The 144,179-nt window shown below is 44.0% G+C and overlaps 2 protein-coding genes across 2 annotated transcripts; both read right to left on the reverse strand.

The window, feature by feature from the left end:
- Nucleotides 1-5,320: 5,320 nt before the first annotated feature.
- Nucleotides 5,321-91,329, reverse strand: LOC147419494 (gamma carbonic anhydrase 1, mitochondrial-like). Its single transcript, XM_086505324.1, has 5 exons — nt 91,118-91,329; nt 20,255-20,398; nt 20,051-20,176; nt 19,816-19,967; nt 5,321-5,970 (listed from the first exon to the last, which is right to left on the reverse strand). The coding sequence occupies exons 1-5, from the start codon at nt 91,230-91,232 to the stop codon at nt 5,710-5,712; spliced, it is 798 nt and encodes a 265-aa protein (XP_086361450.1). The 5' UTR covers nt 91,233-91,329; the 3' UTR covers nt 5,321-5,709.
- LOC147419495 (uncharacterized) lies at nt 67,354-68,455 on the reverse strand. Its single transcript, XM_086506252.1, has 2 exons — nt 68,065-68,455; nt 67,354-67,975 (listed from the first exon to the last, which is right to left on the reverse strand). Exons 1-2 carry the CDS (start codon nt 68,107-68,109, stop codon nt 67,571-67,573), a joined length of 450 nt encoding a protein of 149 aa, XP_086362378.1. The 5' UTR covers nt 68,110-68,455; the 3' UTR covers nt 67,354-67,570.
- Nucleotides 91,330-144,179: the final 52,850 nt, after the last annotated feature.

Genomic DNA, 144,179 nt, shown 5'->3' on the forward strand with positions numbered 1-144,179 from the left:
CATGAATTGATGTAGATAGCACATCCCAAGCATATACCTCTCTCCCTCTCTCTTTCATTACTTTTAGTACAAGAAATTGACTTGAAAGAAAGAGGTATATCAATTAAACTCCATAGGTGTCCCCAAAGAGTTGGTCTAATGGTAAGGCTTTGGCCTCTCAACCTACGGGTTGTGGGTTCAAATCCCCATTGGGTCACACTCTAGAGGGATACCTTGTGCTCACCTAGTTTTCATGTTGCTAGGGTTCTTGCCCTCGGACACGCACATGCATCCTCCTCCTGGGGTGGGTCACCCGAGGAGGAGGTTCCTAGTTGGTTGCTGCAATTTCTCTTCGTCGTTCCCAGCATGTGGTGCATCAATTAGGTGGCCATGGTGATGCTTACGCGTGGCTCTTGCCCGATGGTACGCGGCCCTTGCCCGACCATGTAACATGGCTAATATTTGGAAGGGATAAGCACCTCTCCTTGTGGGCCCTCTGGTGTGTTAAAAAAAAAAACTCCATAGGCAATCACACAAAGATAGCATAAGGAAGCCTCGAAGAGGAATATGGCACGCTATTGGCCTCCAAGCAAGCACCCAAAGTGCATGGCACACTCTTTCACTTGGGCCTTTAATATTTGTTCAAAGACGTTGTGCCAAATTATAGGTCCCTCTTTACAAAATACTATCATCATATCAAGACCTATCCACAAAATAAGGATCGTTCCCATTATGAGCTTATTTCCTAGCCTACCTTATTCACAATCCAATTTACTGAGAAATAGCCATAGTTGCTAATTATTGAGCGTTGATCCGCATTAGATGCCTCATCCAAAAGCACTAGTCTACAATCATTAAGCGTTTGAGCTCCATTCTACAACCATTAACCATTAGGATAGTACTCAATTTAGTGCATACAAGTATGGCCATCTCCTAAAACACATTCAGATGCTAAACCATATACAACATGGTGATTTCCCTGTTGGGGTAAAGGCGGTGTGCCTTTTATCCTGGTCCGACACGCTAGAGAAATATGGAGTTCTTTGACATGCTCATGCTAGAGGCTGATATGGTGATGCAAGGACTTGTTGATACAGTCCCTATGGATGATGGGGGAGTGATGATTACCCTAGAGTAGTGGTAATGGTGATGCACAGATACCTTCTGCGGATAGACTGACAGAGGTCACTGCACATGGCGTTGATTCGATTAGAATGGATATGCTGGCAGAGATTACGAGTTTGTCATTAGCCTTTGAGACTCTCATATACGACCTCTTAGTGTCAAGACCCGACACATAGTAGCTGTAGTGGGAGCGTTTGCAGTTGGGATTGTGAGTCGTGCGATGATCGACGCCAACATCATGCCTCATGGAGCGGTGCATGTCATTACATGATACTTGCAAGGTATGCATGCTGATTCTAGCAGGAATATATGCTTTCGCACACCGCTAGAGGCTACATGACGGCCTGCATTGGCTTCGAGAGAGCCAGTGGGCATAGTTTGGGACAAAATTCCACCCTATACCTACTGTACATTTGCACGTCGAACAAGTCGACAAAAAATTCTCTATAATCAATCCTCAAAATCTCTTGTAGCGTGCCGAAGTAAGTGAGTTCCACCACCACAGGATCTGCATCAGAGGACCGTATACTAATAGGTCATATAGTAGTACCACTTATCGACACATTCACCTTTAAGTGGGGGATTGTTGGGGTAAAGGCGTGTCTTATCCCGGTCCGACGCGCCAGAGACGTACAACCGCCCATTACTTGTACGCATCTTATTCTTTACTAGATAGAAGAATAAGGGGCTCTCACACACTTTCTGTTGGGCTGCTCCACCCACATCCTATGTTCTCTCTCTCTCTCTCTCTCTCTCTCTCTCCCCCCCCCCCCCCTTCTCACTCTTTGCATAAGCACCGCATTCGCGCACTCACATCCCCAAGCATCAGTTAGAGTCACCCAGGGTAGACAAATCATACCAACTATGAAAATCAATTTTTTCAATGTAGATACCATACATGCTGTTGGACTCCTTGCAGTTTCAGTATATGCAAACCCTCCATATCACATGCACCGTCTAATTAAAAAACCCTATAGCTATAGATTTTCCACAAATATAGCACACCCTTTTCTAGTTTAGTTTGTTTATTTTGTCTTGAATTGAAACCCTTATGAATCTTTATAATGTATAAAAAATGAAACAAACTCCTTTTTGTGGAATTCATATGCTAGCATACGTGTGTCCCCCCGAGTCAAAATTTCACTGCTTTAAACAATATCTAGTCTTTGCATACCACCTATAATTCGAGACAAGACGCAACATCATTAGAAAGGAAGAAAACTAGTGGCAACATGAAACTACTCTTTGCTTGGATATGTCGTTATGAAGATCTCCATCAACACGAGTTGAATCATACACATGTTAACCTCAAGTGGTATGCTAGATTCTTCAAATCCGTGCTATTGTTTCACCAAGAGTGTAGTATATGCTTTGATAGCTAGGTGGAGGCATGGAAAACCTTTAAAAATGCATTCAAACACACATTAGAGAGGAATTGAGCAACATACCTTGAGATTAATATGCGAAAATTAGATGAGGGATAAAATAGAGAGAAAAGATAAAGAGAGAGCGTGATTATAGGCACCTCCTATATTGGAATGCTAGGCATGCATGTGAGATGAAATGAGAGGATGAGAGAGCAACACAAGACTTGAGCCAATGCGACTCCTCCGACATGGGTCCTTACTGAACCCATTAGTTTGAAAGAGGTTACAAAAATAAAGAGAGATTACTAAGATAGAGAAAGGTCTTTGTAAGCAATATCATTTCTAGGTGTGTACATCTTATGTGAGATATCAAATTAGAGCGAGGATCCAACAAAAGAGATCCGTTATCACTTGTCAGTGATAAATATAACCATATTGAGAAACTTTATAATTATCATAGTAAATAATGGTATATATTTTTGGATTAAGATTTTTTTGAGACGCTATCAAAACACTATCAGAACAACAAAAATTGTCCAAATTACATCATACATTTCATCATGGCTGAAAGTTCATCTAATGTTGCATATATTATTGGAGAGAGGTTAAAAAGAGAGAATTGTACTGGATGATCTTACAAATAGAAAAAAAAATTACCATATAATTGTCAAAGAAGTGTGTTAGATAGCTAAAAAGAAAAAAATGGTTAAATGTGGAAGTATGTACATTTGGACAAAGACAAGTAGACGCATACAAAAAGTGGATCAAGAGTTCCAAAAAAATGAATCATTGGGTTTACTATGTGTCTATAAAATTTTTATACCATGCAATCACATAAGTAAGCATGCAAATCTCTTGCCAAGTTGAATAGTTTACATATTGAAGCTAGAAATGTACACTTAAAGCAAAGGTTAAACATGAAGGATGTACACTCTTTGCGTGATACGAAGGCATCGTTTTTATCCTTTAACGGATAGTCCCAAACCTTGCACAACCAACACCAAACGTTCCTAATGAATCATGAGTTGGTCTACTTCAAGACCTCTTTCTATAGAATAACACAATTGAGAGAGAGAGAGAGAGAGAGAGAGAGAGAGAGAGAGAGAGAGAGAGAGAGAGAAGGAAGGTGACCTATACATACCGTAAGAGAGTGCGTTGTAAACTCATGACAGCCATTGCTTGATGAGACTCTGATTTGTGTGCCACAAAAAGGGTTTGTGGATGTTTTGATATCGTGTTTACTATCAAGAGATCATGACCTTATATATACAACCACAAAAACTACTTGATCATTTCAAGATTCAAGATTGGTTATGTAAGAGATGGGATGCATGTGTGCAAGGGGAGGTGGTGCCGTAATGAAACAATCATGAAAAGATGTGCCCTCCTTTCCATTTGCACAACCAAGTCCCAATGTTTAGAGCCAAGGTTTGGTTTCCAATGTTGCACAATGACTATTTTGAGACAATATAAAAACACTCTTAAAAAACATACAATTTTTAGCAAGGTAACTAGTCAAAAATAAACTCCATTCACTTGAAAATAAAAAGAGAGATAATTAGATTCATAAACAATTTGAGACAAATGCAAATCAGAATAAACTTGTGACTCTTACATAGGCAAGCATGACAAAGGAGAATTCAAAAGTTTTATCCTTCTTATAACATTCAAATTATCTCATGATACTCTTATTGGAGTATGCTTGGAATCTTGTTTATGTGTCCTTTTTGTGAATTGCTAAAAAGTGTACCACTTATGGGCCTTGGCTGTCTCTAATGCCTCAAAGGACAGTAATTGATATTATCTAATTGATATTTTCATGAGGAACTGATGCACTTTATTTGCAAAAGAGCCCCCCCAAAGTTGTCGTTTTCAAGAAAGTGTCTCTAAACTTGCTCTTTTACCCTAAAGCTTACTGTATAAATAAAAAGGAAGTGAGGTTCTTAGACAAAAGAACAGCAAGCAAAATCCTTGAAGTGAAGTTCATGGCCATTACATATGAAAAAAGTGCAGCCTAGCCACTCGAGTTTAACATTACTTTCATGTCTCGTTCTATTGTCACATATTGGTGCCTTCTTCAAGACGGGTCAGGCTCGACATCATAATGGAGACAAAGGAGGAGGACAGAGGAGGACCACCCCACCGATGAGAAGCTAGCATAACGCTACTAGCAATGTCCGCACCTTATCTAAGAAAATATTATTGTAATATCTCATAGATGTATGTTTCAAAGGTTTAAGGACAACCATTTGCTTGAAGTTAGTAACACTCATCTCTAATAGTAGAGGATCTGCCAAGTTCTGTAGGTCCTACTAACGAAAATTCTTTGGATGGTAATAATCCCGAATGGAGTGAAGTAGGTATGCCACAACATGGCATGTGTAGAAAACAGGCTCTCTCCCACTTCTCCTGAGGTCACTAGTTTGAGCTCTTTGAAAGAGGGCACACTTGTAAATGCACCTTTCTTGTGTGCATCTCTCAACCCTATGGTTGACCTGGTAAGTAGGCAGAGCTTAATACCATAAACGCTCCATGTGTCAACTGAAGAGAAAATAACTTGCTTTACGGACAAAGCCATCAAAGAAGATAACTAATTGCTGCATGTTCCAACTTCCAAATCCATCACAGCTTTTAATACACAAACGGCACGTTCTCAATGCCACAAAACTACGCTCTCCTATTCACCTGGCTTACCTTTTGCAATTTTGAGGTGTCTCTACTTCATTACATTTGAAAATACCCAGGAATTTATCTTGAACAGAAATTAATTATTCACTCACTTTTGCCCTAAAATATTGAGCTCACAGTGAAGATGAGAACCCGGCGCGGGGGGTGGGGAGGGAACTCCATATGAAACAGTTTTCAAATTCAAAAAAATGTACCGATTTCTTGTAGTGGCAATTTAGAGCCACCCTGACAAGTCATCCTACCTGTTCCATTATGTACACAAGCTACCAGCGAAAAAGAGCGAGGAAATCAACCTCGAATGAGCATTGAACAATATTGACCTAAAAAACAAAACTGTGGGCAAAAAGTGGCCCAGTTGAAAGTAAATTATTTCTTGCCATTTCGTAATGGCTATGGAGGCAGCTCCTTCTTATCACAAGGGCAAGCAGCAAGACCCCATGCAAATAGTATTTTCTGCCGCATAAAACCAGGATGGCAGAACCTTTCATCCTATCACCTAGTCCATAGGGTTGCCTTCAAATAGACCTAGCAATTATTTGTCTCCTCTTCATTATGTGAGTGCCGAATCTCTCAAGGCCGCTTCGACAGGTGGTTTCTCTTGAACCACCCCAATGCATTCATCGTACTCGTCACTTTCGATGTGCCACTTCTTCCAAAGCTTTTTGTTTGCTAGAAGTTCTTCATAAGTTTTTGAATTTTCTTTTGCATGTATTTCCGCCAACTTCGCATAGTGCTCTGCTGATTTGGAGAAAAACGCAATCTCTTCCTCTGTCAGCTTCCGAAGCATCTTGGCAGGATTTCCAGCCCACACCTAAAATACAACAGCACAACCACATTTTAGTTCTCTAGGTTTGCAAAGATGACATCACTTGATTTGAAAAGACCTTGAGGTAGAAGCTTTTTTTGCTAATAATTACTTGAGAGTTCTGTAACCTAAAAATCACAAACAAAAACAAATATGCGCTCTTTGATTGCTGTAATTACGAAGGCTATTCCTCTATACGATACACTATTCAAGTATCACCCATAAGAAATGCCAGATTGACCCTACACAAAATATGGGAAAGCGCCAAGTAAAAGAGAATCTAAATCAAGACACTTCTACTGAAACAGAAGCATAGATGGGTGCTCTACAAGGATTTAAAGGAAAAGAAATTTCCATAGATGATGGCTACTACCTCTACGAAGGTAAGACTATGGGTAACAAAAGATCAAGACTTAAGATGCCAAATGCTCTTTGAGGTGTCATGAAATACCAGGAGTTAACACCTGTAGTCTTGTTGTTAATAGGCAAACCTGAAAAAATATCAGGACATCCTAAACTATGTAGCCAAACATAATCGGTGCCATATCAATATCATAAAATGATTGAAAATAGGAGGTCTTCTCTACCCAAACTGATAGAAAACAGATTAGTTTCAGAGAACGATTATATAGGTATAAACCCTGATAGTTTTGTGTCAGAATTAAAAGTCTATGTAGATTTTAATTACAAAACCTTATCGAAATTTTTTTTAATTGAATCTCAAAAGGCTTGTAATGAGCAAAACGTGCTTCTATTGGCTAAAGCTTACATCGGTTATGACTTGTTAAAAGGGGGTTTGCTTTGAGTCTGAACCTGTATTCATGGATGCTAGTTTTTTAGCTTATCAAATTATGCTACAAGACACTAAAATAGCTTTTCAGCTAATTTAATTAATAGTGATACACACAATGATCTATACATGATACTTGGGGAAGATTATTTAAAGTATTTGAGGGAAGGGAACCATTTACATCCTAAGCTAGAACCCTATTTTACTAGGAAATTATTTAAAAAGATCTTTATCCCTATGAAGTATGGAAAGACTGTAAAAGCCATATCTGATGACATCTACGAAGTTCTTAGCAACCAAATATTGTATAAAACCTGTATGAAGCTACAAAAAGAATCTTTTAACCATTGGTGTATTCGTTATAGAGATCTTTATAACTTGTTGAATTTGTTTGGAGGTGTGGGTTATTTATGTTCGTCTTTAGGCAGAGTCGTGAAGCTATCTTTCAAGGGATTTAAATACAATTGTTTAGAATCTATGTGGTTTATCTAATTGTCAAAATTAGATACAATTACACAGACATGGGTGAGTTTAAGTTTACTGTCCATTACATTATTGACACTAAGATGACAATTCAAACCCTTTAGGCCCCCAAGATATTGAATACTTTCAGCTCAACAAATGCATCCTAGACTAATGCAATTGACAATTGGATCTTCAATTTCTGGTGATAATTGGTTTAGAGATCTAAAGCAATTATAAGTGATAAATATCGAAATACCTATATCTATGGAGTAGGCATTTACCTGTACGAAGCTTAAAAAACCTAAAACCATTGAAAGAAGCAGTATAGAACCTGATGTATTTATGAACAATATCTGGGAAATAGTCAAAGATCAGCCGATCGAGAGATTGAATAAAGAAGACTTTTTGGGCTTAAATACGAGGATTAAGTGTACCATCAAGATAAAAGGCTTTTGATAAGGTTCAATATAAGAATGAGGCTCAATTTAAGGACGATACCTCAAAAGGACAGTATATATCTGCAAGCATCCATGACAAAAATACTAAGGTTTTTATAGTTGGAGACATGGAAACTATTCTAGTCGAAAATATACGTGTTCCTTATGCTATGGGTTACGTCTTCACGAGTGAAAAGGGAACACCCCTAACATTGTTGAAAAAACCAATAACCGATTGTACCAAAAGCATTACTATTCACGGGATTTCAAACAAAGAAGCAGATTAACGTTTGATGACTTCTTAAGGGGTCTGTCTAATAAGCTATTCTAAGAAGCACAGAACCAAAAGGGTTTATTTCCACCATTTATCCTGATTTGATGGGAATCCTACTTATGAAATTATTGCCTGAAGAGTCTAATAATTAGTTAATAAAACTTATTATTAGAGAACATAATGTATATTAAGTGATCGTATACGATAAAAGTAAACCAATAATATCAGTACTTGACTTTTGGGATTCCTTGAAGGTATTGCCTGGCAGTTTGAAGTCTCTAGCCGATACAATGTGCCCTAAATTGGGTCGCACGGGTTCAATACCTCAGGAAGAACTCAATGAGTTTAATATTTTAGAGAAAATGAAAGAATTGATCAACTATCTAGATCTGAATATCTTAATTCTAGCTAGATTTCTTAGGAAAGCATAAGAAAAGTAATAGAATCGATATCTTATAGATATAAAAAATAACTTGACCCTATCGTCGATGGCTATGAAGATTTATCGAACCCATAACTACCTCAGAATGTATCTTATCTATAGGCATGATGTCACAAACGAGAGCGCATAGCTATATAAAATATACTCGGATAAATAGAATTTATCACTTAATACTGAAGCAAGAGGGTATAGAGAAAAATAGAGAGAGAAAAAGAGATAAAGAGTGAGAAGATAATCACAGTACTAGGTACCAGAAGATGCGTTGGTCCCCCCCCCCCCGTAATAGTATCTTTATTACTGAGGAGAAGTCTATACAATCACTTGAACCGACGTATTACCACGTTCGTTCTAGAATCAGACTCGATGGTTCCTGGAAGCCTCAGGGCAAAACCCTATTCCAAGGAACTTTCATTCCTTATTCCGAATCCTCGAGATCCAAGGTTCTTGCCTCTGGATCTCACCTTCCAAACTCGGGGCATGGTATCCCTGCAACTCTTTTTTGACTCTGTTCCCACAGTCCTTCCTGCAAAATAACTTCGCTTTTCGGACGCAAAGTCCTTGGGAATTTGAACTTCTAGATCACAACTTGAGAGTCTACCACTCTCAGATCCGTGGATCTACTCCCTAATTCCGGGTACGAAGCCCTTGGGCTGATCTGGCTCTAGTTCCTCAGAGCGCTTTTCTTCTTCAGAGGCTAGTGCCTTCCTCTGTTCCTACTTCCTGACGAAGAGGAAGTACACTTGCAAAAAAATACTCATAGATCATAACATGAAAACGTTACCTTGGAAGCGTCAACGCTCAAAACACAACTCGGTTCTTGAAAAGCAATTTCCCGGAGGAGATTTCTATACAGAGAAATGTCTCTTCCAATCCACACACAAAAGAGGTGTGTTCGCAGGTTCCTTCTCGTACATCAGCCCCGTCTACGACGTTTATGGGCTGAAAACAGAGAAAAACAGCAGCTTGTCGTGATGGAAACACTTTCCATAGGCACTTCCTCACGATGGAACTCGCGCATTGAGTCTTGGCGACATCTGGTACACTCGTGGCAGCCATAGGACTCACTGGCGGTGTTATCTTTACCGCTGAAATCTGCAGCAGCACCTCCTTTCACCTAGTGCTGGCTGTTTTTTGTTCCTGTGAGTGAAGATGAACCTGCTTTTGATGCTCCTGGCAGCCGGCAGGAATAGGAGAAGGAGAGGGGTGCCAGAGAGGGATCACTTGCGCCATCAGCCAGAAGGAAGGAGAGAGAGATCGTACGCTGCTATAGAAAGGCAGCACTGGGTCTTCTTTTACTTTAAGGGTGGCTGCCCACTTATTAATTGGGTGGCCGGTCTTTCTAAAAAAAATGGTATGAACCTGCCCAAAAACTCAATAAAACCTTATTAGCTGAAAACAATGCTTACACAGCACTTCCCAGGCGTCCCTGGATGCTACCACATGCACAAATGCAATGTAGACATAGACTTCCTCGCGGGAAAGCATCTGCTTTCCCATAAAGCAACCTGCTTTCTCAAAAAGCATCTATTTTTCCTCAAAGTTTCCTCTGAACCCATCTTCCATCTTCATTCAAGTGCTTGCTCATCCTTGTGCACAATTCTAACACAGCTCGGAATTTCCTCCCAACTATGAAATATTTCCTTTTCGATACCCCACCACCCACCATGTGACGCATCAGGAATACCCATCACCTAGTCCTTTCCTACCAAACTTACGGTACAATCTTCTTCGCGATGCTCTACGTCATCCATCCTATGGCGCATTAGAGATGTCCGTTCCCAGATGGTCGAATACTTCTTCCCGATGTTCCCTGTCACCCATCCGATGTGACGCATCAGAAATACATGTTCCTGGTGGCCTTATAGATCACAATGCTCCTATCATTACTCTGAACGACGCACTAGAAATATCTGTACTCGGATGTCTCCAGTGAGAAAAACCCTCTCACTTAAAATTCCATAATTCATATAGATTATTTTTCTTGGTGTTCCAAGCGAGAAAACCCTCTCACTTATAAATTCAATAAGTCATTTAGAATTATTTTCATGTCAGATAAAGCCAATTTAGCAACATCCCTCTCACTTATAAACAGTTGTCCTCAACTATAGAGGTCCAGTTGAACTGCCTTAGGAGAAACCGAAAAAATTCCAAATCTTGCTCAATGGTGAGTTGAGCTTGTCCTTTCTCAAAAGAGAATTTGAAAAATAAAATTAAACTCAACAAAGAACTTAAAAATTTAATATTTCAATACTTTACTTACCGGTTCATGTTTTTCCTCTAGTACCTCGAGGCTATCCTTCACCAATCATCAATCTTACGAGTCACGTGAGAACTCGTGATTTGCGTATCTCCAATAGATCGGAAGATTCCTAATCAGAAAATCTGTTAACTCAAATCTGCCTTCTCAACCTCGAGAAGAAAAATCTTCCTAAAAATTAATCTAGGTATCTGTGCTTGCGCGTATAGGCTTGAGGACATTAAACGTCTTCTATTCCTCTAGCATAGGGAATGTCCAAATCATAGAGCATTCATCTCAAGCGAGGATGTCTTCCTTTGGCAAACACAGTCTGCCATCTCACTAGAGAAAGTTCATGTTCTAGGCCTTTGTTTAGTGTAGGCCGATCGTTCCGATCCGAAAATCCCTTGTGCACGGCATGCTCATACTAGCAATATGTCAATGGCACCTGACTTGCCTATGGAGAAGCGTATGCTACAACCATGACTTGCTACTGTAGTGGGCAATCTACGTAGCGTACTTGATGATCAATGACCATCAGAATTCTCCTCACTAGAGAAACTGAGATGTAAGGTGCAGCGGAAGTGAATGTTGAACTTTGCTCAAGATGAGTACTCCGAACTGTGCTCAAGGGTTCCTTTTACTTACGGAAGGGAGAGCCTTCCGTTCCTTTAGTGGGAGAGTGCAATGGACACAAACAAAGTGGATAAACATTGTGAATGAAGGTGCATGAGACTGAGAGATAGAGAAGAGAATACGACGCCAGAGACGTTGTAAAACCCTCCTCCAAAGGCCCCACTCTCTATGGCGAGAGCGGTCTACTTATGATTGCACAAATCTCTACAATGCTTGGACTTGCCGACGATGTCGACGATGATGAGGACGACGACGAGACGGGCTGATATCTGAAAATGCTAAGGGGCTGAAATCTACAAATCTTTATCCGTTGAATTCTGACTCTATGTCGGTTACGATGTTGATGACGACAATGGACTAGGACGCGTTGAAAACGCAAATGCTGAAATCTGCGTTTTCTGGGCTGAATCTGCCAACTTCGCGGGATCTGACCGTGTGGCGAGGATCTGCTGCGGGAAGGTGAGATCTGCGAGATTCGGGGGTTCTACTGTGGGTACTGACTGTTGAAAACTGAAAACGCTGGTGTATCTTGAGGTTCTGTCGCGAAGATCTGCAAAAACACTGGACTGCTAGGCTGATGCAAAAACGCTAGGGCTGAAAATGATCTTGCGGGGAATCTGCTAACGCTGGGAGTCTTCTGCTTGATCTGCTATCGCCAGGGATCTTGCAAGAGCAAAAATGCTGGCTGATCCGGTCCAAAAACGCCAGCCTTCTACAGTGATGCAAAAACACTAGGCCTCTTGGGGGTTCTGCTGAGAAGTTTGCCTGTTGAGCGAGTGCTCCTGCTTCCTCTTCTGCCAGAAAGTGCTAACTCTCGTTTGCTTGTATATTATCTTAGCAAAATTGCCCTACCTAGTTCCCAACAAAAGTCACTTAATAAATAAGTGAAAAATGTCAAAAATAGGAAAAATAGGTTTAATACCCTGGAAAATTTCCCTGATGGATTCTGATGGGACTGCTGATGATCATGCTGTGTGCAACCGGAGGATATGCATCTAATCTAAGTGACTGGTCATGCACAGTCTACGAACAGACTCACAAAAGTGCCAGATCACTTGCTATTCTAGACTGACTTGACAGAACTGAACCCTGGTCATGCTGTAGCTTGTCCACGAACACATAGGGTTGGATGTGTCACGTGACATCCCCTCCTTTTCGAAGTGAGGTATTGGTACCGAACTGTATGGCGTCGAGGGAAATCGCCAACAACATCCGGAATCCTGGAAAGGACTCGTTGTTGGCCCACTCTGATGTGTGGGTCATGCGATACTTGAACTTCATAAAGGTCTGCAACGCTTGCTTCTTTGGGCCGTGCCGAAAGCGACACAAAATCATTTGTAGCTCCTTCAATGCTTCAACTTTGTCTATGGACATAGGTCCACCTTCTTCAAGAATCTCAAAGGCTGAAAATTCTTGAAACCACTTCCAACACAAAAACATCAACATACCTATTCCATGTAAAGTGACTGGAAAAAATCTCGTCTTCTCTAAAGACTGTGCATGCAATGTAGATGAACATAGAGACGGAGTGCCAAACCATTCACCACACACACGCAAACAATGAGATCGAATCTTGTCTTGCTGATCTAAATCAATCAAATGTGTCAATTCACAACGGAAATGCCCATGCTTGGTGCTCATACTTTCATGTGCTCTTTCTACAACTATGTCGTGCCAAGGAAGAGACATGGAATGTGACTTCCTTGAATGCATACTTTTCATGAATAATCCGCATACATCCGTGCTCATTCATGAGTGAAACATGTTCAACGTACAATATGTCATGCCTAGGAAAAGGGATCACATAAAGACGGTGACCAAAATACAGGAAACGATCACGAATGAAACACTTCAACAATACGTGTTGACGAATCATTCGAACACATAGTACTTCATGTAAGGGTTCGTTGGACCTAGGCTCAAGAGCCAAGATCGGTTCTTCTTGAGGGGGTTCTTTGGACCTCGACTCGAGAGCCAAGATCGTTTCTTTGTGTTTGATCGAATCTACAATGAGGTTAGCTTCACTAGAGAAAGTATCAACTAACACATCATCCTTGTGAACAATCACATCATCTTCACGCAAATCATCATCCTTGTGAGAAATCACATCTTGGTCATGCAAATCATCATGCTTGTCAGTGTCATCCAAATCATCATGCTCATCATTATCATTCAAATCATCATGCTTATCATCATGCAAATCCTGTGTATCATGCTTGAGAGAAGAAGAGACTGAGAGAGTCTCTTGTTCCTGAATCTGTTCAACCTTCGCCTGCACATTAGAAAAGAGTCGCAAGAACTCTTTCATGTGTTGGTTGCTCTTTTCTTGTCTGGCTTTGTTCTCGCGATCAACTTTTGCTTCTCTTTCGTCACGTTCACATGCTATGGCTGCCATTCTTTCTTCGTATTCACGGTCGACTGCCCTTCTTTCTTCGTACTTACGATCAATTTCTGATTTTTTCGCTTCACGTTTGGACTTATTGTCCATAAACATTTGCTCCAAGTCCTCCCTAGGATCTGGTGCAATCCTTGGCATAGATGGGGAAGAGGGAGGGTCAGAAAAACCTCCTGGTGGGGAAAATTCTTCTTCGCCTCTCTCATGCTCATCACCTCCAAGCGAAGTATCCATTCCCCTTCAAGTGATGACCATTCTGAATTCGTGGCTTCTTGTGGATTCTTGTGGTCTTGGGTTCTTAAGTTCATGAGGAACTTGGGTTCTTGGGTTCTTGGGGTTCTTGAGGTTAGAGAAGGATCTTCTCTTCATCCGAGTTCTGCTCTTTTCCGCGGGCGCACCCCTTGGCGGCCTTGCGCTCACACCAAGGTTGCTTTTTTCCCACCTCACGTCAATTGGCCGGCAGCTAAGTGCACGGTCTGCTCTCAATGAGTGAAAAGAGGAACAAGGGGAGGTTGGACAAGCCCTTCTTTCTTGGGTTTCCTGTCACTCTTCAAAACCACGACTAGGAATCGACACGCCCAAGTGAACTTGGGTTCGAGCGACCTCAACAAGCAAAAAAAAATTATGTGGTTCTTTCCTTAAGTGATACAGAGCACTGCCAAAGCTCTGATACCAATATAAGGTGCAGCAGAAGTGAATGTTGAACTTTGCTCAAGATGAGTGCTCTGAACTGTGCTCAAGGGTTCCTTTTACTTACGGAAGGGAGAACCTTCCGTTCCTTTAGTGGGAGAGTGCAATGGACACAAACAAAGTGGATAAACACTGTGACTGAAGGTGCATGAGACTGAGAGAGAGAGAAGAGAATACGACACCGGAGACGTTGTAAAACCCTCCTCCGAAGGCCTCACTCTCTATGGCGAGAGCGGTCTACTTATGATTGCACAAATCTCTACAATGCTTGGACTTGCCGACGATGTCGACGACGATGAGGACGACGACAAGACGGGCTGAAATCTGAAAATGCTAAGGGGCTGAAATCAGCAAATCTTTATTTGCTGAATTCTGACTCTATGTCAGTGACGATGTCGATGACGACGATGCGACAACGACGCACTGGAAACGCAAATGCTGAAATCTACATTTTCCGGTCTGAATCTGCAGACTTCGCGGGATCTGACCGTGCGACGAGGATCTGCTGCGGGGGAAGGAGAGATCTGCGAGGTTCGGGGGTTCTACTGTGTGTACTGACTGCTGAAAACTGAAAATGCTGGTGTATCTTGAGGTTCTGTCACGAAGATCTGCAAAAACGCTGGACTGCTAGGCTGATGCAAAAACGCTAGGCCTGAAAATGATCTTGCGGGGAATCTGCTATCTGCTGTGGGAATCTGCTAACGCTGGGAGTCTTCTGCTTGATCTGCTATCGCCAGGGATCTTGCAAGAGCAAAAATGCTGGCTGATCTGATCTTCTACAGTGATGCAAAAATGCTAGGCCTCTTGGGGGTTCGGCTGAGAAGTTGCCTGTTGAGCGAGTGCTCTTGCTGCCTCTTCTGCCAGAAAGTGCTAACTCTAGTTTGCTTATATATTATCTTAGCAAAATTGCCCTACCTAGTTCTCAACAAAAGTCACTTAATAAATAAGTGAAAAATGTCAAAAATAGGAAAAAAAGGTTTAATGCCCTGGAAAATTCCTTTGATGGATTACATGGGACTGCTGATGATCATGTTGTGTGCAACCGGAGGATATGCATCTAATTCAAGTGACTAGTCATGCACGGTCTGCGAATAGACTCACAAAAGTGCCAGATCACTTCCTATTCTAGACTGACTTAACAGAACTAAACCTTGGTCGTTTGAACCCTCGCCATGCTGTAGCTTGTCCACGGACACATAGGGTTGGATGTGTCACGTGACATGAGAGCAGCCAAACACATCTGAAATAGAGATCTCGTGTCGGAATATCATTGCGCGCAGGTATCTCAAATGCCAATCCACTTCCTGAAAAGGAAGTTGACTCATCTCATTCTGGTTAGCAGAAAAAAAATCATTGGTAGTCGAGTCACCTTGACAACAAGGTTTGCATCTTCATGTGTTATCCATGTACTCGAAAGTGTACATAATACTCATGCTATGTCAAAGCTTTTGTAAACTCAAGAGATTTCCTTCCCTTCATAAGATTCTCGTAGCAAACACGCTCAACCAGATGATTCCTTGACTTGGTTCTAGAGCAAACCCGCTCATCAGATAAACTGGGATTTCACATCTAGAATTCCCAAGCACAGACCGTAGTCGGCCCTTGCTCCTTCCCTCATAAAGAGTGTCCATTCACTTGTGCAAAAGGCACTACCATATCTTCCCTTACCCGGTAAAGGGTGTAGGCTCATAGGGTACTCAAGCTTGATAAAAGCTTTTCTTTTCTTGAAAACTCACAATGGTTCCTTCTGAATGTGTTACCCACAATAGCAGGTAATATGTTAGGAAACTATCGGATACCAGATCAATCGGTAACCTTCCGGATGGTTGAGCAAACCAATTCATCGCATAAAGCAATGTTTTTAACTCGATTCTAATCTCATAAACACTCGAGAGTGATCGGTCCTCGTTAGACATATTTATACCTTGTGCGTAAAAGCAATACGCAGTTTACGAGTCCCCCAAAGATTTAACTTTGATCAAAGACCTGCCTTCTCACTTAAAGTTTGAGAGTCTTCTGTTCAAAAACTCAGAAGTTAGATTGAATTCCCTTACTTCAAACTTTCTCCAGATAGCAACGAGAGCATTTAATGGTAGAGGGTTACTTCTTAGCACCTAAATGCTATATATATACCTTCATAAGTTCAGAATAGTCTGAACTCACGAATTATAAGAGGGAATAAAGCACTCATAAAACTATGAAGGCAAGGGACACACGAAAAGAAAAGAAAAACAAAAACAAACAAACAAACTAACATAGCATTTAGCACCTAAATGCTATGCTTTAGTCTTGGATGAATCTAACAACATAATTCGTAACAAGGGGTTAGCCAAGGGCAAGGTCAACCTTTCATGGTTTATAGAACAATATAAAAATCTTGACCGAGCTATCAGAAGTACTTGTGAGTCTTCTTTCAAGACAAATTGGCAATTTGGCCTAAACTCAATATTTACCGAGCCTCAATTACGTTAAATCTAGGCATTGACCCATCAACTAAAAGAGACCTTCTAATTGATGAAAAGGATATATGGGTCGATACCATACCCTTAATTGATACCATACCCTTAAAGATCTCTGAAAACTTAGTAACAAATGAGCCAACAAAATAACGAACTCGCTGCTCTACTCTCCCCGCCATCGGTGCCCCCCCCCCACCCCTTCCTCTCGCGTGCTCCCCCCCTGCCCGTAGATGCGCCCTCTTCGCCCTCATTGCCCCCTCTCTCCCCTCACCCGCTACCCATCCCTACCCTCTTACGTTGCCTCCCGCCAGCTGTCCCCCGCCCTACCCTTTGTGCTACGCGCATACACACTCGCACCCCCAACCTATTGCTCGCGTTGCCCCTTCGTCTTCCCATGCTGCCTTCCTCTAGCCCGCCTTATTCGTACCCCACACCCCTTTATTTTTACGACCTTTGATTAAGTGCTCGGTCTCCCTTCACAGAAAGGACTCGTAGCAACAAAGGTTGCGTCGTCACCACCCATGTCAACAGTAGCAGACACGGATGGATGCTCGTGCCCCGTCACAAAGGGACTCCGAAGAAGTCCCCTCGCCCGACCCTGCTGAGCCCACCATCCGACTTGCTCTTTCGCCAATAGAGCAAGCGAGCTTAGAGACAAAGGTGGCGCACCTTTAGGCCACCTTTGTTATTTGCAAGATCATTGGCACCCGACCTAGCAGAGGGGAGGTGCGTGATCTCCTCCAGGTCCCCCCTTTCAGCGAAAGTGGAAAAGATCATCGATGTTCAGCTTCTCGGGTGCGGCTACTAAGCAGATTGAGTTTGAGGTCATTGCGATGAGTCCCCTGGCCCATAGTCACAAGGGACGCATCCGGAGGAGTGGGGACGGGGGACAGGGCTCAAATGGATTTTTAGTGTAAAAAAGAGGGCGGGACGGCAAGTGGGGACAGGAAGCCCAAAAATGGTGTGACTATGCCTTGGCCATCCTAGCAGCTAGAGATCATTTTCGATTGTGACGCCGTGGTTTCGATCCGGCAAGCGATGCTCTTGTCGAGGAGGCACACCTACCAGTCTCAATCTGCTTCCCTTGCCTGAGGAGAGAGTACCTCCCGCTCCTTTTTCCAGGATAGGTTTTGAGATTAAGACTGCCTTGAAGACACCTTGACGGCAGCTTCCGTTGCTACCAAGGCAACAAGCATACCTACAGTCCGCGTTCTGGTTCAAGACACCCACACCCTCCCAAAGGTCGTTTTACTACCTCCGTTGAGTGGTGGGTGGCTCCATCAAATGTGGAGTATTCGGCCCTCCTAAATCAGCGTTTCATTTGTCGACAGATGGACCATCTTGCGAAGGCTGTCCATGGAGGAGGCCTCGACCCACGACATAGGCCAAAGTTCAAACAAACAAGGGCACAGGGACCACAGGCGAGTGAAGATTGGTGCCCACGCAGAGGAGGGCTGGCAGCGCGTTCGTGGCCGTTGTCGTCAAGGACCACCACGCCAGTTCGGCGCCTTTAGTGGCCGCCTTGCACCAAGCCAATAGCAGTGGGTTCCTACAAGGAACCGTTTCGACCAGTGTTTCCCGGGAACGCCCATTTAAGGCCGGGGGGGGGGGGGGGGGGGGGGGCAAAACGGCATTCTAGGCCCCAAGCAAGTTGTGGAACGTTTCGGAACGGCCAACCGTTCCGGACAAGTAGTTCATACTGGAACGGACGGCCCGGGACGGCCAGATTTTCAGAATTTGGTCTTGTGAGCAGATTTTGGCATTCTATCTTGTGAGCCTCCCCCTTAGAAAATGCCCCTCCCCCCACCCCTTACCTTCACAATGTACACAAGATTTCTAGGGCCAAGGCTCAAGCTCTACCCTCTCGAGTCTCAACTCTCAAGCTCTAGCCTCTTTCAAGCTCTCAAGTCTACAAGGCTACATAGTACAAGCTCTCTCCCTATCTCTCTCGAGCACTCTCCCTCTGTCTCTCTCTCCTTCTCCCTCTCCCTCTCAAGCTCTCAAATCTACACGTGTCACGTTTGCCATAATAATGTTGAATGGTCTTCAAATCAAGGTTTTTGTGAGTATTAGAGTCAAAGGACTCTAGTACTACTTGTTTTCAATCACACGAAGCTAAAAATTGCATTATTTGGGTGTTTTTAATGCCTCCCTTTTTCCGGAGACCCCCACCGTTCATCCGTTCCGCGGGGATCCCGTCCATAAGCTGGTGGGAACTTCTTTTGCTTCTTCTTCTTCTTAGGGTTTAGGCCCCTCGGCATCAGCAGTTTGTGACAAACTCGTTCGCTACTTGGGCTGCAAGGTTGGCTTGGAATTGTCACTGGAGCCCCCTTCCTCCTAGCCATTAGGAGGAAGCTTTAAGACTCGAGCTTTGTCCCTCTTGCTGGCAGGGTTGTAATGGCCAACCAGGCGCTTTTGGCCACCATGTGGTACAACAAATCTTGTTGGATCTTCTCGGGCCAAAGTCTCCTCTCAGGTCATCACCTTACCTTGCTCTCAAGGGGGACAGGGCATCACTGACCCAGCACGACAGAGTAGAGCCCTCCTTGGGAAGCTCATTGTCACGGGTCTTCTTCCAGGGGAGGAGCCCTCGAAAGAGCTCTTACTACATGGCCATGAAGCAGGGGTAGATCGGGTTCACCTGGGTGGGAGGCATATAGAGGCAGCATCAGGCAATGAGGGAGGGGGGCAGATGGGGGCGAACACAGGCAGATAGCACAACCCCAAATGTTGTTTGCACAAATTGCACGAGGTCATTGTCAGCTCGATGACTCTTGACACCTCTAAGAGACAGGCCAGCCGTAATTTAACTTCTGTTGCCAAGCAAGACCATACAGGGTACACTTTCTGTTTTAAAACTTACTCTAGAGAATATTGCTATAAAATGTCAAAAGTTGAAGCACAGACTTAAATCTAAGACAGGAAAGAATCAAACTATCCAAAATATATCGTCGGTAGAGCAGAGTACAAGCAAACTTTTTCACGATTGTCTAGAATTTAAATGCACTGCAACAATATTAAGGTTACCTCCCCTGCTGGTATTGTTGTATTTTGACTAACTACAGCTCCAGCAGCCACCATTGCATTCTTCTCAACAAATACACCATCTAAAAGGGTTGCCCCCATCCCAACAAATGCGTCATCTTCAACAGTGCATCCATGCAGTACAGCACTGTGGCCTGAAGCAAAGGAAAAAATCACCATGACTTGCCAGGCATTGCTCAAACAGCTGATGTGAGGTTTCACATGGCAAGCCAACTACCTATTGTCACTCCACTACCAATAATTGTTGGTTTTGAATTCCAAACCATATTTGGCTTAGAGACATGAAGGAGCGAATTATCTTGAATATTAGTTTTTGACCCGACGCTGATGCTATTGATATCTCCTGCAAAACACACAGCTCACAATAATAATTACAAACACCAAACTTTACTGATTGCTACTCACCATGACCACAGCTTACCTCGCAAGACACATCCATACCATATAGAAGAACCAGCACCCACTTTTACATCCCCAATAAGAGCAGCGTTGGGGGCCACAAACACATTTCGTGACACTTCAGGAGCTCTGTCACTAAGGTTCATAAGTGTGCGGTGCCTTGAAACTGTAAAACCAGCACTAGTGAGAGGTAGCAAACAAAGTCAAAGCAACAAACTGGCCTCAATTTTATTAGATAATAGCATATTTTTTTGTTAGTTTGTTCTGCACATTCTAATCAATTATTACCTGAATTAAAGGAAAATCTACACAATGAAATCTCTCGCAATCATAATGGGCTCCTAATCAAGTAGAAGTTTCCTAAAAGTAGCCTCTTCAGGAGGGAAAGATACTTGTTTATGCAAAATGCCGTGAAGGAACCTTGGTGGCTGGACATAAAGACACTCGTAAAGAACCTCGATACAATCTATGTTCTTTTGCCCAGCACACGCAAGAAGGGTGTACTCCTTTTAAGAGAGTATAGATATGATAAAAGAGGCCCTCAAGAACAATAACCACTAAAAGATGTAACCGCAATATCTGTAAAGGTCTTGGGTGATTTGGAAGGAGTTGGTTAGCCACCTTACTCCCTTCTATTGTATAAGAAAGATGCCGCAGAAAATAGATAAGCAAAGGTGGGGGGGGGGGAGAGAGAGAGGAGCTGAGCAAGAGACTGCTGTACTTGCACATAAAGAAATACCCAGTGCACAGTACACTTCCCCCCATCAGCCGCAGCCTGCCCACAGCCTCCCTGCTTCTGCCCGCATTGCCAAAATGCTGCTTCGCGCCACTAGTCTTACCGCTCGCCCCCCTGTCATATCACCCAGCCCGTGGTCCACTGCCCACCCATCACCCAGTGGCCCTGATGCCTGCACGCTGTGTAGCTGGCTGCAGGCTGCCACATCGCCCACCATTGTCTCCCACTGCCCATTTTGCTGGTCACCCCCACCCTCGTCTCATGGCATTTCCACCTAAGGAGAGATGATTTAAACGGTCGCAGGTGATGACATGTCACCAATACGCATTTCCGTAATTCGCAGCGCAAATTACATTTGCAGATATGGCAGTCTACACGCAATGGGAAAGTGCTATTTAGCGCCAGCTTTTGTATCTGATGCTTTTCAGGGCTTGGGGGCCTTCTCTGGCTATCTAACAGTTGCAGATTGCAAAGCGACTCTCCCTGGTAGTTGTTCCTTTGCCAAAAGCAACATAAAAGAAATACCAAAAGGGGCGCCAGGGTTTTGCTGTCAGTGCATCTGGAAGTCAAACTCTGCCACTCTGTGTCTGGTGTGTGGACTCTCTCTCTCTCGCCCTGCCCCTGCTCGCTGCCGCCTCGCCTCGCCCTGCGCGCTCCCTACCCCTGCTTGCTGCAGCAGGCGCTTGCTCTCTCTCGCCCTCGCCCTGCCCCTGCTCGCTGTCGCCTCGCCTCGCCCTGCTCGCTGCCCTGCGCGCTCCCGCTCCCTACCCCTGCTTGCTGCCCTGCACGCTCCCGCTCCCTACCCCTGCTTGCTGCTCGCTGCCCTGCCCCTGCCCCTGCCCTCCCTCGCCCCGCCACGCTGTCCCCCCCTCTCTGTGCTGCTTTGCCCGCCCCCCCCTCGCCCTGCTGCTCCCCGCGTAAGGTGTCCCCGGACCTCTTCTACACGTAGGATGTCCCTCCCCCCTTTCTCTACGCGTCGGTTGTCCCCCCCCCCCCCCCCTCCCCCCCCCTCTTTTACGCGTAGGATGCCCCCCCCCTTCTTCTACGCGTAGGTAGTCCCAAAATTTATTTTATTTATTTTTGGACATGGTATCACACTCGCTAAGGTGTATCAACTTGGTCTCATAGGTCAATTTGGCCTTTTGAAAAGGCTAGTATATCATTTTATTTCTATTTCTTTTATTTCTTCTTGATACTCCCCCCCCCCCCCCCCCCCCCCCCTCTCTCTCTCTCTCTCTCTCTCTCTCTCTCGTCTACACTCTATCGCTCCCCCTCCCTTGCCGTACCGCCCCACGCTCCCCCGCCCGCCCAGCTACCGCGCCCGCTGCTAGTGTGGGTGCACACGTACGTTTAGGGACCCCTTGGCGAACGACGATCAAGCATGAGGAAGCTGAACGATAAAGCCGACCCCCTAGAGGATGCCATTCAAAAGTGCAGAGAGGAAATGATGGAGATCACTACCAAGATGAACCGCAAGCTCTGGGGCACAATAAACATGCTCGAAGGACGCGTGCTGATCCAAGAGAGCAAGATATACGCTGGAAGACCGAGTGACGACTCAAGAGGCAGAGATTGCGTCGCTCAAGAAAGATCTCGCCGAAGCCCGATCAAGAAACACATTGGAAGAGGGCGAACTGCAACCCTCAATAATTGAAGAAATCAACACAATCAAGGAGCGAGTACGGGCCATCAAAGAGGGAGAAGAGCAACACAAAGAAATGACGACTTCTTGGGTGGATGTTCTTACCAAGACTCAACAGAAGGCGGATGAAGCCGAGAAATGGATCAAGGTGGCCAAGAAAGGAAAAGGCAAGGAGATAACGCACACGTCCACACCCACTATCATTAATCAGACACTAGAGGAGGAGCAAAGGAGACGGGTGCGCGCTTTGCATGTGAGAATTTGCAGTCTTAAAGACAAAGGCAATGTGGACGAAGAAGTAAAAGAACTCACAGCCTTGATGGGCGTTCATGAGCCGACGCACACAAGGGCATGGAGAGTGGGCAACATAAAGAAAAATGGAAGCAGTGGAGAAACCTCAAAAGAAAGAGCACTCATCCTCCGTTTTCCCTCCATGGAAGCAAAGAAGTCCTTCTTGAAGAAAAGACCAACTCTTAAAGAGACTGGCATCTTTCTCGGGGATGATCTCACCCTCTCGCAGATCGCTCATATGCAGGAAGTAATGCTGGAGCTTAGACGGAAAAGTGGTAATACTAGAGCGACGCTCCACATGACGGTGCGAGACTTATGGGACCACACTCAAAGTGGCTGCCTGGAACTGTAATGGATCTATGTGTCTTGATGTAGGTGCTTTTGAGGATAGCTTTACTGGAAGAGACATCATCTTTTACTCTGAGACACACCAGGCCCCTAGGCAATCCATGCCTCACATCAGTGGATATAGGTGGGAGACAGCTTACAGACAGGAGACACGCTCATAACACAAAGGGCGGGGCTCGGGGGGAGTGGCAGTGTTATTTAGAGAGGATCTGCAGCCACTGATACATATAGCCCGCAGGGATGAGCAGGCTAGGTACATGTGGGAGAGATTGAAAGCAAAGACAGGCAGATATCTCTACCTAGCTATTTGCTACTTTCCCCCGAGTACATCAGTTTATGCATCACCCAGAGGACAGTCCCCTTTCTCTACTCTGGATGATGACATATGGGAGTTCTCTAGGGATGGTGACATTATCATCCTAGGGGACTTCAATGCTAGGACTGCCCATCACCAGGCAGTTTTTTATGATACTTCAGAAGAGATGCTAAGAGAGTTCGATGTTGTGGAGACCGGCCTATCCAGACTATCACACGATGTGGAATATACCGAGTATAGGCGACACCTGATAGACACGGGCACTGCACATGGCTTGGCCATCTTGAACGGCCTACAGAGATTTCCTGCTGCGGGAGGTTTTACATGTTTCCCTCACAGGCATGGAGCCAGCACAGTGGACTATGTCATGGCACAACCGAATCTCATCTCTAGTATCGAGGATCTCACACTTGGGCCTAGACCGATCGGGGTAGCAGTAGATCATGCTCTGGTGTCGATGACCATCTCTTTCCAGTTCAGTGTATCACACAGGCCACGGGTAGCAGCCCCTACTCGCTACACATTCACACGGGAGACGGATTCTGTATACATGGACGGGATCTACAGACGCCTATGCACTGAGGACCCGGGGCGACCTCTGGAGGAGCTAACTACTATACTGACACACACATTACATGAGGCAACAACAGAAGCATACCCACACACCCAGCCTGAGTAGAGCCGCTGATCAGGGAGCATGCCTCAGATCAGCTGGTATGATGAGGAGTGCCGCCAGACTAGAGCCAGACTTCAGAGGGAGGTGCTTTTGGGGGACGTCACTCACAGATTGACCTTCGACGCCTGGTACGGCGGAAGAAGAGGGCTTTCTTGGCTCGACTCGAACAGGATCTATATCAGCTATTCTTGAGTCAAGACTCGCGTGAAGCGTGGCGGCTCTTTCATGAGCAGTCCCACCCACCCCCCCCCCCCCCCCCCCCCCCCCCCCCCCCCCCCCCCCCCCCCCTGCTATTTCCTCCACAGAGACCTAGGGTCAGTACGCATCATCTTTGTACACAGTACCTAGACAGCCGCCCCTCCCCAGCCCCCCCGACCCATGCCCACACACATGTGCTTTTTTCACCGCTGAGATGGTGAAGAAAGCTATTGACAGGATGAGGACTGGGAGAGCATATGATCATGCTGGCTTAGTCGCTGAGCATTTCATACATGCCAAAGATCTACTGGCAGAGCTTCTAGCAGTTATGTTTAATCGTGCCATGTGTGAGGGCCTACCGGACACTTGGAGCCTATCTACGATAGTACCTATCTTCAAGTCAGGAGACCCCATGGAGCCTGGGAATTATCGCACTATTATGATTCGGCACACACTGGCACGATTGTATGCATCCATTCTTGAGCAACAACTGAGTAGATGGGCAGAGAGGGAAGGAATGCGTGCAACTGGGCAGGCAGGGTTCAGGAGAGGCTTCTCTACTCTTGACCACATCTTGACACTCAGGGCCATCATCGAGGAAGGCAGATCTCATGGGAGATGGATCTATTGTAGCTTTGTGGACTTCCGCAAAGCTTTTGACACAGTACCCAGAGCTAGATTGATGCGCAAATTACAGGAAATGGGAGTACACACAAAGCTCATTTGGGGGATCATGGCATTATACACATCAGTAGTAGGGCATGTACGCACCCCGGAGGGACTCTCAATACCGGTTCACTCCACTATTGGGGTGAAGCAGGGCTGCCCGCTCTCTCCTACTCTTTTCGGTATGTATGTGGATGAGGTTTCTGACTACATTGACAGGGATGGGGATAAAGGTGCACAGTTGGCAGGGACATGGATTCCACTTTTGTTATATGCGGACGATATTGTGTTGATCTCCGAATCCCCAGAGGGAATGCAACACCAATTGGATGCTTTGCATACGTTTGCCCACGAAAGTGGTTTGTGTATCAACCTTGGTAAAACCAAGGTTATGGTGTTTAATACCACCCCACAGTGGATCAGGAGATCAACACCTACATTCACATACGGCCAGGAGACTGTGGAGTACACAAACGCTTACACTTACCTTGGAGTGGTTTTTACTGGACCCACATTCTCACTCACAAGAGCAGCAGAGACCAGACTGACTAGAGCCCACGCAGCATTGGGTAGATTGGAGAGGATGTGTTCGTAGGTTCAGTTTCAGGAACCCCGGACGAAGCTCTGGCTCTTTGACACCTTGGTGGCCTCAGCATTGCTCTATGGGGCTGAGATATGGGGACCTTCATTGGATCACCACAAGAGGCCGGGTCGCATAGACGGATGGGGGAACCTCTCGTCTCTATGATCTCGCGGCTCATTAGAGCCAAGGCATCAGTACAACGGGCCATTATCCGAGCAGAGCTAGCGGCCCCCCCACTAGTGGTAGAGGCGCTCACCAGATCAATCTCCTTCATAAACCGCACATAGGAACTTCCCAGAGACAGATATGCTCGCATAGCACTTGAGTCCTCTCGACAGTTAGCCATACAAGGAGATACAACATGCTGGTATGGGGAGATGACATCATGGTTTTCAGGCGCATGGGTTCAGCATAGACAGGCTGCCACCATTCCAGTACTCATTGGATGCACCATCTCTCATTCTTACACAGTCGGAGATCACCAAGCTCATCCGCCAAGACCTGACCCAGCTAGACACCAGGAGGACATGGATACAACCAGCACAAGAACTGGGCACGAAGATGGCTTTCTACAAAGACCACCTTCTCCAGCTTACGGAAGATGGTTTTGTGACGAGACCAAGATACATGGATACCCACTTGTCTCATGGGATACGATGTGCTATTGGCCAGTTACGCACATCGTCTCACTAGCTGCGGATTGAAACTGGGAGATACAGCGGAGTACCAGCAGAGGCCAGGACATGCCCCATGGAACCTGAGACAGAGCTGCATTATACATGCCGCTGCCCCGTCTACTACGAGATACGAGGCCGCTTCCATTGCTTGTTCAGAGAGGGTTTTGGACCACTCTCAAGAATAATGGGATACGAAGATCAAAGATGCCTGGGTTTGTTCTTGCTCGAGCTGCGTAGACACAGAGAGAGCCCGATGAATGGCCAGGCTAACCAGTCTCAAAGACGGATTACAGACTTCTTCAGAGCAGACACGGGACAGCCGCAAGAGCCACTCCCACAGCAGAGCTCCCCCTCGTCTCACGCCAGAGGCACACTGATCGACCGAGCGATTGAACTGGGGAAATCCAGGCACCCATGACTGCGAAGGACTACACAACATCGACGGAGGCTATGTCAAAAGATTCAGAGCACGCTGGCCAGGCATGCATGACGCCCGGTCAGACTACTAACCATGGAGGAAATTGATGAGATTCGCCAACGACAGATGCTAGATCTTTTGTGATTCAGCTATCCCAACTAGCCGCCCATTTTTGCTTAGTTTTTGGCTTAGCTCACATCGACCAATCTAGAATCCCATAATATATATCTTTGTTTTGTACTGTTGTTAGGTTATTTTGTTACTTTGACTTTGTATCAGATCCACCACCTTGTAACTTTCTGGTCTCATAGGTCACTATGGCCTTTTGAAGACATTAATATAACATTTCATTTCTCTCTCTCTCTCTCTCTCTCTCTCTCTCTCTCTCTCTCTATATATATATATATATATATATATAGAGAGAGAGAGAGAGAGAGAGAGAGAGAGATAAGGAAAATTACCAAAATACCCCTCTAATTTGTGGAAATTCCCAAAATACCCCTCAAATTTCAAAACTTCCCAATATACCTGGTTGTGAGATTAAATTTCTTTAAAGATAATTTTTTTTTGTAGCTTTTCATAAGAAGACTCATTGTCTATCAATACAAGATGCTAAAACTAGAATTTGAGTTGTTAAGTTGTTAATGTATGCTTTGGAGATGAATTGCTTCATTATTTTAGACCTAATTGCCGTTTTTTACGAGGTAATTTGTGGCAAATTACATGCTAAGCACTCAAAAACGGAACTAAGTTGTCAAAAAGGAATAAAGATTAAAAAACCTTGAACAATCTAACCAAAATAGATACAAGGGTATTCTCCAAATTTTGAAATTTGAGGGGTATTTTGGGAATTTCAACAAACTACAGGGGCATTTTGGTAATTTTCCCATAAATATTTTTTCGAAGTGCTAAAATCTGTTCTAGTTCTGTTGTTTCAGTTGACACGTGGTACCTCTACGGTTACACGAACAGACATGCATCTGAGTACTGTATAGTCGTGAATGGGAAAATATTCCCTGCAAACACCTATGGCTGGAAGAGCTTTATGTATTCATGTTTACGTAAATGCATCTGTGAGTTGTGCATATGAGGCATTTGCATTGGCATTGACATGGCACTCTGTACCATTTGTGAAGCATTTATTTTTTCTAGTACATCAAAACAACTAGCTTGGATGAGATAGCCTAGATACCTCGTCTTAGTCCATCAAGACGTCTGTGAGAAAGATGTGAGATCTAGATGTGATCACTAAGAATATCGCCATGCTCTAATTTCGACACATATGAAAAGGATGAGATGACTAGATAGAATTTGATTGCGGAACTAGATTTTGTGTTGATGCATGCTAGAGAGTGTACAATCTAGTGGGGATGGTCATTAGCATGTATGCCTCAAGTTAGGGTTTGTTCAAGAATCGGATTTCTTTTTGCAGGTGCAATCGCTGGCAATTACTTTTCTTTTAATGGGAGGGTATGTCACAAAGAGATGACATGGCATAAACATGACCTAACCTAAAGACAAGAGGTGAATGTAACAGGAGCATTGGTTAGGACAAAAGACATGATCAATATTCATTTAGTCCAAAGGTTGTGCGGAAAGCAATCTTGTACGTATTTGATAATACCCACTCTTGAAGTCTATGTGACTAAAGATACTTGAACCTTGTAGCTTATCAAGAATACCATCGATTCAAGGAATCAAAAATCGATTCTTGATCGTGACCTTGTTTAGAGATCGGTAATCTATGCACATATAAAACGTGCCATCTTTCTTTTACACCAATAGAATTGAAGAGTAGTAAGGAGAAGTACTCGGTCTTATCAGACCTTTCTCTAGAAGCTCATCAACTTGCTTCAAAATTTCTTGTTGTTGAGTTAGGCTCACCCTATATGGGGTCCGATCAAGGGGAGAGGAGAGCTGCCCGGTATGAGATCAATATGATGACCTTCCAAACATTCTAGAGATAGCTTATTTGAAAGTGACTCAATAAAACAATATACCTTCATAAGTTCAGAATAGTCTGAACACACAAATTAAGAGGGAATAAAGCACTCATAAAACTATAAAAGCAAGGGACACAAGATAAAAAACAAAAACAAAAACAAGCAAACAAACAAACTAAATCACTTTGTTTGCTACGAAACAAGAGTAGATAAAACAAAACATTATTAACTTAAAATAGTTTTTAGAAAAGGCATGTGTAAAATAAGTTGACGCAACTTACTTGGCTTGAAAAAATTCAAAACGATTGTTCGCGAGACTTGAGAGTGAACTCTCCTTAGACTTATCCCTCTCTCATGTAAAAATCAAATAGGTAGAAATGCACACGCACTTCTTTATTTCCTTCTTAACAAAAATATAGCTTACAATAGGGAAAAGCCAATCCCCAGCATCAGCCAAATCCTTCATCTTTTTGCCCTCTGTGTCCAGAATGAGGGACTTCTCAACATGATTAGGAATCGGGTGGATCCGAAAATGCCATGGCATACCCAAGATAAAGTCACAGCCTTCTATGGGTGCCATCAAAAATGATTCTCTATCTTTATACTTGCTAATCCAAAGACTGAGTTGTCCTTGCACAAGAGTTGTATTGGTAGGAGTGCCTAGCTAGTCGAGTGAAAGGCAGCGGCGCTCTACAATGTCAAGAGAGAAAATTATCTATACATTCAAAATCATAGAGGATTAATTCTCGCCAATTGTTCATAGATCCCCAACCCTTGAGAAGTTGTTGCTTCCCTTTCTCTGATTCTCTATTCCCATGAACATCAAGAATAGAGTTGAAACTTGATGGAGAGGACGACTCCTTTGCTTGGTCCTTGTCCTTGTTCTTGCCGCTGCTGCCGAACTAGGCAGCCAGGCTGTGGATTCTTCCTTAAAGGTTTGAACATATGTGGGTGGAAGATATTTGATTCTCTTGCTGATACCCTCTAGCTTCTTAGTCTTATCAAGGTCCCAGATCAACGCTTCTTGTTAATACCTCAAGTCTCTTCATATACTGCTTTTGCCTTAAGGTCTTATGTGGGTGTAAGTGCTTTGTTCCATCTTTCACATAGTCCCAATGAAATGTAAATCTTTAGCAATAATTGCTACTCCAACATTATCCAAAGGGTATCATGAAAATACACCTTCATGCTCTTTTGAAGTGGCAGTCGAAGGCTTGCTTGTAACCCCCTCATCTTTTCCTCGTCGGATATCTTCATGAAGGGCATAACCGAGAACCGACCCAAACTTGTCCTCATAGTTGGCGACTTTCTCATGCTCCTTCTACACAACCGAATCCCAATCCTTCCGAATTTCGTCCTCAAAATCAGGAGGACGAAATTGCTCGTAAAACTCAAACTTGAACAGTGCCCAAGTCCTCGATTGAGTTCCTTGTGGTGAGAGTTGGTCCAGTTAGTCCCAATATCTCCCAAGGACATGTAGTAGGGAGTGAGGGCTGTTGTAACAGACTTGGACACTCCAAGTCAGGAATCTACCGCGACAGCACAAATAATCACTTCAAAACAGTTTACAGTTCACAATTGATTCGACACTAGCCCGGCGGAGTTCCATGCCTAGAGATATTGGCCCCAAAAGACTAGCGCCCCTTTCGGTCTTTCTTTTTGTATTAATCTGTGTTCAAAGTACAAGAGTGCGGGCAGGCGCTCACTCTTAGACTCTGCGTCCACATGCTCTGAGTTGTGAGGCCCAGCCCACATATGTAAAGATTACAAGGGATGCTAAAAGCAGAGCCCAAAAGCTGTAAAATCACTCTTCAAGAAATAAAGCAGAAGAGGTTTTCTCTCACAAGCCATACTTGGCAATAAAGCAAAACCTTTTAGATAAAATCTCTCTCTCTCTCTCTCTAACTCTTGCTTGCGTAGAGAAAAGCAGCAAAACTGCCGCAAATTACGTAGCAAAAAGCAAGCAAAAGCATCGCCGTAATTTGCGGACTTTCGTACAGCCTACCACGTGTCAAATGCTCTGCGGGATGCCACGTCAACAATACGACAGGCTCTCCGCCAGGGATGTTTTCAGCAGTGGGTAGCCATGTCACCAGTTTGTGACATACCCCCTCTTGAAAGCATTGTAATCGTCCTCGATTACGCCTACAAAACAGACAAAAGCCATAAACTGTCTTAGTAGACACTAACTGTTAGTACCGACGCACTAGGAACACACATCTAGCACATGTACCAATCGACAGTCACATCACACGACATCACTTGACATCACATGACTAATCACATTCAACATTCATTCGGATCTAAGACCATGATTATCGGCAATGCAGTTAGCAATCGCATCTAGATCCACTCAGGACCTCATAGATGCCCGATTGACTAATCCCTATTGCAACCATACCTATTCGAGATCATTCAGACCAAAATGCTGCAGTCCTTTCATCTATTGGTTCCTGCACTTAAAAAGAAGTCAAGAACAAATCAACTTCATATTTTCCGGAATTCCATTTCATAAAGTCATACAGCAGAATATTGTCAGCTCTCAGTATCCCTGAAGCTCAAAGAGACATCAGTGACTCTAGTATTCAAAAATCGAGGCATCTGTTGACAAAGGAGCCGAGTAACAATTCGGGGTTCCATTTGGAATAGACTATGCTAAACCAAAAGCTTCAAGGTAAAGTTTCACAATCTATGGAGTATATGCTAGGTCATCCTCCTCCATCCACTTCGCATCCAATGCAGGATAGTTCTTGAATTTAACCAAGAACCGCCTTCTGACTTTAACCTTATTCTTTCTGTCCTTATGTGCCAAAATCTGTTCAGGAACAAGGATCTCCTCATTTTCTTCCACTTCGGGTTGTTCATCAGGCTCCCCATCCTCGGGCACGTCACCTTTAAAAGGTTTCAAGAGACTCACATGAAATGCATTGTGAATCCTCCAAGTGTCAGGCAATCTCAATCAGAAGGAGACATCATTGATCTTTTCAGAGATCTGGAAAGGTCCGTAGTATCGCATATTAAGCTTTGGAAAAAGCCTCTCCTTTTCCTTCTTCTTTCTCAGGCGTGCCTTCTCAAAACGTAAGAGCACCCAATCATCCTCCTCCAATTTCAAATCGCAACGATGGCGATCCGCTACCTTTTTCTGTCGTTCTTGAGATTTCTTCAAAGCCTCGCGGACCTTGGCAAAAGCCGTGTCCAAGTCACGCGTGTACTCATCAGCTTCAAAAAATCTTATCTTTCGTGCTTAGGAAGGGTGGAACCTTCGCAGGACCTTCAATAATCTCAAATGGCGCCTTCCCCGTCAAAGAGTGTATCGTGTTATTATAGGAAAATTCCACCAAAGGTAGATACTTTTCCCATTGAGTCTTCTGATCCGAGACATAAGACTTCAATAAATCTAAAACCACTGAATTGGCAACCGCGTGCCAATGTTCTCCCAAATTGCCTTCCAAAACAAACTCGTAAATCTGGGTCCCTGTCGGAGACAATCATCTTGGGCATGCCATGTAATCTGAAAATCTAGGCCACAAACAGTCTTGCTAAGTGATCCGGCTTGACTGTTTTCTTCACTGGAATGAAAAATGAGTCTGCTTGCTATATCTATCAATAACAGTCCAGATACCATCGTGACCACTCTCTGTTTTCGGGAGATCAAAAATGAAATCCATTGCAAAACTTTCCCAGGGGCGGGTGGGTACGGGCAAAGGCTGTAACAATCCCTATGCTTTATGGCTTTATGCCTGTCAAACTTGACCTTCTGGCATACCAAGCAACTGCGCACAAACTCGTCCACATCGTTCTTGAGTCTCAGCCAAAAGAAGTATCTCTCTACCCCTTTCAAGGTGGTAGCAATGCTGCGGTGACCCGTAAAAGGTAGACAGTGGCATTCGGTCCTCAAAAGCTTCAAGGTAAAGTTTCACAATCTGAGGAGTATCTCTTAGGTCCTCCTCCTCCATCCACTTCGCATCCAATGCAAGATAGTTCTTGAATTTAACCAAGAACCGCCTTCTCACTTTACCCTTAATCTTTCTGTCCTTATGTGCCAATATCTGTTCTGAAACAAGGATCTCCTCGTTTTCCTCCACCTCGGGTTGCTCATCAAGCTCCCCATCATCGGACACATCGCCTTTAAAAGGCTTCAGGAGACCCACATAAAAAGCATTGTGAATCCTCCAAGTTTCGGGCAGCTTCAATCGGAAGGAGACATCATTTATCTTTTCGGATATCTCGAAAGGTCCGTAGTGTCGCATACTAAGCTTTGGAAAAAGTCTCTCCTTTCCCTTTTTCTTTCTCAGGCATGCCTTCTCAAAACGTAAAAGTACCCAATCGTTCTCCTTCAATTTCAAATCGCGACGATGGCGATATGCTGCCTTTTTCTGCCTTTCTTGACATTTATGAAAAGCCTCGCGGACCTTGGCAAAAGCCGTGTCCAAGTCTCGCGTGTACTCATCAGCTTCAAAAATCTTATCTTTCGTGCTTAGGAAGGGTGTAACCTTCGTAGCACCTTCAATAATCTCAAATGGCACCTTCCCCGTCGAAGAGTGTATCGTGTTGCTGTGGGCAAATTCCACCAAAGGTAAATACTTTTCCCATTGAGTCTTTTGATCCGAGATGTAAGACTTCAATATATCTAGTACCACTGAAGTGGCAATCTCAGATTGCCCGTCAGTCTGCGGGTGGAAAGATGACGAGAATTGCAACGGTGCAACCGCGTGCCAATGTTCTCCCAAATAGCCTTCCAAAACAAACTCGTTAATATGGGATCCCTGTCGGAGGCAATCGTCTCGGACACGCCATGTAATTTGAAGATCTGGGCCACAAACCGTCTCGCTAAGTGATCCGGCTTGACTGTTTTCTTCACTGGAATGAAATAACCTTGCTTGCTAAATCTGTCAATAACAGTCCAGATACCATTGTGACTACTCTGTGTTCTCGGGAGATCAAAAATGAAATCCATTGCAATACTTTTCCAGGGGCGGGTGGGTATGGGCACAGGCTATAACAATCTCTGTGCTTTATGCCTGTCAAACTTGACCTTTTGGCATACAAAGCAACTGCGCACAAACTCGTCCATATCCTTCTTGAGTCTCAGCTAAAAGAAGTATCTCTCTACCCCTTTCAAGGTGGTAGCAATGCCCAATGACCCGTAAAAGACGGACAAAGGCATTTGGTCATAACTTTTTCCCTCAACGGCTGTGTAACGCACAACATGGTTTTCCTCATCAAGTAGCCATCCCGAATGAAATATCCCGCTATTGTCTCCCCATCCCGTATCCATGTGAAAATGTCTGCAAAATCTGTATCCGTGGCATACTGATCGACCATATCCTTGAAGCTCCTATGGTGTATCGCGGAAATAGCCAGAACCAACGGCTTCCGAGACAAAGCATCTGCCACCAAATTCTTCTGTCCCTGCACATGGACAATCTGGAAGTGAAATTGTGACAAGATGTTCGCCCACCGCATCTGCTTTTCCGAAAACTGCTTCTGTGACAAGAAGTAGCGTAAACTCTAATGGTCTGTGTTATGTCCCGCTCATAGGAGAGGGGATCTAGCCCAGATGCTGTCGAGATGGGCGTCCAGTGTCCGGGTGGACGTAGTGTGAACACAGCCAGTGTGGCCGGCCATTATTATAAAAGGGAGGCCAAGGCCTCATTTGCAGTTATCGCCCCCCACTGGAAGAGTGCCAGTGGTTAGGCCGTGAGGCTAGGAGTGCGCGAGGTCAACTCAAGGAGGTGAGCCCGGGTGGTATGGGACGCTCAGTCTTACAAGTGCATGCCTACGTCCTCGGACGCTTGCCCCAACACGGGGGAGCTGCCGGATGGTGGCTATGGTCGGGTGGTTCGTCCGACGCGTATCTGTAGGCGGTCTGTGTAGCCGGGAGATCCTCTCTCCGTGTTCGTTTCATGGTATCAGAGCCGGCTTGGCTACGGAATGGACTGTGTGCACACCTACGAATTGGTTCGGGTCGGAAAACCTCAATTTTGTGTAATTTTCAATGATTAATTTCTTTTTCTTCTCACAAGCAAGTGTACAGGCGAAAAATTGATGTTGTTTTTGCTAATTCTTGATAAAATTGAGGGATTTAATAGGTACGATTGCTGAATTATTTTATTTTTTTTGACAAAATCAGAGGTTTTTTTCACTAGTCTTACTGATTTTCGACGAAAATCAAAGAATTATACTAATTTGCAGGACATTTCAGCATGCAGTACCTATTTTCTCTAATCTTTCTCTATACTCTTCCATAGAGAGAGAGAGAGAGAGAGAGAGAGAGAGAGAGAGAGAGAGTTACCTCTCTCCATCTACTGTGTGTGGGGAGAGCTTTCCTGTATGCTCAGAGAGGGAGCAACTGCAAAGTAAGCACTAGCTGCTGGCATGGAAAAGATGTGCAGCGCTGGCTCCAAATTGGCGCTCCTTTCCTGTGCTGGCCACGAGCGAACACACGCTCTAGCACCCAATTTTTCCCTCTCCACGTGTTCGGCAGTGCTGGCAGTTCGTTGGATTTTTTTTCACGCTTTGAGCCTTGCGCTGTTATAACACGCTCCCTTGGTCTTTTTAATTCTATTAAGTGGGCCTTTTAATTTAAAGTGGCCGGGCCCTTTTAAGTTTGGACTTTTTTTAATAATAAGTCTGAAACTTGAGTTTTATTAAAACTCACTTACAGGGACTTGTAAGTTACAGAGAACTTCATTTTGTAGGCTCTCCTACTTCTCTCTCGAGTCTGCTCTCTCCCATCTGCTCATGCTCTCGCGCCCCCACCATCACCTGCTCGCCTTTGGATGCTCACGCCGACGCGACGAGCTCCTCAAAGTCCAACTCTTCGCGATCGAAAAGTGCAGAAAAGGTCCAGTTTTGCATGAAATTTCCAGTTTTTCACGCGCTCTGCCATGGATTCCTCCAGCTCAGATGTGCAGCGTGACGACGCGCCAGGTAATATCCAAATTCCATTCGCTTGGCCTCTCTCGAAGGGGTCGTGCAAGGGCTTAGTTCCCGACTCTCTACTCTCGAAAATATGGCTCAGTCGACGATTGCGCGTATTTCCGAGGGCGAAACCCATCTCCACCAATTGCGGACACGCAGATTGCTACTTTTGGGCGTTCACAGGGTGGTCCGACTGCCACAATTCCGTACAAAACTACAAATTTCTCAGGTGAAGAGAAGAAGTGTACGAAACTGGCCGTAAATAACTGGCTGCATCAGTGGACCACGTATTATGATCTCCATGGGGAGCATGATGAACGGAGGATTCAGACGATTTGTCTCTATCTGTGCAGTAAGGCGCTTACCTCGTGGCGCGACATGACAGAGAAGCCTACGACGTGGGCTGATTTTTGTGTGAAATTTAAGAGGGATTTCGCCAAAATGGACCCTTTGAAAGCTTATGCCAAACTGCAAAGTCTTTCGATGAAAACTCTGTCTTTTGATAAGTATACGATGGCTTTCAAGGAGGCGCTCACCTTCAGCAAGGTGGATTCTACGCACGCGGTGCACATGTACCTGCTGGGATTACATGAGGATTACCGTTGGGCCTTAATCAAGGACAAAGTCCCGACTGACGTCGAGGATGTAGTGGCAAAGGCCAGGACGTTCCATTTGATAAGTGGAGCGAACTATGAGAAGAAAAGAATTGCAAACCATCAATCCGGTGAGGGCGCTTCGAGGAAGCGACCCCGATTCCAACATAAGTCCAAATCACCACCGAGACCTTCTCAAGAGAAGAAGAAAGCCAAAATGGCTTCAGTGGCTGATGTCACAAAGTGATGACGTGGCGGACAGCAAAAACCCTAATTTCTGCCAGAAACCCTAAAATTCCTGCAAACACTAATTTTTGCCAAAAACCCTAAATTCCGGAAATCGCAGAGGCGGATTATTATTTTTAAAAAAAATAAAAAATAAAAAATAAAAATGGAAAATGATGAGCGACGCGAATTTTGCTTTTGTTTTTTTTTATTAAAAAAAAAAAGAGAAAAGACTCTCTAAGAGAGAGAGAGAACTGATGCTTTTGATTTTAAAAGCTTTTGGGGCTCTGCTTTTGGGCATCCCTTGTAACCTTTAAATTAGTGGTGAGCGCCTCACTTCTCAGAGCATCTGGACGCAGAGTCTGAGAGTGAAACCCTAACCGCTCTCTTGTACTTTGATGATTGATTAATATAAAAAGAAATACCGAAAGGGGCGCCAGTCTTTGGGGCCAATATCTCTAGGCACGGAACTCCGCCGGGCCAGTGCAAATCTATTGTGATCTGTGAATTGTTTTGAAGTGGATATTTGGTGCTGTCGCGGTTGATTCTTGACTTGGAGTGTCCAAGTTTGTTACAGTGGTATCAGAGCACGGCCGATTTCTCTTCTACGGAAATCCGATCCCCGAATTTTTTTTTTCTTCCGCGGCACCTATGGCTTCAGGCAATGATCAGTCGACTCCCTCTGCATCTGGAGATGCGGGCTGGGATCACAACAAAGATTCAGACAGAGAGTATGGCCCGCCTCGGCCTACTCAGGCGGAGCAAACAGAGATGGAGCGTCGTCAATTGATTGGCGATGCAACAAAGATGATGCTCAATTTTGCCAAGGACCCGAAGATGGTAAAATATATGAACCAGACCTCTTTGAAAGAGGTACAGATGGAGTGGCAGAGAACCACAACACCACTCCCGAAACCCGCTCTCAAGAAACCTTCTACCTCCAAGAAATATACGGAGAAGGAACTGGAAAACGTGGTTGATGCACGGATTGCTCAGCTTTTCGACGTGCAAAAGAAAGGCAAAAAGCGAGGCAAAAAGCAGAACAAAGGTACTGACTTCCCGGGATATTTGGGTCGTCAGTCGACATTCGACAAAGCAAAGAAACGGAAGAAGCGTGTTCGATTTGAAGGAGTACCCAGTTCTTCTTCTTCTTCTTCTGACAGTTCTTCTAGCTCCTCGGATTAGAGCGAAGAAGACAGAAAAAAAGCAAAAAGCGAAGCAAGACACAAAGCTTCGGAACGGGCAAGAAAAAGGCAAAGAAGGCTACATCTCGCCCAGAGACTGACAGTTCTACTGAGGACTCGTCTACAGACAGCTCAAATTCCGATGACGGAAAGTTTTATGCGAACAAGAAGAATTTTTACAAAGCCAACCAGTATGACTTTCTCGAAGATAACAGCAAGAAAGTCCGAGAGTTTAAGGAAGGTGGCCACTCGATCAAGTTTGATACTTTTCAGGATACTCAGATGCTTCGAAGGCTTTGTCTCTTATACAGCAGTTTGACATCGCTTTCGCGGGAGGACGCTATTCAGAGCACTCCAAGATTCGGAGAGCTGCCTCTTACTCTGAGGGGAATGCTCGTACTTGGTGGTCCACGCTTCTATTAAGCAAGACTGTGCCAGTTACATGGCTGAAATTCAAGAGGCTTTTTATTTCTTCTTGGTTGACTCAAGAGTTTGAGCGAGATATACGAGCTGCTTGGAACCATCTCCGGATGACCAAGAGCGATACAGTGAATTCTTATTGTGAAAGATTCTGGAGCTCTTTTCTACCCGCCTCTTCATTCAAGAAGATCTCGTTCAGAGAACAAATTGAGCGGTTTACCTTGGGTCTACCTACAGAGATCCGAGATCACTGCTTGGAACAGAAGTCAGCTTCTATTCAGGAGTTGATGCGTCATGCGAAGCGGGGCTTTGCCATTCACTCTGGCAGTCTGACCTACCCCACAGATGAGGCCATGACACAACGAGCCAAACAGACTTCTGGGAATGAAAGTAGAATGAAAAAGAGCAACCCAGAGAAAAAAAAAGGATGCACGACCCAAGCTTACTCCTGAGGAGAGAGCTCGCTTCATCAGAGAGGGGAAGTGCTTTGGATGCGGGAAACATGGACATATTTCCGCAAAGTGCCCTGATAAGGCACAGAAAGAACAGAATGATAAAGACGACGACAGGTCTGAGAGTTCGAGAGCAGCTGAGGAATGTGGCAGAAAAGGCAAATAGAAAAGCAGAACTGGTACCACATGGCGTGGGACTTGCACCGAATCAAATGAATGAAAGTACAAACTTTGCCGTTTTTGTTTGGGGCAAAGTGAAGGATCAAGAAGCTCTTTTGAAGGAGCCAAGGCCAACTTCTTTTCACTTGGAATTGGCGGCTCGATTTGGAACTGCGCCCGACAGACTGACGCCACTGGCGGAGGTAGTTCGACTGGCACCCGGATGGGATGTTGCCATTACACCGAGCATTGGCAAACTTCGTTTGCAATGACAGGGGTGTTCAGGGCACGTGAGTGACGTTCTACTCGGGATCCCTTGGTACCACAAGAACTACGCCGTGGTTGACTACCGGGCCGAGAAAGCGACTTTGATAAATGAAGGGCTTAGAGATTGTACTTGATGAACTTCAGTTTTCTTACTCATTCTTTTGGGAGAACTGAACCATGGATAAAAGTTGAATATGTTTTGACCTGAAGAAAAGAACGCCAAGATTTTTTTCTCCACGCTCATGCCGATTGCTTTTGAGAGGGCCTGAAGATCATACCATTGATCTGATATCTGGAAGCACACCACCGAATCGGCCACCTTATTGTGTGAGCCGAGTACAGAATGAAAAGATTATGAACTCAGTGAAAGACCTCTTGGAAAAGGGTCTTGTCCAGCTTAGTACTTCACCGTATTGCTCTCCAGTGTTGTTGATTTTGAAGAAAGACAGATCTTGGAGAATGTGCATCGATTATAGCACTCTCAACGAAATCACCATCAAGAACAGCTTTCCGATTCCTAGAATCGATGATATACTCGACAGGTTACAAGGATCCTCGTGCTTTAGCAGGATTGACTTGAAGAGTGGATATCATCAGATCAGGATAGCGCCTGGAGATGTCTACAAGACAGCTTTTCGGACGACTTTTGGGTTATTTGAGTTTTTGGTGATGCCTTTTGGCTTAACCAATGCTCCTGCGACATTTAACCGGATGATGGACAGGATTTTTCGAGAGTACAGGCTATTTGTTGGCACTTTCTTTGACGACATCATTGTTTTCTACAAGAATGAGGCAGAACACAGAGATCATCTGCTTCAAGTCTTTTAGGCATTACGAGATCACACGCTAGTGATTAATGCAAAGAAAAGTGAATTTTTTCCTACCATGGATACACTTTTTGGGACACATTGTGTCAGCAACACAACAGGAGTGCAAATGGACCCGGCCAAGATAGAGACTATCCGTGATTGGCCCGATTTGAGGAATGTCCATGAAGTTAGAAGCTTCTTGGGACTATGTTCATACTACAGGCGGTTCATACGAAAGTTTGCAGAGGTTGCTTCCCCTTTGCATATCTTGACACAGAAAGGAGTACCTTTTTCGTGCGGACCCACAGAGGTGACTGCCTTTTAGACATTGAAAGAGAAATTGACTACGGGACCTATTTTGACTTTGCCGGACTTGCAGAAGTCATTCGAAGTATATTGTGATGCTTGTGGTCGTAGTCTGGGTGCGGTCTTGATGCAAGAAGGCCATGTCATAGCTTACGAGAGCCGTTTGTTCTCTAGGCCGGAGATGACAGCACAGATTTATGAGAAAGAGCTTTTGGCGGTTATCCATGCTCTTACTCAGTGGCGGCATTACCTACTCGGAGCGGATTTTATTGTCTTTACAGACCATCAGAGTTTGCGCTACTTCTTGTCACAGAAGCAGCTTTCGGAAAAGCAGATGCGGTAGGCGAACATCTTGTCACAGTTTCACTTCCAGATTGTCCATGTGCAGGGACAGAAGAATGTGGTGGCAGATGCTTTGTCTCGGAAACCGTTGGTTCTGGCTATTTCCGCGATACATCATAGGAGCTTCGAGGATATGGTCGATCAGTGTGCCACAGATACAGATTTTGCAGATATTTTCACACGGATACGGGATGGGGAGACAGTAGCTGGATACTCCCTTCGGGAAGGCTACTTGATGAAAAAGACTATGTTGTGCGTTACACAGCCGTTGAGGGAAAAGGTTATGACTGATTGCCACTGTCCACCTTTGACGGGTCACCGCAGCATTGCTACCACCATGAAAGGGGTAGAGAGAGATTTCTTTTGGCGGAGACTGAAGAAGGATGTGGAAGAGTTTGTGCGCAGTTGCTTGGTATGCTAGAAGGTCAAGTTTGACAGGCATAAGGCACAGGGATTGTTACAGCCTTTACCCATACCCACCCACCCGCCCCTGGGAAAATATTGAAATGGATTTCATTTTTTTTTATCTCCCGAGAATACAGAATGATCACGATGATTTTCATAATGCATTGCATGTGAGTCTCTTGAACCCTGTTAAGGGTGATGTGCCTGATGATGGGGAGCCTGAAGAGCAACCCGAAGTGGAAGAAAACGAGGAGATCCTTGTTCCTGAACAGATTTTGGCACATAATGATACGAAGAAAGGTAAAGTCCGAAGGCGGTTCTTGGTTAAGTTCAAGAACTTTCCTGCATTTGATGCGAAGTGGATGGAGGAGGAGGACCTAGCAGATACTCCTCGGATTGTGAAACTTTACCTCGATGTTTTGGTTTAGCATAGTCTACTCCAAACGGAACCCAGAAACTCAGCTTGGCCGAAGATCTGGTGCAGTGGGATGCACAAGAGGGGAGTCGCTCCACTCCTTTGTCAACAGATGCCTCGATTTTGATACTAAAGTCACTGATGTCTCTTTGAGCTTCAGGGATACTGAGAGCTGACAGTATTCTGCTGGATGACTTTATGAAATGGAATTCCTGATTATGATACTGATTTGTTCTTGACTTCTTGTGAGTGCAGGAACTGATAGCCGAAATGACTGCAGCATTTTGGTCTGATTGATCTCGAATAGGCATGGTTGCAATAGGGGTTAGTCAATCGGACATCGATGAGGTCCCGATTGGACCTAGATGTGATTGCTAGCTACATTGCCGATAAATCATGGTCTAAGATCCGAATGAATGTTGAATGTCATGTGATGTCCTGTGATGTCTGGTGATGTCCTGTGATGTCGTGTGATGTGACTATCGATTTTGTACATGTGCTAGATGTGTGTTCCTAGTACGTAGGTACTAACAGTCAGTGTCTGCTAAGACGGTTTATGGCTTTTGTCGGTTTTGCAGGCGTAATCGCGGTCGATTACAATGCTTTCAAGAGGGGGGTATGTCACAAAGTGATGACGTGGCGGACAGCAGAAACCCTAATTTCTGCAAGAAACCCTAAAATTCCTGCAAACCCTAATTTTTGCCAAAAACCCTAAATTCCGGAAATCGCGGAGGCGGATTATTAAAAAAAAAATAAAAAAATATTTATTTATTTATTTATTTTTTTTGGAAAATGATGAGTGACGCGAATTTCCTTTTGTTTTTTTTTATAAAAAAAAAAGAGAAAAGACTCTCTAAGAGAGAGAGAGAACTGATGCTTTTGATTTTAAAAGCTTTTGGGGCTCTGCTTTTGGGCATCCCTTGTAACCTTTAAATTAGTGGTGAGGGCCTCACTTCTCAGAGCATTTGGACGCAGAGTCTGAGAGTGAAACCCTAACCGCTCTCTTGTACTTTGATGATTGATTAATACAAAAAGAAATACCGAAAGGGGCGCCAGTCTTTGGGGCCAATATCTCTAGGCACGGAACTCCGCCGGGCCAGTGCAAATCTATTGTGATCTGTGAATTGTTTTGAAGTGGTTATTTGGTGCTGTCGCGGTTGATTCTTGACTTGGAGTGTCCAAGTTTGTTACAGGGACCCACACACACACACACACACACACAAAGCGTAAGCAATTGATGACGTGGCAAAGCAATATGGATTTCCTCAATTTACGCTACAAATTTTCGCGGATGAATATTCGCGAGATTTGGATACGGCTTTTGCCAAGGTTCACGAGACTTTACAGAAGTCTCAAGAACGACAGAAAAAGGCAGCGGATCGCCATCGTCGCGACTGGAAACTGAAGGAGGATGATTGGGTGCTCTTACTTTTGAGAAGGCACGCCTAAGAAAAAAAAAAGGGAAAGGAGAGGCTTTTTCCAAAGCTTAGTATGTGATACTACGGACCTTTCCAGATTTCTGACAAGATAAATGATGTCTCCTTCCGATTGGACCTGCCAGATACTTGGAGGATTCATAATGCATTGCATGTGAGTCTCTTGAAACCTATTAAGGGTGATGTGCCTGATGAGCAACCCAAAGTGGAAGAAAACGAGGAGATCCTTGTTCCTGAACAGATTTTGGCACATAATGATACGAAGAATAAGGGTAAAGTCCGAAGGCGGTTCTTGGTTAAGTTCAAGAACTTTCCTGCATTTGATGCGAAGTGGATGGAGGAGGAGGACCTAGCAGATACTCCTCGGATTGTGAAACTTTACCTCGATGCTTTTGGTTTAGCATAGTCTACTCCAAATGGAACCCAGAATTCAGCTTGGCCGAAGATCTGGTGCAGTGGGATGCACAAGAGGGGAGTTACTCCACTCCTTTGTCAACAGATGCCTCGATTTTGATACTAAAGTCACTGATGTCTCTTTGAGCTTCAGGGATACTGAGAGCTGACAGTATTCTGCTGGATGACTTTATGAAATGGAATTCCTGATTATGATACTGATTTGTTCTTGACTTCTTGTGAGTACAGGAACTGATAGACGAAATGACTGCAGCATTTTGGTCTGATTGATCTCGAATAGACATGGTTGCAATAGGGGTTAGTCAATCGGACATCGATGAGGTCCCGATTGGACCTAGATGTGATTGCTAGCTACATTGCCGATAAATCATGGTCTAAGATCCGAATGAATGTTGAATGTCATGTGATGTCCTGTGATGTCTGGTGATGTCCTGTGATGTCATGTGATGTGACTGTCGATTTTGTACATGTGCTAGATGTGTGTTCCTAGTACGTAGGTACTAACAGTCAGTGTCTGCTAAGACGGTTTATGGCTTTTGTCGGTTTTGCAGGCGTAATCGCGGTCGATTACAATGCTTTCAAGAGGGGGGTATGTCACAAAGTGATGACGTGGCGGACAGCAAAAACCCTAATTTCTGCCAGAAACCCTAAAATTCCTGCAAACACCAATTTTTGCCAAAAACCCTAAATTCCGGAAATCACCGAGGCGGATTATTTATTAAAAAAAAATAAAAAATAAAAAAAATAAAAAAAAATGGAAAATGATGAGCGACGCGAATTTCCTTTTGTTTTTTTTTATTAAAAAAAAAAAGAGAAAAGACTCTCTAAGAGAGAGAGAGAACTGATGCTTTTGATTTTAAAAGCTTTTGGGGCTCTGCTTTTGGGCATCCCTTGTAACCTTTAAATTAGTGGTGAGGGCCTCACTTCTCAGAGCATCTGGACGCAGAGTCTGAGAGTGAAACCCTAACCGCTCTCTTGTACTTTGATGATTGATTAATATAAAAAGAAATACCGAAAGGGGCGCCAGTCTTTGGGGCCAATATCTCTAGGCACGGAACTCCGCCGGGCCAGTGCAAATCTATTGTGATCTGTGAATTGTTTTGAAGTGGTTATTTGGTGCTGTCGCGGTTGATTCTTGACTTGGAGTGTCCAAGTTTGTTACAGCTGATGCAGTGAAGAAGGGGGCTTGCTTCGGATGTGGCCAGACGGGTCATCAAATCAAAGATTACCCCAAGAAGAAGACAAAGAAACCGCAAGGTCGTCCTTCGGTTCAAATTCACGAGATCTCAGGTAACTCTGATGTTGTTCAAGTTGAAATCCATCATTTAGCGCACAGTTCATGCACTAATTGTACTTTTGGCACCAAAGTGTTTGATAAGCACGATCTTCTCCGTTTCCCCGAGAAGATCAATGGTCACGATGTGACCGTACTCCTTGATAATGGAAGCTCACACAATTTTGTGGATGCAAAATTGGTGCAGAAACTGAGCCTGCGGACGCGGGACAGTGACCATGAGTATCGCGTGAAGATGGCTCGTGGCGTGGATACGGATGTATGGAATCGGATGGTTCCAAACTTGTCGCTCGAGCTAGCTGATTACAAAGAGAACCTGGATTTCCACATCATGCGCTTGGACAGAGCAGATGTTATTTTAGGAATTCCATGGTTTTATGATAAACAAGACTCATTGTATATAGACTATGTACATCACTCTCTTGTTTTTGTTAAGCAGAACATGCTTCATATATCTGTGTCGCTTTGTAATCAGAAGTCTGTAAATAATGGTTTTGCAATACCAGTTGTTACTGCTTTGGAAATGTATAAAGAAATAAAGTCTTCTGATGTTGACTTTTATCAATGTGTACCATCTGCTTGGTTTGATTTGTTAGTGCTTGGTACTTCTGTCACTGAATTTCATGAAAATGTTTCATGTTCTTCTGTTGAACTTGGGGATTCTAATGAATCCAACCTTATCTGAGAAATTATGATTGATTTCAAGGATGTTTTTCCTGATGATCTACCTCCTGGCTTGCCGCCTTCGAGAGGAGTAGATCATGGCATTGAGTTGGTGGTTGGTAGTCAGCCCTTCTCAAAGCAGCCCTATCGGTTTAGTAAAACCGAGGAGGACGAGATTCAGTGACAACTGAAAGATTATCTCGACAGGGGCTTTGTTCGACCAAGTAAGTCCTCGTGGGGAGCGCCAGTGTTACTTTCTCGAAAGAAGGATAACACTATACGCTTCTGCATGGATTACAAGGGGTTAAATAAGCTCACTGTCAAGAACAAGTATCCGCTCCCGCGCATGGACGATCTGATAGATCGGCTCCATGGAGCGTTGTATTTTACGAAGATAGACCTGCGATCAGGCTATCATCAGATACGGATCACACTGGAAGATATTCCTAAGACAGGCTTCCATACGCGTTACGTTCACTACGAGTTTTTATTTTTTGCCTTTTGGTTTGACCAATGCTCCAGCTATGTTTCAGCAGATGATGAATGATCTGCTGAGACCATTTTTAGGCAGCTTCGTTGTTGTATTTCTCGATGATATCTTGATCTGCAGCCGAAGTTTGCCTGAGCACCTAGCGCATATACGCACTGCTCTCGAAGTCCTAAGGACTGAGAAGCTTTACGCTAAGGCTTCTAAGTGTGATGTTATGTGCAGAGGAATGAATGTTTGTGCTTTGCTCAAGATGAGTGCTCCGAACTGTGCTCAAGGTTCCTTTTGTTCTTGTGGAAGGGAGAGCCTCCGTTCTTAGTGAGAGAATGCTATGATCACAAACAAAGTGAATGGACACTATGCGTGCAAGTGTATGAGATTGAGAGATAGAGAGAGAAGAGAGATACAACACAAGAGACGTTGTAAAACCCTCCTCCGAAGGCCCCACTCTCGTCGGCGAGAGTGGTCTACTTATGATTGCACAAACTGGTACAAACGGTATGCATGAGACTGATGCAAGTCTAGGCTATGTCGACCATAACGACGGTGATGACGAAGTCGACCTAAGGGCTGAAATCTGCAATCTTTCTACTGCTGTCCAAAAACGCTATGGGTTGAAATCTGCGACTGATCCAAAAACACTGATTCTGGGATTGTTTTCGTGGGTCTCTGATGCTGAAAATCTCCAAGTTTAGGGCTGAAAACTGAGGTTTCTTAAGGCTGAAAACTGACGGTCTGTCCGGGCTGAATCTGCTACTCTTCGAGGGCTGAATCTGCAACTACTTCATTGCTGAAAATCGCTGAAATTCTGCATGTGCTGAGATCCAAAAACGCTAGGGAAGCTGGTCCAAAAACGCTAGCTGAGGTTTTCTGTTGGCGAGGGTGCTGATGCAAAAACGCTATCTGCTGGGATCTTCTGGCGAGGACCTACTGATGCCAAAAACGCTAGGCAATGGCTTGTCAAAAACGCTAGGGGAGGTTCTGTTTCTTCTTGCTTGGTGGGGGAAACCGCCAAGGTCTTGATGAGAAGTTGCCTGCTGAGCTTAGCTCCTGTTGCCTCTTCTGCCAAATAGTGCTAGCTTTAGTTTGCTTATATACAAACTTAGCAAAATTGCCCTACCTACTTTCCAATCAAAAGTCACTTGAAAACAATTAAGTGAAAAATGTCAAAAATAGGGAAAATAGGCTAAATGCACTAGAAAATTCCCTTGAAGGATTCTGATGGGAATGCTTATGATCATGCTATGTGCAACCAGAGGATATGCATCTACACTAAGTGACTGGGCATGCACGGTCTACGAATAGACTCACAAAAGTGCCAGATCACTTCTAATCTAGACTGACTGAACACTTGTCGTGATGTAGCTTGTCCACGGACACATAGGGTTGGATGTGTCACGTGACATGTGAATTCTTTAAGAAAGAGCTTCTGTACTTGGGTCACATCATTACTCGCGATGGAATTCGCGTCGACCCTGAAAAATTGGATAAAGTGTGAAATTGGCCCATTGTGAAGAATGTACGCCAAGTAAAGTCCTTTTTAGGCTTTACTGGATTCTTTCGCAAGTTTATCAATGATTACTCTAAAGTTGCTCCTCCACTTACGCAACTTTTAAAAGGAGGGGTGAAAGGGCCGAAGACTTCGGGTCCTCATCGTAAAGGTAATCCCCCTGTTGTCTGGAATGAGCGTCTCGACGAGAGCTTTCGGACACTAAAGCACTTGGTGACTATTACGCCAATATTACACACTGTGGATCCTAGCAAACCGTTTGTGGTTGAAACGGATGCTAGTGATTATGCTATTGGTGCGGCATTATACCAGGATGGACATTCTGTTGCGTTTGAAAGTAAGAAGCATTTTGACGTTGAGATGCGTTACCCAACGTATGAAGAAGAGCTTTACGCCGTAGTCCACGCCCTGAGGAAATGGCGGCACTACTTGTATGGCTCTACGTTTGTTGCATGGACAGATCATCATTCCTTGCGCTATATCTGTGATAAGGGTGATCTCAGAGGCCGGAAGGCTAGATGGGTTGAGCTTATGCAAGAGTTTGACTTTGAGATCCGTTATAGAAAAGGATCCAGCAATCGAGTTGCCAATGCGCTCAACAGGATTCCTGAGGTCAATGCCTTGTCTATGGCTGAAATCTTGACGGATTTCTATCTCTCTCTCCGAGGGCTATGTCGTTCCGATGGCCATTTTGGCAAGATATGGAACGAGGTCGAAGCGGGGCATGACTCGCATGCAGGCTTGGGTGGTCCGGAGACCCACGTGAGTCATGCTGGAGAGACGAGACAACGACAATATTCCATTAGAGGTGGACTATTGTTCAGAAATGGTAAAGTCTACGTGCCGGAAATCGATGAGATTCGACAAAGGATTTTGTGCGAATGCCACGATGTTCCTAGCGTTGGGCACCCAGGCATCCAAAGAACTTTGGCTTTGGTCAAACGATATTTCTATTGGCCAAGAATGCGCTCTTACATAGAGAGCTATGTGAAGAGATGCGCTCAATGTCAAGTCGATAAGACAGAGCGCCTTAGGAAAGATGGCCTGCTACATCCATTGGAAATCCCCGATGCCAAGTAGCAAAGTATTTCCATGGACTTCATCGTTGGTTTGCCAAATACTAGTCGGGGCAATGACGCTATTTGGATTGTGGTCAATAGACTCACAAAAATGGCGAAGTTTATACCAACGAAGTCGACAGTAAAAAGCCATGAGTTGGCGGTTTTATTTGTCGATCAGCTTTATAAGCTATATGGTCTGCCAGAGGATATCGTCAGTGATCGAGATACTAAGTTCACTGGCCGATTTTGGCGAGATGAGTTTGCTCATCTTCAGACGAAGTTGAGTATGTCATCTTATGACCATCCTGAGTCCGACGGACAAACTGAGAGGATGAATTAGACGTTAGAGGACATGTTGAGAGCCTATGTCTCTCACAGGCAGCCGCTGTCTCTCACAGGCAGCCTATGTCTCTAAGCCTATGTTGAGAGCCCGTTCATGCTGATATATGGATTCAAGCCTAAATCCCCGATTGCTATTGGCTTAGAGAAAGTCAAGGAACGCCAAGCTCGTGATTTCCTGTATGACATGCAAGAAATGCTCGAATTGGCTAAGGATAGTATAAGAGTGGCTCGTGATCGAGTCACTACTTATGCTAATCAAAAGAGATCTCCAAGGACTCTAGATGTGGGACAATGGGTCTATCTGAAGATACCCAAGGATTCCAAGACTATGCGAACGGGAAAGCATTATAAGCTTTCAGCTAGATATTGTGGTCCGTTCTTGATCACAAAGAAAATTGGCCAAGTTGCCTACAAACTGGCTCTTCCTTCGGATGTTAGTGTACATCGAGTGTTTCATGTCAGCCGCCTTAAGGTAAAACTGGGCGAAGCCGACGTCGTTGTGCCCATCGAGGAAAATATATCGCAAGATATGCAAACTGAGTATATTCCTCAAGAACTAGAGGCAATTTTAGATCATCGTACCCGTCATTCGCGTCAAAAGGCTTATGACGAGTACTTGATTAAATGGAAGGGTCGATCTGAAAGGTTTGCTACTTGGGAACCTGTTAAAGCTTTGAAGGCTTAGTATCCCCACTTCATTGATGAGGACATCAATGGTTCTTAAGGGGGGAAGTATGTTATGTCCCGTTCACAGGAGAGGGGATCTAGCCCAGATGCCGTCGGGATGGGTGTCCAGTGTCCAGGTGGACGTAGTGTGAACACGGCTGGTGTGGCCGGCCATTATTATAAAAGGGAGGCCAAGGCCTCATTTGCAGTTATCGACCCCCACTGGCAGAGTGCCAATGGTTAGCCCGCGAGGCTAAGAGTGCGCGAGGTCACCTCGAGGATGTGAGGTCGGGTGGTAAGGGACGCCCGGTCTTACAGGTGCACGCCTACGTCCTCGGATGCTGGCCCAGTACGGGGGAGCTGCCGGATGGTGGCTATGGTTAGGTGGTTCGTCCAACGCGTATCTGTAGGCGGTCTGTGTAGCCGGGAGATCCTCTCTCCGCGTTCGTTTCAGTCTGTGAAGACAGTAAAATCCGCTCCGAGTAGGTAGTGCTGCCACTGAGTAAGAGCATGGATAACCGCCAAAAGCTCTTTCTCATAAATCTGTACTGTAAATTCCGGCCTTGAGAACAATCGGCTCTCGTAAGCAATGACATGGCCTTCTTGCATTAAGACCGCACCCAGACTACGACCACAAGCATCACAATATACTTCAAATGACTTCTGCAAGTCCGACAAAGTCAAAACTGGTCTCGTAGTCAATTTCTCTTTCAAAGTCTAAAAGGCAGTCGCCTTTGTGGGTCCCCACGAGAAAGAGACTCCTTTCTGTGATATGCAAAGGGGAAGCAACCTCTGCAAACTTTCTAATGAACCGCCTGTAGTACGAACACGATCCCAAGAAGCTTCTAACTTCATGGACATTCTTCAAATCGGGCCAATCACGGATAGTCTCTGAAACCGGCCCATAGGGCGGTAGACGTTAGCTTTCACCCGATTCTTTAACAGTTGACTATACGACACAAAGCAATGACTTAAAAGGAACCTGTAACTGAGACTGGAATTACACTTCAAAACAAAAGCACGGCCAGAAAGCTAGAATGCTCCCAAGCAGACAGTGACACTTGTAGGCCCCAAAGGTTGGCGCCCCTTTCGGTATTTCTTTATTCTTTAACAAAGGGAATAAAACCTGTGATTTCCGACAAGCTGCCCCGCACAATCTGGGCTGAATTTCATCTGTTCTAGCCCGATTTCGGCAACATAACTGTACTAGGTCACTTCACAGTCAGTATCCCCACGCAATAGATGACTTTCCTGACGCATACAAACACTTTGCAAAACCTGGCGAGAATCTGCAGCACGCTGAATTCTCTGTTTTCTGCTCCGAAAATGCGCCGGATCACCTCTACAGCGGTCCCCTCGCGTCCCCAAACCTCTTGGGGGTATTAGAGACCGTTTAGGGCCAAAACCCTAAACCTGCAAAAATACATAGCAGGCTGTAATTCCCTGTTTCGGGCTTCGTTTCGCGTGACGGTCGCATCCGTAGCAAGTCCTCGAGCTCCCGCACCTATAGGGTTGCTTGCCCTTTGAATCGGACGAGATTTCTTACGTGAACCTCTCCGAATTCACCTGTACCTGCGGGGGATTAGCCACTAACTAATCCAATACCTGTGCAGGAGGCTCTTGCCTCGGCAATCGCGCATGAACCCACACAACTGTACATTGGTCAAATGAGAAGCCCACTAGAGGGGCATAACTTAACTACTAGTAGGGGAGAGAGAGCACTACGTAGCGTGCAGGGCATCAATCCTAGCATTGGGCCGTACATAAGAGGGAAAGGAAGCACTCCATAGCTCTTGCAACCTATTGCAATCCGCCTACAGCTGAAAATGGCGCCCCCTTTCTCCTGTTTTTTTGTTTTTGTTTTCGGAGTCGGGCGGGGCAAGCCCGGCCGCTCCCCTTATCCACCATAAAAAGTGAACAAGAAGAACGACCAGGACTATGCCCCGAGAAACCGAAGGCAGACGCTTTTGTCACTAGTTTCCTCTGGACTCGGAAGGCCAAAATTATCTACACTCTTAGGGCGATGACTTTTCCCTTGAGAGACCCATTTCGGTGGGCGTGACAGCGACCAATTACCTCTGTTCAGAGGCCCAGGTACTGCGGGACTTGCTTCGGTCTTCCCTTTGGAGTTGCCTCCTCCAGGTAACTTATCGCTCACCTCACTAAACTACCTTTGAAACCCGACGGTTTTCCCCTAGGAAATGCCATACCTGCTTGGAAGGGCGTCGGCTCATAGGTGGCGTCCGCTGAGGCTGGTAATGTCTCCCATTATGCATTTCCCAACCCCTTTTAGGTGAAGTTGACCCCCCCGGGGGGGAATGGCACTTGGGTGCTCTCGTAGCTCACCCGGCTTCGCTTGGGGAGAATTACGTCATTTTCCCCGGAGGGGATCAGATTAAAATAACGGCATAGGAAGGGGAGCATTATCTCCCCATCCGCCTATGCAGAGCACCCAAATACCGAGGAGGAACTTCGCCACAAGCACGTGCCCTGCAGTTCCGTCCCTCGAGTGCGGATCACGGCGTACCCAGAAGGGCAGCCGCTTCCCGCGAGCCTCCCCACCAAGGAGGATAACGGTCCTTTCTTCAGGGTCCAACAAAGGGTCGAGATCGTTAGAGGCGTAGTTGAATTGGTCTAGCCATCTCCCCCTAGAATCATCTGCCGCCGGACACCTCACCAGCAAATGCGAAAGCGAACGACCCTCTAACTGGGAGCACAGCGGGCAAATGCTGTGTCCGCGCATATAACTATCAGCCAATTTGAGCCCACCTACTCTCGCGAGAGCCAGCATTCTCTCCTCCTTCCTAGTAACTACTGTGCTCCTATTGAGCTGCAACAGGTATCCACGTGTTTGTTCATAGCCGGCCTCCTTATAGGGCTCCAACGCCAGGCACGAATGCCTCTCGTCCCAATTGTCCCATGCGTGATAGCGCACTGAGCTGAAGTCAGCCGCTAGGATATATTTATTCATCCAATTCTCGGTTCTTGTCGTCCAAGTCCACTTCTTGAACGGTTGGTTCTTAGGCTTCTTGTTTACCAAGGAGCCTATCCAAGTGGATGAAACTGAGTGGTACTTGTCAAAGGCACGCGCTCGTTGTCCCCCACAAAAGGCAGGTACGAGTGGTATGTTGAACTCGTGATGGAGAGTTGCCGTCCCTACAGAGGTTGACATTGCTCCCTTTCCGAGTAACATTCGCATCCCGGTGGCAACGAGGCGCTGCAGAGAGTGAAGGATACGCTGGTCGTGGGCCCCCATAATTTCCGCACCATAACAAATCACTGGATACACGCACGCCTTAAAAACAGTCAGTCAAGACCAGATAGGGATGGCGCGGTTCGCCAGTAGGTGTTGACATGCGAAGAGACTTTTCCTCCCCTTGTCCGCTCGCTCTTTAACGATACGTTCAATGGAAAAGGTCAAGTCAACGTCGATGCCAAGGTATCTGTACGTCTCACCTACTTCAACCATCTCACCACCCAAAGTAAAGATCCTCATAGAGAGATCTTGCAGGTCTCCGTGGAACACCGTGACCATGCATTTGTCAATTCCAAAGGTCATGCCCCAGGTCTTTGCCCATTCACTTACCTTGTCAAGGCTCGTTTGTAGGCTTTCAGGAGAGTCAGCAAGTAGAACCAGGTCGTCGGCAAAAAGGAGTCCTTTTATTCTCTTGAGGAAGTTAGGTACTTCCAGGCCCCATGTTTCCCCATCTGCGTCTAAAATATCATTGATGTATATATTGAATAGACAGGGCGATCCCGGGCATCCTTGGCGGACTCCCCGCTGCACCGGAATCGAATCCGACAGTTGATCCATACGTCAGACTTTAACAGAGGTGGACCTGTAGAGCGCTTGGAAGAATCTAAGTGCTCGACCTTGCAGGCCAGCCGCAGCGAGCTTTAGGAACAACGCCTCATGCGGTACTGTGTCGTATGCCTTCTTGAAATCAATGTAGGCCGCATAAGTTGGTTTCCCATCCTTGTGACGGAGTCTCACGATCTCTTTCAGACAAGCGACTTGCCCTATGCATTCCTCATTAGTACGGAAGCCTGCTTGGCCGGGATTGAAGAAATTCCTCTTTTCAAGCAGCTTAGTGATCCGCCTAATCACGACCGTAGTGAGGACTTCTATGGCAACGAAGATTAACGCGATCCCGCGGTAGTTATCAGTGTTGGTCAAATCGCCCTTCTTGGGGGTTGACACAATCACTGCATCGCTAGCGCCAGTCGGGATGTCTCCGGTATCATAAATGCCCTCAATCATGTGCAAGTAAGCCTTGCCCATCTCCGATCGTGGCTTACGCGGATCCGACCTAAGCCCCTTATCTTTCACAAGCAGCTTAAAGAATTCGGGTGGTAGCCCGTCCCCTCCAGCTGCCTTGTGTCTCTTCAACCGCCGACAGGCCTCCTGCACTTTGTACCCCTTTCTCCTGTAGAGTCGCCCAGAGTGGCAGAAGTGCTCACAGAGTGACACCTCGCCCAGTTTCCGACTTTGGCCAACTTGGCTTAAAATATCTCAACTGGTGCGTCAATTGACTTGGCAGCAGAGTAGTAAAATGTTCCCCTTGTCATTCCAGAGCTAGTGACGTGAACACATTTGCAGGTCCAAAATAGCACTTCCCTAAATTTTAGGAGATGCTTCCACGACACTCACACTGGTCGTCTGACCATCAATCACCATTGGAACCACATCGGAAAATGCAATGTCAGCCAGCTATCAGGTGATTTACACTCGTAGCCCCACCGTGGCTAACCTTAGTCCATTTGCCCAACTTCAGTGCTCACTGGCCGTCCGGCCTAGACTCTCACTGTCCGCCTCACACCATGCAACTCGGGCATTGGCATTTCCACAGGGTGCTTTAAAACAAGTCAAATAAAATTCCCCCAAAAAGAAATCAACAAGTAAAGTTGCCACAGACTCGTGACAGTCTCTATGTTGGCCGCATCCATCTACACTCCTGCTGCTGACACAATGTGTCCCAAAAATTGTATCTCTAGTAGGAAAAATTCACTTTTCTTCGCATTAATCATTAACTTGTGATCTCGTAATACCTGAAAGACTTGAAGCAGATGATCTCTATGTTCTGCCTCATCCTTGGAGAAAACAATGATGTCGTCAAAGAAAGTGCCAACAAATAGTATATACTCTCGAAAAATCCTGCCCATCAGTTGGTTAAATGTCGCAAGAGCATTGGTTAGGCCAAAAGGCATCACCAAAAACTCAAATAACCCAAAAGTCGTTTGAAAGGCTGCCTTGTTCACATCTCCCTGCGCGATTCGGATCTGATGATATCCACTTTTCAAGTCGATCTTGCTAAAGCACGAGGATCCCTGTAGTCCGTAAAGTATATCATCGATCCTAAGAATCGGAAATCTGTTCTTGACGGTGATTTTGTTGAGAGCTCTATAATTGATGCACATTCTCCAAGATCTGTCTTTCTTCAAAACCAACAACACTGGAGAGCAGTACGGTGAAGTAGTAGGCTGGACAAGACCCTTTTCCAAGAGGTCTTTCACTTGGTTCATAATTTCTTCATTTTGGGCTCGACTCACACGGTAAGGTGGCCGGTTCGGTGGTGTGCTTCCCGATATCAGATCGATGGTATGATCTTCAGGACGAGCGAGTGGTAGCTCGCCTGGCAGGCCCTCTGAGAAGCAATCGGCATGAACGTGGAGAAAATCTTGGCGTTCTTTATGAAGTTCAGGCATATTTGTCATATCCTCATCACTCAACTCTTTCAAAAAGATAGAGTAAACAAACACACTGGATTTCATTAATTTTGAAATGGCCGAAGGCGATACAATAGGGACAGACTCGCCCTTAAGTTTTACATCGACTACAATGGTTCTGCCCTTCTCTATGGTCAATGTCGCTTTCCTCGCCCGATAGTCGACCACGGTATTGTTCTTGTGGTACCAAGGAATTCCCAAGAGGACATCACAACCTTCCAAAGGCATTATGTAGAAGTCCTCATGTCCCAAATAGCCCTGACAATGCAACCGAAGTTTGCCAACGACAGGTGTAATGGCTACGTCCCTATTGGGTGCCGCTAGAACTGCCTCTGCTAGTGGTCCCATCCGATCGGGAGTGATCTCGAGCCGCGCTGCCAATTCCGGTGAAATGAAGTTGGCCTTGGCTCCTCCATCAAAGAAGATCAGGGCTTCTTGGTCTTTCACTTTGCCCCAAGCTCGGCAAAGTTCTGTACTCTCAACCATCGTGATGGGATCAGTACCCACGCAATCTGGAACCAGTCCTGTTTTCGTCTTGTCTTTTCTTCCACGGTCCTCAGCTGCTCTCAAACTCTCAGGCCTCTCTTCGTCCTTGTCGTTCTGTTCTTTTTGTGCCTTTTTAGGGCACTTCGCGGAGATCTGCCCAGTTTCCCCGCATCCAAAGCACTTCCCCTCCTTTATGTAGCGAGCCCTCTCTTGAGGAGTAAGTTGGGGTCGAGCATCCTTTTCTTTCTGTTCTGGGTTGCTCTTTCTCTTTCTACTTTCATTTTTCGAAGTCTGTTCGGCTCTTTGTGTCATGATCTCATCTGTGGGGTAGGTAAGACTGCTAGCGTGAATGGCAAAACCCCGTTTCGCATGACTCATCAACTCCTGAATGGAAGCTGACTTTTGTTCTAAGCAGTGATCTCGGATCTCTGTAAGAAGACCCAAGGTAAACCGCTCAATCTGTTCCTTGAACGAGATCTTAAATGAAGAGGCGCGTAGAAAAGAGTTCATAATCTCTCACAATAAGCGTCCACTGTATCCTTCTTGGTCATCCGAAGATGGTTCCAAGCAGTTTGTATGTCGTGTTCATACTCTCAAGTCAGCCATGAAGAAATAAAAAGCCTTTTGAATTTCAGCCATTTAATTGGCACTGTCTTGTTTAATAGAAGCGAGGACCACCAAGTTCAAGCATTCCCCTTAGAGTAAGAGACAGCTCTCCGAATCTTGAGTGTCTGAGTAACACCCTCCTGAGAAAGCTATGTCAAACTCCTGTATAAAAGACAAATCTTTCGAAGCATCTCTATAACCAAAGAAAGTGTCAAATTTAATTGACAGCCCACCTTCCTTAAACTCTCGGACTTTCTTGCTTTTATCTTCCAGAAAGTCATACTGGTTGGCTTTATAAAAAGCATAAAAGATGTTGTCATCAAAGTCCGAACTATCTGAAGATGAGTCCTCTGCAGAACTGTCAACCACGGGGCGAGATTTAGGCTTCTTTGCCTTTTTCTTGCCCTTTCCGAAGCGTTGCTTTTTGCTTCGCTTTTTGCCTTTTCTATCTTCTTCGCTCGAGTCAGAGGAGCTATAAGAACTCGAAGAAGAAGAAGAAGAACTGGGTACTCCTTCAAATCGAACACGCTTCTTCTGCTTTCTTGCCTTTTCAAATGTAGAGTGAAGACCCAAATAACCCGAAAAGTAAGCGCCTTTCTTCTGCTTTTTGTCGTGCTTTTTAGTTTTGTTTTGCGCGTCAAAAAGCTGAGCAATTTGTGCATCAACCACCTCTTCTAATTCTTGCTCTGTGTACATCCTCGGAGTAGGAGGTTCCTTCAAGGCCGATTTGAGGGGTGGCTCTGTGGTCTGCCGCCACTGTGTGTGCACCTCATCAAAAGAAGTCTCGCTCATATATTTTGCAAATTTTGTGTCCTTCGCAAAATTGAGCATCATCTTTGTTGCGTCGCCGATCAATCGTTGACGCTCCATCTCTTCAAGCTCTGCTTGAGTAGGCCGAGGCGGGCCATACTTGCGTGAATCTTCGATGTGATCTCTTCCCGCATCGCCGGATGCAGAGGAAGTCGACTAATCTTTGCCTGAAGCCATAAGTGCCGCGAAAAGGGACCGGATTTCCCGTAGAAGAGAAATCGGCCTTGCTCTGATACCACTATAACAGACTTGGACACTCCAAGTCAGGAATCTACCGCGACAGCACAAATAATCACTTCAAAACAATTCACACTTCACAATTGATTCGACACTGGCCCGGCGGAGTTCTGTGCCTAGAGATATTGGCCCCGAAGACTGGCACCCCTTTCGGTATTTCTTTTTGTATTAATCTGTGTTCAACGTACAAGAGTGCGGGCAGGCGCTCACTCTCAGATTCTGCGTGCAGATGCTCCGAGTTGTGAGGCCCTGCCCACATATTTAAAGATTACAAGGGATGCTAAAAGCAGAGCCCAAAAGCTGTAAAATCGAAAGCTCTTCAAGAAATAAAGCAGAAGAGGTTTTCTCTCACAAGCCATACTTGGCAATAAAGCAAAACCTTGCTCTCTCTCTCTTACTCTTGCTTGCTTAGAGAAAAGCAGAAAAACTGCCACAAATTGCGTAGAAAAAAGCAAGCAAAAGCAGTACCATGATTTGCGGGCTTCCGTACAGCCTGCATCGTGTCAAATGCTCTGCGGGATGCCACGTCAGCAGTACGGCAGGCTCTCCGCCAGGGCTGTTTTCAGCAGTAGGCAGCCACGTCACCAGTTTGTGACAGCTGTTTTGTGGTTGTACTCTACCATAGTAAGGTAGTTTTTTCCTGACCGAGCTTTCAAGCCATGTTTGGCTCCAGGTTTTAACTTTTTGCTCATTCGATGGCCATATAGGCTCCTACGGGGTGGGAGAATTTTTCCCCAACCTTGGGACTTTTTCCCTAAGCCTTAGGGCCTTTCTTGCACTTATACTACCTCTTCCATATTTTAGCACCTATTTACTAGGTTGTGAGACTGGATGTGTGGGTCAGGCATTCTGGCTTAGACCCTATAGAGGGAGGAAGGGGGTCCTCTGTTGGAAACATATTTGGAGAGCCCTTTGTGGAGGAAGGGGGTCCTCTGTTGGAGACAGATTTGGAGAGCCCTTTGTGGGGCGCCCCCGTTGGGAAGCCACTTGGGTGGCAGCCAATAGTTCCCTTCCCTCCTCTCTTGCGTTTTCCTAAATCTGCCCTAGTGTTGTGTGTTGGGCGGCAACTCTACGCTGCACTTCTCTCCTCAGGGCAGTCTCACACACAGTTTTTGATCATGCAGTGGCCAAGTTTCTCATCCGATATCCACGGCAGATCTCGCCAAAAAGGAGATGCACAAGATCTACGCTCTCATAGTACGTAGCGGTAGTACCCACGCGGATGCCTTGCCTATAGTCTTGTGTGCAGGATCAAATAGCAATAGCAGTAACAGACTAGCAATTGTGTGCATAGAAACAAGGGAACGTTGAACAAAGGTCTAGGGACGGGGAACGGTCATTCCCATACAGGTACTGCACTCAGAATGGCTTGGAATAGACGGCAGAGCACTTGGCCAGCAGGGTTGCAGTGGACGCCGTTCCGAACAACGTTTGAAATGGACAGTTTCTTGAAACGGGCCAGCGAACAGCCAATTGACAGTTTTTTTGAGAAAATAGTCAGTTTTTTTGGGACTCTCCTAGCACCTTTTTAGGGCCATTTTCACCATGGCTTTGGGACTCGTTTAGGGCCACCTTAGGAGGCCCCCATAGCCTACAAAAGGAGGGCCTCAAGCTTGGTGACAATGTTGTCACTTGTTTCTTATGAGTCATGTTTCTTGTCTATTTTGGTGCAATTTAATGCTCAAAGTGTTGTTAGCAATTTGTTTCATCTTGGCATCTTCGAAACGAAACGAAATGAAATGCATCAAAACAACGAAACGATGCAACACACGAAACATTGCTTGTTACTATCAATGCATTTCCTAAACGTTTCCTCCTCTAGGCATCCCATTCGATGGGCATGAAGTGCAGAGGCAAAGCACTTCTGTCTTGGCACAAGCGTAGGAGAGCAGAGACCCCCATGTCCACTAGAGGGCAGCCGCACTTGTAGCCTTAAGGCACGTCCCCCCCCTCTCCCTCCCTCCCTCCCTCTTGCACCAGCTGAGCCATCGCAGGCTGCTGTAGACCTACCTCCCCTGCCGTTTTACCCACAGCTGCGCCAACTGTGCACACTACCATCGCACCTGCAGCTGCATATTGAAGTCTGCTCCATCACGGCAGGCAGCAGCACCCTCGTCTGTCAGCAGTCCAGCAGCTCTGCACCATCCCGATTGTCCAGCCTCCCCATCCAGTCCACCCAACCCCACGCCATTAGCCAACCCAACATGGAGGGGTTGGAGTGACCTTCCCCCCCACCTTCCCCTCCCCCCTCACCTTCCCCCCCTCTCTTCTTCCTTCACTATTGGAGGTCGCCATGACTTCTATGGAGGACCGACTCGAGAAAATCGAGGCGGGGCTCCATGCCCTTGTGAAGGAGAACAAGACTAAGACGGACTCCACACTCACTCACATCGAGAACAAGCTATTGAAGAAATGGAAGCAATGGAGAAGACCATCAAAAGCCTTGAGTTAGAGGATGCGAAACTCAAGGAGGAGATCATCTCCTTGAAGGAAGAAGTGGCCGCATCAAGAGAGCTCAAGGAAGAAGGAGAAATACAAGAAGCCGACAAGGTGGCCATTAAAGAAGAAATCACCAAGGAGCTCACCAAAGCAATGGAGGTCAAGATGGAAGCCACCAAGGAGGGATGGGTGGATGTAGTCCGTAACAAAATCAAAAAGGAAGTGAAGGAGGAGAAGAAGCATGAAGAGACACTATGGATGCACACCACCCTCGAAGAGAAGAAAATGCGAGAGGCCCGCATGCTTAATGTGCGGGTGAGCGGCATCAAGGAGGAAGGTGGGGCATCACAGGAGAGTGTTGGGCGCACGTTGTGTGCCAAGTTGGGATACACAACAACCCCCTTCACTAAAGCATGGAGAGTAGGGAAAGACCCGCAAAAGAGGGTCCTCATGCTACAATTCAAGGACCTCATGGACAAGATTGCCTTCTTAAAAAAGAGGATCGCATTGAGAGGATTGGCGGGAGAGCCAATATACATTGATGAGGACCTCACCAAAACCCAAGTGGAGCATCGAAAGCTTTGCATGCCAAAAATCATGCAAGCAAGGAGGGAGGGTAAGAAGGCATTCTATTGGGATGGGCGGATCTTTGTGGATGGCAAACCCATCGCATAGGGATTTGCGGCCTATGAGACTATGGAGACCATCAAGGAAGCGGCACCTTATGAGATCACCATTGGGGTATGGAATTGTGATGGTTGTTTATGGACTCAGCCAGGACGTCTAGAGGAGGTGATGGAGGGGAGGGATATCATCATGCTCACAGAGACACATGAGCGCCAGGAGAGAGGTCTCCCACATGTTCGCGGCTATCATTGGGAGTCTTCATTTAGGAGGTCCACAGGGAGGCAGCCAACATCATAGGGATCAGGAGGGATCGCCCTCCTAGTACGCAAAGAGCTACAGGACAGAGTCACAGTGATGAGCAGGGACACAGAGGCCCGCTTCATGTGGGTATGTATACAGTTAGCTCCGGATAGAGCCATCCATGTTGCACTATGCTATTTCCCTCCGCGCAGATCACATTTTGCAGAGCATGCAGAGACACAGCATGAGCCTACATTGGAGGGGGAGACTCTAGAGGAGGATGAGGAGGAGGAGAGTAGCTGAGGAGGAGGAGGGGCCACAGACACAGTCACCTTTCTCAATTCTATCAGAGGATATCCTTCACTACGCGGCATTGGGAGAGATCCGACTTGTAGGGGATTTCAATGCCCGCACACAAAGCCGACAGTGTGAGATATATGACTTCGATGACCCCACCTTACTACACACCATAGCAACAGAGGACGTGGGGCTAGGGCAGACCTCAGAGGATAGAGGGAGTGACTCCACCACATATGGGTCACACTTATTGGCATTGGGCTCAACACACCACCTCTTGATTTACAACGGGATGTCCCGTTGGCCGACATCGGGAGGGTATACGTGCTTCCAGAAAGGGGGCAAGATGGGGCATGGTGGCAGGAGAGGGTAGAGCATAGTGGATTACATTTTAGGCTCCATAGGGGCCATGGATATCATTAGCTCTTTCACCATCCCACCACGACCCATTGGGGCAGACCATACATACCTCAGTCTATCTATCAGGACTAGTTCACCCACAATACCTCCTCCTCCCTCCACACAGCATACCACTATACACTTCAGTGAGGAGCTATCAGAGATATACAGATACCATGTGTATGCAGGGATTCGACAGCTAGACCCAGACGCCCCACTCTCGACACTCACCAGTGAGCTGACTACCATTCTCCACTCTACGGCACTAGAGAGTTTCCCCTTTACCACACACTCTAGTGATACACCACGCCTTGGGACGATGCCCCAGAACAGATGGTATGACGACGAGTGCAGACAGCTATACCGGAGCCTCAGAGCACAGCATATCACTGGACAAATCTCAGAGAGACAGATGCACAGACAGATGGGCACTCTTACTAGACGTAAGAGGAGAGCCTTTGAGGAGACACAGTGGTGGGACATGTATCATACACTCACGAGCAGAGAGGCAGCAGTCTCCTGGAGAGACATGAGACAGCGGGCCCCCCCTACACCTATAGAAGACCCTGCAGTTTGGCATGCATATGCTGAGACACTATACCAGATGTCGGACCAGCCTCCCATCCCACACCCAGTGGAGCCCCGACCCACAGCTCCCACTCTATTTACCATAGACATGGTGAGACGAGGTATCCAGAGTTTACAGCACCGACGGGCGGCGGACCACACTCAGCTTTAGGGGGAGCACTTCATATATGCTGCACACACTTTGGCTCCACTGATTGCACATGTTTAGCAGGGCACTAGCAGAGGGATTTCCAGAGAGTTGGACTCTACACACCATAGTGCCTCTACACAAAGCTGGGGACCGTATGGATCCAGCTAACTACAGGACTATCATGATTGGCCATATGATGGCCAAGATCTATGGAGCAGTCTTAGAGTCTGAGTTGAGCAGATATGCAGAGACCGAGGGGATACGAGCACCTGAGCAAGCAGGCTTCCGACGTTCCTTCTCTACTGTGGATCATATCTTCACTCTCAGATGCCTGATAGAGCAGTCACGGAGCCGAGGGAGACACCTCTACTCTTGCTTTGTGGACTTCCGCAAAGCTTTTGACACAGTCCCTAGAGAGCGGCTGTTACAGCGCCTTATATCTCTGGGTATACCGCCCGACATGATATGGGCCATATATGCTTTGTATGAGAGAGTATCAGGCAGAGTCAGATGCCCTGGCGGACTTTCAGATAGCATCACTAGCACCATTGGGGTGAAGCAGGGTTGCCCGCTCTCCCCTACTCTCTTCGGATTATATATAGATGAGATAGCAGATTCCATCAGACAGAGTGGAGGAGCAGAGTGGAGGAGCAGGTGCCGACCTCTCAGGCACTCAGGTACATATTATGTTATATGCTGATGACATTGTTCTACTTGCAGAGTCACAGGAGGATCTACAGCTCCACATACAGGCTCTCGGCTCCTTTTGTACAGATAGAGGGGTGACAGTGAACCTTGGCAAGACCAAGGTTCTGATATTCCACACTTCAGGGATTGTTCGGAGGAGATCAGTCTTCCCCTTTGCAGATAGCCAGATTGAGGTGGTAGAGTCATATGTGTACTTGGGCATCACGTTCACTGTTAGGACGGGCCGTTTCTGCATGGCACAGGCTGCTAGAGACCGCACCACCCGAGCATACGCAGCGCTAGCTATGCTTGAGAGGGGCTGCCATCAGACACATTTTCAGGAGCCTCGCACGAAGAGCTGGTTATTTGACACCTTAGTCACTCCAGCCCTAATATATGCTGCCCCAGTATGGACCCCAGGTCTTTCAGAGCAGATGTGGAGCAGACTTGAGAGGCCACGGATACTGATGCTTGCCCGGATGATTCGGAGTAAGCCATCAGTTCCCCATGATATTGTGAGAGCAGAGTTTGGTGCTTCACCTATGGTAGTGGAGGCACTATTCCAGACTGTGGGATATCTTCATAGATTGAGAGACATGAGAGCAGACAGACTACCTCGCCTTGCTCTAGAGGCGTCTCGAGAGCTAGTAGACTCAGGAGATCAGAGGTCATGGTATGCCAATGTGAATAGGTGGCTTCAGACTTATGGTTACTCTATGGACAGATTGCCTCCTTCACAGTATGATCCAGATGCACCACGCCAGGTCCTCTCACACACTGAGAGGAACACAGTCATCAAGTATGAGCTCATACAGAGATACACAGAGCAGACCTGGATTACACCTTCGCGGCCACTGGCCACGAAGATGGCATACTACAAAGACCACTTCCTCACGCTCACTAAGGATGGGTTCATACAGCGGCCTAGATACATGGACATATATCTACCACATGGCACGAGGGTGGCCATTGGACAGCTCAGAGTATCATCACATCAGCTTGAGATAGAGAGTGGCAGAGTAGCCTGCATCCCACGAGAGGCCAAGCTATGCAGATTGTGCTGACAGGAGGTAGAGTGTGAGAGCCACTTCCTGTGCAGATGTCCCCACTATGCTGAGATCAGATCACGCTACCCCATCCTGTTTGATAGACCGAGAGTTTCACTACAGTCAGTGATGACATCATTGGATCAAAGGCTGTTGGGGAGACTCTTGATAGAGATGCACCAGCATAGAGAGCGGGCCCTTGAGATGGGGGAGGGTAGAGCTGAGGACAGACAGACACAGCTCACGGATTACTTCCAGGCTCTAGCACCTACACAGACGCAGCCACAGCCACCCACATACAAGGGGATGACTCTAGCACGAGCTGAGGAGGCCAGAGCTAGACGGAGACCACGGCTACCAAGATATCGCTCTCGAGCATCCAAGAGACATAGGAGAGAGGTTCAGGCCATCAGGGCATGACATGAAGCCCACATTCAGAGCAGAGCAGAGCAGACGCTTGACCTAGCTCACATAGCTAGACTCATCACATCAGGCTCGCGGATGTACCAGATACTATACCCTACCCTCACCACTGGCTGGAGCTGACTCAGTCACATACACCCTACACCCTCCTCCCTCCTATCACAGTTCTATATTCTATCATGTATACCGGATGTTTTGTTATTACCCGGTCACACTACATTTTGTACACCGGATGCTTTGTTATTACCTAGTCACACACCCCATTGTATATACCGAATTTCCCATTATCACCCGGTCACACCCCACATTTTTGTTACTTTACACGCACACAGGATATCCAGCGGATATATACTTTGTACATTGATTTGTCTCATAGGCTAGTTCTCTTTGGCCTTTTGAAGACGTAAATAAAATCTCTCTCTCTCTCTCTCTCTCTCTCTCTCTCTCTCTCTCTCTCTCTCTCTCTCTCTTGTTCTTTCTTGATGCCAGGAGGATAAATCTAGGAGTCATTGCCCATGTGGAGACCGAGTCAATGGTCTCGTGAGCAAGAGCAAGGGCACTAGCAGTAGCTATTGTGTGTACCTTGGGTCTCTCCATTGAGGTATGTCAGATGATAGATCTATGTCGGACCACCCTTGGTCACTTGTGTTTGAAGTTTGTAATCAGCATGGAGAGCCTTTCCCACAGATCTCTCTCTCTGATTCTCAGATGTTTTGTCGCTGCTTTCTACCTTAGTGTATGTTGCCTTGTTCATGTATGTGGCATTGCAGGTGTTCTCTAGTATCAAAGGATCTTATCAAAGTCAAGCCAGATTGGGGTTTACGTATCCACCGGATTGGAGGCTAGTTCTTGTCTTCACTACATCTTCCGCTGCCTATTCTGACACATTTTACATTGGATTTCACCTCCTAGTCCACATTTTACATTAAACTCATCCAAAGGTCAATCACTAGCCTCCACAACATGTTTGACATTTCATAACATCAAACTTCTCCAGTTGTACCATGGACTCGTTATTCAGAGATAATATGATGCAGACATTCATCTCTCATGAAGTCTCACGAACAGAGTACCGTTAGCTAAATACCTCGAGTGTGCTAAAGAACACAACCATGACTACTTATGTTCACATAGGAGTCGATCTTTTGACAAGGGAGTGGAATACTCCCCACTATGCAGCAAGCACTGCACTAGGTAAACTACTCAAACGGTCTCACTGAGCTTTTCCACAGAAGCTTCAAAACGAAAAGTCTATAGGTATGAATCCCAAACTTGAGGGGTATTCTTCTAATTGACCGGCTTCTCCATCCAAATTATTTGGCATCAAGATTCAGTCTTTGCCCACCTCCAAATAATTCAAAAGATCTACAAGTTCACCTTTACAGAGTTCACCACTCAAGAGTTGCAGCCCAGTAAAAGTCCTTGGAGACTACAAGTTGGATTTGTCGTAATCCTTCTTTTCCTTCAATATCATTTGTCAGTTGCTTTCATCAATTCTAGCTCCTTTGTCCAAAAAGTTCTTGTATGTCCATCTTTCCTAATCCAAAAGTCCTTAATACATAGCAACCAAATTACAGGACAGGACGTTCAATACGCGACGTACAATACGCGTACTAGACGTATTTTTTCGAATCAAAAACAAAATACCCTCAACTTTTTTTTAGATATGATACTTTAGTGAGGACATATGAAGCAGGATCATGCACTTCTTCAATGACTCTGCAATGTTTAACCATAGTATACATAAACAAGCACCATGAAGCTCGAAAATACACTTCATCAACTAGCAAAAGACATTAGAATAGAATACATTTTAAGCAAAAGAAACGTTAGAATAGAAAACACTATGAGACGTATTGTACGTTTTGATACGGAACGTCTCCTCGTATTCTAAATAAAATACGCGTATTTTAGCTTCTATGCCTTAATATATTGTATAAATATGATTTGCATCAACCTTTCATAGGCTCTTGGGACATACATCCTTGGCATGTGCCTTTTGACACACTCACATATGAGTGTACCGCAACCAATTAATGGAAACCACTTTGCATGTAACCCATGTAATTCTTGCTTGACTTGGCTTCTTGCATACATGACCAAATCAATCCTTTGCTCTTAGATCTGCAAAAGTTGTCTATGTCTACGTCGTAAGGTGTCTCCCATCAGCTATAACGTGCCTATCATCCATGTCCTTTGTGGACCCTCAAAAGAAGAGGCCCATTTTCCTTGTCTTCTTCTGTTTCTACTGTCTACATGTGTGATCCTCTGATCGCAGTACCTCCTAGTGCTAGATCTATTATACCGCTACGTTGAACACATGTGCAATCTTCCTTGTCACAGAAGTGATGGCGTGGCATGTCTATTAAAGAAGATTGGTTTTAGCGTTTCCCACCCTCCCCCCCCCCAAAAAAAGGGACATGGCACATTGTTCGGAAGCCCAAAAATCATGTCGTATTTTTAAGGACCCGAGAATCACAACGGATTTTTGGGGACCTGAAAATCATGGCAGATCTTTAGGAGTGCTAACGTGGAAGCCTACTCACGCAGAAAAATGGTTTTCAACGCAAGCTTTTGTATTTGATGCTTTTCAAGACCTGGGGCCTCTAAATAAGTTCCTTAGGGGAGTTCTCTACCAGATTTAGCACATGCAATTGCAAGCCGACTCTCCCCAAGGGTTTTACCTTTGCCAAGAGCAGTATAAAAGAAATACCGAAAGGCTCGCCAAGATCTTGGGGCCAATGCATCAAGGAGTGGAAAAATGCCACTCCGTGTCTACCATCTGGATTCTCTCTCTCTGTTCAATTGTGTTTGAAGTGCTAAAGTTTGTTCAAGTTCTACCTTTTCAGTTGGCACGTGGTGCCCTCTACTGTCACGTGACACATCCAACCCTATGTGTCCGTGGACAAAAGCTACAGCATGATCAGGGTTCAGTCAGTCCAATCAAGTCTAGATTAGAAGTGATCTGGCACTTTTGTGAGTCTATTCGTAGACCGTGCATGCCCAGTCACTTAGGATAGATGCATATCCTCTGGTTGCACACAGCATGATCATCAGTATTCCCTTCAGAATCCATCAGATTCAGTCAGGGAAATTTTCCAGTGCATTTAGCCTATTTTCCCTATTTTTGATATTTTTACTTATTATTTTTAAGTGACTTTCCAACAAAAGTAGGTAGGGCAATTTTGCTAAGTTAATATATAAGCAAACCCAAGTTAGCACTTTTTGGCAGAAGAGGCAGCAGGAGCACACGCTTAACAGGCACCTTCTCAGCAGAACCCCAACAGGAACCATTGGCGTTTTTGGTTTCCCCCACCTTCGCCACACATATGCCCCAGCGTTTTCCCCTTGAATGATCACCATCCTCTCCAGTCCCCTAGCGTTTGCAGATCCCCCCAATCGCCAGCAGAAGCACACATTAGCCCCAGCGTTTTCCCCTTGCATGATCACCATCCTCTCCAGTCCCCTAGCGTTTGCAGATCCCCCCAATCGCCAGCAGAAGTCCCAAATTTGGCCTAGCGTTTTACTAACGCTACACATCAGCATCAGCGTTTTTGGTTTTCAGCCCATTCCGCAGCACAACAGCAGCGTTTTCAGCCTTCTTGGACAGCAGACAATTCAGCCCTAGTTGGATGTAGAAGAACCCCCATTTTCAGCCATAAAAACGCAGCCAAAACAGTCATTTTCAGCCACCCAAAACAACCCAAAGATTTGCAGATTTTCGGCAGTTAGAAGACCTCAGATTCATCAAGGACATTGCCCTCCTCATCAAACTCAGGGTCAGGCTCAGCATATGTCAACTCTGGTACAAGCACCTCTGCACCACAAGCCTCCTCAGGCATATCAGCAATCTCTGCATGGATGAGCCGGACAGCTTCATTCGCTCGCCTGCGAATGGAGCGAATAGGAAGCTTCCCCTTGCGAATACTCTCTCGTCTCACAGTGTCTGGATCTCCTCCCACCGTGCGTAGAGGAAGGCTAAGAGCTCGTGCACGTGATCTAGTCACACGACGATCCACGCTCTCGAGCTCTCTATGCAGCTCTCTGAGAATCTGCTCCTGCTCGTCTCTAATCTGTCGGTCCACCTCCTCTGGTCTAGGATCATCTACCATTTTCAGCTCTGTCGCATCAACCTGTTGAAGAGTAAAATAAAGTTAAACTGACTTATTTATGGCATATGCTTGCAGGTTGAGTTTACAGTGGCCAACATCAAGGTAATTACCTGTTTGGGTTGCCCCAAAGAATGGTAACTCCGCACGAGCCTCATGTTGGCTCTGCAATACACCAACTTCTCCAACTGAGAAGTGCTAAGGCGATTTCGAATCTTCGTGTGTATGAGAGAGTAAGCACTCCAATTGCGCTCACATGCTCCAGCCGGGCAATCCTGCTCAGTGATCAAGCAAGAGCGCAATCATCAGCAAGAGAGTGACAAGTGTCAAGTAATATAAAGATGAAGTTAGAAGTTTAAAATGATATATACAATGTAATCATGGATGGCAGTTTCCTAACCTGGGAAAGGATACGAAGAGCAATGCGTGAGAGGTTGGGAAGACCAACTCTCCCATACGAGTGCCACCACGTCAAAGGATACTTTGTGGCTTCCTTCCTCAAAGAAACTGCTCTCGTGAAAGAAGCGCCAATGCCATTCATGTAGTTGGTGAATTTCTTCTCTATCCCAAGCTGATCATCCTCTGAAAACATGAGCCCAACATACTCTGATTGTTTTGTGCTAAGCAAGGTATGTGTCGTCTGCGTATGTCTGCCCAACCATCTGAGATAATGGTGCATCCAAACTCCTTCCATCCAGCTTTCACAGGCGTAAGCGCCTTGTCAATTAAGGCCTTTTTTTCATCTAACATAGTGGTGCGCATCTTTGTGTAATCAAGACCTGTCCATGTCTCAGTAGGCCCCACCTGTGCAATGGCTTTTACCATTCTTTTCCACTGATCTGCGCGCAAAACATTGAAAGATATGTTGCACTCAATAAGAGTGCGACATATCTCCATCTCTGCCACCCTCTGACGCTCTTTCACCCAAGCCTGAGAAGAGATGCGACTAGGCAAAGTGGTCTGCGTTGATGTTTCAGATGTACCTTTTTCACGTGGCAAGGAATCCTCACCTTCACCACCAACACGTGCTCTCTTCCTGGAAGTAGGGGGTTGCATGGAGGCCGAACCTCCTCCAACCTCTGTCTCCGCACCTAAAGACTCCAGCTCTCCAACAAAAGCATCATGTAAAGCATCCTGTGTGCTGGGAGCACCTCTCAAAGCAGGAGCACCAACATGAAAATACTCTTGAATAAGTTGCTCCCTCAAAGGTGGTGGTATTTTCTCACATGCACCAATCTAATCAGTGCACCCGATGCTTGTCAAGTGCTTTTTGACTCGCGTAATAGTGCTAGTGTATTGGTCCCCACAATACTTGCATTGCCATAAGCGTGTACTAGAACCTTGCTGAGAAGTGGTCGTGATGATCCTCAAAACATTGGTGTGGAGCGACCAATTGGGGTTGGTTTTACGCGGCATAATGAATCCTGCACATTGCAAATGCAAAAGAGTGCACGCACATGAGAAGTACGGAGTGCGAGAGAAGAGTACGGAGTGCATGGTGGCAGAAGCAGTACCTTTTCACGCGCGTAGCTCGGCTCTGCAGGACTCTGTGCACTGCTCTGCAGACTTCTCTGTAACAGAACAGAGACTCTTTTGCTACAGTGGTCGATTAAAAAAGCCTAAGGCTTCCCCCCTTCACACTAATAAGCCTAACTGGAAGCACTCCCTAGCGGAATTTGTCCGAGCAAAAAACGCCCAAAATTTTTTTTATGCCGTACTGTACCGTACGGTACGTGCTGTACCGTACCGTACGGTTGTACCGTACGGAAAGGTACCATACGTACGTACGGATTCTACTATGCCAGGGAATTCCCAAGAGGACATCACAACCTTCCAAAGGCATTATGTAGAAGTCCTCGTGCCCCAAATACCCCTGAGCATGCAACCGAAGTTTGCCAATGACAAGTGTAATGGCTACGTCCCTGTCGGATGCCGCTAGAACTACCTCTGCTAGTGGTCCCATCCGATCGGGTGTGATCTCGAGCCACGCCGCCAATTCAGGTGAAATGAAGTTGGCCTTGGCTCCTCCATCAAAGAAGATCAGGGCTTCTTCGTCTTTCACTTTGCCCCATGCTCGGCAAAGTTCTGTACTCTCGTCCATCGTGCTTGGGTCAGTACCCACGCAATCTGGAACCAGTCCTGTTTTCATCTTGCCTTTTCGTCCACGTTCCTCGGCTGCTCTCGAACCTTCACGCTTGTCTTCATCCTTGTCGCTCTTTTCTTTCGGTGCCTTTTTAGGGCACTTCGCGAAGATGTGCCCAGTTTCCCCGCATCTAAAGCACTTCCCCTCTTTGATGTAAAGAGCTCTCTCTTGAGCAGTGAGTTTGGGTCGTGCATCCTTTTCTTTCTTTTCTAGGTTGCTCTTCCTCTTTCAACTTTCATTTTTCGAAGTTTGTTCGGTCCTCTAGGTCATGATTTCATCCGTGGGGTAGGTCAAACTGCCTGAATGAATGGCAAAACCCCGTTTCGCATGACTCATCAATTCCTGAGTGGAATCTGACTTTTGCTCTAAGCAATGATCTCGGATCTCTGTAGGAAGACCCAAGGTAAACCGCTCAGTCTGTTCTTTGAACGAGATCTTCTTAAATGAAGAGACTGGTAGAAAAGAACTCCAGAATCTCTCGCAATAAGCGTCCAATGTATCCTTCTTGGTCATCCGAAGATGGTTCCAAGTGGTTCGTATGTCGCTTTCGTCCTCTCAAGTCAACCAAGAAGAAAGAAAAGCCTCACCGGAACGGCCGGTCGAGAACAGATCGGAATCGCTGGGAACGGACCGGAACAGTGGGCAACGGACAGTCCTCCAACGGCCATAAACGGGCAAAAACGAACAGATTCTGGGTGTCTTTTTTCTGGCAGCCCTTATAAATTGCCCCCCCTCACCCCTTTCATTTACAAGTGCAACAAGCTCTCAAGCTCTCTCTTTCCCTTGCTCTCAAGCTCTACCCTCAAGCTCTCAAGCTCTTTCCCTTCGGCTTGCCCTCAAGGCTTCAAGCTCTCTCCCCCTTGATCTCGACTCTCAAGAAGTGAAGCCTCCCTCTCAAGCTCTCACGGACTCACGGAGTCAAGCCTCTCTCTCAAGATCTCCCTCTCAATTTTCAAACCCTCAAGGATCAAGCTCTCTCTTTCTCCGATAATCCAATTATCCATGGCCTCTTCTTCTCGTACAACCCCCTCCGTTCATGCAGGCAACACTAAAAAGCAAAGAAATGGTTGTGGTGGGACGAAGTGACCTCGGAGGGCACCTTGTCGGTGGCGAGAGGTTCTCATGAATGGGCATGCAAACTATGCTCTTACACGCGGAAAGGGGGCATGACAAAGTGAGGGCACACTTTCTTCGAGTGTCGGGACATGAGTGAGATTTTGCACCAATGTAACCATCGAGAGGAGGAAGGAGCTTGAGGAAATGGATTGGCATTATTTGGGTGTATTTTAAGCCTCCCGTTCCGTGATGTTTCTGTTTCGGACTCGTACCCATTCCCCCGTTCCTCGGCAGGGAGACCCGTCGCCGTTCCTGTTCCACGTTCCAGGTAACTATGGCATATATACCAACCTCAATAAATTGCCCTACCTAGACTTTGACAAATAAGTAGCCTAAATACCTAAAAGCCAAAATAAATAATGGGATCACATTGGGCAATTCACTTGAGATTTAAAACTCTAACACCCTCTCTCCAGCTCATAGTGGACATAAATTAAATAGTGAGACCAACTCGATGAAGAAGCTACCATGGACACCCCAGCAACAGCTCCTTGTTGGATACACCTTGGATTGGCTACCCTCAACTTTGTACCTTAGAAGAATGCCATCTTGAGCATCGGTTTCCTTTCTAGAAAAATTGAATTGTAGACCATACTACGTCCAAGAATCCCCATTTCTGAACCGTGAACATATCACGTCCAAAATACTCTAAGATAATGAACTATGGAACACATCCTCCATGATCCGACCAACAACAATGAATTGGTGCACTCATCCATAGTGTTTTAGATATGTCTGATTGGTTCCTTGCCAGATGCATGTACCTTGAACTCCGACCCACGCGTTCAAACACCAATAACTTTAACTCAAACACAAGGGTCCAAACTAATTATACGCAGCACTTCTTGCCCCTCTCTGCCACTCACAAGCCTCTCTGATTGAAGCTGGTGGCAACATTTGTATCATAGTAACAGGAAATGGCTGTTTTCACGTCTATGTTTCCCGTTCCCATTCTAAGTTCCCGTTCTGAATCCCCGTTTCATGTTTCAAACGTGAGTATCCGTAACAGGAAATGGCATTTTGTGGCAGTTGCCGTTTCACGTTCCCCATTCCGGTTTCCCGTTCCTGGTAACTATGATTTGTATCCATGTGACTAGAAGGCAAAGTGCGTGCCACTGTAGACTCCACTACACAAGCAGCCTTTTTGATGTCCTATCTGAGTCATTATCACTGCTTTCCTCATGATGCTTCCTTTCACCTTTGTCCTTTGTAGAACCTTTGTCTTTGACTTTGGATCTGTAATCTCTAGACAAATGACCACGCTTTCGACAGTTGTAACAACGGTTCTTGGTCTTCTTTCTGGAATTCGAAGCAGCAAGTGCTTCCTCACCTTTCTTAGAAATCTGAATTTTGCCTTGAGTTATCAACACGGCTTCCTCCTCAATGAGAAAAGAGCTGAGACCATCAAATTCCAGCTTTTTCTTCGTGATTTGTAGCTCGAGTGTCCCACACACCGTTTCATACACCTCAAGCAACTGTCACTTGACACATCTAACCCTATGTGTACGTGGACAAGCTACTTCATGACAAGGGTTCAATCAGTCGAGTCAGTCTAGCTTAGGAAGTGTTCTCGCACTTTTGTGAGTCTATTCGCAGACCGTGCATGCCCAGGTACTTAGAGTAGATGCATATCCTCTGGTTGCACACAGCATGATCATCAGCATTACCATCAGAATCCGTCAGGAGCATTTTCCAATGCACAGAACCCATTTTCCCTATTTTTGACATTTTTCACTTATTATTTTAAGTGACTTTTGTTGGGAAACTGGGTAGGGCAATTTGCATAAGGCAATATATAAGAAAACCAACGCTAGCAGGCAGAAGTGGAAGAAGTGCACAGGCAATCTTTGCAGCAGACATCTCTCCCTCTCTCTCAAGCAAGACTTATGAAGACCTGGCGTTTCCTAAAAGCAAGCCAGCGTTTTCAGCAGACAGTTCCATCGCCAAGCAACCCATCAACCAGCGTTTTCAGCACTGAACCTCTGGCGTTTTCAGCCCTTAGACAGTGTCTCTACAGCCACTGATCCAACGTTTTTCAGCCAGTGAAGACCAGCGATTCAGCCAAGAGAACTCAGCGTTTTTCAGCCCTTTAAACCTGGCGATCTCTGTCCTAACTGCAGCGTTTTTTCAGCCATAAAAACCAGCAATTAAAGCCTGCAGTTCAGCGTTTTTATACGCAGCAGTTCAGCGTTTTTAGGACAGCAGTTCAGCATTTTTCATAACAGCAAATTCAGCAGATAAGGAAAAGCCAGAAGATAAACATTCCCAGCCGTCGTCGACGCCATTCTCGTCATCGCCGTCGTCGTAAGGTGGTACCAAACGTACTGTAAGTGGCGTATATGTACGTATTGTACGTTGTTTCGTACAAGAAAATTTTTTATGTACGTAAAAAAACGTACTCTTGTTAAAAAAACCACAAAGTACTAAATCTTCTAGGACATTTCCAATAAAAAACAAGAGAGAAGCCAACTTAAAGAGACATTCAAAGACACGTTTTACAAGACAACCACCTTACTACTGCAAGAGACTTAGAATTTTACTTTAAAATCAGCACTGTACGGGCTTCCCACACCCCAAAAAACAAAAAACAAAAAAAAAACAAAAAAACAAAAAAAACGGCGTACGGATCGTTCCGTACAGAACGTCCGTACCGTACGGAACCAATCCGTACGTACGTTTTGATCCAGCCTTGCATCGTCGTCAAATTTAGATATACATTGCATCAGAGTCTCACGACTTGCATCAGTGGCTTGTACCAGATTTGCGCAATCAATAGCATAGACCTCTCTCGCCATCGAGAGAGGGGCCCTTGGAGGAGGGTTTGACAACTTACTGGTATCGTATTCTTCTCTCTCTATCTCTCAGTCTCAGCACCTTCATTCACACTGTTTATTCACTTTGTTTGTGATCACTTGCACTCTCCCATTAGAGAACGGAAGGCTCTCCCTTCCCTAAGTAAAAGGAACCTTGAGCACAATTCGGAGCACTCATCTTGAGCAAAGTTCAACATTCACTTCCGCTGCACCTTACATTGGTATCAGAGCTTTGGCAATGTTTTGTATCACTCAAGGAAAGAACCACAAGAATTTTTTTGCTTGTTGCGGTCGCACGGAACCCAAGACTTCTTGGGCGTTCAATTCCTAATCGTGTTTTTGAAGAGTCACAAGAAACTGTTGGGTTTCCAAGCCCTCATGGATTTCGATGTCAGCCCATGCAAACACTATCTATAGCATGCAAGGGAAAGTTTAGTTAGAAGTCGAGTGTTTTGCATGGCTATCTTAGCCTACTATATGTAAAGCTTCACATAAGTAATTTAATATAGCGTGTTTTTTTATGTGTATCGAGTCTCTCTCTCTCTCTCTCTCTCTCTCTCTCTCTCTCTCTCTCTCTCTCTCTCTCTCTCTCTCTCTCTCTCTCTCTCTCTCTCTCGCTTTTGTTGCACTCTCAAGCTTGCCATGGATCCTCATCGGGAGCACCCGCCATAGATGATGCAATCCTAAGAGCCTGGCATCGGTCTCGGCCCTCGACTCAACAGCGTGAGAACCGTCGCCTGCACAGAGAAAGAAGGCACTGTCGACCTGCAATTTTTTGCCCGTAATTAGCAGGAGTAGGATCGCCTTGGCATACTGATGAAACTTCGACACAGGATTATTTGTTAAAGCTCCCTCTACACCCTGCTGTGAAGCAAAACCTCCATCTAGGCGCTATCTACAGAGTTCGCATGAGTTCGCCATAATTTCCCTTTTCACACTTTATAAACAGCGGCCATTATTTTTGAGCCTTGCTCCTTAGAGCGTCTTCATACCCCGGTACTCGATTTGCTAAACATAAGGTCGAAGCTCAAAAGATTTAAGACAGTATTTGAGCAGCTCTCAAGTTGCAAAACTTCATCAAGTTTTTTGAAGCCTTCCTGCATACTACATATTACAAAACGCCGTCTACTGTGTTAGTATCCAATAGCAACATAGCAACGGTGGAGGCAATTCCAAAGCATTTCAAAATGCTATCACCAAAGGACTTGCACATGGTGGAAGAGTTGCTAGAAGAGGCATCAAGAGGTACTCACTTCAAGCAATTTGTGAAGGTCATGGGAATGTTGTGGGGACTCTTGCGGCTATGTGGGTATTATGCCTACATGTCTTGGTGTGTATGCAAATATTTATCTTCTCCAAGGATTACGACATATCGAAGGTCCCAACAACGAAGATGGATTTGCTTCGAGCACTCGGTACATCAACAAAAAGTACAAAAAATTGTTTTTCCCTTAGTGTCATAGATCTGTTATGTTTTGTCAACACAATTATGTTTTCCAGTCAAAGCCTCTTTTACCTTATTAGTTGTCAGTCATGCCATGATAAAAATTTGTACGGGTTAGACACTGCCACACAGATAAGTGGTAAGACCTCCCAATTTTTTGTCTGTTCTCAGCCTGTTTTTACTGCTTCTCATGAGGTTACTGGGTACACCTTAAACCCAAGGTTTCACAGTGAACCAAAAACTCCATTTTCGGTAGCTAACTTTTTTTGACCTACACTCTATCTCTTCAAGGGGGGTTTACTGACATAGCACCAGGTTATGGATACACCAGAAATCCTTGGTTGTGAGAGAACCTAAAACTCACGGTTGACGAGTATACCAAAAACTCGAGGTATCATGAGAGTGATCTGTCCAGTTCAGGCTTGAGGGGGGGATTGTTGGGTTTCCAAGCCCTCATGGATTTCGATGTCAGCCCATGGAAACATTATCTATCATAGTTATAGGGGACGGAGGGGACGGACCTTAGGGACGGGGGACGCCCATTTCCGGGACGGGGACGGGGACGGGTGGGGACGGCAGGGGACGGACAGAAAAATGGCTGCCAAGTGGGAACGCAGGCAAAACGTCCCGAGGACGGTAGGGGACGGCAGGGAACGGAGGGGACGACAGGGGACGGGAGGGGATGGGAGGGGACTTTTTTTAAATTTGAAAACCTAATCATTTCTAGAGGCTAGTTTCTCTCTAATAGACATATGTTTGAACTTTGAAGCACCCCAATGGCTATAAATGCCACCCTTTGGGTCCTCATTTCTCGATGTTTTATTAGCACATTTGCGTCTATATGACTCATGTTCTTTGGTCTATTTAGTGTAAATTTGTGGTCAAAGTGATGCTCTATGTGTGTGGCATGTGTATAGGTCAAAAAATGCCAAAAAAACTCTAAATTTTTTTTTGCCGTCCCGACCCCCGTCCCCGTTTCCTGACTTTTGCCGTCCCGTCCCCATCCCCGTCCCCGTTCCCGACCCCGACCCCGACCCGCCGTCCCATGTCACTATGCTATCTATAGCATGCAAGGGAAAGTTTAGTTAGAAGTCGAGTGTTTTGCATGGCTATCTTAGCCTACTATATGTAAAGCTTCACATAAGTAAGTTAATATAGCGTGTTTTTTGCTGTGTATCAAGTCTCTCTCTCTCTCTCTCTCTCTCTCTCTCTCTCTCTCTCTCTCTCTCTCTCTCTCTCTCTCTCTCTCTCTCTCTCTCTCTCTCTCTCTCTTTTTTCTACTGCACTCTCAAGCTTGCCATGGATCCTCATCGGGAGCACCCGCCATAGCTGATGCAATCCTAACAGAAACCCAAGAAAGAAGAGCTTATCCAGCCTCCCCTTGTGCCTCTTTTCACTCATTGAGAGCGGACCGTGCACTTAGCGGCCGGCCAATCGACGTGAGGTGGGAAAAAGCAACCTTGGTGTGAGCGCAAGGCCGCCAAGGGGTGCGCCCGCGGAAAAGAGCAGAACTCGGGTGAAGAGAAGATCCTTCTCTAACACAGATTGCAAGCGAAAGAAGAACCTCAAGAACCTCAAGACCCTCGAGAATCTCAAGAACTCAAGAACCTCAAGAACCAAGACCTACAAGAACCCAAGTTCCTCGTGAACTTAAGAACCCAAGACTTCAAGTGTATGGTCATCACCCGAAGCGGAATGGATACTTCGCATGGAGGTGGTGAGCATGGGAGTGGTGAAGAAGAGTTTTCTCCACCAGGAGGTTTTTCCAACCCTCCCCCTTCTCCATCTATGCCAGAGTTTGCACCGAGTCCTATGGAGGCTTTGGTCAAATCAATGATGAACATGATGGCACGACAAGAAGCGACTCACGTTGCCTTGGAACATGAGCGTAATGAACAAAAAGAAAGAAAAGCAGAAAGAAAGGTGGCTATTGAGCAAGCGCGCTTGGAAGCCGAAGACAGACGCGAGGTGCAGAGAGACCTACACATGCAAGAGTTGGTCCGACAGACTCTCACCTCAAAATCCGAGCTGGCCAAAGATGTTGGTAGTTCATCAAGTGGCGCAAGCCGCGATTCGGACTCCAACAACCCAGTCACCGAGAAGTTGACTTTCAGTAAGTACGATGGTAAGATGGATGCTACAGTTATTCATTCTTGGTTGCATCAATTTAATGCTTATTTTGCGACAACTAAGAAGACCGGCAATAGCAAGGTTTTGACAACGGCCATGTACCTTGCCAGTGATGCCATTAATTGGTACCACGCATGGCAAGAGGCACAGTTGGCCGCGCACCTAGAGGAAGCCGACGAAGACGCGTCCCTTTCCTTCAGTTGGGCCGACTTCCAAGACAAGCTCAAGGCACGGTTTATGCCACCCCAGTACCTTCGCACGATTGAAGGACGATTGGCGCGCTCTCAACAAAATGGTATTCCAGTTATGTCTTTCTCTAATCGTGTCTTACAACTCGGCACTCAATTACGCAAATCGGATGCGGAGCGCAAAGAGGCATTTCTTTATGGATTGGACGAGTATATCAAGTTTGAATTGGAGGTACTTGATCCAATCGATCTCAACAAGGCGGTAGCGATTGCTCTCGCACAGGAGATGAAGCACGATAAGAGAAAGCCTAAGGAGAACAAGACTTCTCAAGGAACCTCTCAGACTTCTCAAAACCCGCAGAATGGTAAGAACCGTAAGAATGGTAACTCTTCTAGTCCATCTTCCTCTAATCCCTTGGAAAAGAACTCTCAAACTGAATCTAAGGGTAAAGCTAAAGCACCTGCAAAACCTAAGCTAACCCCGGATGAAAAAGCCGCACAAGGAATTATAGGAGGATACATAACGGTTGAAGAACAAGTGATTTATGCCAAGGAAGGTAGATGTTATCAATGTCACATCAAGGGTCACATCAAGAAGGCTTGTCCTAGGACAGCCCCACCTAAAGAACCTAAGGCACCCACAGCAACCACAAACACTTTAACGAACCAAGCTGAATCTTCTCATGTCTCTAACACATACATTGATGAGTCTCTCATAAAGTGTTATAGTCATGTAAAGGGTCAGCGTTTTATCATATTGTTTGATCCACGCAGTATGCATGATGTGATTAGTGCCTCTCTTGTTGAGAGAGCCCACCTAGAGGTTAGTCAGAAATCTCCTCTCGAGGTCTCTGGCTTCGCTCCCGGTATGGACTCTCTCATCACAAAAGAGTGCCTTGATGTGTTGTTTATAGTTCAACAAGCTGCTTTCAGTAGGAAATTTCTCGTGTCTCCTCTTTCAAGATGTGCTATGCTTTTGGGCATTAGATGGTTTCGTGAGCATAACCCTCTCATTGATTGGGAGGCCAATACTCTCACATTAAATGCGAAGACTGACTCCCCCATCATCATTCGTGTTGAGAAGGGTCTGCATTCTTTGCCTCTCATTTCTCATGTGCATTCTTTGCCTCTCATTTGAGGAGGCACAGTTTGTCAGTAGGGCTCCCTACCGTTTGAACAAGACAAAGGAGGAAGAATTAGAGAGGCCACTCGCGGAGTTGGTGGCCAAAGGATTCATACGTCCTAGTGTAAATCCTTTTGCTGCTCCTATTTTGTTTGTCCGAAAGAAAAATGGTTCGTTTCGTTTGTGTATTGATTACAGGGCATTGAACAAGATGACCGTCAAGAACAAGTTTCCGATGCTTCGCAATGAGTATATCCTTGATAGGCTCAATGGGGCAAAGGTTTTCAGTAAGGTCGATCTCAAAAGTGGATACCATCAGGTACAGGTATTCAAAGGCGACATCTTCAAGACTGCTTTTCGCACATAGCGAGGGCAATGGAAGTATGTTGTTATGCCTTTTGGATTGACAGGTGCCGTAGGTACATTTAATCGTCTCATGGTAGGCCTTTGGCGATATGGTTGGTGTATGTGTGTTCATCTTTTTGAATGATATTCTCATTTTTTCTGCATCGTGGGAACAACATGAAAAGGATGTCGAAAGAGTACTGACTTGTTTGGATGAGTGTCAGTTGTACATTCTGAGTTTTTTCTCACTGAAGTTACTTATCTGGGTTATATTATTTCTGCAGAAGGCGTTAAGCTAGACCCGGCGAAGGTGAAACAGGTACGTAATTGGGATTTGCCCAAAACTGCATATGATGTGCGTTCTTTTCTTGGTTTGTGCCAAGCATATAGTTCGCACATAGAGAATTTTGCACGCATTGCCGCACCTATGACTGATGCTTTGAAAGGGATAAAGACTCGCCGTCAGCGCGTAGACTTGCCCGAAGCAGCCATTGAGGCTTTCGCAACTCTCAAGGTTGCGGTGACAGAAGCACCGTATCTTATCCTTGCCTCTTGGGATGACCATTTGAGGTATGGACGGATGCGAGCAATGTCGCCATAGATGTTGTGCTTCAGCAGCATGGTCGTATTGTAGTTTTCCTTAGTCGGAAGCTCAATAGTGCAGAAAAGAACTATTCAGTATATGATAAAGAACTTTTGTCTGTTATTCACTCTCTTAAACATTGGAAGCATTTTCTGTATAGTAGAGAGTTTACAGTTCGCACAGATCATCAAGTGTCTCCAGTCTATGCCTAGTGCACATTGGAGCGATCGCCAAGCACGGTGGTCACAATTTTTTGAGCAATTTGGAGGTTTGATTATGTGCCTAGAAAAGCTAACCCTGTTGCAGATGCGTTGAGTCGCAAAGCACAGATTTTGGCTCTTAAGTCAAGATCCACAGTTTCTACTAAGGTGTATCTTTCGACAGCATGAAGAACCAGTATGTGGATTCCGAGTTTGGTAAGCAATGGTTGCAGGCTCTTGCTTCCCAAGGGCCAAGCAACTATCTCATTCATGATGGTTTGTTGTATTTTCGTCAATGTTTGTGTGTTGCCTCCCTCTCTCAGGCCAACCATATTGCATGATGCACATGATTCTCTCACGGGTCGACACAGGGGAATGAACACCACTTTGGAAAAAATAGAAAGATTCTTTTATTGGCCTAAAATGCGAAGGGATGTGTTTCGTTATGTCACACGGTGTACTATATGTCAAAAGGTAAAAGCTCCTCGGGGTAAGCAGCAAGGCCTCTTGCTTCCGCTGCCTATTCCCGATGGACCTTTTCAAGATATTTCCATGGATTTTGTGACGAACCTTCCACCTAGTTTGCATTCAAGGAAAACTCAATGTTTGACAATTGTTGATCGTTTCAGCAAGTTTTGCATGTTGATTCCTTGTAAGGCCACAGTCACTGCACAAGATGTGGCACGGTTGTTCATAAAGCATTGGTACCCCCTCTGTGGTTTGCCAAAATCGATTGTTTCACATAGGGATGTTAAGTTCACGTCCAATTTTTGGCAAGCACTCTTTGAAAATTTTGGCACTAAGTTGAATTTTTTATCAGTTTTTCATCGACAGTCAGACGGTCCGACAGAGATTTACAATCAATTTGCTTTTGATGTTTTAAAGTCATATGTGCATGATCAGCAGTCTCATTGGAGTTCTATCTCCCATTGGTCCAGGCTATTTTGAATGACTCTTTTTCCTCTGCCATTGGTCGAACTCCGTACGAGGTAGCTTTTGGCCGTTCGTTCAAGTCACTTTTGACTCGCTCGGTCAGTCAAATGCCTGATGCCAATGCTGAAAGTCAGTCATTGGATTAGATTTCTGAGAGTGTCAAGCTTCGGCTAAGCAAAGCTCAGGAATCTTATTCACGGCAGCCTAATAAGCATCGTCAGGATGTTTCGATCAAGGAAGGGGATTGGGTGTATTTAAGAATCATGAAGCAACATCTTAAGCAAGTTGAAAAGAAGTGTCCCAAGTTCTCTTTTCGAATGTATGGTCCATTTCCTGTCATTAAAAAGATAAATGAGGTTTCAATGAAATTGCAATTGCCTAACTCATGGTCAATGCACAACGTTTTCCATGTTTCTTGGTTGAAAGTGTTTCAAGGAACACCTCCAATGGACATTTCGGAAGAAGAAGAACCAGAGATCATCGATGAAGCTGAACTCATGGAGCCGGAACAAGTGTTGTTGCATCGGTTTCGACATAGTTCAAAGAAGCAAGTAAGACAATACTTTTTGAAGTTCAAGGATCGAAGAACCCACGAAGCAGTGTGGGTCGACGAAGAGTTTTTCAAAGATTACCTAGAGTTGTTGGCAGACTACAAGGAAGCCATGCAGCTCGGTACCAATACCTCACTTTAAAAAGGAGGGGATGTCACGTGACACATCTAACCCTATGTATACATGGACAAGCTACTTCATGACAAGGGTTCAGTCAGCCTAGCTTAGGAAGTGTTCTGGCACTTTTGTGAGTCTGTTCGCAGTCCGTGCATGCCCAGGCACTTAGATATCCTCCGGTTGCACACAGCATAATCATCAGCATTACCATCAGAATCCATCAGGAGCATTTTCCAATGCACAGAACCTATTTTCCCTATTTTTGACATTTTTCACTTATTATTTTAAGTGACTATTGTTGGGAAACTGGGTAGGGCAATTTGCATAAGGCGATATATAGGGAAACCAGCGCTAGCATTATCTCGCAAAAGTGGAAGAAGTGCACAGGCAAAGTCTTTGCAGTAGGAATCTCTCCCTCTCTCTCAAGCAAGACTTCTAAAGACCTGGCGTTTCCTACAAGCAAGCCAGCGTTTTCAGCATACAATTCCATCGCCAAGCAACCCATCAACCAGCGTTTTCAGCACTCAACCTCTGGCGTTTTCAGCCCTTAAGACAACGTCTCTGCAGCCACTGATCCAGCGTTTTTCAGCCAGTGAAGACCAGCGATTCAGCCAAGAGAACCAGCGTTTTTCAGCCCTTTAAACCTGGCGATCTCTGTCCTAACTGCAGCGTTTTTTCAGCCATAAAAACCAGCAATTAAAGCCAGCAGTTCAAGCGTTTTTGTAAGCAGCAGTTCAGCGTTTTTCATAAGAACAAATTCAGCAAATAAGGAAAATGTCACGTGACACATCCCAACCCTATGTGTCCGTGGACAAGCTACACCACAGCAGGGTTCAGTCAGTTCAGTCAGTTTAGATTAGCAGTGATCTGGCACTTCTGTGAGTCTATTCGTAGGCCGTGCATGCCCAGTCACTTAGCATAGATGCATATCCTCCGGTTGCACATAGCATGATCATCAGTATTCCCTTCAGAATCCAACAGATTCAGTTAGGGGAATTTTCCAGTGCATTTAGCCTATTTTCCTATTTTTGGTTATTTTCACTTATTATTTTTAAGTGACTTTCCAACAAAAGTAGGTAGGGCAATTTTGATAAGTTAATATATAAGCAAACCCAAGTTAGCACTTTCTGGCAGAAGAGGCAGCAGGAGCTTCCCGCTCAACAGGCAACTTCTCAGCAGTACCCCCCTCAGCAATAGACCATTGCCATACTTCCCCATCCCTTGGCGTTTTCCCTTCACAGTAGCCATCGCCATAAACCTCCCGTGCTTGGCGACTTCAGCCTCAACTCACAGCCAGCCCTGGTGTTTTTGCTAACGCTAGATCCTCAGCTTTTTCAGCGTTTTTTTCAGCAGTCACTAACGCTGGGAAAGACAGCAAAACCTCAACATTTTGGTAGCGTTTTTCCAGCCTGATCATCAGCCCATTGCAGTGTTTTCAGCAGGTGCAAATCTGTCATAAAACGCAGCCTAGCAGGAACAAGATTCAGCGTTTTTTTACCATCAGCAGGACCCCGACAACTCAGTCATTTTCAGCCATTAAAACCAGCAAGAAACAATCATTTTCAGCCATGAAGACAACCTCGAATTCAGCCCTAAAAGATCACAGATTTCAGCCTTAGCCGTCGTCGTCATCGGCATAGTCCCATTGCATCAGTCCATTGCATACGCATTGTACACCTTTGTGCAATCAAGTAGACCACTCTCGCCGACGAGAGTGGGGCCTTCAGAGGAGGGTTTTACAACCTCTCGGTGTCGTATCTCTTCTCTCTCCTTCTCTCAGTCTCATTCACTTGCACGCACAATATCCACTCACTTTGTTCGTGATCATAGCACTCTCCATAAGACGGAAAGCTCTCTCTTTCCCTAAGAACTAAAAGGAACCTTGAGCAATAAAGATCACTAATCTTGAGAAAATACAACATTCATTCCGCTGCACCTTACATTGGTATCAGAGCTTTGGAAGTGTTCTGCATTACTCAAGGAAAGAACCACAAGAATTTTTTTGCTTGTTGCGATCGCACGAACCCAAGTTTACTTGGGCGTGGCGATTCTAATCGTGTTTTGTTGAAGAGTGACAAGAATCCCAAGAAAGAAGGGCTTGTCGAGCCTAACCTTGTCTCTCTTTTCACTCATTGAGAGCAGACCGTGCACTTAGCGGCCGGCCAATCGACGTGAGGTGGGAAAAAGAAACCTTGGTGTGAGCGCAAGGCTGCCAAGGGGTGCGCCCGCAGCAAAGGGTAGAACTCGGGTGAAGAGAAGATCCTTCTCCAACGCGATTTGCAAGAGAAAGAAAACCTCAAGAACCCCAAGAACCCAAGACCCTCAAGACTCAAGAACCTCAAGAACCCCAAGATACTCAAGAACCTCAAGAACCTCAACACCTTCAAGAACCAAGTTCCTCGTGAACTTAAGAACCAAAGATCCTAGTGCATGGTCGTCACCCGAAGCAGCATGGATACTCCGCATTCAGGTGATGAGCATGAGAGAGGCGACGAAGGATTCTCCCCACCATGAGATTTTTCCAACCCTCCCCCTTCACCATCTACGCCACGAGTTGTCCTCACTCCTATGGAGATGATGGTCAAGTCGATGTTGGACATGATGGCACAACAACAAGAAACGAATCGAGTTGCATTGGCACAACTCGCAAGCAAAGCAAAAGAACAAGCAACAAAGGACCGTGCACAAGAAGCCAAGGGCCGCGAGCGCGATGAAAGAAAAGCCACACTTGCCGCAAAACAAGAAGAAAATCGCCTTGCTCAGGAACGTGGGCGCATTGCTCTTGTCGCAAAACAAGAACATCGACTTGCTTTCGAACGCGAGCGCGATGAACGAGAGGCTCAAAGGGAGATTCGTCATCAAGAATTTATTTCCCACATCCTAGCCTCGAAGACCGAAACACCCAAAGATCGTGGGAGTTCGTCAAGTGGCACAAGCCACGACACAGATTCCAACCATCCAGTCACAAAAAAGTTGCCTTTCAGTAAGTATGACGGTAAGATGGATGCTACGGTTATTCATTCTTGGTTGCATCAATTTAATGTTTATTTTGCGACAACTAAGAAGACAGGAAATAGCAAAGTTTTGACGGCAGTTATGTACCTTGCCTGTGATGCCATCAATTGGTACCACGCACGGCAAGAGGCACATCTAACCGCGCACCTAGAGGCAACCGACGATTTCACGCCCCTCTCCTTTAGTTGGGCTGATTTCCAAGACAAGCTCAAGACGCGGTTTATGCCACCTCAGTACCTTGCACGATTGAAGGACGATTGGCGCGCTCTCAAGCAAAATGGTATGCCGGTTATGTCTTTTTCTAATCGTGTTTTGCAGCTAGGTACCCAATTACGCATGTCGGATGATGAGCGCAAAGAGGCTTTTCTCTTTGGATTGGACGAGTATATCAAGTACGATGTTGAGATATTCGATCCAATCGATCTCAACAAGGCGGTAGCGATTGCTCTCGCACAGGAGATAAGCACAACAAGGGAAAGCCTAAGTAAAACAAGACTTCCACAAGTACCTCGCAGACTTCTCAGAACCCGTAGAACGGTAAGAAAGGTAAGAATGGTAAGAATGATAACTCTTCTAACCAATCTTCCAACAGTCTCTCATCAAAGAATTCTTCCAATGAATCTAAGCGTAAGGCTAACACAACTGCTAAACCTAAGCTTACTCCAGATGAAAAGGTAGCACAAGGAATTGTAGGAGGATACATCACTTCGGAAGAACAAAGCACTTATTTTAAGGAAGGTCATTGTTTTCATTGTCACATTAAGGGTCACATACAAAGAACATGTCTTAAGTTTGAATCGAATGAATCTAAAGAACCCACAGCACCCACTACATCTGTCAATGCAATGAATGATAACACGATTGTGCCCAAAGTTTCTCAGGACCCTTGCATTGATGATTCTCTCATTAAATGTTATGGTCGTACGTCGGGGCACCGTTTTGTCATATTGTTTGACCCAGGTAGTATGCATGATGTGATCAGTTCCTCTCTTGTTGAGCGAGCCCGCATCGAAGTTAGTCCGAGATCTCCTATCGAGGTCTCTAACTTTCGTCCCGGTATGGACGCTCTCATCACAGAGGAATACCTTGATGTGTTGTTTGCAATTCAACAGATTGCCTTCACTACAAGATTTGTTGTTTCTCCTCTCTCAAGATGTGATATGATTTTAGGCATTAAGTGGTTTCGTGAAACTGATGCTTTCATAAATTTTTCGGCTAACACTATAACTCTCAATGCCGACAGTGATTCTCCTACTGTCTTTCATGGAGTGGACACTGTTCCTTCTCCATCTCTCATTGCTAATATGCAGGACAAGGTTGAAAGGATTCGGGATCAGGAGCCTCCCTCAGTCTCTTTTTCTCCACAGCATGACACACAGGATTTGCATGATTATGGGAAGCATGATGATGATTTGATTGACCATGAATTGCACGATGATTTGGATGATAAAGACAAGCATGATGAATTGCATGAACCAGATGTGATTGTTCACAATGATGATGTGTTAGTTGATGCTTTTTCTAGCGAAGCTAACCTCGTTGTAGATTCGATCAATCACGAAGATCCGATCTTGGCTCTCGAGCATTGGTCCAAGGAACCCCCACAGGAAGTATTGTGTGTTTGCATAATTGATACGCACGAATTGTTCGAGTGTTTCATTCATGAAGGTTTCCTGTATTTTAGTCAGCATCGTTATGTTATCCCATTTCCTAGGCATGACATATTATATGTTGAGCACGTTTCTCTCATGGATGAGCACAAATGTATGCGAATTGTTCATGAAAAGCTGAAAAGTTTGTATGTAAGGAAGTCGCATTCCATGTCTCTTCCTTGGCATGACAAAGTTTTCGAACGAGCACATGATAGTATGAGCACCAAGCATGGGCATTTCCATTGTGCTTTGCCACAGTTGATTGATTTTGATCAAATAGAAAAGATTCGACCTCATTGTTTCCATGTGTTTGATGAACGGGTTGTCACTCCGTCTATTTGTTCATCTACATTGCATGCACAGTCTTTAGAGAAGACAAGTTTTTTTTCCTTCACCTTACATGGAATGGGTATGTTCATGGTTTTGTGTTGGAGATGGTTTCACGAATTTTCAACCATGGAGATTCTTGAAGACGAAAGAAGCAGGACTCTCGACGAAGTTGAAGCATCAAAGGAGCCACAGAAGACTTTGAGTCGCTTTCGACGCGGCCCAAAGAAGCAAGCGTTGCATACCTTTATGAAGTTCAAGTACCGCACGACCCACACATTAGAGTGGGCCAGCAAAGAGTCCCTTCCAAGATTCCAGATGTTGTTGGCGATCTCTCTCGACGCCATACAGTTCGGTACCAGTACCTCACTTTGAAAGGAGGGGGATGTCACGTGACACATCCCAACCCTACGTGTCCGTGGACAAGCTACACCACAGCAAGGTTCAGTCAGTTCAGTCAGTTTAGATTAGCAGTGATCTGGCACTTTTGTGAGTCTATTCGTAGGCCGTGCATGCCCAGTCACTTAGCATAGATGCATATACTCCAGTTGCACACAGCATGATCATCAGTATTCCCTTCAGAATTCAACAGATTCAGTTAGGGAAATTTTCCAGTGCATTTAGCCTATTTTCCTATTTTTGGTTATTTTCACTTATTATTTTCAAGTGACTTTCCAACAAAAGTAGGTAGGGCAATTTTGATAAGTTAATATATAAGCAAACCCAAGTTAGCACTTTCTGGCAGAAGAGGCAGCAGGAGCTTCCCGCTCAACAGGCAACTTCTTAGCAGTACCCCCCTCAGCAGTAGACCATCGCCATACTTCCCCATCCCTTAGCGTTTTCCCTTCGCAGTAGCCATCGCCATAAACCTCCCATGCTTGGCGACTTCAGCCTCAACTCACAGCCAGCCCTGGTGTTTTTGCTAACGCTAGATCCTCAGCTTTTTCAGCGTTTTTTTCAGCAGTCACTAACGTTGGGAAAGACAGCAAAACCTCAGCATTTTGGTAGAGTTTTTCCAGCCTGATCATCAGCCCATTGCAGCGTTTTCAGCAGGTGCAAATCTGTCATAAAACGCAGCCTAGCAGGAACAAGAATTCAGCGTTTTTTTACCATCAGCAGGACCCCGACAACTCGCCATCGAGAGAGGGGCCCTTGAAGGAGGGTTTGACAACTTACTGGTGTCGTATTCTTCTCTCTCTATCTCTCAGCCTCAACACCTTCATTCACAGTGTTTATCCACTTTGTTTGTGATCACTTGCACTCTCTCATTAAAGAACGAAAGGCTCTCCCTTCCCAAAGTAAAAGGAACCTTGAGCACAGTTCGGAGCACTCATCTTGAGCAAAGTTCAACATTCACTTCTGCTGCACCTTACAGCAGCTTTGTGAGTACCAAAATGAGTACTCGTCAATGCACTTCTCATAGCCGATAGTTGATCATGAATAACTTTAGCCTTCATAAGAAATGCTTGCATGGAACTTCCGCGTGGAACTAGATGGCAAATAACTGTCCAAGAAGGGTGATTGTTCGCATTGTAGAATCCCGATCAAACATTCCATGAACCACATATAGTTGGGAGTCTTCGAAGTCTGAATGGCTGGAGAAATGCCCTTTGTAAGAGATTCCGCAATGGCCGACATTGCCTTCGCATTAGCAGCATCCCAATCGACACACGATTCGAGATAATCGTCATCTTGAAGGCGGGTGTACCTGTTGTTGGGATCCCTCGTGGGACGGGGCTCCCAGCCGCGTCGACAATATCCCATAAGCCTTTCCGTAAGAACCAGAGTCACATGATCAAATCCCATAAGCCTCTCCGTAAGAACCAGAGTCACATGATCAAATTCCAATGAGCATAGTTATTTCCGCTCGATTTGTCGTTGGCACTCAAGCAAGGGGACCCCATGTTGAAGTTGCAATATTTGGTAGTAGTAAATGCCTTCTCGCACTCCAAAAGCCACAAAATCTCCAAGCAATTGTCCAAACTCGTCCTCAAGCCGTGCCAAAAGAGGGCTCTCTATAGCCTTCAATCTCCTCGCCTCCTCCAATCTGCTCCACACTATCTCTTGAGCTCTATTGTTCGCCTCTTCGTCTCCCAAGACGCTCCTCAAGGCTCGGCAAGGCCTGGGCTTCACTCTCCTCGCTCCAAATCGCTGCTCAAAGCTCACGAATCCTCTTTCACGTCTCCCAAAGCCAATCGAGCAAAGAGAGATCCTTGATGCCCTCCTTTGAATTTCACCCTAAAGCAATTTTTTTGGGCTGCCCTGAGGGTTGCGTCGCTAAGAGGGGGAAAATAGGGGCTGATGTCGGCAATGAAGAGAAGACAAGGAAACGCAGCAGTATTTTAAAACGTTTCCTGCGCAAAAAGGGAGGGTGAGAGAATTCGCCACTAGCACTGCTGCCGTCGCCAACTACTGGCACGTGCGTTTTAAAACGCAATCGCAAAGGGGATGCCAAGGCATTGCGCAGGGGTTCTACCGACCTCTGTCCACGGGGTTGCCGACTAGTGTTTTAAAACGCTAGCGGCGGGAATCCTAGCAACAACGGCAACAAGACCATGTGGAGCCGGCACCCTACTCCCTCCCACACTGTTGGTCGTCGGTACCTAGCGTTTTGAAACGCTCGACGCAAGGGACAAACCCTGCCGGCAAGGGAGTTGGAGAGCTGCGAGAAAAATGCTAAGGGCACCGAACTACTACAGCGTTTGAAAACGCCGGTTGCAAAGGTAGGAGTAGCACCGCCAGCAAGGGGGGTCTTCACAGGGGTCTTCATAGGGCTCTTCTTCTCAACGGTGCTCCTCCTCCACCAAGGCTCTTCAAGCACAAAGCTCCACCAAGGGCTGTGATACCATGTCAAAGTCGATGATGCGGAAGCATAGAGGCCAAGGAGAGTAAGCACGAGAGAGAGAGAGAGAGAGAGAGAGAGAGAGAGAGAGAGAGAGCAGGAGACCAATCAACCTTGGCAATGAATATGTAATGTGCAGTGGAAGTGAATAATGATACCGAACACTACCAAAGAGCTCTGATACCAATGTAATGTGCAGCGGAAGTGAATGATGTAAGCTCAAGAGAGTGCTCAAGGTTCCTCTAGAGTAAAAGGAACCTTGAGCACTCATCCTAAGCTTACACCATCATTCACTTCCGCTGCACATAATAACCGAATGTGTAATACAATGGAGGCAAGGGGTTGCATATATACCAACCTCAATAAATTGCCCTACCCAAACTTTGACAAATAGGTAAAATACAATACCTAAAAGCCAAAATAAATAATGGGATCACAATGGGCAGGTCACTTGAGATGCCAAAAATCTAACAGCTCAAAGCTGGTATAAGATGTGGATAGAGATAGCATAACGCAGTAGAGAGAGAGAGAGAGAGAGAGAGAGAGAGAGAGAGAGAGAGAGGATTCAGCTCATACACAGCATAATAGAGATAGAGAGAATGATGTAGAATGAGATGGAGAGACATAATGAGAGAGAGGGGCGGAGTTCCCCTCTCAAACAGCACTAGCCACTGAATAAGGGAACCCCTAGTGGTATTTTTTTATTCCATTCAAAACTTAGCATAGGTACAATGTGGTTCTCATGGATAGATAAAGCCCCCAAAGCTGAGAATTCTAACCGACAAACAACTAGCTTGTGACCTTTACATAGGTGTGGCTAAATAAATGAGGTACCTTTGCCACTGAGCCTATAAAATCAAACCATAGTCTTCAAATGTATTCATTTATCTCAAGTTTAAATATCACTCTCAAGTCTTGGTAATATCTTTCTAGATCATGAATTTGCGAGCATATGGTGGAATGTTAGGGTGTTACTATATATTTTTCTGATTGTATCACTTGAAAGATTATACAATTTCGAGTCGGATTTGGTGTCCATGGCTTCCCTATAACTGGCACCCCTTCCGTTGTTTCTTTTTCAATTTCAAAGATGTGGCGTGCACATCTTCACAACTATGCAAACAAGAAGCGTCTAAGTTTCTTTGTTTTTGAGTGAACTAACACACCTACGTTGTGTAAATACGACCACTCGTGGCTTTTTGCTAGACTGCCAAAAAAGTAAAAACACTTCGAAAATCCAAGGATAATAAAATTTGGTTTCTCAAGATCATTGCACATAGCTCAACTTTCTTCTTGTGTTTAGCCCCATTAACAAAACTCAATCGTGAGCCTTGGCATGAAAAATAATTCTTGCTGGATAATGACTAATTAGAACCTTTCATACATGATGTTGGCTATCTTATATCAACCAGCTCCGTTTTGTCACTTGCATACTATGTGCAAACTTGCAAACTCTCCGATACAATTCTTGGGATAGTGCAGGCTTGATTTCCAATGTTGCCAACATGAAGTGCCAAACTCAATGTAGGTCAAATATTATGGCTGAAATCAACTACTGATCCTGCTATGCTGTTGAGCTCATGAGATCAATGCTATGAACAGTTCATATTAGTGATGAAGATAGAGAGAGATGGGGTCTCTTACTCTGCTCTTGGAAGGCGTAAGAGTCTTGCAGGCGGGATCCTAGGCGATCGATAGCTTGACCTGTCTCGCGAATCCAGAAGCCGACGCGGTACAAGGCCTGGCGTAGCGCCCCCATTTCTTCCCGCAGCAGAGGTACAGCTTCCGCCGCAGAGAGAGAGAGAGAGAGAGAGAGAGAGACCTACCAGGTTCGATACCCAGCAGTGACCGCCACCAAAAAAAGAGAAAAGTTCATCACCTTGATTGTGTAGGAGAGCCCTACCACTTGCATCATGATGCTGATTGGCTCTTCGCAGCAGCTCATAATTGGCCCTCTACAAAAGGTGGAGAAAGTTCTCTTGACATGTCTCTAGGGTAAAGGGGCCATTACAAAACCGGGTCCTCTGAAGGGACCTCTAGACCCCTCACTTTAAGTTATTTTGTGTCCACTCTGAAGTCACCAATGGCCCTTTGGTGAGCCGGCTAGCGCAACTTGGGATTGTATCCCCGTCGTCAGATCTTGTGTTTAAGCCCTGTTGGCGCTATTGGCATACATTACCCCCCTTATGCGGCTTGTTACCAGTGCCCGTTTTTGTTACACGCAATTCGATTTCCGCCATCGCGTGGCCTCATGAGAGCTTCGATTACGCCAAAAAATTTGTGGGAGGTAGCGACTGATCCGCTCTATCCATTGAGCGTCTTTGCAGTAAAAATGGTGCACTGTGCTGCGCGCAGCTTGTTGCCCCGCTTAGGTGGCTCTAAGTTGAGGGTTTTACCCTAGTGCGGAGTCACTAGATTAATCGCTACTCATGTCTTTCTCTCTTCAAGATAGATTGTCATCTAGGGTATCATTTGGCCCTAAATGGTTTGTCTCCATACTTGCACCAATATTCAATTTAGATTCTTCATCCTCAGATTTGATTTGGACTGATGATACGAACTCCAAAGCATGTGGGTTGCAGTCTTCTAAGATGCTATTGGTTTCAATGTAAGTTAAGCCTTCATCTTGTAGGTCATCGGGAGCTATAGGCATTGCTCCCATCATATTTAAATGTACAAGTTGTGGCACTCCATCCCCCTTAGGTGTTACCCAAGGAAACAACTGTGTTGTTGTAGCTTGCCCAAGCAAGCCATGGTGGAGAGAGAGAAAGAGAGAGAGATTGAATTTATCCACTTGCACAAGTAATATATGTGTGTGTGTTTGTGTGTTAATTTCTATACATTACTCAAAATTTCAACCAAAAGATTCAAAAAGAAATGCGATAGAGGCTAGTAAAAATGGATACAAATATTTTTCTATAAATATATGTATACATGATAGTAAATTCATTGAATCTACATATAAAAGAAGTTGGAGTTCTTACCTCCAACCATCATACAAACACAAAAATCATCAACATTTTTGTTTAAACATGGAATGTTGGTATAGGACGGATCCGAAAATTGTCATCCATGTCCCTCTTGTCACCGGATTCGTGCCTATGCAATACAAAACAACAATAAGTCATGTCCTACATCCATCTATGATCATGGCAAGAAAAAGGGAATTATTCAAAGGAAGCTCTTTTACCTGCTGATTTGTGACAAGCTTTGTTATTAGCTTATCTTTTTTTTAAAGACCCTTATGAAAAATAGTTTGTTCATAATCAAATTTAAAGTTAGATTAAGACATAAACTATAACAAAATGGTAGAAATTAGTTAATATTGAGGTACTTGTTACAATACAATCTTTGTGTTCCTTGTGACCTTGGTGATGCTATGAAGATGGATAGCTTCATGCATCATGAGCTTAACATAAAATTTGCAAAAACCATTAACTATCCCAAGCCTCAGTCGCAAGGCCTCAAACACCTTCGAAGGTGGAGAGAGCTAGCGGGGAATAAGGGTAGGGAAGAGGAAGAAGAATCATCCATAGGAGAAAGAAATAGTTCCTCGCTTATCATCACTCTTCTTGCTTAGCATAGCATAATAGCATAGTAATGAAGATGAGGAAGATGGCAAACTTAAGCATTGAAGCATGGCTCTTGGTTGGATTTCCATTCCATAGCCAAGAGTGTTGGTGTAGGCTCTCCACTTCTTGACAAGCTTGGAGAAGGAGATGGAGCTCTTGCATTTTGCACTCCACACAATGAGAGAATGTGTGTGTGTGTGTGTGTGTGTGTCCCTCTCATGCTTGGTCCACCTCTCTCTCTCTCTCTCTCTCTCTCTCTCTCTCTCTCTCTCTCTCTCTCGTATTATTTTATTATTTCATTTAAACATGTGTCCTCTTTTTCCTCTTTGAGAGAAAGAACATAATTATTTATTTTTATGTATCTAAAGTCTCATTGGACCCCTTTAAAATCTATCCAATAGCATTCAAACATATCATGAAGGCCACATGTGGAGGATCATTTGAACATGTGTCTTTTGTGCTTATTAAGTCATTTGGTTGAATGGAATACTTCAAGGACTTAATCAATCAAGCATGGAAACGTTCACGGATCTTGAGAGTTATCTTTGAATTGAATTCTTCATGAACTTTAGTTATTTAAGCATGTGAGAAACACCTCAAGCTTTTGAATAAGGTTCCCACTAACACTTAGCAAGCACCCAAGCACCTCATGCTTGGGTAGGATTCCCACCTCAAGGTCAGTCCTAGCTTGCCTAAGGTCAAAGGCCTTTGGAACACTAACTTTTGGAGGTCATTAATGAATCTAACCCTACGGTCTTTAAGCTCCATTAGGTAGCATTGTTCTTTAACATACCATCTCATTTGGGCCCCTTTTAACCTTGGCCCTGTGTTGAGGCAGATCTATAAACACATGTCTATATTCTAACCCTTGTTCTTGTTTATTCTCCCACATTAAATGATCAATGTAATATGAGAAAATCATTTGGGTTGGTTAGATATTAGATTTTATGACACTCGGAGTGATGCGGTGAACAAGAGCTGGCACCTATAGTATAAGGAAGTGCCATGTCCTGAGGACACCACAAAAGGAGTCAGCCCAAAGCTTTGCAGAAAGCTTCAAACTTTTCACGAGACAATGCCTCTGTGAAAAGATCTGCAAGGTTGTCATGTGTTGGCACATAAGCCAAGTTGATCTCCGTTATTGAGAGCCTCTCCTTGACACAGTGGTAAGTCACCTCAATGTGCTCTGTGTGAGCATAAAAAACTGGGTTCCCTGCAACTGCCAATGCGCTCTGACTATCAGTGTAGATAGTGTTGACAGTGTCCTATCCAACACCCAAATCAACCATAAGGCATCTGAGCCATACACACTCAACCATAGCTGTGAAGACTACCATGTACTCAGCCTCACAACTGGAAGTGGCCACATTGGTTGCTTCTTGCTCAACCATGATATACATGAACTTCCGAGCATGAAACGAAAACCACTTGTGGACACTTGCGTGTCAAAACAACCAACCCAATCTGAGTCAGAAAAGGCATGTAAATCTAACGGCAATGAACCAATATGTAAAGTGCCACTCAACTAACGAAAAATCCTCTTGAGAGCATGCCAATGCTTAGACCCTGGGCTATGTATGAATCTAAAGACCTGTGAGACTGCAAACTGAATATCTGGCCTCGTGTTGCATACATAAATGCGGTAGCCAACAACAGTTTGGTAAAGAGTGACATCGGCAAGATCACCAACATCACGAAGACTCAATTTCAAACATGTTTCCATGGGAGTGGCAATAGGTTTTCAATCCTCAAGTTTAAACTTACATAGCAATGTCTCTATGTAACTTGTTTGACACATGGCAATACCACCATCACACTGCTTAAACTGAATACCCAAGTAATGATGCAACAACCCCAAATCTTTCATCTTGAAAGTAGAATTCAAATCAACCTTAAATTCAGCAATATGTCTCTCATTTGGTCCATTGATGAGCAAATCATCCACGTAGAGAACGACAATGAGAAGTACATCACCCTCACGCTTTACATACAATGTGCTTTCTATTGGACTGTTACAAAAGCCTCGTTTGACCAAATGAGTGTCAGCCTTCTCATACCAAGCACGAGGAGATTGCTTCAACCCATAAAAATCTTTCTTACATTTGCACACTTTATCTTCCTGTCCTTTAATGACAAAACCGCGAGGGTGTGTTACATAAACTTCCTCAAATAAGTCACCATTCAAGAAAGCAGTAACAATGGATGACTGATGTAAATCCCAACCAAAATGAGCTACCAATGCACATAGAAAATGCAAAGTAGTCATACGACAAGTGGTAGCAAAAGTCTATCATAACCGTTTGCAACAAGTCGAGCCTTATAGCGATCAATCTCACCATCTGGCTTGCATTTCAACTTGTAAAGCCACTTCGTACCAATGGCCTTTTTGCCAGGAGGCAAATCACATGAAGTCCATGTGTCATTTTCTATAAGTGTATCATATTCTAATTGCATGGCAGCCATTCAATTTTTTGAATTTTGTGCTTCATCAAAAGACAAGGTTCTCAACATCATTTAAGCTAGAGACAGCCAAAGCATAACAATCTGATGCATCAAATGCATGGGGAAACCTGAACGAGTACAACTAAACAAAGGTGTCATGCAAACTATGCACCAACCATTTAGGCATACCTCTAGCTTGCTCATTCTCAACCCTTTCCTCATCAAGTACATCTGCATCAGTAATAGGCTGATCTATAACATTTTAAAAACCCCCATAGGTTGTACATTTGCCTCATTGGAATTTACATTTGAACTTCCACCATTGAAAAGAGGCAACAAAATGTCATAAATTTCCTATGAGCTTACATTATTGTCTCTAATACATGACAGCAAGGGCTAAACAAAATCTTCCACAAACACAACATCCCGTGAAACCAAGGTACGCTTTGTTTGTGAATGCTACAACCTATAACCTTTGCTTTCATTATATAAGCAACAAAAATGCATTTGACAGTCTTATCATCCAATTTTTTGCGTTGAGTTTGTGGCACCAAAGCATAAGCCAAACCACCAAAAACGCGCATGTGCTCAATAAAAGGCTTTCTATCATGCCATGCTTCATAAGGAGTCATAGATTGTGAAGCTTTTGTAGGACACCTATTAAGTACATAAGTGGCATACGTAATGGCCTCAAGACAAAACAAACGCGGCAAAGCTTGACTTTTGATCATACATCGTGCCATTTTCATAAGTAATCTGATTTTCCTCTCAGCAACACGATTTTGTTGAGCTGTAAAAGGCACTGTACATTGGTGTTTTATCCCACGAGTAGCCAAAAATGCATTAAACTCATGAGACATATACTCCCCCCCTCGATCAGAATGGGGGGTGTCCATAGTACATTTCGAGACATTTTCAGCCATAGCCAAACATTGTTTGAAGCGCATAAATACTTTGGACTTTTCTTTAAGCGAATATTTTTCCATGCATGCCTAGAGTAATCATCAATGAAAGTCATGAAGTAAAGGTAATTGCCCAAGGAGGGAGTTTGCATGGGCCCAAAAACATCACTATGCACAAACTGCAACCTGCATGTGGCCCTAACTGAACCATCCTTTGGAAACATTGAACGTTGCATCTTACCCAAAATACAGTCTTCATAAACATGTTTGATAGGTGCTTCAAGAGGCGGCAAAGAAGCAACCGTATCAAATATCTGCAAACACAACAAACTAGCAAAATTCAGATGCCCAAAACGTGCATGCCAAAGTTTTGCATATGAAATAGCCTTACAATCCACAACTTCATTTGCAAAATCAACAAAAGCATTAGGAACAGATGATTTTCCACTCGCAGAAGAACCATGAGAAATGACTATGTTGCTTTTACCACCTTTTCTTTGAGCAATAATAAAGTCCTGTTCAATTGCACACTGTCTAGTCTTGCTTTTCCCTAAAAGTGACTCTTGTAACAACAATGTGCATAATGCATAGAACTTGACAACTTCTGGATTTCCTTGGGTCATAAGTCTTCAAGTACTAGCAAAAGTCTAGTAAGAATCTGTCAAAGCATCAAGAATAGTATGCATAAGGGAACTGTCACAAATGACTTTGCCTGTAGAAATAAGCTACTCATTGATATCCTTGACACGAAAAAGGAAGTGTTCATATCATCTTCCTCATGCATAATCTTTGACTCCAGCTCTTTACACAACAATGCAATTTTTGCCTCATCGTGACTTGCATAAAGACCAACCAAAATATCCCAAGCTTGTTTTGCGGATTTCGTTGAACGAATGTGAGGAGTAATAGTGTGCTTCACAGAAAACACAATCAATGCATGAGCATGCGCATATTTTACATCCCAACAAGCTTGCTCAGCCATAGGCAAAACAACTCTAGCATCAGCAATCTTGCCACCAAAACGTGCAACATCCTCAACATCACCTACATCCTCAGAACTAGGCTGTACATCAATGCCTCGCACAATATTATAGACACCCTTTGACACAAGGACATGTTGCATCATGTAAGACCACATATGGTATTTGTCCCCATCCTATCTGTCCTCAGTGGCAAACATCTTGAACACAATTGTGTTGTTGTCAGCCATGGTAAATGTTGCACCTGATGTGAAAAAAGCCTGAAAAGAGGAGAAACAAAGCGGTAACAACACGTGCTATATAGCACAAACCATAGAAGACTATAAGGGATCTCTTATGCAAAAAATGGCATTGACAAAAATTTTGCACAAAATGAAAAAAATGCACACACAACATTGCCTGTAGTGGAAATGGAGACGAAATGAGCCCGAATAAGAAATCTGAGCAAGAGCTTACAGAAATTGGAAAAAGAAAGAAGGCGTGTGCTGGAGCTGTTGCCTACTAAGCTCGAGAGAATGCAACCTGCTTTAATACCAATTGTTGGAATTAGGGTTGCAGGAAAACACACGCAGCTTGGAGAAGACGAAGGAAGCTCAAGGCACACAACAGAGAATGTATTAGTTAGTGTGCAATGGAAAGATAAGGTAGCCCTAGAGTGATGGGCGTATATACAATGCACCGGGGGGGGGGACCTCCTTGTGAGGGAAAAATTTCCCCGCCGGTCCTAAGTGTGTTCACACACATCACTACCACATGTATATGGTAACACTCTCTTGTATATTTTTTTATACCCTCTTATTCTTTAAGTGTGAACCACCCCTAGGGTCACTTACGTGACCCTCATACTTGTACCCTCGTATAATAAAAACATAACATTGAAAAGCATGTGAACATTATCACATGACTAATATTTGCGTCGACCTCTCTCACGCTCTCTGTCATCTGCAACTTTGATTGGCATCCCCTGCACCCAAAAGGACCTTCACTCCATTCAAACTGGTATCAGAGCAATGGTCAGGCCTCTCCCTATGCATAGCAGGTGTTTGCCCTCTCTTTCTCTTCGACCTCAGCCCACATCGTTCTCTCTCTCTCTCTCTCTCTCTCTCTCCCCCCGATTTCAGCCCATAGCTTTTTCTCTCTCCTCTGACTACAGCCCATAGCTTCTCTATAAAGTTTGAGGATGTGAGCGTCTTGCTTTCGCGACACAACAGGGATAAGCAGGCAAATTTGATTATAGGAGAAAGGGGGAATTCACAGGTGGGTGAAATTTTAGCATTTTTACAGCATATTGAAGCTTTACAGGCTTAAATTTCTTTTACAGGTTGGGGGTTTTGCCCAATTTGCACAAATTTCATAAATTAGACCGTCAAAATTTGGGGCTTTTGCTGAAATTTCAATTATATGCAGACATTAGTGAATGTATTGCAATTTGTGGATAGTTTGAGCAGAGAATTTGAGTTCTATTCTTGAGTCTTTCAAGAAATTATAGGAAAATGCATGGTTTATATGCATCAGGAAATTTGTGTGGCACACATTTATGTATTTTACATAGGGAATACTCGCCATTGAGTTATGTATTGCTGAAAATACATTTTGAAGCAGCTTTTAATCCATTTGCATATTTGAGGTTGTTGCATATGCACTTTGGTTCTACTGCTGAAGTGGGAGTATTCATGCAAGGATTGTATGCCTTGTTTGTGTGCTGAAATTTCAACCCTTATTATTGAAATTTCCCTTCTTTACACTTGTGATAAAGTGCCGATAACGCAGTGCTACTACTTCTGAGTATTGAGCCTGTTAAGAGGCTAAAATCTTAGTTGGTAGCCTGTTGTCATAAAATTACAGTGGTGAAATTTTGGTTCTTTTTGCACCGAAATGGCCTCTAATGCGTCTACAAGTGGTGAGTGAAAGTCTCTCCTTGAGATCAAGACGTTTGACGACTCTGGGCGTGACTTGTGGAAGGATAGAATGCAGGGAATCTTATCTCTGAAAGACTGTGATGATGCACTTTTGGAAGTAAAACCTGCAGCTTTGTTAGATGATGATTGGGCTAGGCTTAATAAGAAAGCTATTGCTTACACCTAGATGGTTGTGTTTGATGAGGTGCTCACAGACATTAAGCGTCTTGATACTGCTTATGCTATCTGGAAAAATTGAGAGATACGTATGAGAATGCAACTCCTGTGAATCAAGTGTATCTTATGTGTAAGCTTGTGAACATGGAGTTGGATGAGTCTAAGTCTGCATTTGAGCACTCGAATGCTTTCACAGCTATCTTGAGTCAGTTGCAAGACTCTCGTTTGCAGCCTTTTGGTGACAAGCTAAAGGCTATTTTCTTATTGATGACTTTGCTTGACAACTGGGAAACTTTAGTTGTTTCTTTAAAAATAACGCTGCCTTGACATTTGATGGTGTACGAGGTTCTATTCTCAATGAAGAGATTGGAGAAAGAGCAGTGGTGAAAGTAGCGGGTCAGCATATAATGTTAGAGGTGGGTCTAAAAAGAAGAATAATGCAAACAATAGAGGCAAGAACATGAGTAGCAGGGGAAATTCCCAGGATGTTACATGTTATCAATGTGGACACAAAGGGCATAAAAAGCCCGATTGTAGGTACTACAAGCAGGAACATGAAAGAAAGAAACAACAGGGTAAGAAGAAGAAGGATTCTAATGATGCTAAATGTGATGATCATGACTCTTCTTCCAAGGAAGTTGCCAAGGCAAATGTTGTTTCTAGTATGGCCACTTAAGAAATTGTTGACACGGATGATGCACTTGTTGTTGACTCATGCTTTCATGATGGTAGTGTGGCAATGGCAAGTGGCATGTACATCACAAAACCAAAGGTAATTGATGCATTACTTTCAGCACATGATGGTTTGTCACAATCATGGATAGTAGCTAGTGGTGCCTCATTTCATGTTACTCCATCTTTGGAGTCCTTTGATTCATACATTGCAGGTAGTCTAGGTAAAGTTTACTTGGGCAACAACCATGCATGTGAGATTGAGGGTGTTGGTACTATACACTTGGCGCTTGAAAATGGCAAAGAGTTGATCTTGCATGATGTTAGGTATGTACCTGACATCAAGAAAATTCTACTTTTAGTTGGGCAGCTAGATGTCAAGGGTTAGCACACTATCTTTGGTGGTGGCTCTTGGAAAGTACTTAAAGGCTCAAAGCTGATTGTAAAGGGCAACAAGAAGGGAACTCTTTATTACTTACATTGCAAGGCATTACTTGGCAAGTTTTTGGCTATAGCTGAAGTTCACTCTCACAAGGAGCTTTGGCACAAAAGACTTGGCCACATGAGTGAAAAAGGTCTTGATGTTTTAGAACTTTAAGGTCTCTTGGGATAGTTTCCTACGACATTAAAATTCTCTTCTTCTTCTTCTTCTTCTCCCCCTCTTTGGGGAAATTTGATGTAAAAGGCCCTGGCCTTGATTTTTGTAATGATTGTATCTATGGAAAACAAGTGAAGTTCTCAAATTCCTCTGGTGTCACCTGCAAATTGCATGTTCTTGATTTAGCACAATTTGATGTTTGCACTATGCGTGTGAATTCACATGGAGGTGCACGGTACTTTGTGTATTTCATTGATGATCATAGTAGAAGTACATGGGTATATGTACTAAAGAATAAAAGTGATGTGCTTGACTCATTTAAGAAATTTCATGCATTTGTGACCACAAAAAAAGGACTTAAGTTAAAAGCTATCAGGACGGATAATGGGGGAGAGTATGTATCACGTGAGTTTAACAGATTTATTGAGATGCATGGCATTAAGAGGGAATTGACAGCCCCTTACAATCCATCATCTAATGGTATGACTAAAAGATAATCGCACAATTTGTGAGAGAGGGAGATGCATATTGTCCAAAGCTAATCTCCCTCAAGAGTTTTGGGGAGAGGTTCTTAAAATTGTAGCTCATCTGCACAATCGCTCTTCGAATCGTGTGTTAGATAATGGCATCCCTAAAGAGGTTTGGTTTGGCAAACCGGCTTCATACGACCATTTACGAGTCTTTGGTTGCGATGCATTTGTGCATGTGCCTGTTGATCAGAGGACCAAACTTGACATGAAATCTATCAAGGACATCTTCATGGGATATGGAAATGAGGGAGAGATGGGTTACCAAGTTTGGATACCTCAGTATAGGAAGATAATATGCAACCGAGATGTAGTTTTCAATGAGGTTAAGTTGCTAAAAAATGCTACACATGTAGACAATGACAAGAAGAAGGTCAAGTTTCAACATAATCAGCCAGCCATAAAGCCACCTTTGGCTGAAAATTTGATCCCTTTTAATGCTAAAAATGAGCAGCAACCCATTGTGGAATAGTCAAAAGAGAATGCACAAGATTATACCACATGACCAGCATGCTGAAAATGAATCACAACAGCGAGGTAATGCTGAAAATCAGCCCCGCCAATTGATGGTGTGCACATTCCGGATGATGTAGACCCATTGCCAGTCAATGCAGATTATTGGGTGAGAATGTCTACACGTGTTAGAAGGTAACCGGAGAGGTTCTAGTCATCTATGGATTGCATTTTTTGGTTGATGAGGGGGAGCCGCTTACATTCAAAGAGACCCAGTCTTGTGAAGACAAAAGGAAGTGGGAGCTTGCTATGAAATTTGAGATGCAATCACTATATGCAATCGGAGAAAGTGAGAAGGCGTGTGTTGGAGCTGCTGACGACTAAGCCTAGGAGGACACAACCTGCTCTAATACTAAATTTAGGGTTGCAAGAAAACACTCACAGCTTGGAGAAGATGAAGGAAGCTCAAGGCACACAACAAAGAGTGTATTACTTAGTGTGCAATGGAAAGATAAGTTAGCGCTAGAGTGATGGGCGTATATACAATGCACAGGGGGAAAAACTTCCTAGTGAGGGAAAAAATGCCCCGACGGTCCTAAGTGTGTTCACACACATCACTACCACATGTATATGGTAGTAGTGGTTTTTAGCCCAATGACTCCTTCATGGGGGATGCTCCCGTTTTATCCTCCCATTTATAACTCTAAGTTGCATGCTGAGGAAACTGGTTTTGCTTGCTATCCCATCCTTAAAAGATGTAGCACTATGATCTATTGTTAAACGGGGGGTAAATTGGGTTTTGGTTGAGGAAGAAGGAGTGGTCATTGTTGTTGACCCATAATATATTATCAAAATACCTAGAGGTTAACTGTAGTGATGTTAGTTTTTGTCTAGTGTTTGGGTCTTGTAGTTTGACCGAGTGTTCAAAGATGAACATCCCATGAAGAAGTGTTCCAAGATGAGTCTCAAAAATGGACATGGTGAATGGGCATCCCATCAAGAAGTGTTCTAAGATGTTAGAGGAGTTGCTTATTAAGATTTGGCTCAACCCACGTTTTGCAGCTAATTTATCCTAATCATTCAACAAAGTGAGCAAAAAACCTTCATTTATGGGAGCTAATAAGTCAAAATTGCCAAAGGCCCATACCTTTTGGTTTGTGTCTTGAAGCATGACTTCTAGTAGGCCACCCGATATGTGTGAAAGGGTCTGCATATGTATCCTTTGGTGGGGTGATCTTGTCCATAAAGGCACCATCAACAAAGAACTCTTGCCTCATGACTTCCATTTCATCCGCTTCAAGTTCTTTGGGGAACAGGTTGCTCGTAGCATTCATAGGGGGGAGATAATGGGAATTTTGGTGCTCCTTGTAGCATGCTCCTTTTTTGTTGCCTCATCAGAGGGTGGTTCCTTATCTTTCTCCCATGCAGTTCCATGAGACGTCGCATGACATAGGGGAAGTGTTCCTACCATTCTTTTTGCCCCTTGGTATCCTCGTAAAAAATAGTATTAATGTTAGCAATCAGATCATGTAATCTAGAAACAACAATAGGTGGATTTTCTTTTGCCATAGCATACAATCTAAGCCAAGCTGGGATATCTAACACGGCTAGAAACATTAGCAAATCATGTTGGATGATAATATTGTAAAAGGGTCCTTAATGAAAAGATAAAGCCCTTGTATTAGGCTAGGGACCGCGGCATCTTATCTCCATACCCAAGGATTGCAATGCTATATCCCATGTTTGCACAATTTCCTGCATGCCATAAGGACTTATTAATGTAGCATTATCAAAGGGTTGTTGATGGTGTTACTACCACAATAACCATTAGTGTGTGTAAGCAAATATTATAAAGACTACATTAATTAAGACTCAAGACAGTGGCTCTAAAAACTTGACGCTTTTATAAAACAAGGTCATGGAGTACAACAATTTGGGAAAAATAGTGTAACCCCTTCATCCACAAACCCAACTTATGCAAATATTGATCATGGTCCTACATCTATCATAAACAAAAAGAATTAGAATAAGCCTCTTAATTTATGGACTATAGGTGTCATAAGATCAATACACGTGTTATAGATGTCAAAATAGAGAGATTGAGGATACATGGGGACCTAATTAGCCATGGTTGGAGTGCTTGTTGTGGCAGTGTAGGGGCCAAGGAGAATGTCCTCCAATCTCAGGCTCAGAGCATTCCATGTATATGCTCTTAAGTAGCATAGAATAGGTGGGTCCATGTGAGAGGAGTTGTCAGTTTCTCCTTTGTTATGGGTGAGTGGTGTGATGGGGTTAGAAAAGAAAAGGGTGGGTGTGCCATGCAAGAAGTGGGTACCTTCTCAGTACCTTATACATGTGGCACTATACCATTATATTCCCAATGCATATAATCCCATGATGGTATGTGTTTAGCTAGTTTAAACCAAGGCTTATAGGTTTTTACTTACAAGTAAACTAGCATATGATCCCACATGTGAGGCTAACATACTATTGTGTGTGTGTGTGTGTGTGTGTGTGTGTGTGTGTGTGTGTGTGTGAGAGAGAGAGAGAGAGAGAGAGAGAGAGAGAGAGAGAGCGAGCCACTACATCTAATCTTGCAGCGACTTCTTTGTATAATGCAGCCACCTCTTGTGCATAACAGTAGGAAGCCCATTAGGCAACTGCAGGAAACTACGATGATTTTGTAGTACTATGGCATGTGATAGGGAGTTTGACATGTTTGAGAGGGCGGCTATCAGTGGAGGTCCAAGATGTGATCACCTCTTTGACCAATGAAAAGAAGCTCTTTGGATGAGTAATTGATCCCTCTAGTATAAATTAGCCTTCAACGGGATTCTCATATAGAGGAGGATGAAAATAGCTCTTCCAGGCGACCGCTAAAGAGAAAGAGTTCACATGAGAGATGGCAAGCTAAGCAGCTAATTGGGCCAGGAAATTGAGGAAACACCCAATGATGATGTCGATGGATCTCACTCTTGTATCAAGATGAAGGTGCTAAAGAGGAGCTTGAAATTGAAGAGATCAAACAAAGTACTCATTGATGTGTCACTTGTAATGGAAATGGCCTATGAACTTTGAGAATAACGGAATTAAGAGAATTCGAGTGAGCATTTTTGTGAGATTACTTTGAGAACATAGATGGTGAACTTAATTGATGGTAGCAACATAAACATAGTACTTATTTAACTTGGCATGAACAATACTTTTGCAAAAGATACAGTATTAGAGAACATGACAATAGTTGAGGACGGGATTTACTTGGAGTTGGTGGTCCCCCCTCCAAAAGGCGTTTGTATTATAGATTCTCTTATCAAGAGAGACTTGATACAATACAATCTTTGTGTTCCTTGTGACCTAGGTGATGCAGTGAAGATGGAAAGCTTCATGCATCACAAGTATACCATAAAATTTGCAAAGAGCATTAACTATCCCAAGCCTCAGTCCCAAGGCCTCAAACACCTTTGAAGGTGGAGAGAGCTAGCGGGGAATGAGAGTAGGGAAGAGGAAGAAGAATCATTCATAGGAGAAGAAATAGTTCCTCACTTATCATCACTCTTCTTACTTAGCATAGAATAATAGCATAGTAATGAAGATGAAGAAGATGGCAAGCTTAAGCATTGAAACATGGCTCTTGGTTGAATTTGCACTCCATAGCCAAGAGTGTTGGTGTAGGCTCTCTACTTCTCAACAAGCTTGGAGAAGGAGATGGAGCTCTTGCACTTTGCACTCCACAAAATGAGAGAACGTGTGTGTGTGTGTGTGCGTGCACATGGGAGAGTATACCCCCCTCTCATGCTTGGTCCACACCCCTCTCTCTCTCTCTCGTATTATTTAATTATTTCATTTGGACATGTGTCCTCTTTTTCCTCTTTGAGAGAAAGAACTTAATCATTTATTTTTATGCATTTAAATTATCATTGGACCCCTTTGAAACCTATCCAAAAGGATTCAAGCACCTCATGAGGGCCACATGTGGAGGATCATTTGAACATGTGTCTTTTATGCTTATTAAGTTATTTAGTTTGGATTGAATACTTCAAGCACTTAGTTAATCAATCGTGGAAATGTTTTATGCCACTTGAGAGTTTATCTTTGAATTGAACACTTCAAGAACCTTAGTTATGTTAAGGATAAAAATCACCTAAAGCTTTGGGAAAGGTTCCCACAAACATTTTAAGCACTTTAGTTAGCAAGCCAACAAGCACCTCATACTTGGGTAGGGTTCCCACCTCAAGGTCAGCCCTAGCTTGCCTAAGGTCAAATGACTTTTTAACATTAACTTTTGGAGGTCTTTGATGAAGCTAACCCTAAGGTATTTAAGCTCCATTAGGTAGCATTGCTCTTTAACATACCATCTCTCATTTGGACCCCTTTAACCTTGGCCCCGTGTTGAGACAGATCCATAAGCACATATCTATATTCTAACCCTTGTTTCCGTTTATTCTCCCACATTAAATGATTAGTTTAATATGAAATAATCATTTGGGTTGGTTGGATACTAGATTTTATGAGATTACCTCTCTCTTGAAATCATAGTCGTCCTTCACCATGAGGTAGAAGAAATAAAGTCTTAGTCATTAGTCTATGTTTCTTAGTGGGTAGAGGATCCCTTTTCACCCTGCAACATCATTCTAGAATGGATGACTAGTCCATTTGGTGCTTGGGAGACGTAGCTACCGCAAGCATGTCTACTCTTTAGTCCATATCATACTTCTAAAGTAGAGTGACAAATTCTACTTGGTGTTTGAGTGACGCAGTCATCACAAACATGATGCTAAGCATGCATACTATTTAAATTTGTGCACAAAAAAGGATTAGTCTTATAAGACAAAAAAACATTGTTCATTTAGAAAGCATTTATATTTGCTTACTCTAGTGCAACATTGTAAGCATTGACAAGGTTCATACTATCCTTAATATGTATTCCTTGCATCCATCTAGCATCTTCAAAAGGATAGTTTTTGAACTTAATAAGATACCGTCGGATAATCTTACCATGCCGTAGTACCTCGTCTTCATGCTGAAGAATAGCTTCGAGTTGTAGCACTTCTTCTTGGTCCTTGATTTCTAGAGGGTCTTCAATAACTGGTTCTCTTGGTGGCTCTCCTTTGTAGGGCTTAAGTAGGCTCACATGAAAAGCATTGTTTATGAGCCAATGGTTGGGCAACTTGAGTTGATAAGCCATGTCATTGATTGGCTTCAAGATTTGAAAGGACCATAGTATCTTTTTGCTAATTTAGCATAATACTTTTGATGGCCTGTAGGATTTTTGCCCATCGTTTGCCTCAATCGAGCCTTGGGAAACTTAAGTAAGACCCAATCATTTTCTTTGAACGTTAAGGCCCTTGTGTGCTTATCAGCAGCAGCTTTTTGCCCTTGTTGAGAGATTGATATAGCCTCCTTAACCTTTTGAAAAGATTATTGTAGGTCGCGGCTATACTCATCAGCAACAAAGATCGTCCCATGTGCTTTAAGTAGCAAGGGACTTTTAGGTCTTCCCTCTATGATCTCAAAAGGTGCTTTTCCCATAGTAGTATGGAGAGTATTATTGTATGTGCTCTTAGTATGCTATGTGTGTGGATCTTGGATAAAACATGGCTATGGCTGGTGAGGGCATTTACAATTTCTCTAAATCTCTTTGTATACATGTTGTATGTATGGATTGACACATCAATGATGTCTAGAATAAGCTAGAATGTGTATATGAAACACTTGAAAGTGCTCCATGCTTGCTGGGGAGACAATATGTAACGTGTTTTTACAAAATGGTACAAGCCACCCCAAATGCTTTGATAGATATTCTTTAATACTCTTAGAGCTCTTGGATATAAATAAATAATGATTATACAAAGCGTATAAAGGTGTTGTGTGCCAGTTGTCTCTACACATAGGGGCCAATTGGGTGGGGTGCGTAGTTTTCTATTTTTGTACATAGAAGTGTAGAGAATTAAATGAGTGAATAAATGGTTTAAAAATATGAGTAAAAAATAAGATTTTATCATCTTGGGATCGTGAGTGAAGAGGTGTTTTCAGTTAAGAAGAGGAAAGCTGATGTTGTTGCAGCTTACGGTGAAGGGTGGGGGTTTTGATGTAGGGGTTCCCGTCTTGTTTTGCGAAAGCCTAGCGTGGTGATTTAAGAGTGTGTCTCTCCTCAATGGGTTGATGAAAGTGGGTGTTTAGATTTTCACATTGACCTCTCTTCATCTTAGTTTGAGGTATGGCATCTATGTTGTGTGTAGTTCCCCGTGGTGCAACTAGTTGAATGTGCTGCAACTCTTCCATGTACCTATGCAAAAGGGCAAGGTTTTCCCAAGTTTTCCATCAATTTTTTTATTTTGTTTTTTGAACTTTTTGGGTTTTCAAATTGGGCTTGATGTGGATGGGTTTGGTCAAGCTATGTATATATATGGGAGTGCCTATGGAGTCTCTACTAGCACATGGGAGGGCGTTTGAAAACAAGTGAAGCCCTTGGATTTATAAGCAAAAGTGCAGATATTTCCATTGTTTTTCGTCAGTTTTTTTCTTTGTCTTCCTTTGTTGCATCTAAGTATAGTGGGAGTTGTAGTGGTGTAGAGGAGAGCTAGTCGAGGTTAAGTGTGAGTAAGGTTGTCAAAATTTGTGAGCCGAAATCAGCCCATATTATCTTGAGAGATTTATTCTCTTCATCCTTGTTTATTTATGGTGATTTGAGGTGTTGTAGAATGAACCCCCAATCCTTTACAACAATGTATCCAACAATGGGCGAATCACTATTATCGAAGCATAAGCACTTGCTTGATGTACCTTTAGGATATAAGATATGTGCTTTTAGACCTATCTCAACTAGGGACCAAAAGGAGAAATGGTTGCATCTCAATAGGGGTCCAAAAGGAAACGGTCTACCAAAGAGCAATGTGCATTAAGTGCTTCTAAATTTACCTCAACAAGGGACCAAGAGGAGACATGGTTACATCTCAATAGGGGTTCAAAAGGAGGTAGTATATCAAAGAGAAACGTGCATCTAATGGAGCTTAAAAGACCTTAGGGTTAGCTTCATTAAAGACCTCCAAAAGTTAGTATTAAAAAGTCATTTGACCTTTGACCTTAGGCAAGCTAGGGTTAACCTTGAGATGGGAATCTTGCCCAAGCATGAAATGCTAAGATGCTTAAAGTGGTTGTGGGAACCTTGCCCAAAGCTTGAGGTGATTTTCATACTTAAATTACTAAGGTTCTTGAAGTGTTCAATTCAAAAATAAACTCTCAAGAGGCATAAAACGTTTCCATGTTTGATTGACTAAGTGCTTGAAGTATTCAATTCAAACCAAATGACTTAATAAGCATAAAAGACACATGTTCAAATGATCATCCACATGTGGCCCTCATGATGTGCTTGAATTCTATTGGATAGGTTTTAAAGGGGTCCAATGAGAATTTAGATGTATAAAAATAAATGATTAAGTTCTTTCTCTCAAAGAGGAAAAAAAAGACACATGTCCAAATGAAATAATTAAATAATACGAGAGAGAGAGAGAGAGAGAGAGGTGTGGACCAAGCATGAGAGGGGGGTATACTCTCCCACGCACACACACACACACACACACCCATTCTCTCATTGTGTGGAGTGCAAAGTGCAAGAGCTCCATCTCCTTCTCCAAGCTTGTTGAGAAGTGGAGAGCCTACACCAACACTCTTGGCTATGGAATGCAAATCCAACCAAGAGCCATGCTTCAATGCTTAATCTTGCCATCTTCTTCATCTTCATTACTATGCTATTATGCTATGCTAAGCAGAAGAGTGATGATAAGTGAGAAACGATTTCTTTCTCCTATGAATGATTCTTCTTCCTCTTCCCTACTGTTGAGCCAGCAGAGGATCACACCCACATTTTTGCTCACACTCATCATTTTGTAACCATTGATTGTAATAAATGTCTTTCCGACATTAATTTTGATTTGAGCCATTCATTAAGTAACGGGACTCAATTGAGTTTCTAGCTTGTAATCCCGAAGTAATTTCACTTGCTGATGTAATTAGTTAGAGATGTTCTCACCTCCAAGGCTAAGGTATATAAGCCAAAGTTTTTGTAACCTAAAGAGGAGATTATTAATCAAAGTGAGTTTTTGAGCGCCGTGACTATGTCAGAGAGAGAGAGAGAGTCTTATCTATTTGCTACGTGAGCTACGGAGCCGCCATTGGAGAAGCGACACCGCCATTGTGTTAGCAACGGCGAGAGCTACGCACAGATACCAAGAGTGCGCGCTATCGGCTTCTATGTGTGGTAAGTTCCTACGAGCTTCGGTGTGAGTTTTCTTCCAACTCGTGTGTCGTAATTGAGCGTGCAGCATATCTATAGAACCACAACGAGTAGAGCTACACATTAGTATCATCGGGGTCAAGTTTCGGTCACCTATATATTTCGGCCTGTCTTCATACGCGTTTACCGCACGGAGTGGTTATAGGTTGAGTTTGCAGTTCAAGTCTTTAGGGTGTTGTTCTCACCTAGTGTATAGACTTCCCCTTGAGTTTGAGATCGATTCAATGATTCTAGATCCTGTTTCGTATAGCATTCGTTCGTAGTATGGATTTCAGTCACTTGCGTATTTTAGAACTTAGATTTGATTTCCTTAGTAGTGATTGTCATTAGAAGGTCGAGTAGGTGATTTGACACCCACCTAGTTGTTTCCATGCGCCAGCGGGTCAAGCTCCGTCCTCGTCTGACAAATTCTGCTGTTGGTTGAGTTCTCGCTATTTAGCTTCCGCTAGCGGCGTAACCGCCTTAACATTTGGCGCCGTTGCCGGGGACGAGAGCCCTAAGTAGGTGACCTTAGACTAATCCTACGAGGTGAGTCGTATAAACTACTTTGTATACTTTAGTTAGAAAAGATCTAGGAGTGGTGGACTCCGAAGATCTCGAGAGATACTAGGAAGTGGGGTATTCCTGGGTCTTCCGTGTTGACAGTATTTTTAGTTTAGCTTAGATTTGTTTGTTGTTTTATTGGTGTTGAGTAGTTGTTGATAGAAGAAGAATTTGCTAGTCCGTGAGTGGCAGTGGATCTCTTTAAAATCACAATTACCAAACCCATTTTATGATTAGGAATAGCTTAGGTAGGACTTCATTTGATCCTGATCTAGAGCTAGTAATCATTGGAGTATTTGCTTGATATGGTTGATTGCATGTTAGATCACTAAACCATCGAGTTAGTAGTGAAACTTGCAATAAACAAAAGTCAGAGAAATTTTCTGTGTATCTGGGAGTTGCTGAGCACTTGAGAAAGCTTTAGGAAGGATTCTGTGCCAAAAAACTAGAAATCTGCAACTTTAGACATCATACGCGTATGATGTCTAAATGACCAAACAGAGACCAAAACAGAAATTTTGACTTTACCAGAGTGTTCAAAAAGGGGGGTTATACCCTAATTTCAACTTAAAACAAGAGCATTAACAGTCAAAGAAACCCAAAAAGACAAGTCGGAGTCCAAGAAACGCAAAGAATAGGAAATTTTGGATTCAGATCTTGTTTTTACATTCAAACCTGACAAAAACACTTGAAACTCAATTATAAACATTGGAGAAGGCTTAAAACCAAGAATAGTCAAAATCTGGGACAAAAGACATCATACGTGTATAATGTCTTTTAGCACTTCCAGTGCTTATTTTTGATATCTGACCTGACAAGATTGTTGCAAACACTGTAGAAAGCATAAATATCAAGTCTTGACCCAAATTGATGAAAAAGACATCATACGCGTATGATGTCTTTGACCTAATTTTGGACATATTTTGATACTTTGCCAACACAGATCCATTGTAATAGTTGTCTAGAGGTTATATTTCAAGTTTCATCCCATTTGGATCACAATTGACCCAAAACAAGTCAAAAGCGGAAAATTGCCAAGAAAAGCCTAAATTAGCCATAACTTGCTCAAACAGAGTTCAAACTGAATTTTGTGAGTGGACAGAGCATAAGGGGGCTACTGAGAGTGAGCATAACCAAAATAGTCCAAATCTGTGAAAAAAGACATCATACGCGTATAATGTCTTTTTCAGCATAACTGCAACAAAATTCTCACTTGATGAAACAGAAGTTGTCCAACTGACAAGATTAAACAATTGACCAAGTATCAATCAGTTTGGATCAATTTTGACCACAAAAACTTGGGAAAACAAATTGCCAAGACGGAAAAGTTAAAGTCCTTTAGGGGAATTGATGAATTTGAGATCGGGCAGGAATCTCCAGAATAACCAACCAAAACAAGGGGAACAAGCAAGTGTCATATCAACCAAGGGAAGTGTAAACCAAAGTTGGGTGCAACCATTAGAGCCGATCTTTGAAGGAAGTGTTTCTGATACTTCTTCGGAGAGATCTTACGAGATTTTCACCGAACACTTGGAACACTTGAATCTGAACAACAGAGAAAATATGGCAGTAGGACCATCAAACCCTTCCGCCACAATGAAGCTATTGTTCATAAAATACTAGTACGACAATGAGCAAGGTGCCAAGATCTACAAAGATGGAATGGACCGCTATTGTGTAAAGATAGAAGATAGACCTAGTGAGTTCAAGGACTTAGTGCCTGTGAGCTATAGCGGAGATAGATATCTAGATGACGAGGGTACCATGTATTTGGTAGTCCTAAACCCTAACATTGTGGACAAGTGGGGATTGATGGGCACCAAAGCCAAAGTAGATGAAGAACTTGAGGAGAAAGCACCAATAATGAACTTCCCTGATGCGAGGTTAAGAAGAGAGAATGAAACTACAAGGATCAACACTGATAACATCTATGTGGGGCTATACAAATATAATAATGGGGAGCAAGATCTCTATTATAGATGTGAAGAACCCTACACTGGAGAGTCGACAGACCAAAAAAGACTTTATGTCTTTACCTACACAGAGGGATCGGAAGTGAAAATTGCCGCTTACGACAAGTATGGGAGGCAATACTCAACAATGGGCAAGAAAGAATTAGAAGGATATACATACTTTGGGGGACCACTACATCAGTATTATGTTACTTCTAGCTCACAAAGACCAGCACCAACAAATGGAGTGCAAAACCCAATGACAACAGGAGGACAAAGAATTCAGGCTGCTGACTCTTTCAGTCAACCTCAGTACTCGAAGCCCGTACCAATGGGATCATTACATTCCAGAGAGTCAATGGATACGAATCGAGGTAGTGCAGTTCCAATCCCCACATATACCACTCCAGGTCCAAGGTTCAAAGCGGAACCATCACATTTACCTCCTAGTAGTAGACTCAGGGTAGGGGAACCGACAAGGGTAACCCATGAAGTCCATGATGCTAGAGAAAGCTTTAGCCGGGACACTGGAGCAATGAGATTGGTAGCAGACCATAGAAGTATGAGATCATCTCAAGTAGCCAAGTGTATGCCAAAGAAGTATGGTGGTTCAGGAGATCCGTATGCACATATGTCACTCTTTAAGCAAGTCTTAAGAGCTGAGCAGATAACAGATTTCCATACACAATACGAGGGATTTGGTCTTACTCTAGAAGGTACGGCATTGACATGGTTTCAACCACTGAACAGAGGGTGATTCCATGACATTGACCATTTGCTAAGAGAGTTTGCTGAGGAATTCTCAAAACGAGGGATTAAGCACAATACGGTCTCACAAATATATGCTTTTAAACAGAGAGAACACGAAAAAGTGAAGGAAGCTTCACTTCGCTTCAAACAATACATTGAGAGATGTCTAGTACGTGAACGACCACAAGATGACAGACTATCTGTTCTCTTTATTGAAGGATTGAGAAACGACACTCTCAAGAAGGACTTGCGCTTGAAAGCTTGTACAAGTTTCGAGCAAGTAACGAGAGAAGCATTGTACTTAGTGGATAACTGTACGGTTTATGGAGAGGTGTCAGCGGATACAGATTTTGCATCCAGTAGCTCTTCCTCCGTAGCGAGCGAGACTACCACTAAAAAGAATGTTCAAACAACAACCATGCCAAATGTAGAGCAAATGATAGAAGATGCTCTAAAAAGGATGGCACCATACCAAAAACCATTGCCAAAACCAGTGAAATGGTGTGCTATTGAACAAAAATGGACAAACCATCCAACAGAGGAGTGCTATTACAACAAAGGGTATGTAAGGGAGCGTCAGTATGCACCTCCTGCTCAATTAGCACCACCTCAGGTACATCCAGTACCTCGATACCCAACGGGAAATGTACCAGGACCTATGGGGATAGAAAGACCGCAACCGGTATTGGGACAACAACCACCTTTACCAGGAGCAAGACCAGTGGGCATTAGATATGCACCAACCTTAGAGAATCAGGAAGAACAAGCCTTAGTGCCTGTTCAAGCCTATTATGAAGAATCTGGTGCACACATGTCTCCAACTGTGTATTACCCACTAGAAGAACCCAAACAACCAGAACCATGGGGCATGATTGGGAATGTTGGAACACCAACAGTTACAAGTGCTTCTGATGAAGAGAGATACAATTTGGACGCAAGAACATTGATGTTCATAGCTCATGGAGGGTTAACAGGACAAAGACCATCATATCCACAAAGGACGAATCAAGTGGGACCAACACTAGGACCCTGTTACAAGTGTGGAGGTGACCATCTGATGAATGTTTGTCCACATACGAAAATCATTAGAATTAACGCTTATTGCACTGAGTGCGGGGTTACTCACTTCATTGAGGATTGTTCAAAGAATCCAAACAAAGTGCAAAAGACGACATTGAATATGCTAGAAACTATTCCTACCAGCAGTGGGTCCGAAAATGAAACTCTGATACCAACGCAAGTTGTTACTAGAGCTCAAGCTAAGAAAACCACTAGAGAACGTGAGAATGGAAAGTTAGCGACTGAAGTGGTTAGTCAAGGACCGCGGAGTCAAAGAAACACATGGAAAGCTAGAAAAGCACGCATGAAGTTGACAAAAGAACGTGAAGAGGCTATTCTAGCTTAGGAACTAAAGAGAACTAAAGATAGATTAGAAAAACTTGAGAGTCAAAACGGGAAACGAGAGATGAGCCCGGAAAGAACGAAACAAAAGAGTATCAAAGAAACAACGAGCTTAAGCTCAGGGGGATTAGTGCTAGTCGACAAAGTACACGAACCATTGGACGCACTGATGAGAGCTTACGAAGCTAGGTTAAAGAACAACCAAACACAAGAACAGAGGTGGATGACATACCCAAACGCGGAATTGGAAAAGCAGAGACTTGAAATGTGCCAGAGAATGATCGAGACTGCACAAGCCTTATTAGAACCACCAAGAGAAACAATGAATTGTGGAACGGAAAACCCAATTCAGCAAGAGACTATCATTTCACGGGTACCCTTAAACAAGGTCGGAGAGTATTGCGAAGGTGAAGAGGGGAATACAACCTTACCAGTTGAATTCCAAGGAGTGAACACGATGGCAATACTAGACAGCGGAGCTGGGGTAGCCATTGCTACAAAAGAAATCTGAAAAAAATGGGGGAAACCAGTAATAAGGAAGACTAGGTTGAAACTCCAATTAGCAGATGGACACATGGAGAAACCTATGGGGTTATTAGAGAAAGTCGTAGTGACTTCTTGCGGCATTGAATAGGAACATACTTTTGCTATTGTCGATTTTGGCAAGGAGAATAACTATGATATCATACTGGGAAGACCATTCATGAGACAGTTGAAAATGGTCCAGGATTGGGGCTACGATCACATATACCTGAGAAATATGGAAACCACTACACGTGTGAACCTGAGAGACCATAGCTACAAAGATGTGAACCGAACACTGGTAGAGGAGTTTGATTCAGCTACTTTGGCGAGATCCGAATTTCCAGCTTGGTTAGGTAAGCCCAAGGAGTTATGGATGTGTGGAGCCTCGAAATGTGGAAGTCTGAGGCGAGAAGAATATGTTTTAGAAAGGGCTATCGAAGACGAAACTTATATAGGAGAACCCTTTCCAGAGGACACGCTTGAACCATTAGAATGGACACACATTCTAGCAACCCTAGATGTTTGTGCAATTCCGGATGGTCCCACAACGAAATTTTGCGACAAGGACGAGTACGATGTGGTTCCGAACTTCATGTTGAGAACTATGCTCAAAAAAGAAACTGAAAAGAACGATACACTGGAAAAGGAAGATGAAGAAGAGGTGTTTCACGACATTCCCGATCATCCAGAGTGGGGAAATGAAGCAGACAACGAGTCAACGGACAATTCAAGCGGAAACGAAGAAACTATAACGGATGTCCGATTTTATGATTTTCCGAACCAAACTAAACAACGCCAGAAACGCTATAGAGCAAAGAGAAAAACAAAGGGGGTTAGAACCAATCCGATGCCTAGAATAAGAGGAAAAAATCAATTCCTAATGCTAGTAAAGGCGGAAGATTGTGTTAAGGACAAGATTTCTGGAAGAATGAGAGGCAATGAGCAAAAGAGCTTACGAAAAGACAAAAGAAGCTCAAGAAATCAAGTTCAAAGGAATGAAACGAAAACTGAAACAGAAAAATCAGAAAAGAACAAGCGCAACAGAGAACACACGGAGTCCAAGTTAGAACGTAGAAACAAGTACAGAGAGCTCAAGAAAACTTTGAAAGAAGTTTGGACGACAGAAATTGAGAGTGGAGAGGACGAAAACGCCAAAATCAAGGAAAACATGGATGTTCCCTCTCACTACAAGAAATTCACAATAGAGGATAGGAAGGTGGTATTAACCCAACCTATTCGAGAGAGAAGGGAGAACGAATCTTATGACAGACCGGAGGATGCAAAAAAAGTTGATTTAGCAGCTCCAGGTGAGACACCTAGACCGGTGTACATAGCCACAGATTTGTCTCCAGGCGAGGAAGAGAGACTTTTGAGTCTTCTCAGAGAGTACAGGGATGTGTTTGCATGGTCTTATAAGGACTTAAAGGGAGTTGACCCATCAATATGCCAACACACAATCCCACTAAAACAAGACGTAAAGCCTAGCAGACAGAGACCATACACATATAATGATACGTTTGCTAAGCGAATCAAAGAAGAGATAGATAAGCTAATGGAAGCTGAATTCATATACGAGATTGAACACACCGATCGGGTATCTCTGATTGTGGTGGTACCCAAGAAGAACGGAAAACTCCGAGTGTGTGTCAACTTAAAGAAAGTGAATGCTGCAACAATCAGGGACAATTATCCCCTGCCGATAACTGATCATGTTCTAGAGCGTGTATCAGGGAAAACAACATACTCCTTTCTTGATGGTTTTTCAGGATATAACCAGCTAGCCATAGCATCGGAAGATCAACATAAAACAGCTTTTGCAACGGAGTGGGGAATTTATGCTTATCGGGTTATGCCTTTCGGTGTAACCAATGCTCCCGCAACCTTCCAGAGGCTGATGACGCATGCTTTCAAAGAATACTTAAGGTTGTTTCTAGAAATATACATGGATGACTTATGTGTACATTCTCTTCTGAGAGATGAGCATCTAGAACACCTAAGAAAAGTATTTGAGAAATGTAGGACATATTGCATTTGTCTCAATCCTGAGAAATGTGTGTTTATGGTCCGACAGGGCAGAATTCTGGGACATATTGTCTCACAAAACGGAATATCCACGGATTTAGAGAAGATAAAAGTTATAGTGGATATGCCTAGACCAACCAATGCGAAACAAGTACAGAGCTTTATGGGACATTGCGGATATTATAGACGATTCATTTACATGTACGCTATAATAGGCCAACCACTTTACAGGCTAATAGTGAACTTTGAATGGACAGAGGAGTGTGAGGAATCATTCAAGAAATTGAAAGAGGCACTCATTACTGCTCCAGTCTTGAAATCACCAGATTGGGAGAAGATATTCCATGTGCATATAGATGCTTCGACATATGCAATAGGATGCATTCTGGCTCAACCAGAAGAAGGAAACATGGATTTTCCTATCTGTTACGCCAATCGACAGCTCAACAATGCAGAGAAGAATTACACCACAACAGAGCGAGAGGGATTAGGAATGATAAATGCTGTGAAGAAATTTCGGCATTATCTTCTAGCCAACAAGTTTGTGTTTTTTACGGATCACCAAGCCTTGCTCTACCTAGTGAATAAACCATGCAATACCGGGAGAATAGTGAGATGGTTCATTATCTTACTGGAATTCGACTTCACGGTAGTAGTAAAGAAAGGAAAAACACATCTTAGAGCTGATCATCTTTCGCGATTGACGAATGGAGAAGACCCTATAGGAGTAGATGACGACATGCCAGACGCGTACTTGTTCAACATAGAAATGATACCGAAGTGGTCTCAAAATGTCGTTAGCCTATTAACCTATGGAGGAGAGTTTGATAGAAGAGAATACAACCAGAAACATATTGCTATTCAGCAATCCAAGAATCTTCAATTGGTTGCAGGAAGGTTGTATCAATTGGAAAATGATCATGTTTTACGACTATGCATCAATCCTGAGGAATATAATATATATCTGCGCGAAGCACATGTTCAGGAATGTGCATTTCATTGTTCAAGAAGGAACACATATAGGAATTTGTTACAATTGGGAGTCTATTGGCCAGGAATGAAAGAAAGCGTACATGAATATGTCATTGTATGTATTGTATGTTCATCAAAACCGCCAGCAGAGTATTCGACATTATATCAGATAATGATCGCTCCGGAATGGAGTCAGTATATTGTTGCATATCTCACAAATAGAACTTTCCCAGAAGGAACGTCAAAAGCTCGTCAGAAATCTGTAGAGACAGAAGCTAGAGAGTACGCTTTAATAGGAGATCAACTCTATAAGAGAGGTAAAGACAACCAGCTTAGGATTTGCGCATCAGAGTCTGAGTATGTGATAATCCTGGAGCAAGCTCATGGAGGAGTAGGTGGAGGCCATTTCTCAGGTGATAAGACAACAAAACTTGTCTTAGCCGCAGGAATATGGTGGCCAACATTACATATGGACACTGAGGAATACGTTAAACGGTGTGATGACTGTCAGCGGACCAAAGTACCACTTAAAAGAGATGATATGTCGCTTAGACCAATGATGGGGGCAAGAGCTTTTGCAAAATGGGGGATTGATTATGTCGGACCCATTTCACCTCCTGGATATAAGACTCATGCACAATACATCGTTGTGGCTACAGACTATCTAACAAAGTGGGTCGAAGCAAAGGCAACTCAAAAAGCAGATGCCAGGACCACGGCACAATTTCTATATGAATACGTCTTTGTACGATATGGATTGCCAATAGAAATTGTGAGTGATCGAGGCACACATTTTATAAATGAAGTGATAGAGATCCTTCTAGATGAATTCATGGTAATCCATAGGAAATCAGTCCCGTATCATCCACAAGCAAACGGACAAGCTGAAGCAACAAACAAAACCATATGCACGGTCCTTACGAAGATTGTATCTGAGTCGAGAACTGACTGGGACCAGAAGTTGCATTCAACATTATGGGCATATAGGGTAGCATATAAAACATCAATAGGAACGACCCCATATAACATGGTTTTTGGGCTAAATGCTATCTTACCAATAGAATTCTTGATTTCAACCTTAAGGGTGGCTAAGGATCTAGAGTGGACAGGGCACGAGCTTTCTGATAGAATAGATGACCTGGAAAAGCTAGACGAGCTTCGCCTAAAAGCAGTAGCTTCTATCTACGCTAAAAAAAAGCGACAAAAGGAATTTTTTGATAAGCGTGTGCGGACTAAAGAGTTTAAGGTTGGGGACTATGTCCTAGTTTACACTCTGAAACAGCATGCTAAGAAGCTTAAAAAGCGAGGGATGGGACCTCTGGTGATTAAAGATCTATCACCAAGTGGAGCCGTCAAGCTTGCTACATTAGACGGAGAAGAAATGCCCAATTGGATTAGTGGATGCAGAGTGAAAAAGTATCTTTTGCCGCTAACCCAAGACATGCTTCTCAAAATACATCAAGAAAAGCTGCGTGTCCAGAAAAAGAAAAAGATTGTGGAGGAAGCGCAAGCCGAGACGAAGGAAAGAATGGAGAAAAGAAGACTACTGCGTGAGAAACAGCGCAATGAAGGAGCAATACGAATAAACGCAGTCAGTATAACAGAAATGGATAATGACAAAGAAGAACCCATCATTGAATACAAAGTAGGAACCAACCAAATCAAAGCCAGAGCACTATTGGATTCAGGAGCTCAAATTAACCTACTTTCACTCAGTTTGTATAGACAATGGACAAATGACACTAAATTACAAACTGTCAAGCAAGAGTTAAAGAGTTACTCTGAGAATTCAATCAAAACTATCGGATGCACAGTTTTACATATACAGATTAACCAGTATGTGTATCCTCATATGTTTTACGTGGTTGAAGACCAAGCTACACAACATCCATTATTGCTAGGACAACCATGGCAGAAGCAATACAATGCAATGATTGAGTGGAGTTCTAAATCAGTGCTTATCAAATACGAAGGTGAAAGTCAATCAGTTAAGTTCACCAAAGGAGCAGAGCCAACTCCAAAGGAAGAATCCAAGAACAAAGGTAAACAACAACCAGAGAAAAAGAAGAAGCAATGGCAACCAAAAGTTTCTATACAACTGGATTGCTCTTCGACGAGGAACTCTCAACATTGGATAAGGAAGACAAGCAATAATATAACAACTCAACCTTGGGAAAAAACAGAGTCAAAGTTGGTATGGAGACCAAAAAAGGTTGTGCCAGAGAACACAAAGGTGGAAAACAGAGTCTTCAATACCAGACAACAGAGTGATTCCAGACAATCAAGGACATTGAAACAGATCTGGATTCCAAAGAAGTTCATGACGGCACAAAGCTATAGCAAGCAAATTTGGATCCCAAGGATTTGTAAACAGTTACTCCCTTTAGTACAATCCACGAAAACTCCTAGGTATTTCAAGGCGAGGAAATCAACACAAAGAACAAAGCAGCTTTGGGTCGCAAAGAGTTTGTGGCAAGCACAAGCGAAGCGGAAGCAGATTTGGATTGTGAAAAAGAACAACAAGGTAAAGAAGAATCCATCTACTGATTCTACTACCGAAGTGCCAAAACCAACCCAAAACCCGACCACCAATCCTTCAATCAAACAAAGAGCAGCTTTATTGGAAAGACGTTGTATCATCGCTCTACAATTGCATTGGGAACTTATGACCAAAACAACTACAATGCTTCGTCCACAGACACTTCATAGTCGTCCGGGAGGACTCAGACTAGGAGGGGGGGAGGTATACAGGTATACAGGAGCTACAAAGCAGCTACAAGCGACAAAAACAAAGAAAAACAAAAAATTATATTACAAGGGCAGTGTCTTACATGATTTTGCAATTTTTATGTTTGATTGCGGATATTGATAATATTTATGCCCTTATATACCTTGTTTTGCAACAAGAAGAGATCAAATGATGAATTTGGGTCTCTAGACGTGTAAATATCACTAAATAAGAGTGTTTTTGGAGCTAAAAAGTGGAAAAAAGTGGTAATCCAAGTCCAAAAATCACAAATAAGTGTATATTCATATACAGAGGGTTACCAGCTATTTATTGTGTATGTTTGGAATTTTTTGGCTTCAATTTGCTATTTTTCTTTATTTTTTATGATTTTCTTAATAAAAGTAAAAGAAAAATAAAAAAAATCAAGTGAAATGAGATCGGAAAAAAGAAAAGAATAGACGGTGATGGTCCTAATGACAAGGGCAACCCATGGTAAAAATTGGGTATAATTCTGAAAAAGTTGCGGAAAGTCCGAAACGGCAGAATTTTGGCAAGTGGACGGAATTCTAAGAAAACAGGTCAAACGGAGTCCGATTTGGGGAATTTCAGATCCTAAAGCGCATCTCACAATGAGATAGGAGCACATGACAAATTTGGTGGCAAGTGAACCGGGAAGTCCGAAGTTAAGCATTTTTCACATCACTTTCAAGCTCATTCACACTATTACCTTCTTGGAGAAGAGCAGAGAGCCACAGGAGCACAGATGTTCTACGACCTTCTACGACTTCCACGAGAGCTCAGAGGACACCAGACATGAGAGGTAGACTCGTTGCCATAAGCTTTTGATGCTTATCATTAACTTTTGTCGCAAAAACTAACCAAAACCAAGAAACAAGAGCAGACGGGGAATGAGGTAGAATGCTAGGTAGTGGCACAACCGCCTAACCAAACCTTGCAAGAACTTATAGGTGGGTTACCCTAGTATAGAAGATGGGTTTATAACACTCAAAGCTCGAGAAAGAACGACTAGATATACCCTAGGTCAACAGAGCCTGCAAGAGGCAAACAGGAAAAAGTTGTCGAAACAACACGAAACTTCACAGGAAGTTCAACCACATCAAGGACAATGCAACCATAGAATATCTCCAAGTTTGAATCACAAAAAGTAGGTCGGAACAACCGATTTGGCTGCGGACACACAAAGCGTCATTTTGGCATAACGGCTGAAATTGACGACCGAATGAAATGAAACTTCACAAGCAGCTTCAAGTAACTATCGATGACTTATGTTTGCAAGCAAAACCCAAAAGAAAGCTTATTCACTTACCGATGGTGAAAAAGACGCTTTCGGGCAACCAAAGGGAGAAAGATGGAGAACAGGGTGCCAAAGTCAAGTTCAACCAAATAGACGGCTTTACAACATATCCAATGAGCTCGAAATGCAACTCTCGAGAAGAAAAGTTGAAGAAATTCAACTCCAAGGCAAAAAGACGACTTCGGAGACTGAAATGCCTATAAGGGGGCTTTTTAGCTAAACTGATGACTTTTTAAGTTGAAAACTAGTTAGCAGGGCTTAGGGCACTAGCACAAAGCATTCTTTGCACAAAAAGACCAACATTTCAAGAAAAGACATCATACGCGTATGATGTTTCATAGCATGAATTTCACATCCATTTCAACATTTGAGTGCATAGCCTCATTCCACATGTTAATCACATCCTATAAACCAAGTATCATGAGAATTGGAATTAGAAAACCCAAGGAAAACCAAAAAGACGCAAAGTAAGCCATAAAATTGATTTTTGGTCCTAATTTTGTCAAAATAACTCCAAACTCATTGAAACTTTGTAGGATTGTTGTTAAACACATCTACAAGCTATCTGGAACCAAAAAACACCATTTTGACACAAAAGACATCATACGCGTATGATGTCTATTTGCACTTACAGAGCCAAAACTGCTCATTTGTCATCATACATCCATTATATATATCTAATACATGCTACATATGAAATTTGGAACCATTTGGTCAAGAGGATCACCCCATTAGCCCAATTGAGGGAAAATCCTTCACCTAAAGCCTATTTTTTGGCCAAATCCAACATACTCAAGTCCAAACCAAGATTTGAGTAGGAACAGTCCTTCACTAGTACATGGGGAATCCACAAAACCAATCCCATGCAAAATTGATGAAAAAGACATCATACGCGTATGATGTCTCCAGAGCCATTTTAGCCCAAAATCTATCCAAACTTCATAAATCCACTGAATAAGCCTATCTAAAGCCAAATCCAAGCTTATAGAGAAATTTGGTCCAAAAATACACTAAAAGACATCATACGCGTATGATGTCTCACTATGTGATTTTGGCACCTCAGGGCTTCAACCACCAAACAGAAGTGATCTACATGCCATTTGAAAGTGAACCACCAAGTTTTATCCAATTTGGATCATAAAATCCAATTCCCTTTCAAAATTTTGCCAAGAGCCGGAACTGGACTAAATTGGCCAAAACTTGACCAAATGGGATCCAAACTCAAATCCAAGCATATGATAATCATGTATACACTATCAGCTACAAGCACAACCAATATGAAGTCATTTTGACACAAAAGACATCATACGCGTATGATGTCTCCAGCATGATTTTGAGCCCATTTTGCATATTTTTTCACCTACCTTGCATCCTTAGGCCCGGAATAGCTCATGTTTCAATTTTCAAGTCATTTGGATAGTTAAAAGCTTCATTTCGGCTTTCAGTACTAAAAAGACGCTAACTTCTGAAATTGGAGTTATAGGATCCATGGATTCCACCAAGTCATCGGCAACGAAGAGAAAAAGATCGACAATCAAAGATGCTATTGCAGAAGCGGAACCATTTGACATTCCAGCAGAAACCCTCAAGCCAACCAAAACTTGGGTGGAGGAAGCAGTACCGGAGAAAAAGGGAATAAAGATCTACCAGGGGACTTTCAGAGATCCTCAAGGGCAAGCGGTGGATTTACCGATGATACCACAGGAATTGGTAGATTATAGCAGGTCAGAAGACATCAGCAGGTACCTGGAAAGGGCAGACTTGCACAGTTTCTTCACCTCGAGACCATCAGGTGTGGATACAAGAAGAGTGTACGAGTTGGCAACATCCATTCAGAAGGATGGAAAAGCCACATTGACAGCCATGGATGGAGAGAAGGTAGAAGTACAGATCACTCCACAGCTAATTGCAGATGCATTGAAGCTGCACAACAAAGGGAGCTCGGTCAGGGAAAGAAGGGAGGCCATAGAGGTCTATGGGCCCAAGAAACAGAATGCGACCTATGGAGATATGAAGGACCCAAGAGCGGCAACCCTTTGCCGACTGTACAACCAATTTCTTCATGTTTGCAGTAAAAGACCGCAAAAGTATACGACACCACCCCATGCCATTGCGACCACCATCACATGGGCATTAAAGAGCAATATGCCAAAAGAGGTGAATTACGCTCAACACATCCACGAGCAAGTAATTGCCATGCACAACGAGAAGCCAAAATACATAGGAGGAGCGGAAATTCTGACAAGAATAGCTTATGAAGCTATTGGAGCTAGAGATCAGTGGCCAAAGGCTCCCTCCCAGAATGAGTGGCTTAGAGAAGCCGACGAGGAGGAAGAACAGCCGGAAGTATCCAAGAGGGCATCCACAAGAGCACGCCGGAAACTAGAAGTAGTTTCAGAACCTGAAGAGGATGTGGACGAGCCACTTAAGAAGAAAGTAAAGAAGAAGGTTGCTCCCAAGCAAACCAAAAGTCAGAAAGCGGCAAGAATGGAAAGATTAGTGGAGCAGTTATGAGCGGAAAGAGCTCTAAAGGGTGACTTTGAAGAAAAGTGGGTGCTGGACCCCACTAAAGTCGGAACTAGCTCGGCCAGGCCACACATTGATCAATACGATCAATATATTAAAGCTTATGAGGAGTCAGAGGCTATTTTGGAGCAGCAACCTGTCGAGCCATACACTGAAGAGGAGGTACAGCAATTAAAAGCTGAGCTGAAAAAGGACGACAAGGGGAAAAGGAAAGTAGATGGGTCTACTAAGCCTCAAGAGAAAGATGGGCAAGCCGACAAAGGGAAAGCCAAGGAAGCTGAGGACAAACATCCCTCTATGAATGATGTACCAAGCCCGAAGAAGACGGAAAAAATTGTGGAAGAGACCATAGTAGAGGTGGACACAGATGTTTTGGAAAAGCCAGAAGCCGAGACCAAAGAAAAGAAGATAGATCCAGTTCAGCAAAAGAGAAATGATTATGAGGATCTGGTAGAGATAGGATACACTGAAGAAGAGGCCCTTGAGGCAGTTTATAGGATCACCCTACAAAAACAAGATGAACGGAGAGGGACGGAGAAAAAGACAAAGAGTAAAAAAGAAAGTGAAGAGAAACTAGACGAACCGAAAATACTCGAAGAGCCAAAGCCAGTGGAGGTGGTGGCGGAAAGAGCTTTAGAGTTGACAGATGATGATGAAAAAGACATGCACATGGTGCATGAACTGCTCAGCAAGATAAAAGAAAGGTCCAAGGCAAAGGAAGTAGAGATTGAGACAGCCAAACAAAGGGAAGCGGAGTTGCAGAGAAGTTTAGAGAATGCTATGACTGAATCTGAAAGTCATAAAGCATCACTCCATGACGCGGAAAACGAGAGAGACGGCTTGATACTCCAACTAGCCGAGGCTTCAAGAGAAGTAACAAGTGCACAGGAAGCAAGGGAGCGGATAGAGGATGAGTTGGAGGCGGCTAAGGATGAGCTCATTGACCTAAGGGAAAGAGTCGAGCTCCAAGAAAGAACAATCACTAGACTCAGGTCTACCCCTAGAGCTAGCAGAGCAGGGACCGAACAAGAGGGAGCTATCGTACCAGTTTTGGAAGACCAGGTCCGAAGCTTACAAAGAGAGCTAAGATTAGAGCAAGTGCAAAGGTTGCACATTGCGGAGGGATCATTGGCCGCAGAGGAGAGGCTCACATTAGAAAATCAAACACTACGGACAGAGAATGAGGCCCTCCGCAAACAGCTAAAAGATCTACAAGAGAAACAAAGAAGAGAGACAGAGACACCACAAGAAGAATCAGGTGGAGCAGCCATAGAGCTACCAGACACTGGAGAGGCAACCACAATTGAAGATCCAGCCCCAGCTCAAGAGGTGGCCTTGACTTCAAGAATCTCTGAAGAAGAAGAACAAAGGCTCCATGACCAAATAGAAAAGTCAGCAGAGGAGAGTGCCAAGGCGGAAATGGAATGGGAGAGGAGACTCCTAATCTCCATTAGACTTCAGGGACTAGACACAAAAGTGCTCCATGAACAGTGGATGCAACCCAGCCTGCCTTTCCCTTTGATGAAATTTGAAGTGCTAAAGACGAAAAAGAGACTAGAAGGGGAGCAGTATGTCGCTCTTTACGAAGGCGACATCACAAAGGAGGAACAATCAAAGAAGATAGTAGATTCACAACCTAGATGGAGGAAAGGTTGGATGAACAAATACCCAATCTACCTCATCTACTTGGTGGAGGCACCAAAGGAGATCCGGGAGGATGCAACCTTCTGCCCGGTGCCAAGAGTCAGAAACTAGAAAGAGCATGGCAGGATTGCAGAAAAGAAGCCAAATTGGCTTAATTATCCCAGGATGCCAGGACCAAAGGCAGGAGAGAGAATAGGTAAAGCCTACATGGTGAAAACCCTAACGGGCACCATCAAGCTCTTTACTGGCTCTCCTGACCTTTCATGTCAGATGCTCAAGAAAATCTGCAGGACTCTCTTAGCTTGCATTGAACCAAATAAAGCCACGACCTCGAGTCTACTATCGACGGTCGACACGGTGTCTGATATGATGTACGATCTTTCATTGCAGCCTTCTCCAAAAGTGTTACACCTCCTATACCAAAGGATTATGTTTTTGCCTAGCTTCCACATGCAAACATTCGAAGAAGCTTTCTACACCGGCTTTTTCACCCACGAAAGCAAAATATTCGGCCCAGCAGAGGATCACACCCACATTTTTGCTCACACTCATCATTTTGTAACCATTGATTGTAATAAATGTCTTTCCGACATTAATTTTGATTTGAGCCATTCATTAAGTAACGGAACTCAATTGAGTTTCCAGCTTGTAATCCCGAAGTAATTTCACTTGCTGATGTAATTAGTTAGAGATGTTCTCACCTCCAAGGCTGAGGTATATAAGCCAAAGTTTTTGTAACCTAAAGAGGAGATTATTAATCAAAGTGAGTTTTTGAGCGCCGTGACTGTGTCAGAGAGAGAGAGAGAGAGAGAGTCTTATCTATTTGCTACGCGAGCTACGGAGCCGCCATTAGAGAAGCGACACCGCCATTGTGTTAGCAACGGCGAGAGCTACACACAGATACCAAGAGTGCATCGGCTTCTATGTGTGGTAAGTTCTTACGAGCTTTGGTGTGAGTTTTCTTCCAACTCGTGTGTCGTAATTGAGCGTGCAACATATCTATAGAACCACAACGAGTAGAGCTACACATTAGTACCATCGGGGTCAAGTTTCGGTCACCTGTATATTTCGGCCTGTCTTCATACGCGTTTACCACACGGAGTGGTTATAGGTTGAGTTTGCAGTTCAAGTCTTTAGGGTGTTGTTCTTACCTAGTGTATAGACTTCCCCTTGAGTTTGAGATCGATTCAATGATTCTAGATCCTGTTTCGTATAGCATTCGTTCGTAGTATGGATTTTAGTCACTTGCGTATTTTAGAACTTAGATTTGATTTCCTTAGTAGTGATTGTCATTAGAAGGTCGAGTAGGTGATTTGACACCCACCTAGTTGTTTCCATGCGCCTGCGGGTCAAGCTCCGTCCTCGTCTGACAAATTCTATTGTTGGTTGAGTTCTCGCTATTTAGCTTCCGCTAGCGGCGTAACCGCCTTAACACCTACCCTCATTCCCCGCTAGCTCTTTCCACCTTCAAAGGTGTTTGAGGCCTTGGGATTGAGCTTGGAATAGTTAATGCTTTTTGCAAAGCTTATGTTATGCTTGTGATGCATGAAGCTTTCCATCTTCATAGCATCACCGAGGTCACAAGGAACACAAAGATTGTATTGTACCAAGTCTCTCTTAATGGGAGAATCTATAATACAAACGCCTTTTGGAGGGGGGACCGGCTCCAAGTAAATCCGGTCGTCAGCTATTGTCATGTTCTCTAATACTCTCTCTCTTGCAAAAGTATTGTTCATGCCAGTTTATTAAGTACTATGTTTATGCTGCTACCATCAATTAAGTTCACCCTCTATGTTCTCAAAGTGATCTCACAAAAATGCTCACTTCAATTCTCTTAATTCCGCTATTCTCAAAGTTCATAGGCCATTTCCATTACATTGGTATTAGAGCATTTGGTTTCTCTTTTCTCGCTTAAGAAGAGAGGTCCTTAAGTAGCCTATTAATGGTTGATTTTGTTAATTATATTAGGGTAAGTGGGACTGGGATCTATTAACAATTTTGTTGAACCCACTATGTGGGATATGGCGCACACCTCGGGAGCTTTGGTCTTAATAATGGGGTCTTCTTAGACTTGCCTACAGCTTTACCATTATTGAGCCATAAGAAGTCCGAAAGGAGCTATCCCTCGACAATTATGCTGTGTTAGACCCACTCCACTACTTTATATAATTAACCAATTCGAGTCGTGGGTGTAGATACTTAAGTGCTTATTTTCAAAGGCTAAGAGGAGTAGCAACTAAGGTTTTGAATTGCCAAAGAATACACTAAGTAAACACATAAGTATAATTAGCATGGCCGACAATAACCAAGAGAGTAGAACAAACATTGATAACTTTGATTTTTCACATGAAGGTGCTATTGATGATGCCCCCATGTTTATCAATATCTTGTTACTAGGTTGCATCAAGCTATGGGCAACCCTACTTTGCAAGCCGAAGTTACTCAACAACTTCATGCTTATGGGATTTCTTTTCCTCAAGAGGAGAGAGAGAGAGTTTAGGAGGTCTCTTTATGAGACTCCCAAAAGAAGACTCTCGCCCATAAGAGAGGAGGGATGCAAAGAACGAGAAAGAAGTGAATCCCTAAGTTCCTCTAAAGATGTGGCTCCATGAAGACGGCGGTCTAGACTATCGCCAACTCCTTCCAAGAGGAAATGGTCAACCCATAGTCCTTGTCCTTGTCACTTCAAAAGGGAAATAGGGAAACAGAGGAAGAAAAAGGCAAGAAAGAGGTTACCCTCTTCTCCTTCTTCTTCACCTTCCTCCTCTTCGGACGAAAGATATACTTATTCTCCTAGAGAATACAAGAGGAGAGGACAACGCAAAACTTACCTTGCATGGCGAAGGTCCCAACAGCTCAAGAAATTCAAAGAGGGAGGAAAGAGTATCTCTTTTCTCACCTATAATGGCACCTTTGGTGCCACCGACAAAGTATTGGCCTTCATCCAACAATTTGACGTGGCCTTTGGAGATGAGGGCTTCACAAAGTCCCCTAAGCTATACCATGTAGCTATGCACTTCCAAAAATCTGCTCGGCAATGGTGGGCTAGCTTTCATGGCAACAACGAGGCCCCAAAGACATGGAAAACTCTACAAGTTCCATAATGAAGCAATTCCTTGCAAGCGATGCCAAGGACAAAGTGCTCACCGAATGGCAAAGTTTGAAGCTACTCTTCAACGAGTCTATCCACAAATATGTAGACAAGTTTTGGGATTTACATCTCAAAGCTACAGTCTTTCAAAGGATAGACTTCGCCAAACAAAAGCAACAATTTTGTGTGGTATTACCTGAAGAAATGGTATGTCAACGTACAACAGCCTAGTACTATCATCAAAGTCATCCACCACACTATGGTTGCTTCAAGGATCAATTTCCAACAAGGGGCGAGAATAAATTTCAAGCCCATGGAAAACAAGGATCGAAATGAAGCTAAAGGGAAGAGCAATGCTCAAAACTCTTCCCAAGGTAACACCAACACCAACACCAACACCAACACCAACAACAAGAAGGCCAGGGAGAAGGGAGCTTACAAAGGTAAAAATAAGCTCTCTCCGTTAACCCTCACGCACATTCCTATCACCTACGATGGACATTGTATTATTTATTTGGTAGAGTCAGGTACCGGGCTTGTCGGTCCAATAGGAAAAGGGTAAGAGTGATCGCCAATGAGAGGCGCACTCTAAATGGAACATTCAAGGGATTAGTTGGCTAAGCATGGGCGCCCAAGTGTGAATGGGGTGAGCTCATATAAAAGTTAACTAAACCTAAAAATCACTCATTCTCTCATTTGTGCAATTGAAGAGTGCTCTTGCTCCATCTCCATCTTCTTCTTCTTCATCTCCTTGTGTGTGTGTGTGTATGCATGAGAGAGAGAGAGAGAGAGAGAGAGAGAGCATTGCGGGGGCACGACGGTGGCGAGGCGGTTGAGCGCGGAGTAGTGGCGTCTCCCTCATCTTGGCGGCGAGAAATTCTCCACGATAGCAAGCGTAGAGCGGTGAGTGACACACCATCGCCATCTTTGAGCTTACTAGTTTAGGCTTGTTGTGTGCTTTGAGCCATTTGTGGCTCGCACACAGTGTATTGGCAAGTTCCTTGCATTGACACGTGCGACGTACGCGCACATTTTTGGTTCCGTTGCCGGGGAATGCCATACACTAAGCTTGAATGGCACTCTGTGCTTCTTTTGTGGTGCAATTTCAACTGTAGGAAAGGTAAGGAAGGAAGGTGTGTGTGTTGAGAAGAAGGATTTTGTGTTGCTACTATGTATTTCTTTGTTAATGAAGTTTTGAAAGGTTACTATGTTTTCTCAGTCATAAAGAATTAGTATTAAGGTTGTTAGTTCTGTGTAATGCAAAGTACAGTAAGTAGGAATTAGATCTGTGAGAGCTAATGAAATGTGTTAGTGTGTAATAGTAGGTGTATTAGTTGTAAGTAGGTAGGTAGAGTGTGTGTGTGCTCTCGCGCAGGCCGCGGCGACCTTATCCTTTAAAAAAAATAAAAAAATAATAATATTTGTTTTTTTAAGGTAGGACCGGGATCGAGAATATCTCCCAGACCCAAGCCCAGACCCAAGGCCAAGCTCACACTCAGGCTCAGGCCTCAGTTGCCCTTTAAAATTACGTATTTTAGCTTCACACGTAGCTAAAAATCAACTTTTTTGAGGACCAACAGAGCTTCAAGTGTCCGAACGTTGTGCTGTAAAGCACACCACGACCCTCTGAGTGATACACTTGTTTTGAGCTATCACACACTTTTTAAAAAAAAACCGATCATTAAAAACATTAAAAAAACATATTTAAAAAAAAAAGAAGTGAAAATGGATGCCTAAAAAAGTAAGCGGTTAACCTTTGAGGTTATTCGTCGATGCTTGTAGGGTGCCAAAGGCACATGCATCTGCGCTCTGGTCGTGTGCTAGAGATGGAGCAACTAGAGAGAATTTCGACTTACCCGAGTTCTCATTATCCACCTACTTTAGGTTCCGGGCCCTCGGCGGGGACCCAAGGTAGTACAAACCAAGACCCGAACATAGCGGCTAGTGACTCTTCCTCTGACTACGACGTCATGGAGGGTTTCCCAATGCCTAATCCCGATAGCTCAAGCCAAGACATGCATGCCATGGGCCCGCGGGACGGGCAGAGAGTGCTTAGCCGCTTGAAGGAAACCTTTAGTAGAGCCACTCGCTCCGAACATGGAGCTAATGATGTAAATGAGGGGGGTGGGGAAGTAAATTGTCCATTCATGACCAACGTAGACCCTATGCCCTTAGAGAATGTGCACGTGAATACTTCATTCACTGCACCTCCAGACTCTTCAGAGTTATTCCCCTCTGAGGTCATATTACCCGATGGTAGAAGCCTTGTCGAAGTGCAAGAGGTTGAGCGGTATATCCTTGCAGTGAGGGAAAAGGAAATTGAGAGCTTACGCAAGGCGGAGCAACGAAGAGAGTTAAAATCAAAAGCTTCTATGTCAATATCTTTGCTAGGAGAGCAATCGAGTGCTCATGACTTAGCAACCGCTAAGGGCCAACCCCTAGAAAGCAACATTGCATCTAGTTCAAAGGACACCCCTAGCACCTCAATCCTAGATGGAGCGTTCTTAAATGAGAACTGGGAGTACGAACTACAAACGAAAACTCTAACCGACCTATACACAGGTCACACCTATCACGTGGGTTGGTTAGATGTCCTACAATCCACAATGGGCGCTACTAGTGTGGAGGATCAACAACAAAGAGTTTGTGAGTTCATCCATAGGGTCATTGAGTTAGAGAGACAGAACAAGGGGATCAACATGCCTTCAACAAGTCTCATGAGATTCTTGGATACAGGGAAGGCTAAACAACGGACCTTATTGCAAATGGAGACTCCCTCAGTAAGTTCGATGGATCACCTATATGTTGTTTCGCCAGGGGTCTCGGTGCAATCTGAGCCCACAAGTGACAGCTTTACCTTTCCAAGTCTAGCTCATCTTTCCCTTGATGACACCACGGCTACCATGCCTACCCCAATGATGGGCATGTCGAGAAATACACCATGGATCTCATTTGTTAGTAAAGTACCACTACATGGTAGCTCAATGCCTGCAACAGTACCTTTAAGTGTGTACCAATCGTATACACCCATGGGTCCTCATACTCATGTAGTCCCTACTTCTCCCATGGTTTCAACTACCTATGCTCCACAACCACAACACCCAAGTTCTTATTTCCATGGGACCATACCGGCTAGCATTAGCATGTCACATCCGACGTCTGCTATTCCTAGGGCCACACATATGAACTTTGGGCCACCACATGGCACACCATCATACCAAACGTGGAACCCAAGGGCTTCCTATGCGCCAAGCCCGATGCCAATACCTACTCCACATGTAGTCTTTGGAGCACCTCCACCCACGGTGCCTGCTCACTTAGGTGACCTGGCAACATTTGCTCAAGCTATCGGTCGATCTATTGCTGAGAATATGCGTAACATGCCTGATAGAGAGCCTAGAAGTAAGGCGGTACAAATAGCCAAGCTCACACAAAAATTTAGTGGAGACAAGGATGTGAGAAAACATATCGAAGCGTTCGAACAAATATGCGATTCTCTAGGAGAACACAATGACCTACATAAGAGCAATGCTTTAAGCCTAACCTTAAGTGCAAAGGCTGGGGATTGGTATAGAACCCTAAGGGTGGAAGAAAAAACGAATTACCCTGCTCTTAGGAGACTGTTGTTGAAAGAATACATACGAGAGGGAGTGCTTTGGGGTGTAGCCTCCCAGCTCCAGAAAGCCCAACGACAGGAAGGAGAGTCGGTGAGAGACTTTATTAGTCACTTGAAGCATTTGAATTCTCGATGTAATCCAAATGAGCGCTTCAACAATAACCAATTGCTGGATAGATTCATTAGGGGATTACGACATGAGGATATCTACAATGGCTTAGTCATTAGAGGTATCACCACTTGGGAAGCAGTCACCACCAATGCGATCCAATTGGAGGATAATTTAATGATTCAAGGAGAAAGAGTGTATGTTGAGTCCAAATCTATTAGCTCACAAGCATCGGGGCATTAGCCAATGACCCTAAAGCCTATTGCTAAGGAGCAAAAGATATCTGAGATGACTTTAGCAGATCTCACCAAGGCTATTCAAGAGAGTCCTAGAGACAATCGTGCTCCGCAAAACAATCATATGTATCCAAGAAGGGAGCAAGAATGGTGCTCAGAATGCTATGGATCACATAGTACCAGTGAATACCCTACTTTTCGAGTAAAATTCAATGGGAATTGCAATGCCTGTGGAAGGTATGGTCATCAAGCTAAGGATTGCATAGTATTTAAGCGGGCGATGGCCAATAGACCAACGTTAGCATGGAGAGACACACCTCGAGTGCCTGCATTGATGCCGGTCCTACCTCTTGAACAAACAGTACAACACATGGTCCCTAGGGCCCAAAATGTTGTTCAAACAACACCCTTACCACCTCCAGTGATAGGACCACAACCACCACATCCGAGAATCACTTCTATGAATCAAGTGGGTTGTGAGTCATCTATTGCTTGTTTGGAAGGCTGTGAGGAAGATATATATCCTAATATTGCCTATGGGCTGGATGTGCTTGAAGAAAGTCCACAATACTACATGGAGGACTATTGGGGATAAGTCAAACCTATATATCAAGTAGTTGCTCTTGCGGCAAGAGGCCAAAATATCAATTACACTGCTAAGAGACCACCTCTTCAATGCTATGAGTGTGGAGGTCCACATCGTGTAGCCGAGTGTCCTATTAGGCTACAAAAGAACGCCACACTAATGCAAACCAATCAAGCGAGCACGTCTACAATGCCGATACTCATGTGTAATCGATGTGGCATAAATCATTTAATTGCCCAATGTCCAAATAATCCAAATGCACTGAAGATCACGCCATTAAACTTGATTGAGGTTACCGAGGAGCCATCACAAAGTACACCTGTGGTACCAGTAAACGTACTCACACGATCGATGCTCCAAAAACAAAATTATATTCTTGAGGAAAGAGACACGGCATCAATTGCCCAATCTCAGAAAAAGAAGAAAACACGAAGGAAGAGATCGCAAAAGGCAGCGAAGTCAGAGACCCCAGTTCAAAGACCAACATAGGGACTGGTGACGACCCCGTATATATGAACGACGCTGAAGAGGATTCTGATTTAGGTGAAACCATGGAGACCAAAACGACCACTAAGATAGAAACCAACAAGGAAGATCTTCATGAGCCACAATGGCCAGGATCCAAGAAGAAGATAGGAACTTATCCAAACCCTACAGAGGAGATTGAGCGAGCCAAGTAATTAAGGAGTTTGGTAGAAGATACCCAAAGGGATCTAGAATCAGCACCTAGGCAGATCCAGATTACAGACACCGTGTTCCCTACGCAACAACAACCTCACCAAGTCCATAGACCCTTAGCCATACCTAGTGTCATTCAAGAAGAAAGTGACTTAAAGTCATGGGAAAGTGGGAGTACTCACTTCTTAATGGAAAGAATGTTTACAGAGGGACTACTTGATCCTATCGAAGAAATGGAGATCCCATCTTCCCTAGGTCAAGGGACTGAAGCCCAAAAGGTGCCGTTCAGCATTGCAAAATTGATGGATTTCATGTCTTCAAAAGTTAGAACCACCATCATGTCCAAACTATATAAAGACCCTGAGCTAGTCTCAGCTCTTCGAGCCTTCCTCAATGGAGAACTAAAGTTTGGGCTACCACAATTTGCCCAGATGGATGGATATGGGGAGATGCCAATAGAGGAGGAACACTTAGATCCACAATCCAACCTAGATGAGAACCTTGTTATAGAAATACTTGTTAACAAGTTGGGACATTACTTTGAGGGTGATGAATCCAATGCAACCATACCAATCACTACTAAGGGATTAACTGTGAAGGGAATCCTTGATGGTGGCGCTGGGATTAGCATTGTGACTAAAAATTGTTGGGAAACTATGGGAAGACCTCACCTTGCGACTACAACCATAGTAGTGAAGATGGCCAATGGGTCTATTGTTAAACCTATTGGGATGCTAGAAGATCTCAAGATCAAGGTCTTTGGACATAAAATAAGGATTACCTTCATTGTTATGGATTTCTCCAAACACACTATGGCATCGGAGATGATCTTAGGACGTCCTTTCATGAGGGAAGCAAAAATGGTGCATGACTGGTCTAAAAACCATGTCTACTTGCAGTTCCAAGATTCTGTCATTTGAGTGGATCTTGTGACTGGTCTAGCACATCCTCTAGGAAACAGGTTTATAATTGATCATAGATCTGACACCACAGTTCACTCGGCCCCATTGCAGTATTGTTACACGTGTATAGCGGACACTGATGTTGGGAAAGATTCTCCTTATATGGATGTCCACGTAGTAGCAACCATAGACACTTGGGGAAATAGGGGGACGACCTAGGTAACACATGAGGGGGATAAAATGCCACCACTCGTACCCTTAAACATGCTAGAAGCAATGCATATAGCTTTTGATAACCTACAAGATGAAGGTTTTTTGACTGGCATTGGAACTAGTAAGGGCAGCTCACAAGACTATAGCCCACACGATTTGGGGTCAGAATCATCAATTGAAATTGACTCTGAGGACGAAGAATCTAAGTTAAATCTTAGTGCAAATGTGGGGACAAACCATTCAGGGGCCAGTGGTACCCTAAATGACAATCTATTCTAGGGAGCAGAAGACACAAGAAGCGATTCATCTAGTGACTCTTCACTAGAGATCGGCCGTAATCGAGAATTAAACAAGAAGAGTAAGAGATATAAGAGGTGATGATATCGAGCAAATGTGCGTGCTAGAATAAATGAAAAGAAATCTACCGTAGAATGGCTTAATTATATAGGGGCATGTGATGCTCATCAAAAGTTGGTAGATAACTGGGGTGAATACCTTCAAAGCGTTATGTGGTGTAGTCCACAACCCATTGACATAGCACAAGTAGAGGCTACAGAGAAGCCAAAGTTGAGCCGTACTGTAAGGAGACGACAAAATCGAGAGTTAGCTCAACAACAAAAGGAATTGAAATCACAGTCCACAGAACAACAGGACCCCACAGACTTACACCCTGCACCTGAATATTTCAAATCCTATACCACAAAGGAACGTAAGGTTGTGTATACAAAGGCTCAAAGAAAACCTATTAATGGAAGCAATGGAGTCTATGATGGTCCATCGATAGTTAAGGAAATAGAGTTAGCAGACCCAGGAGAAGAGTTCAAACCTGTTTTCATTGCCCAAGATCTGACAGAGACTGAGGAGTGTGTACTTAAAGAACTTCTCAAGGAATTCAGGGATATATTTTCCTGGACATATCATGATATGAAAGGTGTTCCACCTTCCGTGGTGTAACACACAATCCCCATGAATAGCATGGCTAAACCAGTTCAGCAACGACCCTAGCCAATGAATCCTAAATATGCAAAAATCGTTCAAGAAGAGATTGAAAAGCTTGTGAAATGCGGATTCACTCAGAATGGGTGTCTCCAACACTGATTGTGCCAAAGAAGAATGGGAAACTCAGAGTGTGCGTGGATCTCAAGAAGGTCAATGCCGCCACTAGGAGGGACCATTACCCCTTGCCATATTCAGAACATGTGCTTGAAAGAGTTGCAGGGAAGGAAGCTTATAGCTTTTTAGATGGGTACTCTGGCTACAATCAAATCACAATTCCGCTGGAGGACCAAGCTAAAATAGCCTTTATAACCGAATTTGGAGTGTTCGCATTTCGTGTTATGGCTTTTGGCTTAACCAATGCCCCTGCTACCTTTCAAAGATTAATAAACACTGCTTTTAGAGAATATTTGAGGGAGTTTTGCGAAGCTTTCTTAGATGACCTTTGTGTTTATTCCTCTTGGAAAGAACATCTATCATGCTTACGGAAAGTGTTTGAGAAGTGTAGATTGTATCGCATCTCCTTAAACCCTTTGAAATGACAATTTTGGGTTAAACATGGAGTCATTTTAGGGCATATAGTGTCCAAAAATGGGATTTCCACAGATGAGAGCAAAATTATAGCCATTGTTGAATTGCCACCACCTACAAACTATAAAGGAGTTCAAAGGTTCATGGGCCATGTTGGTTATTACCGACGGTTTATTTTAAACTTTGCCGAGATAGCTCGTCCTTTGTACAAGCTTCTTATTGAGTTCCAATGGACTGCGGAGTGTGACCATGCTTATGAGTCATTGAAAAGGACCTTGACTAGCGCTCCTATTCTACGAGTGCCTGATTGGAATGTAATTTTCCATGTGCATATTGATGCATCAAACTTTGCTATTGGGTGTGTTCTAGCTCAACCATGAGAACATAAACTGGACTACCTCATTAGCTTTGCAAGTCGTCAATTGAATGATGCCGAGAGAAACTACACCACTACAGAGCGAGAAGGTTTATGTATGATTTATGCAGTGAAGAAATTTTGCTACTACCTTTTGGCCAACAAGTTTGTGTTCTATGTTGATCATCAAGCCTTGTTGTATCTAGTAAATAAAACTTGTTTCACGGGAAGAATTACACTATGGTTGTTAATTCTCATTGAGTTTGATTTTACCGTTGTGGTGAGACTGATAAAAGACATGTCATGGCGGATCATTTGTCTCGCATACCCAATGGTGAAGCCCCTACTGGAGTCGATGATGAGTTGCCCGATACTTCTCTATTCCTAGTCAAAACCATACCTGAATGGAGTGAGAAGATTGTGAACTTTCTAGTTAATGGTTTTCCACCCAAAGACATAGCTCGAAAACTATTAAGAGAATGTGAACCTTACTCTCTCATTGCAGGAACTCTACAGGTTAGGGAAGGATGATATTCTTAAACGTGGTGCCCGTGAGAATGAGTATTTATACATACTGCAAGAAGCCCACACGGGTATAGTTGGAGGACATTTCTCCGGGGAACTAACAGCTAGAAAGGTGTTGCAATCAGGCTATTGGTGGCCAACCTTATTTAAGGATGTATCACTTTTCGCAAAAGGATGTGATGAATGCCAACGTTACAAGATCACACAACGAAAGGATAGGATGCCTTTACATCCTGTTAAAGTGACTCAACCATTTGAAAAATGGGGTTTGGACTTTGTAGGTCCAATTAGTCCGACAGCTCATAGCACTCAATCTCGATCTATTATCGTTGCCACTGACTCTGTGACAAAGTGGGCGGAAGCCAAGGCGACACGTAAGGCTGATGCGAGGTCAACTGCCAAGTTTATCTTTGAGAACATTATTACAAGATTTGGTTGTCCCTTTGAGATTGTGAGTGACAATGGTACTCATTTTATAAATGGAGTAATAAAAGAACTCACTACCAACTTTATGATAGCTCACCATAAGTCCACACCTTATTATCTACAAGCAAATGGCCAAGCTGAGAGCACCAACAAGACCTTAATCTCTATCTTAACCAAAACGGTGGAAGCTCATCGCACATATTGGTATTTAAAGCTTACATCAGCTCTATGGGCTTATCGTACTGCGTACAAAGTTGCCATTAACTGCACACCGTTTAAGATGGTGTATGGACAAGAAGCGGTTATGCCATGGGAGTTTGTCGTTCCTAGTCTTTGAGTAGCTTCTCAAGAAGGTTGGGATGGTAACCCCTTGATTGAGTGATTATATATCCTTGAAAGGCTAGATGAAGAGAGGCAATTAGCTGTGCAAAATGCACTTGTGGAGAAAGATAGGAGGAAGAAATGGTTTGACCGTCATCTAAAGAACAAAGATATCAATGTTGGGGATAAAGTCCTTATGTATGGAGTGAGTAACGAAAAGAAAAAGTTGAAATATGTTGGAAAAGGGCCATATAGAGTATGTGAGATCACCCCACAAGGAACCATTCGTGTGGAGACTCTTGATGGAATTGAAATCATTGGATTCCTCAATGGGAGCAAATTTAAAAGATACTATGATCCTTTAAGCCAAGAGGAGCTACGTGCCATCCATACAAAAAAGGTAGCCAAGGCACAAACAGAATTGAAGAAGATACAAGCTCAAGCGGAGGCTAAAGAGCGACAACAACGCATAAGACGAAAACGAGATGCTAACCTTGGAGTCACACATGCATTCCATGTTGAAACCGACGAGGATAGGTTGGGCTCTGACATACCTCTACGATACCCTATTGAGCTAAGAAACACCTATGGAAAAGTGCTATATAATGCTTTATTGGACATGGGTGCTAAATATAATCTGCTATCATATGGGGTGTGGTGTCAGTTAGGGAAGCCACCTCTATCTGAGAGTATTATCCAAGTCAAAGGTGTCAACAAGAAAAAAACTTCGGTTTTTGGAATCTGGCACACTTCTGTCAGTTATGACAATGGGGTTGTAGCTCAAGACTTTTTGGTCATGCCTGTTGGAACTATGGAGGGTAATATAAAGCTAGGATGCACGTGGATGATAGCCACTAAATGCACTATTGATTGGGGAACAGGGGGTGTCACAACACAGAAACCAACTCTTAGCCTTGCCAATCAAGCCATAGTCCTTGAGATATTGCCTCTTAAGGAAATAAAACCCAAAACATTGCATGTCCAAGAGGTTGAACCATATGTCCCCATAGCCCAACTCCCTAGAGCTTCAACTGATGTAGCTGAAATAAAGCTTGAGACACACAAGACTCTTCCCAATATAACAAAGAAAACATACAAGTGGGTCCCTAAAGCTTCTTCAGGAACCATAGCCAGTGCTAAAAGACAGGAGCTTGGTAAGAGACGTCACATTCTCCCCAAGAAATGTAAAGAAACGTTGCGTTGGATTCCTAAAAAACTATTGGAAGCCCAAGGCTACTATGAAGGAAATGATCAAATATGGTTGCCAAAACGTAAATTATGCTCTTACTTGTCACCGGGCCCATGTGAGCTCAATCCTGTGGCTCCAAAACAAATTGAAGATCGTGAAAAGAAAAAAATCACGGAATGCTACACACCTGCTCCAGAGCTAATTTGGGTACCGAAGAAAGAACGATTTGTTCCACCTAGCTCAGGTTCTTGCTCTTTGTGTAGTTCCTATACATAAATAGAAGCTTCAACACAACGTCCAGCTACCATTGTACATATCCATACAAGCAAGAAAGAGTTTGCACCTCCCGTTGTAAGTTCACTACCTACAACAATGTTGCAAATAAAATCATGGGAGAGTACCTTACCACCCTTGCAACTAGATGAAATGCATAGGGTGGTCGAAAACTATTGGTTAAAGCCTTCACCCATAACAACTTGGAACAATTGGTTTCAAGAGGTGACGACATCATTTCAAAAGGTATGATCTACCCAAGGAAGGGGGGAGTGTTTGCTGACATCCATCATTCACTTGCTTCCCTCTTAACCTTCCTCCCTGAATTCTTAATCTCCAATCTTAGGGAATGTATATATAAATCCTTATAATCACAAAAACAAGATAAAAAAGTAAAAGAGCAAGAGTCATAACACAAAATCATAAAAACACATTATGCACAAGAACACGACCCTTGTAATATTTGCACTCTAACCATCATCTATTTGCGTGTACAGATATGGCTAGTACGCTAGAGTCATCCACTCTTGCCTTGGGTTAGAGGTACCCTCGTTACTTTTCACAAATGTTTCACATGGTCTTTCCGGTGCTTGCATGTGAATGGGATTTGGTAGGTACGCTAGCATGTGAGAGGAATTTCGAGGAGTTAGAGTGGCTGATACGTCTCTTGACCACGACTGATCCATACTTAGTAGAGAGTGTTTCTTCCATTGCACAAGCCTACCCTTTTGGCCAAGATGACTATAGGCGTCTGGTGACCTTCTTAGTAAACACGGGTATCTATGATGAAGAACAAGATCTACATGACTACACGGATGGCACATATGGTCTCATGGATGATGACTTTGTTTATCGCGACGACGAGGATAGGGGTTAAGCCTTAGGGTTTCCTCCCAATCTCTACAATATCCTATTCCCTTGATTCTCTAGGGGGAGTGCAAATAATTAGGTTAGGGTCCCTTATGTTTTTTTTAATTGTGTTCAATAAGTGTTGGTACCTTTTCCCACTGATGTGCCTCCTAGAGGTATTCTTTGTGTTTCCTAGTGTGTACAGGAACGTGTTGCTGTTGTTAGGATTTGGACCTTAGGATTTGGACCTTCATGGAATCTTTCTCTCGTTCACACTTCAAATCAAGCACGACCATCAACACAAACAGGTGTTTCTTGTCCATTAGCATTGCCCCTTATCTTTTTTTCATCCATGTTTGTCTGCTTTAATTGTGATTGGTAGCATAATATTCAGTGCCTTTGTTTAGTATCAAACATTAAATTCAATGTAATTTTTGTCATAATCACTTGTCTAGGTTTAAAAATCAAGCAGTCCGACTAAGCTAGTTTGACCAAGCTATGCGTTAGAGATCTTCTCTTAATACCATGGGGAATGCCTTCCTAATAATTAATGGTTACTTAGGTTCTTAATCCAATTTAGGCAGCATTGTGTGAAATGTACTAGGGCTTTCTAGTGGGCTTAGTACCTATTGACCTTTAGCTTAAGTATTATAAAGGGAGTTTACTAGTGTGATGAGCCTGGGGAGGGTAACAATGTTATATGACCCCCCAAAGTTACAAAGTTAAAATGCTGAAAACGAACAAACAAAAAATCAAAGTTCCACAATGTAAAATCTTAAGCTGGAAGAGAAATCTAAGCTTGATTTGGTACTTCACTCACATGTATCGCCTATGGTACTAGAGCCCTAGAGGTTCCCAGTGTGGGCGCTTTTCCTTGAAAAGCAAAAAACCCAAGGCATACAAAATAAGAACGCACATCAAAATTGAATCACTATGAAAAGACTTTGGGGGGTCAAAGAAAAAGTAATCAGTCAGGCGATGATTTCATGAGAAATTCCTTTTATCATAGCTTAACTACAAGGTTTTCTAGGTGTAGCCTCTAGTCAGCCCTCGAACATGAAACACTTGGCTCTCACGATTAAACAACTTAATTGACCAGAGAAAATTGAGAAGCTTATCCATGGTATTAATAGTCGATCTTTAGTGCCTTTCGATCGTTAAATTAGCGACCCCAAACTTGTTTAATTTTTTTACCTTTACAATTGTTTATGCGTTTGATTATATTGTAATTTAATGTTTATTGCTGACAAATGGTTTAAAATTTTGTTACCAATCAAATTGTCTGCCTACAACTGCATATGCTTTTTAATTGCTTATGAGAATGCAATTACTGTGCCAATGTTGTTTGATTTTGCAGTGACTGAAGGAGGCTAAGGACATTCATCTCAAAAGCTCTTCCACCTCAATGAACGAGCTTCAACTCAATAGCTTCTGAGGACGGAATCTACATAAAAAAGGGAGCATGTTAACCCTCACGCACATTCCTATCACCTACGACGGACATTGTATTATTTATTTGTTAGAGTCAGGTACCGGGCTTGTCGGTCCATAGGAAAAGGTTAAGAGTGATCGTCAATGAGAGGCACACTCTAACTGGAACATTCAAGGGATTAGTTGGCTAAGCATGGACGTCCAAGTGTGAATGGGGCGAGCTCATATAAAAGTCAACTAAACCTAAAAATCACTCATTCTCTCATTTGTGCAATTGAAGATTGCTCTTGCTCCATCTCCATCTTCTTCTTCTTCATCTCCTTGTGTGTGTGTATGCGTGTGTGTGTGTGTATGTGAGAGAGAAAGAGAGAGAGAGAGAGAGAGAGAGAGAGAGAGAGTGCGATCAAGCATTGCGGCGGCATGACGGTGGCGAGGCGGTTGAGCGCGGCGTAGCGGCGTCTCCCTCTTCTTCGCGACGAGGAATCCTCCACAACAACAAGCATAGAGCGGTGAGTGACACACCATCGCCATCTTTGAGCTTACTAGTTTAGGCTTGTTGTGTGCTTGGAGCCATTTGTGGCTCGCACACAGTGTATCAGCAAGTTCCTTGCATTGACACGTGCGACATACGTGCACACTCTCTCAAAGAATTAGAGGCTATTTTGTAAAGACCATAAATGCTTTAAGTGTGGGGAGCAAGGACATGGTTATCATTCTTGTCCCAAAAGAAATGTATGCAATGACACTCCTAGAGCTTCCATGGTTGAAGCTCCAAAAGAGGATACTCATTGCAAAGGCTCATCCCTCTCCTATGCTTGGGGAAAAGTAAGGAAGCATGATGCCTTCATCTTGTCTGACCCTGGCTCTACTTTCAACTTCATATCTAGGGAGTTGGCCACTAAGTTGGGCATTCAAGCTTTTGAGATGGGAGATACTGTAACTACTGACACAAATTTCAAGGGATAGCAAGCCTCCGTCACTCCCTTGATTGGGAAGTTGAGGCTTCATGCCCAAAGCTACGTCGACAAAGAAGACTTTTTTTAAAATCTATCCTAGGGGCACCATGGTTCAACTGCATGGCTGCCAACATGAAGTTCCTTGAAAGGAGAATCTATTTCACCTACAGGGGAAAAGAGCATGTACATAGATGCTAATGAGTCAGGGAACACCACATCCCTGGTAAATACGCATGGCTCTTAATAAGTCAATGAAAAACACTATTTTTTGCGTATATAATTTTTTGTTAGAGAATCTGTAAATGATTCTAATGTTTTCACAAGTAGCAATAAAGGGAATCAAGAGGAATAGATTCTGTACTTAGGTCATATTATCTCTTAAGATGGTATCTGTATGGATCCATCGAAGTTGGAGGTAATAAAAGCAATGGCCTAATCCAAGGAATCTACATGAGCTAAGAAGCTTTATTGGTATGTGTGCATACTATAGACGCTTCATAGCAAAATTCTCTCAAATAGTAGGACCATTGC

Source organism: Adiantum capillus-veneris, chromosome 29, assembly GCF_014529385.1.
Source record: "Adiantum capillus-veneris isolate H3 chromosome 29, ASM1452938v2, whole genome shotgun sequence".
NCBI lineage: Eukaryota > Viridiplantae > Streptophyta > Polypodiopsida > Polypodiales > Pteridaceae > Adiantum > Adiantum capillus-veneris.

Bases quoted from the DNA above. Each gene is read 5' to 3' on its own strand.
- LOC147419495 (XM_086506252.1), bottom strand. From the start codon at position 68,109: ATGAGGCTCGTGCGGAGTTACCATTCTTTGGGGCAACCCAAACAG. The intron at 67,976-68,064 runs GTAATTACCTTG...ACTCTTCAACAG, and splicing joins CTTTGGGGCAACCCAAACAG to GTTGATGCGACAGAGCTGAA.
- LOC147419494 (XM_086505324.1), bottom strand. From the start codon at position 91,232: ATGGGGGCGCTACGCCAGGCCTTGTACCGCGTCGGCTTCTGGATTCGC. The intron at 20,399-91,117 runs GTAAGAGACCCC...CTGGTTTTACAG, and splicing joins TTACGCCTTCCAAGAGCAGA to TTTCAAGGCACCGCACACTT. The intron at 5,971-19,815 runs GTAACCTTAATA...GTTGTATTTTAG, and splicing joins CAACAATACCAGCAGGGGAG to GTGTGGGCTGGAAATCCTGC.